Consider the following 137,798-nt stretch of genomic DNA (forward strand, 5'->3'; position numbering starts at 1 on the left):
CACCACTGGACTGGACTGATACAGCAGAGCAGGTTGATACAGCAGAGCCACTTTCCCACAGACACTACACTACATGTACTCTCACTACACTCTCCAGGACTGGAGTGAAGATGGCGGGAGGCGCGAAATGTGCAAAGTCCGGGTATTGCGAGAATCTGACACCAGGATGATGATGTTTTGCCTCATTCCGGGAACCGAGTCTGGCTGGAAAACCCGTGCCGGACTCGTCTCGGATCAGGGGGGGTTTGGATTTTTGAAAATCCGAACCCGCTCATGTGTGTACCTTTTTTTACGTGATCTGCTACAAAAAATGACCTGCAATCTATCTAGTGTAAAAGCCAGCAAACCATTGATTTTTATTTGTACCCCAGCTTGGATAATACTTGCATGTTACAATTTATGATTAAAAAAAATTATGCAAAGAGTTATTGCTCTTGTTTCTTGGTGCAACTGATACGTACAGAGAGATTGTAATTATCCTCAGGTAGTTTGCCTATATATTATATATATATATATATATATATATATATTTCTAGGAAAGAAATATAGGAGCGCACTCTGTAGTAAAATTGTAAGTTTTATGTAATAAAAACGTACATTGAGGTAAACATTAACCAGCTCACGAAAAAGCCTGATAGCCTTGTGGATTGCCCGTCACTCCAGATACTGCCGTGTAACCGCTTATTCAGCTCTAAGCCAGACTTTGGCTCCAATACCCGGCGGAGATTATTTTTAGCAGCCGCCGTCAGCGCAATAGATGTTTCGCTACGAGTTCTCACACACAGTGCTGGTACAAGTCACCGTCCTAGGCACGCCCAACGCATTTCGTCATAGGTAAGACTGTCACCCACTGACAGAGTCTTACCTATGACGAAACACATTTACCTCAATGTACATTTTTATGATTTTTTTATTACATAAAACGTACAATTTTACTACAGTGTGCGCTCCTATATTTCTTTCCTAGAATTATCTATCAATGGAGATTTTGGTGGTGATATAAATCTCAATGGGAAGCTGCACTCTAAGAAAAACGCCAATAACACGTGGCCTGTCTTACTATAAGGATATTAATTGGAATTGGTAGCGCAATACTCTTTTTCATATATATATATACTGTATATATATATATATATATATATATATTAGGGGTGTGCACCAGCCACTTTTCATGTTTTGGTTTTGGATCTGGATCTTTCTTCGTGTTTTGGATCTGGATTGGTTTTGCCAAAACCACCCTTCTGTGTTTTGGGTTCTGGGTTTTGTGTTTTGGATCTGTATTTTTTTGAAAAAAAGCATAAAAACAGCTAAAATCACAGAATTTGTGTGTTTTTCTGCTCCTATGCTATTATTAACCTCAATAACCTTAATTTCCACTCATTTCCAGTCTATTCTGAACACTGAACACCTCACAATATTGTTTTCAGTCCAAAAGGTTGCAGAGTGGTAGCTGGATAACTATGCTAAGCGACACGAGTGGGCGGCACAAACACGTGGCCCATCTAGGAGTGACACTGCAGTGGCAGACAGGATGGCAGTTTGAAAAACTAGGCCCCAAACAGTACATAATGCAAAGAAAAAAAAGAGGTGCAAAATGGAATTGTCTTTGGTTATGTTGTATAAACAGAACATACACACTTTAACAAACCAATCATTTCAGTGCCAGGGTCTGCCACACGACTGTGGCTGAAATGATTGGTTCGTTTGAGCCCCCACAAAACAAGCTGGCAATTAATCTGTCCCTGTACAAACTGGCTCTACGTAGGCAAGATCTCGTCCTCATCCTCCTCATCCACTGACTCCTCACCCTCTTCAGTGTTGTGTACATCCTCATCCTAACAGAGTATTAATTCGTCCCCGCTGGAATCCACCACCACAGGTCCCTCTGTACGTTCTGGAGGCCGGTCTCCCTGGAAGAGTTGATAATTCATTTTTATGAACATCATCTTCTCCACATTTTGTGGAAGCAACCTCCTATGCCTTTCGCTGACAAGGTTCCCGGCTGCACTAAAAACTCTTTCGGAGTACACACTGTAGGGGGGGGGCAACTCAGGTAAAATAGAGCCAGTTTGTACAGGGGCCTCCAAATTGCCTCTTTTTCCTGCCAGTACAGGTACGGACTGTCTGACATGCCTACTTGGATGCTGTCACCGATGTAATCCTCCACGATTCTGTCAATGGTGACAATATCATATGCAGTGACAGTAGACTTGTCAGAAATTGTTGGCACGTCCTTCAGTCTGGACCAGATGTCCAAACCCGCCCTTGACTTATGACACAGGCGCATGCTTGGTGCTACTGTTGTGTTGATGCACGTGCGGCTACTGTGCATACATTTCGCACACAAACACAGAAAAAAAAGCATTGTTTATTTTTTGTGGAGTGCACTTTGGGGGTTACACCACCCTTTAACAGACTTATGGGGACACAGGCGCACGCTTGGCGCTGCTCCTTTGTTGATGCACGTACAGTGCACACAATTCACAAACAGAAGAAAATGTTTTATTTTTGTTGGAGTGCACTTTGGGGGTTACACCACCCTTTAACAGACAGACGCACGCTTGTCGCTGCTGCTTTGAGGATGCAGGTGCGGCTACAGCCCACACAATTCACAAAGACAGAAAAAAAAAAGATTTTTTTATTTTTTGTGGAGCGCACTTTGAGGGTTACACCACCCTTTAACAGACAGACGCACGCTTGTCGCTGCTGCTTTGAGGATGCAGGTGCAGCTACTGCGCATACATTTCACGCACAAACACAGAAAAAAGATTCTTTTTATTTTGGTTGGAGCGCACTTTGGGGGTTACACCACCCTTTAACAGACAGACGCACGCTTGTCGCTGCTGCTTTGAGGATGCAGGTGCGGCTACAGCCCAAACAAATCACAAAGACAGAAAAAAAAAGAATTTTTTATTTTTTGTGGAGCGCACTTTGAGGGTTACACCACCCTTTAACAGACAGACGCACGCTTGTCGCTACTTTGTTGATGCACGTGCGGCCACAGTGCACACAATTCACAAACACAGAAAATATTTTTTTATTTTGTTTGGAGTGCACTTTGGGGGTTACACCACCCTTTAAGAGATGAGCCAGCCGGCCCTTTACTTATGGGACACAGGCGCATGCTTGGCACTGCTCCTTTGTTGATGCACATGCAGCTACAGTGCACACAATTCACAAACACAGAATATAATTTTTTATTTTGTTTGGAGTGCACTTTGGGGGTTACAGCACCCTTTAACGGTCAAGGCAGCCGTTATGACACAGGCGCACGCTTGGCGTTACTTTGTTGATGCACGTGCGGCTACTGCGAGCCCAGCCAGCCCTAGCTCCCACCCTCACTCTTCACTGTCAACAGCCGGAGTGAGAAATGGCGCCGACGTGGGGGCCTTTTATAGTATCCAAAACCGGCGAGATCCGGAAGGCAGGATGATGACGTTTTGCCTCGATTTCAGTTCCGAGTCAGGCGGGAAAAGTCGAGCCTGACTCGGATATGACTCGGATCGGGGGGGTTCGGATTTCAGAAATCCGAACCAGCTCATCCCTAATATATATATATATATATATATATATAAGCGAGAAGAATCTGCGGCAATTGGACACTGTGAAAAGATGTTTAATGTGTACCCAGCACACCCACGTTTTGGGGCCACACACCCCATTGTCGAGGTAGGTAACAGGTGAAAAAAGAAAGAAAGAAAAAGCTTACCTTATACCCGAAGAAGCCTGCCAGAAGTGAGAAGCCGGACGCCGCCTGGGATTGAATTCTTGACCAAATGTTATGATATTAGAAATATTGATCAATGGACCATCTTAGTTGAACACATTCCAATTGATCCTCTCGTTGAGATCGGCCAGACTGATGGTTTGTAGTTTGTACATCCATTTGGCTTCCACTTGAAGTAGGCGAAGTCCCGATTGCTCCCTAATGGTTTTCGGCACATGGTCAATGGCCATGTGTCGGAGATCACCAAGGGCATGTTTTTTCTCTGAGAAATGCCTGGCCACCGGTTGGTCTGAAGTCCTGCCAGCAAGAGCTGCCTTGATGGCAGAACGATGAAGGGCCATGCGCTCCCGCATCGTCCTGGTGGTTTTTCCGATGTAATAGAGACCACAGGGACACTGGATCAAATAGATGATGTAAGAAGATGTACACGTCAACACATGTTTGATGTAATAAGACCATTCTAAATGAGGATGAGTTAAGGTACGGCCAGTGATCATGTATTGACACATGGTACATCTCAAACACTTATAGCAGCCTGGCTTTTTGGAAAGGAACCCACCCTCAGATGTATTCCTACTCATGCCGAAATTGGTGATGTCATTGTGAACAACCATGTCCTTGATGTTACGGCCCCTGGTAAAACAGGCCAGAGGCCTCTTTGCCTTTAAGGGACGGAAGATCTTTATCTGTGGTGAAGATGGGCCATAGTGCCCGAGTAGCGCGGTGAATAACCGCACTGGACATGCTGTACTGGCTTTTTCATGGGATGATTGCCTCAGTGCCTTTGGGAACAAATAGAGAACTTCTTGAAGTGTTCAATACCTCCTGCTTCTGTTTGTGCAACAAAGCTGGATTGTATCCTCTACATAAAAATGTTTTGACAATCAGATCTAAACTTGCCTCAACCTCAGTTGGTTCACTAGTGATCCTAGCCACCCTCACCATCTGTGATTTTGGAAAACCCTTTTTGAGGGCTGGAGGCTTAGAATACACATTGGTGCAAATCAGACCCTTAACTATTGAAACTTGAACATCCAAATAATTCAGGGATTAGTTTCAATAGTTAAGGGTCTGATGTGCACCAATGTGTATTCTAAGCCTACAGATAAAAATACTCTATTACAAGCAAACAGCCATCACCCTCCAGCCCTCAAAAAGGCCCTTGCTGATCTCCGACACATGGCCATTGACCATGTGCCGAAAACCATTAGGGGGGGCAATCGGGCACTTTGCCTACTTCAAGTGGAAGCCAAATGGATGTACAAGCTACAAACCATCAGTCCAGCCGGTCTCAACAAGAGGATCAATTGGAATGTGTTCAACTAAGATGGTCCATCTTGCATAGTGTGTATTCAATTTTTTTTACATTGACCAATATTTCCAATATCATAACATTTGGTCAAGCATTCAATTTCTATTATAACTATAAGTGGCATTCCAGATTACCTGTGTAACTGTCCATTTGGATATAATGTTTTATTTCGATATTCATTTCTTTATTATAGGGGTCGATAATCACCTTTTTGTTTTCGATTTTTGATTTAGGCATGTTATTATACTGCATTTCTGTATGATTGTAATTTTTCTTTCATTGTATTTTTTTCACTTTTGCCATTCCTAATCTATCTTTCTGCAGGACGACCAGCCGCGTCTTAGCGCTAGCGTCCTGGTTGCCTAGGTTACCAGTGATGCTGGTTGCGATGACGTCTTCAGTGCGGGACTCCGGCAGCGTCACGTGGGGTCCCGAGCGGCGTCCGGCTTCTCCCTTCTGGCAGGCTTCTCCGGGTATAAGGTAAGCTTTTTCTTTCTTTCTTTTTTCACCTGTTACCTACCTTGACAAAGGGGCGTGTGGCCCCGAAACGTTGGTGTGCTGGGTACACATTAAACATCTTTTCACAGTCTGCAAGTGCCGCAGATTCTTCTTGCTTATTAATTTGTTCACGGAAGGCACTGGGGCACATTGTTGCTAGTACAGCAGAGTGCCGGTCCTATATATATATACACACTGTATATATATACAGTGTATATATACTTCTACCAATACATCACTGGTGGGGTTTGGTGTGGGTGCCATCCAATGATCCCCCCACTGGTAGGTGCTAGATCACAGAGCCGTAACTACTTTTTGGTGCCCTGTGCCAGAGAGAGAATTGGCGCCCCCCTACCCTAGTTACGGTCCTGCTAGATCGTTACCTTTAAGGCCGTCTCTCTCGTCCTCAATCGACAAACTGACCCATCAGCGCTTATTACATATCATTGAACTGCAAAGCTTTATGCGTACTTGTAGCCAACTAGTTAATAGATCTTATACCTACACCACAGCCACCTCCGTTCCCCCTCTACTCCGCCTTTTTCAACCTCTCCCTCCTCCCTATGCTGTCACTCTTCCTCCCCCTCCCTTCCCTCTGTCCTTTCTCTCCCTCCTACACCCCCTCCTGTCTTCCTCCTATGTCCCTCTCCTCCTCCCAGTACATTCCTTTCAGAACTCTCTGAACCACTGAGGTTTTACTGGCGTCACTGGGGAAAGAGGGAGGCGGTGATGATGGTTGTGAAATCTGAGGGTGTCCAGATCTGGGGGAAAGGGTGCTAATTATGGAGGATCTCTGGATCAGTGGTCCTAAACAATAGCCGCACACAGGCCAGTCAGATTTGACATCTATCAGTTCTACAGTCATAATCCGTCAGCTGGTAATTAACCCATGTGTGCTTTTCAATAAGAACTATGGCCATTAGTGTATTTTATTGTTACATGAGAATGTACTTTTTGGTTATCATTTTGTAGATGAAATATATTTTCTGTCAAGAATGTAACAACACAATTTATAAAATACATTATAAAGGACATACTTTGCTACAGTATTGTTCTAATCATAACATAATGCAGTTTGGTGCTGTGTTAGTGTTGCATTTATGAAACCATAATAACTTTTTCCTAGATTACACAACGTGTACATTTCATTACGTGTCCTTTTTCCTTGTGAAATATTTAAGACCATTTATTACCAAATCGATATTTATTGAAGTAGGGTCAGTTATTAGAGTGTTGTAACCATTCCATGTTTTAAAAAAAATACCCAAACAGCTTCTATATATCATTTGTAACTACAAAGAGACTGCCACACATAAGAAATGTTCTGCATTAATAAAATCAAAATATAGGTTGATATAAGAAAAAGAGCAGAGGAATCACCGCAAAGAAGGGGTTAAAAATACATTAACATATGGAGTGAGAGAGTGCCAGCGACAAGCAGATGTACAGAGAGACTGCCAGAGACAGGCAGATGGACAGAGAGACTGCCAGAGACAGGCAGATGGATAGAGAGACTGCCAGAGTGAGGCAGATGGATAGAGAGAGTGAGAGGAGGCAGGATTAATGAATCAAAGCTTTCTTGAAGAAACACAAAAGGCCTTCTGTCTGTACAGGAGGGCATTACACTGTGTGTCACCTCTGTGTACAGTTGCTGCTGGTTATATTACTGTGTGTCCTTTTTCCTTTCTGCTGCTGGGCAAGGATGTGTAGCTAGCTGATCCCATAATATGAGTGTTTTACAGTATCTTTGTTTAAATGCTATGTGATTAGTTGTATATTTATTGTATCAATGACATTGTGGACTGGATACAGAAAAAAAACATTATTTTGTGGCCTATGCATGTAATAGTATGCATGCAAGGTTGGCACTAACGTGTATTCTTAGTTGCTTTTATCCAGACGCGGCCAGACTATGGCCTGTGGGCCTAACACGGCCCGATCCTCCTACAAAGCTGACCCTCGACTACCGTAGTATTAATTGGAAGCACTGGAGGCCTCTGTCTGGAGATCGGAGGTGTTAAATGCTTGGCGCTGCACAATGTTGTCACTGCCGGCTGGCCCTCTTATCAGGTTTGCTTCCAGTCCTCTCTGCCCTTCCAGTTGACTGAAGTCAGTGGCAGTGCACTGGGTGGTATTGGGTGGACAGCAGACAAGATTTTATGTTTACAAAAATTCAATAAAAACTATTGATGTTTTAAAAAGTAATCAGCACTTAAATCATCGCAGTGGTAATAACTTATGGTGGACATGCACTGTGTAAAAGGGCCTATCCATTAGCAGATAAATTTGAACAATGAAGGATTTATCGTTCAGTCGTTCAATTTATCTGCTATTGGATAGGCTCTGAACGATAAAAATGCGCACTCCTGCGGTTGACAAATTTGGTCTTTTGTCTCTCCAACATGTTGGTCAATTATCGTTTATAGCTGACAGATATTAGAAATATCTGTCGTGATGAACGAGGAACGATTTTTTTAAATGAAAATTAATAGAATCATAAAAAAAAATCCTGTCCCAGAATGATGTCATGCAAACGTTCGTCGTTTGCAAAAATCTGTCATGTACATCACAGATATCTGTCACAGCAGCCCCAGGAATTTTCAAAAGATAAATCTTTTGTCTTTCAGAAAGATCTGCTAATGGATAGGCCCCTGTATGTGACGGCTTGAAACCCAGCAGATATCATCTGCATACACTGTGAGATATTTCAGTGTATGGCCATACAATATCTGCTTTCCTCCCCTGGGGAGGAGGCATTTCCCCGTTCCTCCCCTGTGAAGGAACAGGGAAAATGTCAGTCGATCATACATACATACACTGCCCATTAGGCTGACTTGGACATGCTGGACAATTCGGCATGACCGATCAATATTTTGAGATCTGTCATGCAAATACACAGTGCAATTAACTGGGCGATCCACCGATATAAGCTGCATTCCCACAGAGGGATCCAATAGCATCCCTGCCAGGGTCCCCCGCTGCTCGTGCATCTCCTGGTTGATGGTCAGCATGCGCAGCAGGATTCCCGGGTCATATACCTGGAAGTCCTTACACTGCAATGGCCATCTCTTATCAGAAGAGCTGTTCCTTGCTGTTTTAATCGCAATTGTACATAATAACGGTGTTAATAGTTACTGCTATGCATGCGTTAAGTGGCGGAATGCAGAATGTTTCCCATTCAAAATGTGATGCTTGATGCATCCCATCCTGATACTGATGTAAAAAAAAGACCAAAATAAATGGTGGTTTTAATAAATTGCCCTATAGTAAAAATTTCCCTCGAAGACTCACCCAAGCTTGCTTTTTATCTTTATTGTACTCTTCCTATAGGTATATTTTTTTCTACCTTCCTGATGTAATTGAAGAATAATTAAATAGGGAATGAAGACAACCTGATGGTAGTTTAACTGCACCGCAAATTAATGAAAGGATGCTTGTCTGTGACTGGCCTAACAGAGCAGCTTTCCTTTCACTAGCTCTGATTGGTTAGGCAGGTGTAGACCGGGCTATTAGCTCTGGTGCTGGTAGTTGCATATTTTCGATTTATTTATTTAAACTTTGTTTTACTATGGTAGATACACATTAATGATGACCATGTTTTTTTGTGCTGTGCTGAATTGAGGAGTCAGTTTTATATCTCCTAAGAGCAATATCTGGATTTGCACTTGCATGTGTTCGCCCTCAATGCATATAACCTGCGTCTCTCCAGGCATAGGGTGGCTGCAGTAGGAAGTGCAAATAGACCATTGCACATACTTTCTGTGTTTTTCCTATTAATACTGTTACAAAACTACTACTAATAAATGTATATAGTGCTTTTCTCCAATAAGACTGTGTGTAAGAACCATACTTGCCGACATTCTGGCCACCCCTTCCAGGAGAGGGCAGCCTTGTCGGCACAGTGGTGGGGAGTAAGGAGGCTGCATAGCTGGGTGGCACGGGGGCGTGCTGGCATGATCATGTAATCGTGGCCCCAACGATGATGGAATTGTAAAGCGGGGGGTGACTACAAAGATACGATCCAGCACAAATCGGGTCATCGGCCATCCAGCCCGCCTATTTTACTTGGGGAAGTGGGCGGGGTTGGGTGGACAAGAGGCACTGCGGGATACTTGTATGCCTTTACGGGTGACCAGGAGCACCCTATTTTTGGGAGCCATCCACTGTTCCTGGAGGGTAGGCAAGTGTGGTAAGAACTAACATCTCTTTACGGCTATAGCTTAGTGTGTTATGTATGGATAATACATACTGCTCTGTGCAAGTGTTACTATGTATATTTATTATAAACCACTATTTATATTTTTAAAGTCTCAAAATTTGCATATTTCTACAAATATCACGTAGGTTTAAATAGCATTAGGGTTAAATGAAATAAGAATAATAAGAATTAGTAAGTTTGTGAGAAGTGTCTTTTTACTGGTGTATCTTATTTATACTGTCCTACTCTCCCTAATTGTCAAGGAGACTCCCTGAAATAGTAGTAATCTCCCTGACTCCCTGAAGAGTCTAGCAATCTCCCTGATTGCACCTTACCCCTATTATGAAACAGTTATATATAAAAATGAAAAGGTCCCAAGAGATATATACTGTACATTCAAATGGGATCATTAGTATCATTTCCCTGCATTGATTATAATTTAAGGCACAATGATCCCTACATGCATTTTCTGAAAGTTATCAGGGTGTTCTCATCAACTAGTAGCTCTTACTAACTGCTTTGGGACTCGTTTACATTTGGATGTAAGTCAGGTGTATGACACGCCTCTCAGATGTAGCTGTACACGCCCACTTTACAGCCGCGCTCATAGGTGGTGCTATCACAATCTCCCTGAAATGCTTTTTGAAAAGTAGGTAAGTATGTTCTTATTTATTTATCTTTTGAAATACTGTTTATTGGAGTACAGGTCACAATGATGAACCATGCATGTCTGGGGACATATCACATTACAGGTTACGATAACCAAAACAATATTTTCAAAACAATAATATAATTTATAAATAGAAACAGCTGTAGCTAAGGGATATAGAAGGACATGATGGTAAGGCAATCAATGCCACCAAGCTTTCGCTAATGAACTAAGGGCCTGATTCATTATGCGATTAAGCACCCAGGTCTGCGAAAATATGACGCACAGCCAGCATAGACGCCCACTACCGCTCACATCCGTAATACCTTGCAGTCCTGCGTATATATCAGTAACATCGACTAACATCGGCCCCTCACACACAATTACAACAGGTCTGAGTTTACTCAGAAATTGCTACCCTCGTCCTCGTACACAAGCTGCGTATGCCGTCACAGTGGCTGATTTATGCACGCCCAAACAATGCCGTCCAAATGGACAGACACGCCTGCGTTTCTCCTATCTCTCCCCCAACACCACCCCTAATCAATGAATCAGGCTCTAAGGCAGTGGTTCACAAACTTTTTCTAATCATAGCAGGGCACCCAGTTTGGGAACCACTGAACTAAAAGGAAAGGAAGTAGAGGGATATGAAATAGTAGGCCAAAAAGGGAGAATCCATTTGTTACTTTACCACTAAGAGAAACAGGGCCGGCTCTAGGGGTGTTCGACCAGTGCGGTCGCACAGGGGCGCCACCCATAGAGGGCGGCACCCCTCCCCAGCATCCCAATTTCAGCGGGACAGTACTGTCCCACTGTTCCACCCGCGGGCCGAGGTGGCCCGTGGGTGGTCAAATTTGGAGGTTGGGGACCCCCACCGCCACAGCTGTGCGGAGATGCCGGACCCCCACAGAGTGAATGGATCAACCATTCACTAACAGAGAGGGCTGGGGGAAGCCCAGCCAGTGATGGAGTGCTGGGCTTTGCCCCCAGCCTGACGTTATTTAGAGGCGTGCCATGCGGACACGCCTCCAAATAACGTCACACAGAGGGCGTGGCCTATGGTAATTAGGCCACCCCCCAAATTTGGTAGCAAGCGGCTTTGCCGCGCGCGAGGTTAGGGCACTCTCTCAAGAGCCAGCACAGGGTGCTCAGAATCCTGGAGCCGGCCCTGAAGAGAAAGCATCAGTAAAAAGGAATTCTATCTGGGATGCCTCTCATAATTGAGACATGTTTTTGTCTTGAACCTCTTGACATTTGACTTTTCCTCTATATTCAGTGTACCACATTCTAGTACCTAATGGTTATTGGGTTTGCTTTGTTAACTGTTTGCTTGGTCATAAAAAAATGTCCTATTTAGATTGCTTGGGAGAATCTATTCTAGATTTTTAATCCTCATAGACTGCTACTTTAAAGGCAATTTGAACTGTGGAAGCTTGTTAAGAACCCATACATGGTGCGATATGCACCTTGTGATGCGACGGCTGATCCGATGGCTGGCATATCGGGCGGTCCCTACACCCCCCTCCCCAACCCACATAGCACTGCATGGGATCGTACATCGTTTCCCCAGATCAAGTGAACATGCAGTAAGATCTGGAGGAGTGATGTACTATCCCACAGGAGCGCGCACTGGCCAATATCATACCCACACACGGAATGATATAGCAGCGCTATCATTCCACTCCATCGGATCGGCTGCTATATCGCACCGTGTATGGGGGCCTTTAGTCTACAATGGAATGAAAAGATCTAGAATTTATTCCTTGGAATTGGAAAGAGGGAAAGCTCTATATCTCATCAATTATGTCTGCAGGGCTAATAATGGATTGATTATAGAACACAGAATATTATCCATGTTTTGGGATAGCTTGTGTCCGCCAGGACCAACAGTGATCAGTGATCTCTGGATTCGATCTAATACTGGTAGTCAAGGGTTTCTAGCACCAGGAAATTATGAGGAGAGTATAATACCCCTTTCCACTGCCAGCAATAACCCGGGTTTTTGCACGTGTGAAAGGGCAAGGTTGACATAAGCCGGGTCAAGTGAAGTTATCTCCCTAACGCGTTAGGCTGGGGATTTCTTCAGAGGGATCACCTTCTTTCCACACACCCCTCTGAAGAAATCACCAGCCGGGAAAGAAACTCGTTGGAGAGATAACTTCATTGGCTTTCTGCTACCAGCTGGGCTCTGACCGCGTGTGACCAAATTCAGATCTCCAGAACGATGCCTGTGATTAATCACCTGCTGCTCACCGACCCAGAGATTATCGCTGCCAGTGCTGAAAGTAAAGAGATCAAACACTTACAATCGCCGGATGCGCCACTTTCTTAAAAAAGTTTTGATTCCAAGTGGATTTCTATATTACTATGGTCTCATAAATATATAGTTTTTGCTGCCACACGACAAGGTCACTGGATGAGGGTTATTTTGTAACACTTTAAAGATTTGTAGCAATATTGTGATATTTATAACCATTTGTCAGTTATTTGTATTTTATGCTTTTTCATCCTATTTTTTATAAGCGTTGAGATTGAATATATATATTTTATTTATAAAAAAAATTCTAATTGTCATATCGTGCATTTTACTTGTATGGTACAAATTATTTGATTATATACTTGTAGTGCGGTTATATTCTTTTCTTTTTCTTCACGTATGGTATATGCCCTCCAATACATACATTTATTGTATGTGTTTATTGGTGTCTTCTTCCTATATTCTGTATGTCACATTAGCTTAATTCATAAAACAAAAGAATAGATAAATGACAAAAAATTATCATCATAAAGTTAAAAATAAATTCAATACAAACAGATAAAGTGACATGTGATCAATCAAACTTTCACAACCACAATTTCCCTTTACAAATACGTTAAACTAAGTGACATGCACGCCACTAGCGGGAGCTTAGAACAAGACACATTCGGTTATCCCCCATTAAAAGAACAGGCAAAAACACATTACCTAATTTGCAAAATAACGGTACACAGCAACAGATGCATACAAGAGGAATACTCAGAAAGCCATGCACGTTTTATATTTATTTACATTTACTTATATAGTACCAGCATATCCCACTGCACTTTGCAATTAAACACTCATGAGTGAATACACAGAGAGTGTGTGCGTGTGCACTGGCGCTTTCTCTTATAGTTTCAAGTCTTACATACACTTTTCATATGTATAACGAAGTACTAGGTGGGACTGTAGTAAATAGGTTGTCGGTACATTATCTTATGCTCTACAAAAGTGAGATAGAAGATCTTCTAAGATATACGACTCTTCTTGGGTGTGCGGTTACACTCTGATATACGTATGAGACTGAGGGCCTGATTCAGAGCCGCTTGTAAGCGGCCGCTTGTTCGCTCTGAGCGATGTTCGCACAACTGCGCATGCATATGGGTCATAATGCGCAAACCAGTCATTGCGGTTGGAAATCGTGCGCTCGTAAAACAGTGAGGGGCTGCTAATTTGATTGACAGAATGTACCGTTTGTGGGTGGTAACAGGGGAAGGTGCTTGAAAACGGGGGAGTGGAGAGCCAAACGCAGGCGTGCCTAACGGTCAAATGGGCGTTTAATGGGAGTGCATAATTAGTAAAGGAGCGTCATCGACCATGTCACTTGGTTGTCTTTTAGCCTGAACTGCTCGCAGTGATAGCGGGAAGAAAATCCTACCACAACCACTGCGAGCAGTTCAGATGCCTTTCGATGTTCCCGATTAATCTCATAAATACCGGAGATGACGTGTGATTCGAACGGCAAAGGGGTGTCTTTACAAAATAGCGAGCGCATTTTTCGGACGCTCGCTCAGACATAGAGGCGTCAACACACCGCAAAGAGCGAGCGCTCAATTTAAATATCCGGCCTCTTTTTTAGAATGAGCGTCCGCAAATAGCGTCCGGCTTTGAATCAGGCGCTGAGTGTGTTCAACCACCCAATGTGTATGTATATCAGAGCGCGACCCCACACCCAAGAGTGGTATATCTATATTATAAAGTGGCCCTTGTTGTGACAAAATAAATGTACATGGAGAATGATGTAGGGTGAAACAGATACAGAATAGGAGATAAAAATAGATCAGAATATGCTGTTTAATTTGAATTATTTTTAATGCATGAACATTTAACTAGAAAAACAGTATAAGTGAATAAAACAATTGAACATTCTGAATAAGTTGTTTAAAAAGTTGAACATTAAGGCTTAAATTTACTAAAGGTGCCCACACACTATCAGATATTTTGCATGATTTGCCGATTTCAATGCATCGGAACAACAAATCTTGCAAAATATGTGCAAATCGTGAGTGTCCACTCATGATCACGATGCCAGTGCGTGTACCCGGGGGTCGTACATCGCATCTTCAGATCTTCCGTAGAAGATCGTTTGAACACTTTATGCATGATATTGTCAGTCCAGGACTGCCAGGGAGCTACCAGGTAGTTTAAGGGAAATTGTTAACGACATCACATGGTTTGCGAGTCATTCAGTGTGTGGGCACCTTAAAATTCGCGTTCGGTCGAGATTGCAATCTCGGGTGAGTTTAGGCATTCTTTTCAACTTGCAAATTTACTAAAGGCAAACTCGGGTGAGATTTCTCTCTTTACACTGAAAAACTCTGGAGAGATTGCAAACTCGAATAAACTCACCATCGGCCAAACTTGGAAATACTTTTCATGAAAAAGTTACAACTCGGGATTTTACTAAGAATCGAGAGTACAATCTCAGGTGTAATTGGAGCAAACTCGCAGCTAAATTGAAGTTTCAAATAGACCACCTCCTGAGCTGCGAGTTTGGCAGAAACTTACACAGAAAAAGCATTACCAGCCCCGGACTGCTCAGCCAGTCCTGGTTCCCAAAAATATGGGGGAAAAAACCACTAGGGTTACCCCGTATTTTAGGAACCAGCACTTGGCTGCTGAGCCTGTCCTGGTTTTAAAAATAGGGGGGGTAAATTGCATAGGGGTCCCTCTATTTTTAAAACCAGCACCGGACTCAAATCTGGCCGGGGTCTAATGCCTCAGCCAGGGGACCCTTGTACCCAGTCTCCCCAGCCAAAGCATTATGACCCCAAGCCGGGGATCTCAGGGGAGGTGGGGACACCCCAATAAAGGGGTCCTCCCTCTCCCAAGCACCCCAGGCTTAGGCTGAAGCTGGGGGCTATTCTCCGCACACCTGGGCTGTGGGTATGGGGGTAATAGTAGTGAAAATAGTGATAAACTATTGTTTTTTTACCATGGAACTACAAGTACCCACAGGCGGATGGCACCCGTACCCCAACTATAAAAAAAAAAAAGTGGACAAACCACAAGACACACACACACCATAGTAAGTACAATTTTATTACATACACTTACCTACCACACTTACACATACTTGCTGTCAGATGTTCTGTCCACTTCTTCAAGTAGAATTCCAAAGGGTGTACCTGTAAGAAAAATCCTATACTCACCTCCTTCCTTGCGCTGGTCTCCGTAGCATCCTCGGGCTTCAGCTTAAGCCTGGGGTGCTCGGCATAGGGGGGACACCTTTATTGGGAGGTCTCCACCATGCCTGAGAACCCTGGCTTGGGGTAATAATGCTTTAGCTGGGGAGACCCAGTGAAAGGGTCCCCTGGCTGTGGATTACACTCAGGCCGGATTGGAGTCCGGTGCTGGTTTTAAAAATAGGGGGCCCCTCAGTGCTGATTCCTAAAATACTTTGGAACCCTATTAATTTTTTTCCCGTATTTTTAGGAACCAGGAGTGGCAGAGCAGCCCGGGGCTGGTTGTGCTTTTTTTGGGGGGACCCTACATCATTTTTTTTATAATGTTAACCCTTTTTTTTACAGGTATAACACAAGCAGCCTTCGCAGGCTGCTTGTTCGGGTGAGTTTGGCAGAGAGAAGACACTGCAATCTCAGGTGTGAAATCTCTATCTAAACTTGCAACTCGGGTGAGAAATCTAGATCTGCTTCACCATTGGAAATCACATTCTCAGCAAAACACGATTCTTGGTAAATTTGAGTGTTTCAGAAGCCTAAAATCATCTGGGTTTCAGTGAATCAAATCGAATTTAAAAACGGCAAAACTCGACCAAACTTGAATCTTAGTAAATTTACATCTAAGAGTGGTTCATTTTGGAAAGAAAACATGTTGAACAGTGAATTGTACTGGCAGGAAGTGCTTAATGTATCTTTAGGGTCAGGGCTGGCATGTCTGCTCACTGTCTGCTGTGGTGGATTCTTAAGTGGCTGCTCAGGTAAGTCATGTTCAAGTTATTTGAATAGATCACGATTGTATGAGTCAATCTTTGGTGATGATTGGTGTCAGGTCCTTTATGAAATTTCACTGTCAGAAATGTGTATTTCTGTCAGTGAGGCATTAATGTGCTGCTTTTCTGTGAGCAGTGCCTCTGTGAGAGATGTTATACAGCTACAGTTGTGGCTTTGTGATGAGGTTTACTGCATCTAATCCTAAGTGCCATTTTCATTCCTTACTAAAGCTGACCATACACGCTACAATTATCGGGCGATCCTCCCGATATCCGCGGATCGCCCCAATAATTGTAGCGAGTGTGCGGGCGACCGAGGGTTTAATATTGCTCGGCCAGGCATGCCGGATTGTCCAGCATGCCCGTCCGATGCGATATTTAAGGGTAAACTGTTGGCCGCATCGTGCAGTGTATGCCCAGCCGCGGCCGACAGACAGACATTTCCTGTGTTCCTTCCCATGGAAAGAACAGGGAAATGTCTCCTTCACCGGGGGTGGAGTGCAGATGTCGGGCTAATACACTGTGAGTAATCTCATATGGTCTTGCCATACCATCTATTTAAACCTGATTAAAACCAGGATAAATGGATACTTGACAGTGCAAAAGTTTTAGGCAGCAGGGCCGGCTCTAGGGGTGTTCGACCAGTGTGCTCGAATAGGGGCGCCACCCATAGAGGACGCACCACTCCCAAACATCCCGATTTCAGTGGGACAGTACTGTCCCGCTGTTCCACCCATGGGCCGAAGTGGCCCGCGGGTGGTCAAATCAGGAGGTTGGGGACCCCCACAGCCGCAGCTGTGCAGCGGTGCCGAACCCCAGAGTCTGAATGGATGCTGCGCACATGCTACACAGAGCCGGCACAGGGTGCTCCAAACCCTGCAGCCGGCCCTGTTAGGCAGGTATGGAAAAAAATGCTGCAAAGTAAGAATGCTTTCATAAATAGAAGTGTTAATAGTTTATTTTTTTATCAATTAACAAAATGCAAAGTGAATGAACAGAAGAGAAATCGAAATCAAATCAATATTTGGTGTGACCACCCTTTTGCCTTCAAAACAACATCAATTCTTCTAGGTACACTTGCACACAGTTTTTGAAGGAACTCGGCAGGGAGGTTGTTTCAAACATCTTGGAGAACTAACCACAGATCTTCTGTGGTTGTAGGCTTGCTCAAATCCTTCTGTCTCTTCATGTAATTCCAGACAGATTCAATGATATTGAGTTTAGGGCTCTGTGGGGGCCATATAATCACTTCCAGGACTCCTTGTTCTTCTTTACACTGAAGATAGTTCTTAATGACATTGGCTGTATGTTTGGGGTCGTTGTCCTGCTGTAGAATAAATTTGGAGCCAATCAGACACCTCCCATGATGGATAAGTACCTGCCTGTATTTCTTAGCATTGAGGACACAATTAATCCTGACCAAATCCCCAATTCCATTTGCTGAAATGCAGCCCCTAACTTGCAAGGAGCCTCCACCATGCATCACTGTTGCCTGCAGACACTCATTATTTTACCACTCTCCAGCACTTCGGCGAACAAACTGCCTTCTGTTACAGGCAAATATTAAAAATTTTGACTCATCAGTTCAGAGCACCTGCTGCCATTTTCGGCACCCCAGTTCCTATGTTATTGTGAATAGTTGAGTCGCTTGGCCTTGTTTCAACATCGAAAGTATGGCTTTTTGGGCAACATTCTTCCATGAAGACCACTTCTGGTTAGACTTCTCCAAACAGTAGATGAGTGTACCTGGGTCCCATGGGTCCCACTGGTTTCTGGCAGTTCTGAGCGGATGGCACTGCTGAACATCTTCCAATTTCGAAAGGAAGTAAGCATGATATGTCTTTTATATGATGCACTAAGTTTCCTTGGCCGACCACTGTGGCTACAGTCCTCAACGTTGCCCGTTTCTTTGTGCTTCTTCAAAAGAGCTTGAACAGCACATCTTGAAACCCCAGTCTGCTTTGAAATCTTTGCCTGGGAGATACCTTGCTGATGCATTATAACTACCTTGTGTCTTGTTGCTGTGCTCAGTCTTGCCATGCAACATGAAATGTATGACCTGTGAGATGAAACTGTCCACAACCTCACCTTTGTAGCAGAGTTTGACTGTTCCTCACCCAGTTTTAAGCCTCTTACACAGCTGTTTCTGTGTCAGTTAATGACTGTGTTTCAACCTACGTATGAAAATGATGATTATTATCACCTGTTTGGTATGATTGGTTAATCATACACATGACTATAATCCATGACTTGTACCTAGAAGAATTGATGCAGTTTTGAAGGCAAAGGGTGGTCACGCCAAATATTGATTTGATTTAGATTTCTCTTCTGTTCATTCACTTTGCATTTTGTTAACTGATAAAAATAAAATATTAACACTTCTATTGTTGAAAGCATTCTTACTTTGCAGCATTTTTTCCTCACCTACCTAAACCTTTTGCACAGTACTACATACATACAGAATAATTGCACACACATACATTACATAGGGTGCATGGTAAATGAAGATCCATAAATAATCTAGCCAAAAACAAATTCAACGACCCGCACACCTACTATTCAGTATATGCAAAAACTATCACAAATATTTATTGCCACACAGGAAAAACAAGTCAAGCAATACAGCACATATAGCACACACATAAGCAGCTGTAGCACTATCATACTCATCTGTTTCACTGTGCCCGCATATATAGATACGTATGTGCTTGAAGAAAGGTCAGACCATCAGACGCATCCCTGAAACATTACTGGAAATAAAAAAAACAAACAGACTTGTTTAGCATCTATTACTGGAGTGACAAGGCTTCTTGTTCATGGCATATGTGTGTCTGTGGGTTTATGTTAAAATAAAATGTGGAAGGATAATGCCAGGAGATCAGGAATACCTGTGATATTGTTCAAGATCACTGTTACTGAAGTCTACCAAGCCTCCTCACACCCACAGAAATATTCATTGTATTAATGTTCATCAACTTTTCACCACTCTGCAAAAACTGCTCTCACCAATTTTTACATTCACTGCCCCTGAGAATGTTATATCACAATTTAACCAAACTCTAGAAAGAGCCATTGATGAGGAGGCTCCAGATACCCTTTATACTCCACATATACTAAAGCTGGCCACACACTAGACCAACTTACATCCAACCAGCCAACTAGTTGATTGGTTGGAATGAAAATCTGGTTAGGTATGAAAGCAAATGACAATCAGCAATTTGCTCCCAAACGCCGGAAAATGCCTAAAAACTGTTGTTTAAACAAATTGTTTAGATTAAACATTTAACAAACGACCATTTTTCATCTGTTTTCTGACATTTAGGAGCAAATTGCTGATCATCAGTTACTCCCATACGTTACCAGATTTTCATTCCAACCAATCAACTAGTTGGATGGTTGGATGAAAGTTGGTCTAGTGTGTGGCCAGCTTTATATGTCAACCATGGCATTCTGTCAGTGGCGTAAATGTCGTAGTCCAAGTGACTTTCTCACATATAAGACTACCACTCCTATCAAATGGTTCTGGACACTGCCAAACAAACATATTTACTCATCACTGCTCAAGCTTCTAACCCCAAGCAACTTTTTAATACATATAAATTACTTTTTTCCACACCCAACCCACTGACTACTATCAGTGCCCAAGATCTTGCTTGAAATTTCAGAGATAAGATTGATAAGATCCTAAATTAAATGGTATGGTCTTCCTCAGCCTGCAACCTGCTCAATGAAGATGAAGTATCTATTCTCATCCTCCTGGCTGCTCTACTGTCTTTCATCCTGTTCCTATACCCTCACAAATCAGGCTCTGTCTCTTGTGCTCATCTTAACTTTAACTAAAATCTGTAATCGGTCTACTGGTATCTTTCCATTATTATTCAAGCATGCATTTATTACTCCTATTCTGGAAAAGCAAAATTCTGACCCTAACTCTATCTTAAATTACCGTCCCATCTCTCAACTCCCTGACCCTCCAAGCTACTTGAGAAACTTGCCTAAACCCACCTCAAACGCTTCCTTGACATGCACAACTTACTGGACCCACTTCAGTCCAGCTATCGTTCCCAACACACTATAGATACAGCACTGGCTAAGGTAGTGAATGATTTGATCACTGCTAAGACTAAAGATCATTATTCATTTCTTATTCTTCTGTATCTCACTGCTGCATTTCACACTGTTGACCACTCTCTTCTAATACAAATACTACCATCCCTAGGTCTTCATGACCTGGTTCTCATCCCACTTATCAAATCGCTGTTTTAGTACTTCCTCTATCAGTTGGAGTACCGTAAGGCTTAGTTATAGGTCCTCTGTCTTTCTCAATCTATACCACATTTCACCGGAGCACTACATAAGGACGCCCACTTTACCTTACACATATCAGTAATGTTTAGCAAGACTGCAGAAACATCGGTACAATCGAGTACAATCACAGCCTCACACACACTTGCACAAGCTCTGACCTTACTCAGAAATTGCTAACCTCAGCACACACTATGTCCTCAGGCTGCGTAGGGTATCGCAGTGGATAATTTATGCACGCCCCTGCAATGGCGTTCAAACACACTGGCACGCCTGCGTTTCGCCGACAACACCACCATCACCGCCCACAAACGGCATTTCTTGTCAATCACTCTGCAATAGGTCTGTGTAGTCACTGCGATTGCAGTTTCGATCACTGTGGCTGGCTCACGCATGCGCACTGTGATGCATACACATGCTCAGTACGCGACAATCGGCCAATTACGTGCGTATTAGCAACTGCGATCCATGCTGAATTAGGCCCTGAGTCTGTTGCAGGTGCAGATTTATCTTTAGGTTTAGAGAAATGGCTATCTCTGGTGTCATGCTGCTGCATGGCCACAAACATTTCCACACAGGCAGAAGTAATCGGAAGGATGTAAGAATGGGGTTCAGACAATAAATGTGGGGAGAAGCAGATCAAAGCACCCCAGGGAGGTTTAACACGGAAAAACATAAAAAAATTAAATAAGAAAAATAAAGTTCCTCTAGACCACAGGTTCTCAAATTCCGGGCCTGATTCAGCAAGGATCGCTATTGTGCCAGAAAGCACGCATGCTATTATTAGCGATGATATGCAAATGTTTGCAATCGCATTGTGATCACAGCTTACCATAAGGACGCCCACTTACCCTTACACAAATCCCATATACTTGGGCAACATAGCGAAATAATCTGTAACATCTGACCCATACGCACAGTTAAGGCAGGTCAGACCTACCTCACTCAGGAATTGCAAACATCAGGTCATGCTATGAGGCCTCAGGCTGCGTGTGGTATTGCAGTGGACAATTTGTGCATGCCCCTGCAACGCCGTCTCAACCCAATGGCACGCCTATGTTCGCACGACCACACCCCGTCACCACCCGCAAACGGCTCTTCCTGTCAATCACTGTGCTCAGGGTCTGCGTGGTCACTGCAAATGCATTTCCCATCACAATTGCTAGTTCGTGCACTGCAATGCATATACATGCGCAATGTGAATTAATCGATCGATTTTGTGCGTCTTTGCAACTGCGATCCTTGCTGACTCAGGCCCTCGGTCCTCAGGAACCCAAACAGTGTATATTTTCCAGGTCTCCTCACACATAATTACTCCACTACCTGTGGATCTTTTAAAATGTATTAGTGAGTAATGAATACACCTGTGCCCCTGCTGGGTGACCTGGCAAATGTGACCTGTGTGAGGCCCTGAGGACCGAGTTTGAGAACCACTGCTCAAGACAGTACCCCAACAGTGTGCTACTTGCCTCCCAGATGTTTAATGCATACCTCCCTACTTTTGAAAAAGCATTGCAGGCAGATTGTGAAAGCAACACCTATGAACGTGGCGGTAAAGTGGGCGTGTACAGCTACATCTGAGAGGCGTGTCATAAACTTGACTTACATACAAATGTAAACGAGCCCCAAAGTAGATAGTAAGATCTACATGTTGATGAAAACACATTGATACTTTGCAGGACTTACTCATGTATTGTGTTTTACAAGGGGTTCAATATAAGTGGCCACTAGAAACCTTATCAGAAAATGCATGTAGCCATAAGGATCATTATGCCTTATAACCAATGCAGGGAAATGGCACTGATTATACCACATGATTTTTTTTAGTATAAAGTATATATAGCTACATAATGGATTGAGGTACAATCAGGGAGATTGCTAGGCTCTTCAGGGAGTCAGGGAGATTACTACTATCTCAGGGAGTCTCCCTGACAATCAGGGAGAGTTGGCAAGTATGGTTTAAAGATAGTCTCGTCAGGGCTCGCCACACAGGCCGAGAGAGCTAGAGGCACTTAGAGGAGGCTGCTATTGTTGCAAAGCCAGCAGGGGTTAATGCAGGGGCAAACGCAGCATTTTTAGGGGGGGGTTTCCACATACATATATATCAGCCCCAAACAACCAGTCCCAGCCAGCCCCTGCCAGACAGCCCCTGCACCAGATAGTCACCCCAGCCAACCAGCCCCTGCCCCACACTGCCAGCCTCTATCCAGACAGCCAACCCCACACTTACCTGATGCTTGTGTAGCTCCTCAGTCAAAAGCCGCGGGTCCGAGTCCTCTGCTCTATGGCGTGGCGTGACATCATGCGCGCCGGCTGCCAGGTCTCTCTCTCCTTCCAAACAAAAAAAAAGCGGATGCGGGGGTCGGCAATGCCGGGCGAGCGGGGCCCCCTCTCTATCCGGGCCGCCAGTCTAGTCTCTGATGACGGCCCTGGTGATTGCTGCACGCTGCCTGGCCACTGTCAGTGCAGCTATCAGCGCTTCCGCATCTGGTGGTATGAAAGCTGAACAGGCAGCGGCTGGGCAGTTCCGAGTGTGGCCCACTGATTGTGCAGAGACAGAGACAAGGCTGTCTCTGTCTCTGAAAAAAAAAATTAGTTGGTCAGGGGGGGTTTCTGGGTACCCAGAAACCCCCCCTGCGTGTGCTAGTGTAATGTGTTCTCCAGTAGAGCCCTTTTATTAATACAATATTCTTTATGGAGAGAGTGGGGACTCCCGGGAGTCCTGCGGCTTGGAGGTAGTTGGGGTATTGGAGGATGCCTGGCTGCACTACCAAAATGGCGACTGTGGGCAGCGCAATGCATCTGCATGGCTGGATTCTGGAGGAGTCAGAAACCCTGGGCGCTGCAAAGCCAGTGTTGGATGCCTCACCCGAACAGCTCTGGTGATGTGGGGGGCCTGGGCTGAGGGTCCCAATAGCCTGGTGTAATTGGTCCAAGATGCAGGGGCCCGTAGGGAGCTATTTAAAATGTGATTAACAGGCGAGCCCACCCACTGTAAGTCTATAATATTTTTATATTTTTCATTTAATTTTAAAAGGTTTTTTTTATCTTTACAGGAACTGTAAGCCCAATGATGAGCTTTCAGTTCCACTCACATTCACGGTCCAGCTAACCAGCATGCGTATCCGCTCATGTATAGAGGCTGGCAAAGTAAAACGGTAAATTAACTCTTGCCACTGAGTATTGCACAGTTGCACTAGTAACATTTTATTGTTAAATCGTGGAAAGGATTTTTTAATTGTAGCGATAAGTGGTAATAGGAAAATTGTCCTTATCCCCACAGAAGGTCCATGTACTCTATGGGTGGGATGTACTAAGCATTGCATCCGCAATGCAGTACATTCCCCCTGTCTTTGGGTACATACCGTGGTTCATTACTGCGGTATGTACCAAGAATATCGCAAAGGACCACTCTCCTGATAAGAGCTGTCCTTTGCGATCCCCCAGCTAGAATGACTTCCGGGCTTAACACCCAAAAGTCCCTCTGTCGTCCTTCCATGCATACGGGTGATGGGAGGAATCCGATCTGATCCCTCTTAAGGAAGAGCATCCCGAAAAGAAGCCCATAGGCTTCTATAGGATAACGCCACCTGAATGTGGCGTTGCCCACCGGGACGAAGCACCTGAATGCATTGGTACATTTGAGGAATGCTGAAAAGCCATTAGGGGGTTTTACAGCATTCCTCAAATGTACCAATGCATTCAGGTGCTTCGTCCCGGTGGGTAACGCCACCTTCAGGTGGCGTTTACCGCATTTTAGCCTTTAGTACATCCCGCCCTATATCTTTTTTTTTCAAATATCTTTTTATTTTAGTTTTTCAAACAGCAAAATACAAAAAATAGTGATCAAATACTCGTATAAGTGTAGCAAGAAGGAGTCATTAAATATGACAAGTAAATGCAAACATATTGATTAAAGACAAAAAAGTCGACCAGAATTTAGACAATTATTATCAAGTATCTCAGACTGACTACAAATGAATTAAATCAATGTATTAATAGGGAATTCTAAGAGAAATTCCAATCTTACAAATTACATAGAAACTGTAAAGACTGAGAACATCACCTTTCCAAAGTCTGGTATTTTGTTGAATAAAGACAATATATATCTTTAACTAAATAATACAAAATAGTACAATAATATAAAAACTAAAATAAATATAAATAGACAATATTCATAATGAAGGGGTAGAGGGAAAGGGAATAGAATAGAGGGGGGGGGAGGATAAGAATCCATATTTCTAGGTGCCTCTAGGGCTGAGTCTTCTATAGTAGAGACATTTTAATATATCAATACAAAAAACTTGAACAAAATTCTTCCAAATCCCTCAAGGGAAACAGACACAGTATATGAATTAAGCCAGTCTTTGGTGCAAGTACCATGTAGTGGTTTCAAAAATGTTGTTAATATGGGACTGAGTGGTGTTATCCAAATGTGATATATAAAATCCCCATTTGCTTTGGAAACGTTCTACACCCTTCTCTATATCTGGGAGAGTGTCACGCCGGTCAAAGTAGAGAACATGAAGTAACATATGTTTGACATCACCAAGAAAAGGAGGGGTTTTTACCATCCAATTTATGAGAATAGCTTTCTTAGCGATCGTTACTATTGTCGTAAGGAGCGGTGTTACTGTTTTTTTATTGTGTGGGGACACATCCCAATTCACTAAAATTAAAGCTAAAGGGTCTTTTAGCAGACGTAGTGATAGCAAATCATTTATAAAGCACATAAGTTTATCCCAGAATTTGCGGATGCGTCCATATTCCCATATATTGTGCCAAAAGGTGGCTTTAGAGGCTTTGCACTTCACACACTGACCTGTCTCCTCTAATACCATATGAGCTCTACTACTCTGTGAAATATAAGCCCTGTGTAGAATCTTCACATGGACTTCCTGTAGGCGAGCCGAGTGTAGGATTCTCAAGGTGGTCTCATAATATCTCAAAAGAATTTCAGGAGAGTTTACTGCAGGGATATCTACTGCCCATCTCACTGCGCATTTATGCCATAGGGAGTTTACTTTAGATGAAATGAATTCAGTTGTCAAAAATTTGGTTTTATAATTATTTTGTATTGTGAACGTAAATATAGAATCTAATGCATCGTTTGTACCTGGGCCTTTCAAAGCAGGAGGTATATGTTGAATAAAATGTCTGACTTGGAGATACATAAAGAATTGCGAATTAGAGAGATTGATTTTTTCTTTAAGAGTTTGAAACGTAAGAAAGGTGCCCCCTGGGTCAAAAACATCTTTGACTTTCGCAAGACCCTTAGTTTTCCAGACGAGGAAGAGGGAGTTCTCTAAGCTCGGGCTAAACATTGGGTTACCCCAAAGAGTGTTGTATTTAGTAGAGCAGGCGTTTCAGTTGAGTCTCTGATTGATGGTCCACCACGCCTTGTAGGTGTCACGAAAAATTATATTATTTAAAATTAAATTTGAGAGTTTGGGTTTAGGTGTGTGTAAAAGGGCACTTGGAGCAAAGGGAGAGAATAGTTCTGTTTCTAGAGACAGATCCGTATAAACATTACGTTCAAGGCACCAATCTAGCACATATCGAAAAAATACGGCTTCTGAGAAATCTTTTAGATCCGGGATACCCAAACCACCCTTCCCCCTATTACCTTGAAGCTTAGCTAGAGCTATTCTGGTTTTCCCACCGCGCCACAAGAATTTGGAGGCTGCTTTTGAGTAAACATTAATAGCAAATTGGGTAAGGGCAATAGGAAGCATTTGAATCAGATAAGCAATCTTTGGGAAGTTTATACTCTTCAGGACCACTACTCGTCCCAGCAGAGACAAAGGAAGGTCACGCCAATCCTTCAATTGCTTATTGATTTTCGAGAGCATTGGGGAAAAATTATAGCTATATATTTTAGTAGTTATTTCGGGGATGTAAATTCCTAAGTATTTTAAAGTGTTCTGCGATCTTATGAATTGGGAGCAAACAGTGGGGAGGATAGAAGGGGAATCTGCTCCTAAATATAATAACTCTGATTTGTGGAAATTTACTCTATATCCCGAGAAGGATCCAAAGCGTTCAATGTTTTCTAAAATTGAGGGTCGAGAAGTCTCTGGATGGGAGACAAACAACATGTCGTCCGCAAATAGAGCCAACTTGGATTCTACTGAGCCTATCTTGATACCAGAAAACTGCTCGTCTTTCCTCAGGGTGACCGCCAGAGGCTCCAGTGCTAATGCGAACAGCAAGGGGGACAACGGACATCCTTGCCTCGTCCCCCTGCCTATCGCAATAGGCTGAGACAGATAACCGTTGCAGGCTATCTGGGTTGTTGGACTAGCATAAATAGCAGAAATTAGATTTAGAAAATTTTCAGGGAACCCAAAACGTCATAGAGATTCAAAAAGATGATCCCATGTTAGTAAATTGAACGCCTTTTCGGGAACTCTAGAGAGAGAAGCAAAGGTGTCCCTTGGCTCTCTTTGAGTTCTAATCCCTGCATAATCGAAATAACTCTCCGACTATTGGTTACTGAGTGTCTGCCCATGATAAAACCTGTTTGGTCTGTATGTATTATCGTTGGAAGGCATAGCTTAAGACGATCTGCCAAAATCTTTGTAAAAAGTTTATAATCTGAATTTAGTAGAGAGATAGGTCTGTAAGACCCTGGTTGTTCAAGATCTCTTCCTGGCTTTGGGAGTAATTTAAGAATAGTGCTGTTAAAATAAAGTGGTAAAGATTTATTTTGAAGTATATCATTATACATTTCTAATAAAGTATCTCCACATTGGGGGAAGATAATCTTCAAATATTCTCCAGTAAAGCCATCAGGTCCCGGAGCTTTATTGGGTTTGAGTGAGCATAATGGGGGTACACAGACTTTCCGCGAATTCTTGACTGATCTGGGGTAAGTGTAATCCCTCCCAGAACCTATCTCTTTGTGTGTAGTCTATTGGACTGTTTGCATAAAGATCTGAGTAAAACGTCCTAAGAGTTTCGGATATATGTGCACCTGTGTGTATTCGATTACTTTTTTGATCTATTAGGGATTGAATGATATTTGTTGTGCGAGGGCCACATAATAGATTGGAAAGTAGACGTCTTGTTTTGTTGCCAAATTTGTGGAATTTAAAACATATTGTGATCTATCATGGTAGTTTGACACAATGGAATCAAAAATCAATTTTTTATCTAGGTATATCCTTTTTTGTATGGGAGAGAGTGTTAATTTATATGTTTGAAAAGCGTCAGTTAGCTCTCGTTGGGAATTATGGTAATTTTTATAGTAATTCCTCGTATGTTGTTTAACATAGGATATTATTTTGCCTCTTATTACCGTTTTGGACACTTGCCAGAACAGGGTAGGGTTCGTGAGCCTGTGCTCCTCATTATCATTTTTATATTTTTGCCAGGCAGACTCTTGCATAGATCTAAATTCTATTGAGTTGACCAAGTGTGTGGGGAATCTCCACTGTCTATAAGGACCTTTGTCAATTTCTTCAGTAATAGTGACCCGAATCAATGCGTGATCAGAGATACAGATCGTCTCAATATGTGCCTCTTGTACCTTAGGGAAAAGGTTAGTCGAGATCAACAAATAGTCGATTCTAGAAAGAGAGCTGTGAGCAGCCGATAGGCAAGTGTATTCTTTCTCTAATGGATGTAGCGTTCTCCATATATCTATAAGATCTATTTGTTGTTCAAAGGATGAAATACCAAGTTTAGGTAGTTTAATTGGACGAGTCCCAATTGTTTGTCTGTCTAGAATTTATGACGATATGATGTTAAAATCTCCTCCCACTATAAGCCTAGTCCCAGTAGGTAAGTTTAGTTTATTAAGAATTTTTTGGAAGAAAGATCTGTTATATACATTTGGGGCATAGTGTGTACTTAAAAGTCACGTGGCGCATGTTAAATACATTATCCTCATTAAGTCGGGGGGAGAGGGGTGGATTAGTAAGTGGAAAGAGGGGAAAAAAGAGAAAGAAGAACAGTCAAAAAATTAATGACAAAAAAATAAAAACACATATAATTATCCTCCAAAGGGAGGTAATCTATAACTGATGCCCTCAGGCAATGCATTGAAGCCTCTGATATAATTAGCATCAATACCCAAAAACCTCAGGCAAAGAAACAGGAAAAGAAAAGAAAAACAATATAACACATTATACTCTTAGCCTGCCACGGCCCTATGATAGGAGTGTTGACATTTATCATATATAACTAGAAGAACGGTAAGATACACCAGCAGAAGAGAAACAAGTATGAAAATCGTAGTAATTACCACATTCATTATGCATCTTTCATTAACACAATGAAGGAAGTCTCTAGGTCAACCCACTGAAGAGACAGAGTGGACGGGTGGAGATGTTTGAGCAGCGTCACCTTCTTCCAATAGGAATGCCATCGCATCTGCTGCCATGGAGAAATCTTCATATAAGGAGCCATCAAACAACCGAAGGTGTGCAGGAAACAAAAGTGCAAATTTGCGTCCATCCTTAATCAGCCGAGAGCACACTGGGTTGAACTCTTTACGGGCTCTGGTGACCTCGGTAGAATAGTCTTGGAACAAAAATAGCTTGGTGTTTTCCCACATTAAATTGCATTTGCGTCGAGAAGCTGACCAGATGGCCTCCTTATGTGTGAAGTTTAAGCATTTGAAGATGACCACTCTAGGTCTATTTGAACCTGTATCTCTGACAGGCCCCAGGCGGTGCGCTCGTTCAATTACTAAATCGGATCTAATATCAGTCAACTCTAACAATTCAGGAAGGGTCTGACGTAAGAAATGGTATAAGGCACCTCCCTTGAAAGATTCAGGAAGACCCACTAGCCTTAGGTTGTTCCTTCTGGAACGATTTTCTAAGTCGTCGATTTTGCTACATAGTTGATAGTTAGATTTTTCCAGCGTTTCACATTTACTTTTAAGAATTTGTATGTCATGGAAGTTGACCCGCACTCTATTTTCAATTGTGTCCACAAGAGTTTCCACACGTGTGACATTTGACTTAATTTTGGCTATAGCCTGTGTAAAGATGGTTGCTTGATCTTGCAACATCGGACCCATTGTGTCTTTTATAGCCTGCACCATTGATGCATAACTTATAGGCTGTTCGGGGTTGGATTGTGTAGGCTTAGTAGAGATCAAGTCTGAAGATTGTAAGTTAGAGTCTTTCACTTGCGGCTCAATAACAGCGGCCATGGTGGAATCTCTGCGTCTGTCTCCCCGTTGTTTCTGACTTGATTTTCCTGGCATCAGCGGAGGGAAAAATTTCTCCATACAGTGGAGACACTCAGCAAGAGATGTGTTAAATAAAGAGGGGGGTCATAGACGCCTAAAGGGCGGTTAGTAAATGGTCGGGGTGGCAGTGGAGTTTCAATATAGATCTATTCCATATAATGCCAGAGGCCCAGGGTTAGTAGGATTCTTTTACAACATGACAGAGAGCATTGAGCAGGCCTGTATAGTATGTAACAGGCTGGGGGCGAAAGTAAACAGCACTCACCATATGAGGAGAAAAGGACTCCGACCAGCAAAGATGATCAGAGTAGGGAGAGCAGAGAGACTAAAGAATCTCCCGTCTCCAGGTGTTGTGCTCCTGAGCTGTGAGCCGCGACCAGCGCACTGTTCTCAGCGCTCCTCAAAATGGCGCTGGCGTCTCCTCTCAGCTCCACTGTAAGACGCGCTCCAGCGGGCAGCTCCGGATCCTGAGGACCGCCGCGAGCGGATGGAAGTAAGTCGCGGTGGTATCACTGCAGGGCTGAGGGCGAGGGGGTGCCTTTGCGTGCAGCGTATGTAGTAGCCATGAGTCCCGTCTGGACACGGCTGAAAATCGAGGCCGCAACCTGCGGCAACGTGAATACACACTGTCCGATTCTGCGGACCTCGCGCGCCGGGCAGGATGTTCTAGTAGTGGGTAAGGTGGGTGGAAAGCAGTCACCAATACGTGTGAGGAGTAGAATATTCCCCTTAGTCAGCGGGAGCTCAGGCTGCACGCATCCATCTTCTTCAAAGGTAAGGCCACGCCCCTCCCGCCCTATATCTTAAAACAGTGTTGAAGGATGGGCCACTGCTCATGGGCTAATGCTATGTGCATGCAACACAGGCTAAAATTTGCTGCATGACCTACAGAACCTGTGTTGTGCAGAGATGATCACATGAGGTCATGTGATGCGGAAGTTGGCTGCTTTGGGCAAAGAATAAGTTTATATTTTTATTTTCTTTGTGACCTGTTGAGCTTTACCCTTTATAAGAGCTTGGGTTGTAGATAGGGAATCGGTATGAAATACTGCCGGCCGAATGTAAGGCGGTTCGATTCCCGGCATCGGCAGGCCGACAGAAGCAGAGTTCCCAGCAGCGGAAGCCCGACAGCGCTGGAAATCCCGATCGTCCTTAAGGTAAGTATAAACTAACCAAACACCCTAACCCTCCTTAGGGGTGCCTAACCCCCCCAGTGCCTAACCCTAATCCCCCCTCTAAGTACCTAACCCTAACCCCCCCTTCCCCGCTACTTAAACCTAAGTCCCCCGGGGGGGTGCCCAACTCTAACCCTCCCTCCCCCTAGCCTAATCCGAACCCTCCCGAGGGGGTGCCTAACACTAAGTCCCCTCCCGGGTGCCCTAAACCTAACCCTCCCCCCCACGGCTGTCCGCTCGCGGCGCCCGGCATCCCTTCAATCAGGATGCCGGGCGCCTGTCTCCCGGCGTCGGGAAAATGTCAGGCGTCTACATCTAGACGCCTGGCATTTCACCCTTGCCGGGATATGACAGTCGTGAAGCCGGCTGTCGGTATTAAGGCAGCCGGTTTCCCGATTGCATACCATAGATAGAGCTCAATGAGGCATTAAAGAAATGAGAGAATAATAGGTAGCTTGGGCCAATGGGGCATAAAGTTAAAAAAGAAGGATGGACATGGCATAAAACAAACTACAATGAAGGACGCCGGTGAAGGCTTGGCAGGCCACCGATTTGCCCATCACTGCGCTAGGAAAAGTGGCAGCATTGTGTAGGAAATAATAGGACAATTGCGGGTTCTTGAGCTTATAAGATGGAAAACTTCACTATATCAAACAAGGTTCATAAATGAAGTCTGTATTGTACAGTAGTCATCTGGAAATGGGGTCTGTATTGTAATCTAGCCTCAAGGAAAGGGCTATGTATTATACTTTAGCCAGTAGGAAGGAGTATGTCGTGTACTGTGTACTAGCCAAATTCAAGGGTCTATGTATTATAAAGAAGACAACAGAAAGAGGTAATTATTGCAGTAGGCTAAAGGAATTAGGTCTGCATTATATACTACCCAACAGAAAGGTATCTCCATTGTATACAGGCCACCCTGCATGGTATCTTTAGCTCATGGGTTTGAAAGCTTCACTATATAAAACAAAAATCTTTTAAAATGTATCCTGGAGTCCCAAACACTTGCTGGAGATGTAATGTAGCGGTAGTAACTCCTTTACACATTTGGTGGGAATGCTCCCTCATCCGGCCCTTTTGGAGTAAAGTGATAGAAACAGCTAGTCTCACTCTCCAGGAAGATTTGCCCTCGTGTCCTAGTTTTTTGTTACTAATAGGCCCATTTATCAAATTGTATTTGAGGTAAAATCCCCGAAAACACCCGTTTACCTCAAATACTAAGTATCCCCCGTATGTATGAGAGAGGGACCACAGCAGGTATCTCCAATACCTGCTGTGATCCCTCCATTACCGCTGGCAGCCGCATCCCCCATAGGTTTCTATGGGGGATGCGAGGCTGTCAGATTTACCAATATCCGGAATGCGATGCTTTCTGGATATTGGCCCCCACTGCTAACGCCATCTGAGGGTGGTGTTAGCCGCTGTAGCCTAAGGGCTACAGTGCGCACTAGTAGCTGGTGAAGGGATCCCTTCCAATTGCCATTTTTTTCTGACACTCTCAGTTAGGACAACTTTTCTGCTGTCCTCTATGGGTTTTTTTTAGGAAGGCATTACTCAGGGTAGGGGGCGAATTTAGACTTGGGGTTTGTTTTAGTAGGTAGCTATTGTTCAAGGGTAGGGCCTTTTGGGGTTTAGGTACTTGAGAAAGTTACAGCTATTAAACTATTACCTCACAATTGCGCCATTATAGAGATAGGAAGATTCAATTCCTTGTGCAGCCTCAGTAGGAGCCCCCAGCAGGTGTACTCACCGTGGCTTCTCTTGGGTGCACCAAGATGGCTGGCCGGTGCGGGCGGTAATAGCGGTGGGCTCTTGGGAAGAAAGCGGTCATTAGCTGCAGCCGGGACCCGGGGGAGGGGGGGTTAGCAGGCGTTAGCTGCGGCCAGGACCCGGGGACGGTAGCGGTGCAGTGGCAGTGTGGGTGGTGGTGGTGCAGGCAGCAGGACCCGGGGGAGGTACTAGCAGACAGATGCAGGCTCGGATCTGAAAGATCCATGATACCTGCATCTGGGTATAAATAAACAAACACAGAAGCAGGGATGGGATCAGTGAGACCCGTCTGTGCTTCTGTGCTTAAAGAAAAAATAAATCTTTTGTTTTTGTTTTGGCCTCCCCCCAAAAAAAACAACCAGCACCAGGCTTTGGAAAGCCAGTACTGGTTGTGCTAAATACAGGGGACAAACAATGTGGGGGTCCCCCGTAGGAAGCACAACTAGCACCAGGCTTTTCAGAACCAGTCCTGGTTGCCAAAATATGGGGGTCAAATGACATAGGGGTCCCCCGTATTCAGCGCAACCAGCACTGGGCTCTGATCCGGTCCTGGAAATATAGGGGGAAAAAAAATACATAGGGTCCCCATGTATTTACCAGAACCAGCACCGGACCCTTTCTAGAGGGGGGGGATGATGCCACAGCCAGGGGAGCCCTTTCACCAGGCCCCCCCAGCCAAAGCATCACCCCTGACCACTAGTCAGCCCAGGCCGGGGATCACTGGGGAGCTGGGGACCCCCCCAAATAAGTGGTCCCCCTCTCCAGGACACACCCAGGCCCAGGCTGATAGCCCGTGGCTATCCCCGACTCCCCTGGCTGGTGGGTGCCGGGTTGATTATGTAAAGTGCGATGCAAGTGAAGAGTTAAAATATTGTCTTTTGCTGTGGAACTACAGTTCCCAGCAAGCCTTGGAGAACCACACATACCAGCATGCGGGGCATTACGAGCCCGCTGGTACCTGTAGTTCCACAGCAAAAGCAATATTAAAAAACCACAGAACACACACCGTAGAAAGTAAAATTTTATTCAAACATACATGCACACACACTATATCACATACTAACCTATGTATCCCTGTAGCCTGTCGGTCCTCTTCTCCATTAGATTATCCAATGGTGTATCTGCAATAAAAAAAATCCATACTGACCTCCTATACGTGGATCAGGTCGGATCAGGTCCTCTGCGTTACAAAGTAGGCATCCAGGGTTTTAGCGAATAAATAAATAAATAAATACGCGGACCAACGAACTTTAGTATTGTCCTCTAAGAACAGTAATACCTGAATGACAGCTCCACGGCGGGATCTCAGTACAGAAATCCCAGTGCAGAGTGCTCATTGGCTGAGAGAGGCGAGCCTTCCGCCTTTCAGCCAATGAGCCGTTCCCACCATTGACTTCAATGGTGAGAACCGTGCGTGCCCATTTCAAAAATGGCACCTCAGCGCCATTTTTGAAATTCCAAGATGGCCACCAAGAGCCAATCATGGCTTGCAACGTCATCACCCTGCCCCCTCAGCTGGCTTATGTAAGCCAGTGCGAGGAGACAGCATGGCAGTCCGTCGGCTGGGTGGCAGCCGAAAAGATCTGCAGAAGCAAGAAGACGCCGTGGAAGTCCTGGATGGGCGGCGGCCATGAAAAAGAGCTTAAAGGCCGCCACCCTAAAGGTGAAGATGCTGTGGAAGTCCTGGGGAAAGCAGCAGTCATGAAAAAAAGCTTAAAGTCTGCCACCCCCCAGGTGAAGGTGCAGAAAAATAAAATTGTAAAACAATCGGTGTCCTTGATTTATTTTAATATTTCTTGCACGATAGTTCCCAAGTCAAAATGTGCTGTTTAAGCACCATATCGTGTCCTGGAGTGCCGGGGAGTGTTCAAGGGAAATCGTTCATGATATCGCATTGTGATCACATTGTTCCATGTTTAGAGGTCTTAAGAAGCAGTTCAGAGCTGGGACTATCAGCACTAGTGAGCCTTTCTGTCCCCCGCTGCTGCCCCTGTGCACTGCCCCACTGCTGTCACTGCCCCGCATGCCTGCAGCCTGCCCCCTCAGCCGTCTCTCCCTCTGCACCCCCATAACACCTCCTTTGTGCTGTCTGCAGGAGAAATGCCTACTCTATCGGGGGTGCAAGGGTTTACCTGAAAAATCGGGAGCCTCCCGTGACACCTTGGAGAGTAGGCATGTACAGTATGAGCAACATTAACATTCCAGTTGCAATCTATTTGTATTCTCAGAATGCGGCTGCATTCTGGTCTGCTTGCGCAGCACCGAAGCAGGGCTCCCCAATGTCCTGTGCCGTCCCCGCCCATGCCCTGAACATATGATGTCTTGCATGGGGGCGGAGGCGGGCCGCCAGCAGGAGAAAGTGTAGAGCCGCACAGACACTCCAGGTGGCTCTAGTCTACACATTACAGTATAGGGAGCTTGCCTGCCAGGAGTGTCCTTCTGATGCTCTGGGCTGCACTGGAGCAGCACTACTGGCCACAGGTTGCAGTTCCAGGCATCCTGCTAGCCAGATGCAGGGGCTGTGGGGCAGCGATGGTGCCACCCCAAGGGCTCTGCAGCCTGTGCGATGGCACTACTCGCACACCCCTTCCTACAGCACTGTGCAAGCGATTCAGAATCAGGACCATTATGAATGTCCATAAGACTCCAATTGTACCCTGAATTTAATTAACTCTTCTGTTGCTCGAAAACAACAGGATTTGTTATATGTAACTGTCACCAAAACTACTTGTCCTGCAACGCAGCTGTTGAAATCATTATATCAGACTCTAATTTTAATTTCTCTAAATTTATGATGAGCTGTAAAAGCGTCATTTGTAATAAAAGAGTGCTTTGTGTAGGTTTCTTTTAATCTATGCATGTGTTTTAGTAGTATTACACCTATCTGTATATTACTGTGCTCTCATACATTTATATCCTTGGCACGTGCTGTATTCAGTATCTTTATCAGACTGTGCTTTCCTGCATCCCCCTCAATGTCTGTGCTTTGAATTTACTGGTATATTATTACAGTTCCTGTTCCTGTGTACAGCATCTGACTGCCATCTGCTGTGCCTAGCCAGTATTGAAGGATCAAAAACAGGATCATTGTTGTCATCTGCTAATTTAAGATTAGTTTGGGATTGGTCAATTACTAGTAAAAGTAAGGGATGTACTAAGCTCTGGAAAGTGATAAATTGGAGAGTGATAAACCACCAACCAATCAGCTCATGTCATTTTTCAAATACAGTCTGTGACATGACAGTTAGGAGCTGAGTGGTTGGCAGTTTATCACTCTCTAATTTATCACTTTCCAGAGCTTAGTACATCTCCCCCACAATTTGTTCTTTTTTTCATGTAGAAACCACTAGGGGCTCTATATCAGATGTGGGAGGTGGCTGGGTGAGTAAGAAGCCTACTGCTGTGCAGGTGTAGTCGGAGACTTACTCTATGCCTCCAGGCTCCTACCTCTGCAGTTCGGCCATTCATTTCATGATATTTTTTGTACTTGCAAACATAGATAGCGAATAAAGGTGTGGACTTTATATCAAATCAGCCAGTTCTATGGGTACTGTGGGTGCCTTTGCAACCATACCCCACAATATGTTTTGCTGTCTCAGCCACTAACCATATCTATCCATGACATTTGTCTGTTATATAAGAGGGTGCTTAATGTGAGAACCCCTTATCCGACGACTCTATTTTTTTTCTACTCTAATTATTATGTACATATAGAGAGCCTGATTGAGAGTTGGGAGAACAGTAGGGATGTGCGCCGGACCATTTTTGCTGGATTTGGATTTGGCTGTGGCTGTGATTCGTCATCCGGCTTTGGATTTGGATTTGCCAAACCTGCCGTGACTGGCTTTGGATATTTTACAAAAATGTACAAAAAAAGCTAAAATCACATAATTTGGGATTTTTTTTGTTCCTAGAGTATTATTAACCTCAATAACATTAATTTCCAGTCAATTTAGAATATGGATTGCTTTTTGCTGCTCAAAGAAATACTGCGGGTATGCACGCTCCCGATATCCGCGGTATTCAATTCCAAATATACTGGTCGCAGGGTTTTCAGTTCTGAAAACCCTGTGCCGTGTAATAAAAAAAAACAACTCCACTTACCTGGCCAGGGTTCTCCGTGGTCTCCACGGCTTCCGGTGGCCTCCCCTCTCTCTTCTTACTGGAGGGGGCTGCTGGGAGTCCCAGGGGTTCCTGGGAGGCTCTATACGCTGGTGGGATGGGCAAGTGCTGCTGGGAGATGTAGTTCTCCCAGTGCCCATTCTGGGGGGCCACACAAACACTGCGGGGGTACACTGACAGTGGTACACACACACTCGCAAACACTCATACACACATACACCACACACACTGACATACTCACCACTGCTGCAGTAGAGCTTGCTCCCGACACAGGATGAAGAAGACAGAGCTGCAAGAGGTAAGCAACTAAGGACTAATTAAGTTAATTGGATACATCCAATTGCTTAATTAGTCCACGGGGGGGGGGTGCCGCTGTCCCGGTGATTTTACCTAAAATCATAGATTTTAGGAAAAATCACGCATGCTCAGGAGGTGCATGGAAAAAAACCTCCCGGCGCGTGTTTTAAAAAAAAACACGCACCTAATAGAATAGCAAAAAACCCGCGCCTGCAGGAAAAACCTCACAGGTGCAGGATTTTTGCTATTCTCGCAGCCTATTGAATATGCCCCTTAGACTCTCCTCAGGGATTTCTGACATTTGTGTTTCTGAATGCAGTTTGATCTACTGCCTTAGTGGTTTTCAGTTTTTTTACACTTCTGTGAAAAGGTCTTTCATTGTCATGAGAGGCAGAAGATGCCTCACTGACAGGTGCAGAACCACCACTAAGAAATAAAGGCCAAGGCCGGAGCCTTTCCTTGCCACTGCATGTGGTGAATGGTATGTTGCCAATTTTCTGTTTTTCTACACTAATCTTTAGAGGTTTTTTTGTGTTGATCCGTGTGAAATCTCGATTTTTGGATTTCAGATACCCTAATTTTTTAAAACCTCTACGCCCTTGAGCATCAGCTTTAGATGATAGTGAATGACTAGTATCGTCATCATGACTGGCTCCAGGAGCTGCACTGCTAGCATTTTCTTGCTGCTTCTGCTCTACACTCGGTTGGTTGTCACTCGGTTGGTTGTCATGATCCATATTGATGAAAACACACAGAGGGCTACTGCCCAATTAGTCACGGTGCTTGTATACACAGAGGGCTTATGCCTAAGAAGTCACAGTGCTTGTATACAGTGGGCTAAGGCCCAATTAGTCACGGTGCTTGTATACACAGAGGGCTTATGCCCAAGAAGTCACAGTGCTTGTATACAGTGGGCTAAGGCCCAATTAGTCATGGTGCTTTTATACACAGAGGGCTTATGCCCAAGAAGTCACAGTGCTTTTACTTTATTTTAAATTTATACACAGTGGGCTTGTGCCCAAGAAGTCACAGTGCTTGTATACAGAGGGCTAAGGCCCAAACAGTCACGGAGCTTGTATACAAAGAGGGCTTATACCCATGAAGTCACAGTGCTTGTATACAGAGGGCTAAGGCCCAAGCAGTCACGGAGCTTGTATACAAAGAGGGCTTATGCCCAAGAAGTCACGGTGCTTTTACTTTATTTAAAATTTATACACAGTGGGCTTATGCCCAAGAAGTCACAGTGCTTGTATACAGAAGGCTAAGGCCCAATTAGTCATGGTGCTTTTATACACAGAGGGCTAATGCCCAAAAGGTCACAAAGAAGTCACTGTGCTTGTAAGCACATTAGAGTACAGCACAAAAAAAAATGTCCACTGAGTCCTCTGGATAGTACAGGGCCAGGCTAATACAGCTGAGTAAGCACAGCATAGATCAGCGTGCTGTGTGTGCCTCCAATCAGCCCCCGCCAGTCCCGACTCTCTCTCTCCGAAGTCCTCCTAACTAAGTAACATACAGAACTCAGCTCTGCGCAGCGTGAAGCTTGAAATGGTGCAGAGTCCAGGCACCGCACCTTTTATCGAGGGCGAACATCACCCAAGTCTCGCGAGAATCCGACGTCGCCCGGGTGACGTTCGGCCTTGAGGTGAAATCCGAGTGAGGCGGGAACACCAGAGCTTGAGCTTGGGTGTACTCGGATTCCACCTGTTAGGAGCGGTTCGGATTCCTCCGAATCCGAACCGCTCATTTCTAGAATAGAAAAAAGATAACTACACACTGGGCCTGATACAGACTCGGTCACAAGCGCTGAGCGCTCGTCGTGCGCATGCTCAAGACCTGGATAGCGATGGGCAATCCGTCGCTCCAGGTCTCAAACTAAAGGGGGTGTGCTGTCAATGTTGAGTGACAGCACGCCCCCTTTGGTGGGTGGGCCGGGAGGGTGGCTGCCCAAACGGAGGCGTTCCCATGTGAACGCCTACCGTTTGGGGTCGGCCCCACTGACATCACAATGATGTCAGTGGAGAGATTCCGGCTCTGTTTGAGCCGAAATCTCTCTGGGGCTTGCAGCAACGAGACCCTACCACAAGGGTCTCGTCGCAAGCCCGATGGTCGCGATGGTCTTGACCATCGCGACCATCTTCCTGGCCGCTCGCTATAGCTGTGGGTGGTCACCCACAGCTATGAGAGCGGCCAGGAGGCCGTTCTAAAAAAAAAAGACAGGCCCTGATTCAGAGCGAGCGCTCTGTCAGGGCATCCGGGTCTGAATCAGGGCCACTTTCAGATTATTTTGATCAGAACGAGAAATGGGGCAATTTTTCAGCAAATTGCCAGCCCCAATATCTGTGCTGCACATTATGCAATTTGTTTATTAGAAGCTACCGATGTTCCACCACACCACACTCATTTTGCATATGTACACCCACAAGGAGGATGACAGTGACAGGAGAACATAGGAAATATCAGCAGATTATAGAAAATGCACACATACTGCTCGATTTCGGGAAATTGAGGCCGAGATTTTCGTTCTTGGCCGATCGATTGGATAATCGATAGAATGCGTTTGTGGATGTTTTTTAACCGTTTTATCGGTGAAACGCTAAAATGATCGTTCATACCCACTAAACAATAAATCATGCCAATCACCTATTATTGGCAAATCAGCCCAATAATTGTATAGTGTGTAGATAGCTTTAGATAGAGCAAGTAACTGTGCATCTTGGCAAAACCATGCTGCACTACAGGTTGGGCAGATGTAAAATGTGCAGAGAGAGTTATAGTGCATATACACGGTCAGACTTTGTAGGACGATATGAAAGATAATGATATAATTTATCGTTATATCGTTCATATCGACCATTTTTTTGCCCCTTCCAACCCCCAAACGATGGACGATGCGCGGGCACATATGGTCGATAACAATAACGTCCATCGCCTGTGCATGCAGTCGAACCTGGTAAATATCGACCAGGTTACTATAGGAACCCGCGATCATTGATCGTTATAGTCGTTTGGGGGTTGGTGGTGTGCTGGATGTTCGATATCGAACATCCAGCACATGCAGGACGATAAGACAATGATATCGTTATCATTGTCTGATCTGACCGTGTGTATGCACCATTAGATTTGGGATGGATGTGTCCAAACTGAAATCTAAATTGTAGTGTAAAAATAAAGCTGTGCAGCATTCTATTACCAAATCAGAATCATGCCCAGAGTTATAAGTAGCACTCCTACACAACTCATTTTCAATATGTTTATAAACATGTATTAGAATGAGGTGTTTATGGCGATACTATAAATATTGTACTGAAATGTCTAATCATTTACTCAGTGCAGGAATTACAGCCCTTCTATCTCCAATTTAAGAAAGTTGTATGCTTTCCATTACCTTTGTTATTTTTATTTGCAAAGTATTCAACTCCTTCAAGCCGCATTTATGTCTGTGTTACTTACTGACACCCAGTGGACATATCTATTATTAACTGTAAGAACTGGTAAGTAAAACACCCACTCGCGAGCGGCTGTCCGCTCGCAAGTGGGTCGATGGTGTGCACTGCGCATGCGCACGACTTTCCTTCGCTCGTTGTGTCTGATCAAAGGGGGCGTGCTGTTGATGTTGATTGACAGCACGCCCCCTTTGGTGGGCGTGCCGGGGGCGTGCCTGCCAGACGGAGGCGTTCCCAAGGGAACGCCTACCGTCAGAAGCCGGCCCCACTGACATCACTAGTGATGTCAGTGGGAGTGATTTTGCCTCTGATAGAGCCAAAATCACTCCTGGCCTTGCGGTTGAGAAACTCAACCGCAGGCTTCTGCTCGCACTGGCGATGGTTGCGATGGTCAAGACCATCGCGACCATCATCCTGCACGCTCGTATAGGCTGTGGGTGGTGACCCACAGCTATACGAGCGTCCAGGAGGACGCTCCATATTTATGGAGGTGGGCCCTGATTCAGAGCGAGCGCTCTGGTCAGAGCTTCCGGCTCTGAATCAGGGCCATGGTTTGCACTGCATTTCTAGTACTGCCCAATATCCTTCTGTACAAGTCACCAGTGGCGTAACTAGGGGGAGTCGGGCAGGGTGCGTGCCCTGGGCGCCGTGGGACCGGCGGCGCGGGGGGGGCGCCGCTAGCCACGGTCCAGCCCGCCCTAGTTAGCCACAAGTGATTGCGGTCGGCGCTACACATTTACACAGGACCGGCGCTAGGCTTCCCTGCGCCGGTCCTGTGCTGCACACCTGAGCCCGTTCCCTCCCCCTGAGCGCTTGCCCAATAGCGCCAGGAGGCGGGCTCAGACTGTGCATAACACATGCATCGCTGCCAGCGCTGGCGGCGATGCATGTGTTAGACAGCAGCCAATGAGAGTCAGATAGACTCTCACTGACTGCAGCAGCACCCACTGCAAGAGCTGCAGTGGGTAATGGGACTGACGTCATGACGTCTGTCCCATAATGCTGAGCGCGCCAGCCCGGTAGGACTGGCGGGCGGCGGCGGGAGTGGCGCCGCGGACCGGAGCAGCAGCAGCAGCAGCGTGGATTCAGGTAAGTATGTTTTTATATATATACATTTTTTTTTTTAACCTATCTGCAGAACGGGGGAGGGGGGTAGCTACTACTGGGAGGACCTCTACTGGGGGTGGGGGCACCATTATTGGGAGGACCTCTACTGGGGGGACTACTACTGGGGGCACTTAATCGGGAGGGGGAACCTCTACTTGGGACTACTACTTGGGGGGGAACTACCACTGGGGGCATTATAAAAGAGGCCTACTAGTAGAGGCACTGCACTCGGGGGACCACTACTGGGGGCAATAATAGGAAGGGCCACTACAGGGGGCACTGGATAGGGGGGATCACTACTGGGTGCCTGCATAAGGGGACCACTACTGGGAAAACTGCATGGGGGGGACTACTGCTGGGGGCACTATATAAAGGGCACTGCATAGGGGGATTGACTACTACTGGGGGCACCATATAAAGGGCACTGCATAAGGGGATACCGCTACTGGGCACACTGCATTGTGGGGACTGCTACTGGGGGCACTGCATAAGGGGGAACACTACATGGGGCACTGCATTTGGGGGGACCACTACTGGGGATACTGTATAAGGGGCACTACTATGGGCCTGCATAAGAGGGACCACAACTCCATACTGGGGGTACTGTATAAGGGGTACTACTGGGGTTAAGGTGCATATGGATAGGAATGTTCAGTGTGAAAATAAAGGGGTGTGTCATGTTGACACGCCCCATTTTTAAGTGACCACGCCCATTTTTTTTCACCCTGTACCCTGTAGCAGTACCAGTTATGCAATGCCCCCTGTAATAGTGCCCCTTATGCAATGCCCCCCTGTAGCAGTGACCTTATGCAATGCCCCCTGTAGCAGTGCTCCTTATGCAATGCCCCCTGTAGTAGTGCCCCTTATGCAATGCCCCCTGTAGCAGTACCCCTTATGCAATATCCCCTGTAGTAGTGCCCCTTATGCAATGCCTCCTGTAGTAGTGCCCATTATGCAATGCCCCCTGTAGCAGCACCCCTTATGCAATGCCCCCTGTAGCAGCGCCCCTTATACAATGTCCCCTGTAGTAGTGCCCCTTATACAATGCCCCCTGTAGCAGTGCCCCTTATGCAATGCCCCCTGTAGCAGTTCCCATTATGCAGGCCCCCCTGGAAAGTACTTACCTGATCCCAGTACTTACCTGACTCCACGTGGCCGTGCTGACTGGATCTAACTGATCCAGCAGGTGCGGCTGTGCAGGCTCCTCCCATCGCGGGTGATGCCCGAGCACTGCATCACTGGGAATGCTGGCCTCTGAAGCCAATTTAATTTTTGATATCGGTTGGAGTATGGTATTAAGTTTTATTCTTGGCCTTCATATTAAGTATTTTTTATTAGTGTAAACAAATAAAATTCTGACTATTTATTCATTAATCCATTTTCTATTAATGGTATTATTGAAGTTGTGCATTTCTCCTTATTTATTTATTTATTATTTGAGGATATTAATTCTCCCTTTTTTTCTGTGTTTATATTATATATAATTTTTTATTATTTTTTAGTTTTTTAATTTTATTCATGAGTTTATATGTAAAACCATTTCTGGTACATTTAGTATATATATATATATATATATATATATATATATGTATATATATTTTATATATATATATATATATATAAAAATATCTTCTGTCTAATAATATTCCATATTGTTCAATCACATCCGGACATATGGAATGGTGAAGTGCATTTAACATTTATACTATAATATTCATTCATCTGTATTAAGATTCTTAAGACCTAAGTGTCACTCGGGAATGCTCCATTTAGACACATAGAGCAAATTACCTATGTGCGCTAGAATACCATAAGGATGCCCAAGTGGAGGATATTTATAAAGTTGTGTGAAAACGGTCACATGACTCCTTTTCAAAACGAGGCTTGGACTGACATCCACGGCGCATGTGCGCAGCGCCGACTCCCATGTTAAAAATCGTGTGAGTCAGACTGTGCAGTGATACTTCTGAGGAACTGCTGAGTGTTAAGGAGGTGGAGAAACGCATTAAGGGACTGCATTAACCTTTAAACCAGCTGGTTGGTTTTTACCTTATATCTCCCGGGAGAACTGTGAGTACGGGCTTTCTTCTAAATGAGCAGAGGACTGGATTTTGTCAGCTCCTGATTGCCCACAGATGTGGACTGAAGTCTTTGCTGCATGTTGTTTAAAACTTTTCATTAACCATGCGGGCTCATACTCACAAATGACTACATACTAAACAGGATATAAGGGTCTCATTCAGACCCGCTCGCGAGCGCAGGACGCTCGCAAGCGGGTCGATGGTACCCAAATGTGCATGCGCACGACGGAGGGAGCCCCGTCATGCCCATGCGCGAGACCCAGATAGCGACAGCCAAGCTGTCGTTCCGGGTCTCGCACCAAAGGGGGCGTGCTGTCGATGGTGAGTGACAGCACGCCCCCTTTGGTGGGCATGCCGGGGGCGTGGCTGCCAGACGGAGGCGTTCCCATGGGAACGCCTACCGTCTGGGTCCGGCCCCACTGACATCACTAGTGATGTCAGTTGGAGTGATTTTGGCTCTGATAGAGCCAAAATCACTCCAGGGCTTGTGGCAGCGAGACCCTACCGCAGGGTCTCATCGCAAGCCCGATGGTCGCGATGGTCTTGACCATCGCGACCATCATCATGGACGCTCGCATAACTGGGGGTGGTAATATATATGTGCTTAAGGCAACACAGTACCTTTGCACTAATAGATGTATGTTATTATACAGATCTGTAAAAAAAAATTGAAATAACGTTTTTTTTCTCTTGGGGTTGTCATAATACATTGATCATACCAGTCAGTTTTACAATATATTATTCCATATTTATATTTTGATTTTTATTATTTTTCTTACATTATGAAATAAGTGTAATATTTAATTATTAAATTTTATATGTAATATATTACATTATGTCTCACGCTGCTCTGGAGACCCCAGAACCAGACCCCGCTGCTTACCTTTGCGGGCGCTGACCCGCGCTGTCTTCCGGCTCCCGCGCCGTACTCCTCTCTCGGGGCGGTCTTCTCTGTTCTCCTCTGGAAGGTCCCGCTGCTGTGCTGCTTCCACGCTGGCTCCTGCTGATCGCTGGTCCCCGCTGGTTACTTCCAAGAAGTGCTGTCCTCCGGTCCATGGGCGTGGCCATCTTGGATTGCCCATGTGACTCCACTACCACCAATGAGGAATCTTCTCCTTCTCTCTCAGCCTGTCAGCTTTCAGCGTCTACTATAAAAGGATCCCCAATGCTGACACAAGTTGCCAGTGCAACTAGTTTCTTAGTTTTGCTAAGTGAGCCTTTCCCCTGTGCACCAAAGGTGCTTCCTGCTATCCAGATTAGTATTCACCTTTACCGCTACCCAAGCCGCTCCACGTAGTCACCCAGCTACCAGCGTCTCCACACGGCTACCTAGCCGCTCCGCGTAGCGTCCCAGCTACCAACGTCTTTACACGGCCACCCAGCCGCTCCGCGTAGCGTCCCAGCTACCAACGTCTCCACACGGCCACCCAGCCGCTCCACGTAGCATCCTAGCTACCAACGTCTCCACACGGCCACCCAGCTGCTCCACGTAGCATCCCAGCTACCAACGTCTCCACACGGCCACCCAGCCGCTCCACGTAGCGTCCCAGCTATCAACGTCTCCACACGGCTATCCAGCCGCTCCACGTAGCCACTCAGCTACCAACGTCTACCCACGGCTATCCAGCCGCTCCACGTAGCCACTCAGCTACCAACGTCTACCCATGGCTATCCAGCCACTCCACATAGCCACTCAGCTACCAACATCTACCCACGGCTATCCAGCCGCTCCACGTTGCCACTCAGCTACCAACGTCTACCCACGGCTATCCAGCCGCTCCACGTAGCCACTCAGCTACCAACATCTACCCACGGCTATCCAGCCGCTCCACGTAGCCACCCAGCTACCAACTATCCAGCCGATCCACATAGCTTCCCAGCTCCCAACGTCCACTCAAGGCTATCCAGTCTTTCCAAGTGGCTTCCAAGCTACCACGCTACTTCTACATTACTCAAACTCCCCATCAGTTCACTGCTCCCTCTCATGCGGAGGAACTTTATTAAGCCAAGTCTCCAGCGAGCGTCTGCGCCAAGTAGTACAGGTCCAGGGAACAGTCCGGGAACACAGCCTCTAAATCCCACGATTGTGACACATTATTTCTGATCTAGTAGCGCTGTCTACCATTTTCTTTACTTCTTGTTTTTGCATAGGTTTCAGAGCTCACACCTATATTTAATAGCAGCTATAGATTAAGGAATTTACTTTTTATATATTTTCCTTGCATTGGGAATTGAGCACCTGGTCCTTTTTTGCTTTTGTCCCCCCAGTACTTACCTGATCCCAGTACTTACCTGACTCCACGATGCCGTGCTGACTGGATCTAACTTGATCCAACAGGTGCGGCTGTGCAGGCTCCTCCCGTCGCGGGTGATGACATGACGTCACCCGTGAACTGCATCACTGGGCCTGATTCAGAGCCGGCTCGCTCTGACAGAGCGCTCGCTCTGAATCAGGGCCGGGCTTTTTTTTTTTTGGAGCGGCCTCTTGGCCGCTCGCATAGCTGTGGGTAACCACCCACAGCTATAGCGAGCGGCCATGATGATGGCCGCGATTGTCAAGACCATCGGGCTTGCGATGAGACCCTCGTGGTAGGGTCTCGTTCATCGCAAGCCTCAGAGAGCTTTCGGCGACAGTTCGCCCCCTTTGGTGCGAGACCCGGAGCGACGGATTGCCCGTCACTAGCTGGGTCTCACGCATGCACTTGTGGTTTTATACAATAGATACTTTGTTGTATCTTTCTCAATCTGAAACAAGAATTTGGGGCCCCCATCTATACTTGGATTCTGATTATTTTTATTTTTTATTGTATGGTCATTTATTTATGCTGGTACTTATTGTTATTAATTCATTTGTCTATGTGTATGTTTTATTAAGTTTACACCATTAGGTTAAATCATTTATGTGGATTGCCTTTCTTATACCTTTAGCAGCACTCCACACCAGACTAGTTCAGGTATCTAAAGGAGTCATAATCAGCATAAGCTGAAGTCAGTATATCATCCATTTCCATATATAAGTCTATCCTAGTAAACCATTCCATGACCGTTGGAGGAGAGAAGCGCCATTTTACCGAAATAACTGCTTTAGCAGCATTGTTCAAATGACATAACAAAGTTTTCTTGTATTTCGAGAGGAGTCTGGACGAAAAATGAAACAGCCAGAATGTTGGATCTGCAGGGAGCGGTTTGCCTACAATTTGTGCAGAAAGGTTGAAGACTTCATTCCAAAAGGGCTAAAGTATAGGGCACTGCCACCAAATATGAAATGGGTTATCTGGAGCCCCAGAGCAGCGCCAGCATATATTCGGAACACCAATCCCCATTTTAGGGAGGGTATCTGGGCATCTATACCAACGAGAGAGCAATTTATATTGGATCTCCATGACACCAACACTAGAAGAGCAGGCATGGGCTAATTTGAATATTTTCCTCCACTCATCTACAGTTAGGCCAACCCCAATCTCACAGTCCCAAACTGCAGTAAACGTAGGGAGAGAGAGGCTAGCATCTGCCGACAAAAGGTTATAGATCAGCGAGATAGCAGGGCTGCCATCAGGGGGGGACATCCAGTACTCCTGTACCGGGCCCGGACAGTTAATTGCTAATTTATTACCCTCATACAGGACAGCTGAGGCTGCTAAGTGCTGGCCGTAGAGTTCTATGAATGAGTCATCACACACTGCTCAGCAGTGTATGCTGACTCATTCATTAATGAACTCTCCGGGTAGCGCTGCATGATCATCATACACACACGCGGCACCAGTGTCCTGCTTCTGTTACTGTGAATCAGGAGCAGCTGCAGGAGGACCAGCTTATATAATAAAGGTAGGAGCACTGGGCCCCCTCACAGACAGGTTCCCCTCTCAGAGTCAGGACCCTATCAAATTAGTTACTTCAATCACCTCTGCCTCCATAGTTGCTCCACCCTCAGCTCTCCTCCCCCCTGCTCTCATTGGCCAGATAATGTGTGCACTACACTGAGGAAGGAAATGTGAGAGAGCAACTGCGGTGCACACACAGAGGTACTTCTGCCCCATCCCTCCCTCCTATACAATCTATCCCCTGTACTATTTCTGAATCCTGCTCTGTCCCCCTCCCCCTCCTATACAATCTGCCCCACTGTCCCCTGTGATATTCATGAATCCTGCTTCTGTCTCCCCCCTCCCCAAATTTCTATCTCTGTACTCTCCCCATATGTGCCCATATCTGTGCCCCAGTTCCCTCATAGCTGTGCCTTTGCCCCCTCTCCATCTCTGCCTCTGCCCGCTTCCCATTTTTGACTCTGCTCCTATCCCATCTGTGTCCTTTACTTAAGTGTGCCTCTCTCTATTTGCACCTCTGCCCCCTTGCCATGTCCGTGCTGGGCCTGATTCAGACCCGGTCGCTAAGGAGCGATCACTCGCTGCCGGGCGATTGTTGCTCAATGTGCATGCGTCTAACTCGCAGTGCGCATGCGCAAGCCAGTCACTGCGATGGGAAATTGTGCGCTCATAGCACACAGACTGGCCGCTACTTTGAGTGACAGATAGTGCCGTTTGTGGGTGGGTAATAGGGGAAGGTGCTTGTAACGAGGGAGTGTTGTTGCGAACGCAGGCATGTCAGGACAACAAAACGCCGTTTAAAGGGCGTGCATAATTAGCAAAGTAGCGTCATTGTACACGTCAACTCCATGTATTTCAGCCAGCACTGATCGCAGTGCTTGCGGTGGGGTAAGGCTACCTCAAGGGCTGCGATCAGCTCCGATGGCTCTCGATGTTACCGATTCATCCAACAATCCCAGGAGATGACTTGTGTTGCGAGGGGAAAGGGGGCGTTTTAACACACTTGCGAGCGCTCAGTGCCGTAGCTCGCTAATACATAGAGGGCGTCCTTACGCGACGCAGTGCGATCACATAATTTAAATATCCGGCCCTTTTTTTTGCAGCGAGCGAGTGCCTCTTGAGAGCGGGTCTGAATGAGGTCCAGTGTTCCATACCACATACAGTAATTGAACCTCCGGATGGCAGGTTAGTACAGTTCTGTTGTAAATCATTAGGCTTTTCTCAATTTAAGAAACAAAAAATCTGTTTATTCTTTTTAATATTTAAAGGAAAAAAATAAATAAATAAATATATATATATATATATATATATACTGTATATACTCCAGATACCAGAGCTCAACCCCAGCTCTTTGCGTCCACCAGACCTTTGGGGAGAAGAACAAAGGGGGTAGGGGGGCCCTGCCTTTTTCATTTGTACCGGGCCCCACGATTTCTGATGGCAGCCCTGCGAGATAGTATGGGTCAGGGGAGTAGAGCGGACACATAATTGTTCGAAGGGAGTATAAGGCAAACCAATAGTCTTAGGGGGGCCGAGAGATAGCAGAAAATTATGCAATTGAAGGTAATACAATATTCCCGTGGGATTAGGTTCCATTTCTCACACACCTCAACAAAGGGCATAAAGGTTAGCGCCACTCATCAGCTGGCTGACCCTAAAAAGTCCCACTGCGAGCCAGGGGTGGAAAGTCTTAACATCCATACCTGGAAGAAATTTGTCATTTAAAAGGAATGACATAAGAGGGGAATTAGATGAAGATATCGAGGGGGACCTCAACAAAGTTTTCCAATAACTTAAGGTGGGTCCAATGGTAGGGTGAGCAAAATTAGGGAGGACTGGAAGCCATGGGGCTATTGATAAAGGGATTTTCAATGCCCAATTCTCAATTTGCACCCACTGTTTAGGAGTGTCTTGTCTGGACCAAGCCAAAATTCTGTGGAGGATACAGGCCTGGTAGTAACCTTTAATATTCGGGAGGCGTAAACCACCCCTATCTTTGTGGCAAAACATAAGGTCTAAAAGCCTGGACTTCCAGAAACCATCTAGGAAGTAACTTATGGAGGATACACACGGTCAGATTTTTCTTCAGATCTGAACGATAACGATTTAAAAAATCATTCATATCTGAAGGAAAATCTTACATATCTGACATATCTGTCAGATGAACGATTTGAACGATGCGCGTTCCCGATGGTCAGATAACGATATCTGACATCTGATGTGTTTGCAGTCAGACTTGGACGATTCCATTAATTTTAATGCAATCAAAAATCGTTCAAATCTTTGGTAAAATCGTTCAAATTGTTCAATCGTTCATCTGACAGATCTAACAAATCTGACCGTGTGTATGCTCCATTAATTGGTAGGATCTGCAGCAAACAGAGTATTTTGGAGAGAGAATTAATTTAAAAAAAAACCCAGCCTCCCAAACCATGAGAAGGATCCTGATTTCCACAACCTCAAATCTAGGCGTAATTTGTCTAAGAGGGGAGTGAAATTGGTCTCGAACAAGCGAGAAAGGTCTCTTGTAATAGTAACCCCCAGATATTTTAGCTGAGAAGAGTGCCAAATAAAAGAAAAAGCTGATATAAGGCCCGCGACCATCTGGGGGGGGGGGGCGCCGTAATGTTCAAAGCCACCAACTTAGAGTAGTTGACTTAAAAATTGGAGAGGTCCCCAAAAATCCTGAATTCCTCTAATAGGTTCAGTAATTAAATAATGGGATTTGTAACTGTGGCCAATAAATCATCGGCAAGAGAGCAAGTTTGTATTCCTCATCATGTAACCTAAAGCCCAATATATATTCCGACTCTGCCTCATTGACCTCTCCAGAGCCTCCATACAGATAATAAAGATCAGGGGGGATAAAGGACAACCCTGTCTAGTCCCATTGTTAATGGAGGAGTCAGAGACGGAACCATTGACTCTAATGCGGGCAGAGGGGGAACGGTAAAGAGCGAGGACACGTTAAAGGCAAACAGGACCCATTCCCAGGTGTCTCGATACCCCAGACATAAAACTCCAATCTACCATATCGAATGCCTCCTCGGCATCAGTAGATAAAATAGCAGGGGTGTCCGTAGATGAGATATAGTGGATGAGAGATATAAGCTTGGAGGTATTGTACCTAACCTCACGAACCGGAACAAACCCTACCTAGTCGCTATGAATTACAGAAGGTAGGAAATGCTTTAATCTATTTGTGAGAAGTTTCGCGTACAGTTTAACATCTACATTGAGAAGGGAGATTGGATGGTAGCTGGGACAGAGGGAGGGGTCTTTGCCTTCTTTGGGAATGACTGCTATATGGGCTTCAGGGGATTGGGAGGAGAAGGGGGTCATATCAGAAACCGAATTAAAAGCCTCCAAGAGTAGAGGAGCCAATTTGTCCCTGAAGGTCTTATAATAATTAATAGTGAAGCTGTCAGGGCCGGGACTTTTCCCGGAAGGGGTGGATTCAATTGCTTCCTCTAATTCAGGGAGAGTAAAGGGTCTTTCTAAACTTCACTGGCAAGGTTGTCAAGCTTGGGGAACCCGATTCTAGAGAGGTAGGCTTCAATAGCCTGTTGTTTCCCGAAAGTATCAGGGAAGTAGTAAGAACAGAAAGCTTACGCAATCTTACGAGTGTCATAGAAGACCTGCCCCCTCCCATCTTTAATAGAAGAGATAGAGGAACGAGCTCTTTGAGATCGCAGAGCTCTAGCCAGCATCTTCCCGGGTTTATTACCACAGCGATAATATCAACGACATTTCCTAATAGAATGTTTAACCTTTTCCACAGGCTGCATAGCCGGTGGCTGCCATAGTCTGTGTTAAGATTCAAAGTGTTCTGATTATAAGTGTAAATACAATTTGATAACTAAGTCGGAGTTACGCTGGAGTTAAACTGGAGGAAAACTGAGGGAAAAGAAACTCAAAACCTGAACACTTTCTGAACAACAAGAAGCAACATACTTATGTGAATGAACAAAATCAACATCTTCTGCTGTATGCATATCCAGGCAACTACTTACTGCACTCACTGCTTGGACACTGCAAGTGCTCCCCTGTCTGTGTACTGCTCTTGTTGATTGATCTTTGTTGATCAGAACACTTTGGACTGGATCAGCTCGGGTACATTGTAATTTTGTCCTCATTCATTTTGTATTGCCTTTTCCAATTGTGTCACATCTATCCACTTTAATCATTTGTTTATAAACTAATTCCTGCACCCACTACTCACATACCTCTCCTTTATATATCACTTTTGGAGCTGCGCTCATACATTAGCAGCACTGTTCTTTACATGTATTTTTGAACATTTAACAACTTAATCCACACTGACTCTATATCTCACAGCCTCCACTCCAGTTTACATCTCAATTATTACCTTGTCCACAGCATGAACACCCTTACTTCACACAACCCCCATATTCTATGTCCACATAATCCTCTACTTTATCCATCCCTCTCTTCCCCCTCCTGTTTCCTCCACTTGCTGTTCTTCCTTTTTTTTCTCTCATCAGTCTGCTCCCAACCCTCTGCTTCTTTCCCCCACCTCTCCTATACCTCCACTCTCAACCACCTCCCTCCATGGTCTTGTTACCCCACTACTAAGCCCCATTCCCTCCTCGTTCTGTCTGTCACCTCCAGGGCTGCCAAGAGAAATTCTGGGCCCGGGTACTGCAACATCCTGTGGGACCACATCATGTATGGCTGCACCCATTTGTGAGTGGGTCTAGCATGTGAGATGCACCCACTCACAGGAGCATGGCATAGCACCCAGCAGCTGGAACTAAAGTAGTCACTACTGTATTAGGATGGCGGGACAGTCCCATAATAGCTGCATTTCTTGTCAGGCTGTATATAGATGCTAAAATGTAACACACAAATTAAAGTGCTTCTACTTTACTTTGTACATCTCTCATGTAAATAACACAAACAATCTATTTTCTATCATAGAGATAGATGTATGAAGGACTTAATTTTTACATAACATCAGGTCGTCTTATACACACACATTCCGCAGCACATATCCTAACCCACTGCTCCATGCTCCTTCTTCACTATCTACCCCTCTGTGTCGCCCCTGTCTGTCTGCCCTTCCCCTTTAGAATGTAAGCTCTCACGAGCAGGGCCCTCATCCTCACGTGCTTCTCCTCCCCCTACTTATAGTATAATTTACTCCTAACTCCCTACTATGGCACCTACCACCTGGTTGCTCATGTCCTGCTGCTTGTGTTTTGCAGCTGAGTTTATAACCTTGTCCTTGTCCTGCATTGTTTTGTATTACTATTAACTGTTTTTCTTGTGTGCTCATTTATGTACTGTGTAAGGCGCTGCGGAACCTTTGTGGCGCCATATAAATAAAGGATAATAATAATAATAATTTAAGGCAGATCGGGTTTGAACTAAGGGCCTAATTCAGAGCCGCTCGCTATTTGCAGTCGTTCGTTCCAAAATAAGGGGTGGCTATTCAAATGAACCGTTCGCTCTGTGCGGTCTGTTCACGCCTCTAAGTCTGAACGAGCGAGCAAAACTTGCGGATGTATTTTTGAAAAATACGCCCCCCTGGCCGCTCGCACCATACGTCATGTCCGCTATTTATTAGATTAATCGAGTACATCGCACAGCGTATGAACTGCTCGCTATTCTTGTGGTTGGTTTTTCCTACCGCTATATTGCGAGCAGTTCTGACTATAAAACAACCAGGTGACGTGGTCAATGACGCTGCTTTTTTAATTATGCACTCCCTTTACACGCCCGTTTTGACCATTAAGCACGCCTGCGTTCTGATCTCCCCCCCCTGTTTTCAAGCACCTTCCCCTGTTACCACCCACATACGCCTCCTCCTGTCACTCAAAGTAGCAGGCATTCGCTATATAGCGAACAAACGATTTTCGGCCGCACTGACTGGTTCGCGCATGCGTATTAAAATCCGTACGCATGCGCAGATGAGCGAACATCGGTCAGAACGAACAAGCGGCCGCTTACGAGCGGCTCTGAATGAGGGCCTAAGGGCCTGATTCAGAGCCGCTCGCTATTTGCGGTCGTTTGTTCCAAAACAAGGGGTGGCTATTCAAATGAACCGTTCGCTCTTTGCGGTCTGTTCACGCCTCTAAGTCTGAACGAGCGAGCAAAACTTGCGGTTGTATTTTTGAAAAATACGCCCCCTGGCCGCTCGCACCATATGTCATGTCCGCTATTTATTAGATTAATCGAGTACATCGAACAGCGTATGAACTGCTCGCTATTCTTGTGGTTGGTTTTTCCTACCGCTATATTGCGAGCAGTTCTGAGTATAAAACAACCAGGTGACGTGGTCAATGACGCTGCTTTTTTAATAATGCACTCCCTTTACACGCCCGTTTTGACCTTTAAGCACACCTGCGTTCTGATCTCCACTCCTTGTTTTCAAGCACCTTCCCCTGTTACCACCCACATACGCCTCCTCCTGTCACTCAAAGTAGCAGGCATTCGTTATATAGCGAACAAACGATTTTCGGCCGCACTGACTGGTTCGCGCATGCGTATTAAAATCTGTGTGCATGCGCAGATGAGCGAACATCGGTCAGAACGAACGAGCGGCCGCTTACGAGCGGCTCTGAATGAGGGCCTAAGGGCCTGATTCAGAGCCGCTCGCTATTTGCGGTCATTTGTTCCAAATCAAGGGGTGGCTATTCAAATGAACCATTCGCTCTTTGCGGTCTGTTCACGCCTCTAAGTCTGAATGAGCGAGCAAAACTTGCGGTTGTATTTTTTAAAAATACGCCCCCTGGCCGCTCGCACCATACGTCATGTCCGCTATTAGATTAATCGAGTACATCGAACAGCGTATGAACTAGGGGTGTGCACCGGACACTTTTCGTGTTTTGTGTTTTGGTTTTGGATCTGGATCTTTCTTCGTGTTTTGGATCTGGATTGGTTTTGCCAAAACCACCCTTCCGTGTTTTGGGTTCTGGGTTTTGTGTTTTGGATCTGGATTTTTTCTTAAAAAATAAAAAAAACCCGCTAAAATCACATAAATGGGCCTTTTTTTGTTCCTACGCTATTAATAACCCCAATAACATTAATTTCCACTCATTTCCACTCTATTCTGAACACCTCACACCTCACAATATTGTTTTTAGGCCAAAAGGTTGTACCGAGGAAGCTGGATGACTATGCTAAGCGACACAAGGGGGCGGCACAAACACGTGGCCCATCTAGGAGTGGCACTGCAGTGGCAGACAGGAAGCCAATCAGCGTTATGGTGCCCATTTGCATGTAGCACGAACCCGGGAGATCCGTGCTACATGCATCTGTGTGATTGGCACAGAGCAATGACAGGTCCGTGAGACCCGTCTGTGCTGCTGTGGTAAAAAAAAAAAAAAAAAACCTGTGTAAAAAAAGAAAAAAATGGCGTGCACCCCCCCAAAAAAGAGCAACCAGCCCCGGGCATTAGTAACCCAGTGCTGGGTGTGCTTAAATACAGGGGACAAACGACGTAGGGGTCCCCTGTACTTAAGCACAACCAGCACCGGGCTAGTCAGAACCAGCGCTGGTTGCCAAAATACGGGGGACAAACGACGTAGGGGTCCCCTGTATTCTGCGCAACCAGCTCTGGGCTCTGATCCGGTCCTGGTTCTGGAAATATAGGGGACAAAAAATGAGTAGGGTTCCCCTGTATGTTCCAGAACCAGCACTGGACTTTTTCTAGCGGGGGGCTGATGCCACAGCCAGGGGAGCCCTTTCACCGGGCCCCCCAGCCGCAGCATCAACCCTGACCGCTAGTCAGCCCAGGCCGGGGATCCCTGGAGAGCTGGGGACCCCCCCAATAAAGGGGTCACCCTCTCCAGGGCACCCCAGGCCCAGGCTGATAGCCCGGGGCTATCCCCGCCACCCCTGGTGGCGGTGGGTGGCGGGTTGATTGTGTGGTGTGGTGTAAATAAAGAATATCAAACATTGTCTTTACAAGTAGAACTGCAAGTCCCAGCTAGCCTGCCCCGCATGCTGGTACTTGGAGAACCACAAGTACCAGCATGCAGGGCATTAAGGGCCCACTAGTACCTGTAGTTCACCTGTAAAAAAAATGTTTAAAAAAACACAGGACACACACACCGTGACAGTATAAGTTTATTAAACATACATACACACACACACATGTACACATACTCACCTATGTAACCTGTAGCATCGGTCCACTTGTCCGGTAAAGTATCCCTAGGGGACCTGTGAAAAAAAACATACTCACCATCTCCTATGCGAGGTTCTGTCCTCTTCGTTCCAAAGTAGGCATCCCCGGACTTGGCAAAAAAAAAAAACGAAAACGCGATCCACGAACTTAGTACCGTTCTATAGAACGGTACTTCCCGAATGAGAGCTTAGCGGCGGGGTATCACCATGGAAACCCCGCTGCTAAGCGTTCATTGGCTGAGAGAGGTCATCTCCCGTCTCTCAGCCAATGAACGGCTCCCTCCATTGTAGTCAATGGTGGGAACCGCAGGGTAAACTTTAATAACCTTGCGGCTCCCAGCATTGACTACAATGGAGGGAGCCGTTCATTGGCTGAGAGAGACGGGAGATGGCCTCTCTCAGCCAATGAACGCTTAGCAGCGGGGTTTCCATGGTGATACCCCGCCGCTAAGCTCTCATTCGGGAAGTACCGTTCTATAGAACGGTACTAAGTTCGTGGATCGCGTTTTCGTTTTTTTTTTTTTGCCAAGTCCGGGGATGCCTACTTTGGAACGAAGAGGACAGAACCTCGCATAGGAGATGGTGAGTATGTTTTTTTTCACAGGTCCCCTATGGATACTTTACCGGACAAGTGGACCGATGCTACAGGGTTACATAGGTGAGTATGTGTACATGTGTGTGTGTGTGTGTGTGTGTATGTATGTTTAATAAACTTATACTGTCACGGTGTGTGTGTCCTGTGTTTTTTTTAAACATTTTTTTACAGGTGAACTACAGGTACTAGTGGGCCCTTAATGCCCTGCATGCTGGTACTTGTGGTTCTCCAAGTACCAGCATGCGGGGCAGGCTTGCTGGGACTTGCAGTTCTACTTGTAAAGACAATGTTTGATATTCTTTATTTACACCACACCACACAATCAACCCGCCACCCACCGCCACCAGGGGTGGCGGGGATAGCCCCGGGCTATCAGCCTGGGCCTGGGGTGCCCTGGAGAGGGTGACCCCTTTATTGGGGGGGTCCCCAGCTCTCCAGGGATCCCCGGCCTGGGCTGACTAGCGGTCAGGGCTGATGCTGCGGCTGGGGGGCCCGGTGAAAGGGCTCCCCTGGCTGTGGCATCAGCCCCCCGCTAGAAAAAGTCCAGTGCTGGTTCTGGAACATACAGGGGAACCCTACTCATTTTTTTCCCCTGTATTTCCAGAACCAGGACCGGATCAGAGCCCAGAGCTGGTTGCGCAGAATACGGGGGACCCCTACGTCGTTTGTCCCCCGTATTTTGGCAACCAGCTCTGGTTCTGACTAGCCCGGTGCTGGTTGTGTTTAAGTACAGGGGACCCCTATGTCGTTTGTCCCCTGTATTTAAGCACACCCAGCACTGGGTCACTAATGCCCGGGGCTGGTTGCTCTTTTTTTGGGGGGGAGGACGCCATTTTTTTCTCTTTTTACACAGGTTTTTTTTTTTTTATTTACCACAGCAGCACAGACGGGTCTCACGGACCCGTTAGTGCTCTGTGTCAATGACACAGATGCAAGTAGCACGGATCTCCTGGTCCGTGCGTGCATCTGTGTCATTGAAATACACAGCAGCACAGACGGGTCTCACTGACCCATCTGTGCTCTGTGTCACTGTCAATCACACAGATGCATGTAGCACGGATCTCACGAGTCCGTGCTACATGCAAATGAGCACCATAATGCTGATTGGCTGAGAGCCGTGACAGACGGCTCTGTCAGCCAATCAGCACTTTGCCCATTAAAGGCAAAGGCATTTTTTTTTAAATGGCCGCTCGAGGCAAAACCTCGAGATCCGACAGCAGATCTCGAGGTTTTGCCTCGGGAGAGGGATCCGGGGCAGACAGGGAGATCCGAGCTTGGGCTCGGATCGCCCCGGATCCCCGAAGTTCGGGTGGGTTCGGTTCTCAGGGAACCGAACCCGCTCATCCCTAGTATGAACTGCTCGCTATTCTTGTGGTTGGTTTTTCCTACCGCTATATTGCGCAGATGAGCGAACATCGGTCTGAACGAACGAGCGGCCGCTTACGAGCGGCTCTGAATGAGGGCCTAAGTCCACATAAACATCCGAGGAAAGGAAAGCTTTATGAGTAATCTCTAAAACCTGTATGTTCCACAATAAGTCTTCTATCTGTACCACAATTTGTTTCTTTAAATAGGAACCCAATTGGATGCATTTTCCTCATAGAACACATTTATGGGCTTCTCAGATAGTGATGCTAGATACATCCGGAGTGACATTACATTCAAGATAGACATCAATAGCGTCTTCCAACTGAGATCTATCATAAGGGTTCGACAAAAGGGATTCATTAAAATGCCAGGATCTGCAGATTGCGTCAGCGAACCCGAGGGAGAGGTCTACACTTACTGGGCATGATCATACCAGGTTGTCATTCCTATAGAAGTTGTCTGAACTAGGTGAAGAGATCTATGACCAATTAGTATGTAATCTATCCTGGAATAAGACTGGTGGGAACTAGAATAATATGAGTAATCTCTGACTGAAGGATGAGAAATACGCCAAATGTCGGACAGCTGATGAGTATAAAGCAACCGTCTTACCCTTCTTGATGAACGGCAAGGGATCGTTGAAGAGCCTGATGAGGTGTCCAGGAGGTGGTCTAGAGCCCAGTTGAAGTCCCCACCTACTATCAAGATCCCATGTTGGAGCATGTCAATTTTATCCAGAACCCTCTCAAAAAAAAGTCGGTTGACCTTGATTTGGGGCATAAATATTAACAAATGTGAAAAGTTGATTAAAAATAGAACATTTGATAAGCAAACATCTCCCCTCCTCCAAAGTATGCACTTCAGGGCTCGCAACCGGCAGATGTTTAGCAAATAAAATAGCAACTCCCTTAGATTTTGATTGTGAATAGCTATTATAATATGCTATGGGGTAAAATTGATTACTAAGCTGTGGGGCAGAAGGGGAATGGCAAAAATGAGTTTCCTGCACGAGGACGATGTCCGCTCTATATGCATGGAAAGAGCGGAGGGCCTGGGCTCTTTTCTCTGGAACATTTAGCCCTCTAGCATTAATAGAGACTATACAGAGTGGAGCATCCATGGATAAAAAGGAGAGACAAAGCTACATAGTAGTTTGAAATGGAGCTGGAAGGGCAATAAAAATAGTAGGAGCACTGAGTGGAAGGAAGAAGAGAGAAAGAGGGGGAAAAGGGAAAAACAAGAGGAAAGGGGGGAGAGACACACACAAAAAATATATATTAATACAACAAAATGTAAACGAGAAGAAAAAATATCCGCTGCCGGACAATAAGGTAACCACTAGGGTACCCATGTCACTGGAAAAATTAGCGGTAGGGGGCACACAGGGGTGAAATGACCGTGCCATCGTGCAAAAATTTTTTATATCACAATAGAAAACACATAATATTATCAATATACATTGTAATAAACAGAATCATATGCATATGACTCCTCAGAAAGAAGTGGACATAATTTAAATATCTACGTAGGCAGACAATGAGAAAAATAGCATATAATAGCAATTAGACTACAAGCAACTGTAATAAGGCAACTCGTTTCTTCCAATATACCTGTCCATAAGTTAACCTTAAAGAAAGAGACATAACATCAAGTCTCTGGGAACAATAATTAAAACGAAAAGGGCCAAAAAGACCCAACTTCAGTCAGATCTGTAAACAAACAGAGGTAACAGCGGTGAATACAGTATCAATCAGGTATAATTTCCGAGCACACCGGTCATTAGTCAAGTGGGATCAGCTGTTAGAGGAGAGTCAGCTCCCCTAGACTTCTTTTTATGGTGCTGTACTTGTTGCCATTGGTCTCTCCTCGGGCAGCCAGGAGGTAAAGAGAGAGGGAGTGAAAAGGCCTGCCAATCGGGAAGTGTAATTAGCTCCAAGCCAAAAGTAGAACAGAAAGCTGGTAAGCCCGCAGGAGACTGGAGCACCAGATGTTTACCGGTATGGGTGACCTGAAGAGAGAACGGGAAACCCCATCTTCTATATTTGAGTTCTTGTTTATGCAAATAATCTGTTAAGGGCTTCAATAACCTTCGCTGTTGAAGAGTTCACCAAGAAAGGTCCTGGAAGATCTGCAGATGAGTACCGTTGAACTCCACGCCTTCCAAGTTGCGAACTTTACGGAGAAGCTCCTCTTTCTGCGAGAAGTAATGGGCCTGGCAAATTACGTCATTTGGACGATCAGTTGCAAGACCCCTCGGACGGAGAGCTCTATGAGCGCGGTCAAATTTGATAGGATCATTGGGGTTTAATCCCAGGATTTCGTCAAAGATTTTATTGAGGGCATCAATCAGGCCAGATGGAGGGACATCTTCTGGAAGCCCCCAAACACGAATATTATTCCTGCAGCCTCTGTTGTCCAGATCATCCAGTCGATTTTGCATGGTCCTCATATCCGAGGATTGTTGAGAGATTAGCTCACGAAGTTGGGATAACTGGTCATCGACAGACTCTTTCTCCTCCTCAAGGGTAACAATGCGGTAACCCAGGTGTTTAACATCAGCTTGCACCAGAGAAATCTGCATCTGCTTAGAGTCCTGAATTTGCGACTCCAGAGCCTGCATATCTTGTTTGGAGGGGAGAGATCAAACATGAGTCAGGACTTCGGTAATTTCCTCTTGCAATTGAGACAATTGAGCATGAAGGTCTTCGAACGAGGGAGAGATAGCCATATTGGAAGATGTGATTGGAACAGGCTCAGATATAGGCACAGGGGAGTTTGCAATGTGTGAGTTGAATAAATATGAATGAAGGTTCGGTTGGGAAGAATCGACCTCTGCCATCCAAGGGTCCTTTTTCTGCGTATCTCTCTTGGGCTTGCCCATTAGAAATAGATGTGAGGAGGAGAAATATGGTCAGGTAGTGTAGCGGATAAATGAATGGCGGAGGTCACATTCCCCCATTGGTGAAACTACATAGCAAGCATGAAACAGTCAGAGAAAACCCAACTTCACATTATCACCCCACATATAAAGGGGAAGGGGGATACCGTTTGTCTTTCGTGGGTGTATAGAATCAGGGAGAAGCAGTGTAGAAAGGAGAAACACAATATATATGAGATGCAATTTCCCTCAACCACACAGATATGGTACAGTATGTAGTTACAGAAAACTGCCACAGGAGGGAGCCAAACCCACACAAAAATGGACTGTATATCTTTTAATGTAAGGTCTGTGATGCAGTTGTATAAAATTGTAAGTGAAAGATACTGCGACCCTTAAACACCACACAAAAGGGGCAATTTATATCAACCCTCACTCAAAGTTTGGGGACAAGTAGTGCAACATCCCTCAAAAGATGCAGGCTGAGGTTACAGGGGGAAGGAAATGGAGCAAGGGGAATCTGTGGGGTCAGGGCAGCTCATCATCTTCAGGCTATATGACAGGTAGCACGAATGGCACCACTGGATCCTAGTAGAGCCACAGCCACAAAAGCCAGGTCAGGGGGCAATGGGTATGGAGCAGCCGACAGAAGTTTCACCGGGTGCAGGGCTGGCGTCTTTGGCAGTACAGCCGAGGGAGTGGAATGTGGAGTCTCTGCCGGGCATCTAGAGCACAACCACGGGTAAAGTCAGGAGCGGGTGAGTCCCCTGGGTAGTTGGAGGCAGGGGGAGACACTGCAAGCGGTGGATGTAGCAAGAGGGCCAGACACTGCAACACGGAGGTGCCACGGAGAGCGTGTCTGGTAATCCAGGCCCTGGCTTCAGAGGTGTGGGCAGGCTGCAATCTGCAAAGGCGCACAGGGAACCTCCCGATTCCATGGACAGTGCCCCCCAGCTTGTACTGGCAGAGAGCCAAATCAGGTGAGACAGGTGGGCTGCAGGGAGTGCGGGGAAAGCAGGTTATAAAGTCAGCCAGGCAGGAGCTCCTTGAAAGCACTTACGGTTCCAATGCTTGCTAGTATTTTTCATGTATTCCGGTCTTTCCCTCTTCTGCAATCAGTGTGGTCTAAAGTGTTTGTCCTGATTGGTAAAGTCACGGGTGTGAAAATACCAACAGATCCATTAATTTCTCCGTTTCATTTCTTCCCTGGTTATATGATATTGGGAGACAGATATATTATGGGTCATATCCTAATAGCTACTAAGGCTGCTATTGCGCAGCTTTGGAGATCTACCTCAGTGCCCAGTTTAACTGTTACTGTGCATAAGGTCCAGAAACACTGCGATTTCGAGACTGCAGATAGTGAATACTCCACTTCTGCTTCGTCTCCCCATATGAAGTGGTTTAGGTGGATGGAGTATAGGGAAGAGCAGAGTCCCTCTTCCATGCAGATTAGGAATATTGATTTTGACCTTTCTCTTCTTCAATCTCCTTCTTCTGATGTTTAATTTACTGTATGTTTAGTGTAAACTAAATTATTTGCTGTGTTAGTTTGCATTACTGTATCTGATGTGTATTAAATTGTAGGACTTTGGGGGTCATTCAGAGTCGGTCGCAAAGCGCTGAGCGCTCGCAACCGACTCAAGGTTGCTCCACTGGGCAAGCGCACGATGGAGCCAGCTCCGTTGTGCGCATGCGCGAGACCCGGCTAGCGACGGATGCTCCATCACTAGGGGCTCGCAGCAGACGGGGCGAGCTGTCGATGGTGAGTGACAGCTCGCCCCTTTTGGGAGGCGGGCAGGGGACGTGCCTGCCCAAACGGAGGCGTTCCCGCCGGAACGCTTGCCGTTTGGGGGCGACCCCACTGACATAATTGCTGATGTCATTGGGCAGCTTCCTGCTCGATCAGAGCAGGAAGCTCCCTGGGGCTTACGAGTGCCCAGACCCAACCTTAGGGTCTGGTCGTAAGCCCCGATGGTCGCGATGGTCTTGACCATCGCGACCATCACCCATGTCGGTCGCTAGAGCTGTGGGTGTTAACAAACAGTTTAGCGATCGACAAGGAAGCGGTCGTTCAGGATGCAAGCGGCCGCACTGATTCAGAGCGACCGCTTGCAACTAACGACCGCCTCTGAATTAGGTCCTTTGTCTTACTAATTTGTGCACCCGTTTTCCCCTTTTTATGTTTTTCTCTTTTATTTCTGTACCCATCGATATTCCTTTGAAAATTCAATAAAAATTTATTGAGAAAAAAAAACAAGAAAAAGGACACTGGACCTCATTCAGAGGCGGTCGCACGGAGCGATTGGACGTAGCGAGCGATGTTTTTTTCAACTGCGCATGCGTGTACCTGGCAGTGCGCGTGCACAAGCCTGTCTTCCCGACCGCAATCCTCTTGCTCGCTAGTCACTACGAGGTCGTAGCTGTGATTGACATTTCGTGTCGTTTGTGGGTAGTACCAGGGGAAGGTGCTTGTGAACGGGGGTGTGGTGGTGCGCATGCAGGCGTGGTTGACCTTAAAATGGGCGTTTTAAGGGCGTGCATATATTACTGAGCGAGTCATCACACACGTCATCTCGTTGCAATAACGACGCTACTGCTCACAGAGCTAAGGGTAGCCCAGGGTCTACCTTAAGCATTGCGAGTGCTGGCGATGGTTACTGCCTCAACCGATGTTTGTAGGCAATTAACAATGTAACAGGTGTTAATTGTGCTGACGTAGGTTGCCGCCTGCGACCGACTCTGAATTAGGCCGTAGAGATAGGAGGTGTGCTTTCATTGTCGTGGGTGTTTCCACGCTTACGATGTGCTTTGCGACTGAGCGCTCGTTTTGCATATTCTCGGTCACTTTGGGTGCGACCGATCGCTCCCAAGCGTCCGCCTCTGAATGAGGTCCACTACTATCCTTTAAAACATAATCAAGGTCATATAAAAAGCAAACACAAATGAAGTTTTACATTTTGCCTTGGGTTTTGCAAACTATTACAGATGGATTTTCAAAGGATTTGTTAAAAAGGCATTTCAAAATGCTCCTGTTTGAAACTTACCAGGTCCATAGACAGCTTTTGTATTGGAAGTTGATCCTTCAGAGTCAGGAGTAGGGGCAGCATTAGTCCCAATGGTGTGGTCCCAAACAAATTCTTAATATTTTTACTTATTTCTCCAAGAAATTACTTACTGTTGAAAGAAATTACTCCATTCGGACTGGGGAGTTGTTAGCAATTATCATGGCACTGAAGGAATGGATTAAATTTGCCAAATGGGTGAACTCCAGGTAAGCCAGATGGGCCATGTTCTTCAATTGTTTTAACTTACAGACTTGTGTTGCTGATTGGCTAAGAGTGGGCTGACTCTTAGCCAATCAGTGCTAAGGTGCAGGAACCCACATGTGGGACCTGTCAGTCTCAGGGAAACACAGTATGTACTTACAGTGCTTCTGAGTCCCCTGGGCCGAGTATTCATTTTTTTTGTGTTGCCAAGCCCCTGGATGCCTACTGGAGAAGAAGACCGACCAGTGGCATGGTGAAGGGGTAGGTATGTAGTGTGAGTGTGCATGAGTGAGTGAGCAAGTGAATGTGTAAAAAAGGTTAAAATATTCAGTGTCCGTGTACTGTCTTTTTTTTTATATATTTTCTTCACAGTGGGGGTACAGGTGCCCCCCCCAGGGTCAACCAGCCCTGGGCTGATCAGTTTGGGGCTGGTGAATGTTTTGGCAGAGGGACCCAACGCTGTGTCTCCTTGCTATGGCATTACCATCCCGGCTGGTTCTACCTGGTGTTGGTTATAGAAAAATAGGGGGAATCCAAGTTTTTCCCCTAATTTTCCTGTGCCAGAACAAGCTCAAGAGTCCAGGGCTGGTTATTCTTTTGGGGAGGGACCCCACGTCATTTTGTCTCTTAGTTTTTAACACTTTCTTTTAACTATAACACAGAAGCACTGCACAGATCACACTGATATGCACAGTGCTTCTGCAGAACACGCTGCTGTTGAGGTAGTCTATTTGAAATCTCTATGTTGACCCGAGTTTACTCAGCGTTCGATCGTGTTTGCAAACATAGTTATTCCGTGGTGTATTCCTGTCTATGGAAATTACTTGCGAGTTGGTTCAATGGTCTATTGACTTCTATTTGTGTGGTTGGCCATGATAGAATCGTGTTTTTCACCAGTGTTTGCCTTTAGCAAATCTCTGTGTTTGAAAATCAGGGGGAACTCGCATGTGTATACCAAGTAGTGTGTCTTAAAGTGTTTGATATCGAGAGAGGATGAAAATATAGCTCTCCCATACATCAAAACAGTATCCCACCATATCCTCCTTGTGGTATAGAGTTTCAATCTAATCCATTGGGAAAATGTGAAACTGTTTGCGATGATATAGCTGGATAACAGCAGGTGTCGGCTATAACCAGATTCTGAGGATTGTTTTTTTTGCCAGTAGCACTAATAGCTGTCAGAAGCTTATTACCTCCCCTTCAGATCCACTGACCCCTAGAAAACTCTCCCAGAATGGCCCACTCTAAGGTGAAAGTAACATACTTAACCAAATTGGCTTTGGTGTGAGGTTTAACTGCAGGCCAGAAACCATTTATTACTGGGCATTACCAGAGACAAACAAATAAATCAACAGTGTGCGCTTGACATTTAGGGCAAGCAGGGGGTAAATAATAAGCCCATAGTAAATCTCTTATGAAGAGACAAATAATAGTGATGAAAAATATAAAAAATAATTCCATGTATGAACTGGATTTTTAAGTCTGCAATTATCATTAAAAGTTTTAAAAATTTAAGGGGCAGACTGGGGCATATACACTTGCAGGCAAAATGTAAAAACTTTGGGTGCTGAGTTTGTCCTGCAGCTGCAAGGTTTTTCCAATTCAATTGTCTGCGAGAAAATCAGGCGCAGCAATTTCTATAGAAATTAATGCAACTTTTTTTTTTTTGCAATATATGTTTATTAGTTTTATCAAAATACATTACAGAATAGTCAAAAACAGTATATAAAAATGCAGTAAAAAAACGCGTACAACAAAGAATAATCATACAAATCATAACAACAATATCTGAAAAATGATCCAGTATAACACTGATAAAATATTTTGAACAGACAATTAGGTAAAAACAGAAACAACACACAAAAGTAAGGGGATGGGACTAAAAATAAAAGGGGGAGGGGGAGAAGAGAGTTGGGAGTCCCATAGTGCAACTATAAAGGATAATTGGAGGAGGCTTGCTGTCAGCAGAGGCGACTAAAAAGCTTTATCAGGGGAGAGATATCTTGGCTCATGCCACAGTCGTTAAGTATGATCCTGAGGATTTGAATTCTAGACATGGGTGCCAAGTAAAGGTGAATCCTTGGTTCCTCTCTGGGGTCACATGGAGGACCTCCACAGACATGTACATGTCTATTCGAGCAAATGATTCTTTAGGAGTGGGGGGAGGAAGTAGATTGCAATTGAACCGGGATCACCACTTTCGCGGCGCTATTGAGGAACTTTAATAAGGATTTTTTGTATGTTGCTAAAGGGCCAGGGTATGAATTAAGGATCCAGAAAGAGAGATCGGAGGGTCTCTTCGCCCACTATCAACTTAGTGATAGATATCACTTGGTCCCAGAAAGGGCGCAGGAGCCTGCAATCCCACTGTCAGGGTTCAGCCTAGGATTGGCTATTCCTAGCCTCCATGCTGGCTTCCCCTGACTTCCTTGTGGTCAGACGTCTGGTGCAGTGATGGGTGAGATGCTGAGTATTCTGCCTTAGGTGCTTTCTGTAGACTTCCATGGTTGGCTGTGTGTGTTGGGGATCGGAGTTCCCGTCAAGGGCGCCGCCATGACAGTTCTTCTCATGTGACAGTACTCCTAACCAATGGTAGCATGATCTCAGTCAGCTGACGCTGTGCTCCAATTATCTGCTACCCCTAGGTATATATGAATCTCCAGAAATCCAGGAAGCTGCCTGATCAACAATTGTCTGCTAGTAGAGTCTTGTTCCATGTTCCCTTGGTTCTCTCATTTGTTCCAGAGTTTCCAGTGTTCCCTTTGAGAAACATTGCTATTACATCCCTGCCTGTGCATGCTGTTCCTGTGATTACAAGCTACAAGGTTATCCTGTGTGTCTCACAGCTGCACCACTGTGCAATCATCTCCTTGTTTACAAGCTACAAGTGTTCCCTGTGAGCAGCAGTGCTAATTACATCTTTGCCTGAGTGCTTTACTTCCAGTGACAGTGCTATAACATCTCTGCCTGTGTACCTAGGCCCTGATTCAGAGCACTCGCTCTGAATCAGGGCATTTTCTTTGTTGTTGCGGCCTCCTGGCCGCTCGCTAAGCTGTGGGTGACCACCCACAGCTTTTGCGAGCGGCCAGGTGATGGTCGCGACCATCGGGGCTTGCGATGAGATCCTTGTGGTAGGGTCTCGTCCGTCGCAAGCCCCATAGAGCTTCCTGCTCTAACAGAGCAGGAAGCTCTCCACTGACATCACTGGTGATGTCAGTGGTGCCTCCCACAAACGGCAGGCGTTCCTTCGGAAACGCCTCCGTTTGTGTAGCCACCCCCCCTCCCTGCCTACAAAACGGGGCGAGCTGTCGATCAACATCGACAGCCGCCCCTTTTGTAGTGAGTCCCGGAGCGAGAGAATTTCTCGCTCCGGGGCTTGCCCATGCAAGCGGCGCGCACCGCGCGTGCGCAGTAACCCACCATAGACCTGCTTGCGAGCGCTATGCGCTTGCCAGCGGGTCTGAATCAGGCCCCTAGTCTCCAGTGTTTCCTGTGAGCAGCAGTGCGACCAACAGCTCTGCCTGTGTATTCAGCCTCCAGTGTCTCCTGTGAGCAACAGTGCAATTTCAACTCAGCCTATGTACTGATTACCAGTGCCATTCCGTGTGGCAAAAGTACGTCCACACACCTTTCCCTTTGTATCCCTTGTGTGTTAACCCCTTGTGCAAAAGTGCGTCTGCACGCCACTCCTTGTGTATTCCTTGTGTGCCATCCCACAGTGCAAAGTGCGTCCACACGCCATTCCCTGTGTATCCCTTGTGTGTTATCCCATGGTGCTAAAGTGCGTCTGCACACCACTTCTTGTGAACTCCTCGTGTGCCACTCCACAGTGCTAAAGTGCGTCCACAAGCCATTCCTTGTGTGTCCCTTGTGTGTTTACCCATGGTGCTAAGTGTGTCAGCATGCCACTCCCTGTGTATCCTCAAGTGCCAGTTCCAGTGTCTCTCTAAAAGTGCCAATTCTAGTGTACCTCTCGAGTGCTAATTCGAGTACCTCTCAAGTGCCATCCAGTTGTGCAGAAGTGCGTCAGTACGCTATTCCTGGAGTACTCTTCAAGTACCATCTTTTAGTATAACTCCTTGTGTAACAGTGCCTTTGTTAGGCACTTCCTCTGGGCCATTGATATCTTGAGTCTCTATTCCCGCGGATCTTGGATACCTGGTCAAAGGACCGCGACCTGCCTGCAGGGTGCAGCTAAAACCATATCCCGCTTGGAGGGGTCACTGGCGAACACCTCCCTGCAGGTTAGATTCTGCACCATTGACCAGGTCTCGCCAACGTCATAGGAACAATACACACATCACATGAATTCTGTATAAATCAATTAACCGAGGTTAAAAGGAATCACTATTAAAGAAACTGCTACATGAGGATCTACTGCATTTAATGTGTAAGCATACATGTAAGCACATAAGAGTACGAATCTCACGTGGTGTGTAAGGATAAAGACAACTATCCCATTTGATCACCAAGAAATAAGAAGTTTAAAGATACCATTACATGTGTGGTGAATACTGATGGATGTAAGCTATATTGTGAGAATCCTACTATAAGCCTCTACACGTGGGTGTCCTGATACGAATAGATTGTCACACATCCCATTATTTTTGGATTGGATTATTCAGACTCCATATAATAATATACGAGCAATATATTGTTATAATATACTATACTATAAGCTATTTTTGTTTCTTCTGTTTTTATATGGACGTAGGGAATGGTTGGAATGACTTATAAAGAAGAATTTTACAATTGAAGAGAGAAAAATGGACATTAAGGACTATAAGTATATCATATCTCATCATTGGAGCACACTATTCTATTTTTTGTATTTTATTGTGATTTATTTAGGTAGTGATAACACCTATTTTGAATAGTAGCTGCTCCTTTTCTGCGCAACGGGGTATCATTTGTAAGTGCATATTTGAACCTAAGAAAGTTTCCATAGCCTGTTCCAGCGAGCCAAAGTTGGGCCAATGGTAGGATGAGAGATAACAGAAACTTTGGACCTCCAAGGGTATAATGAGATATGTATAGGCAGAGATTAATTTTCTAAGTGAACCCACTGTTTAATATCGGTCATCTGGAACCACTCCATTATCCTGCCCAACACAACAGCATCATAGTATCCGGAGAAGTGCGGCAATTGAAGCCCCCCCATGTGTCTGGGTTTAAAGAGGATGGCGTGCTGAAACCGTGGTCTCTTTTTCCCCCATTCAAAGTTTCTGACAACATTGTGTAAATCCTGAAACCAAACCTTGGGGATATGTATAGGTAGGGTTTGAAGGAGATATAGAACCCTGGGTAATACATGCATTTTAATAACACTAATTCTACCAAGCCACGAGAGCCGTTTGGCACCCCAGTCTCTGAGTTCAGATCGGAGTGTAAGGAGTAACCTTTTAAAATTATCATCAAAGAGACGGGAAGGTTCAGTACGCAGGGTAACTCCAAGGTATTTAAGACTAGTGGGATGCCAGGAAAAGGAGAAGGATTGTTTGAGTCCATCAATTGAATGGGATGGAGCCGACACATTCACTGCTATAGACTTGGAATAATTCACCTTAAAGTTAGATAGGGAACCAAACTTCCAGAACTCAACCATCGGGTTAGAGATCGATACAACCGGGTTTGACAAAACAGCCAACAGGTCGTCCACGAACAGATCTAGTTTATAATCAGCATTGCCTAGGGCGCAAGGGGATGCGGGGCACCGTTGCTTAGTACCATTGTTTATTAAGACCGAGTTTGAGAGGGCTCCGTAATTCTTATCCGTGCCGTGGGGGAACGATAAAGTGCTTTTATCTGGTGAAAATATATATGCCCAAGACCCACGTGCTTCAAATCCCCTTCCATAAATACCCAGCTGATCCTATCAAATGGCTCGGCATCAGTTGAAAGCAGCACCACTGGGACAGAGCCACCAGAAGCTAAATGTATCAAATCTATAGCTTTAGTAGTATTACCTCGTAACTCCCTCCCAAGCACAAACCCCACCTGATCCAGGTGTATTAAGGCAGGAAGCAACAACTGAAGCCTATTGGCAATCAGTTTTGAGAACAGTGTAACATCAGTATTAAGTAGAGATATCGGGCGATAACTAGCACACTGGGCTGGGTCTTTTCCCGCCTTGGGAATAACTGTAATGTGAGCTTCCAAAGATTGGGGGGAGAATCCACACTCATTTGTAATTGCATTAAAGGCTTCAAGCATTTTAGGCAAAAGATAATCTTTAAAGATTTTATAAGATGTTATGTTACCCATCCGGATCCAGACTTTTTCCAGAAGGCGTATCCTTAAGTGCTGCCTCAAGCTCTGAAAGGGAGAAATGTGAATCTAGCCAAGCGCTGTCCTCATCTGACAACTTGGGGAGACCTGCATCATGGAGGTATTGAGCCACAAGTTCCCGAGATGAGGCCAGGGACTCAGGAGACAAAGGGTCTCAAAGATTATATAGTTTGGTGTAATAGGAGTGGAATGTGTTGGCTATGTCACAGGTAAGGGTGCGCTGGCCCCCTCCAGAATCCTTGACCATTTGAATATATAAAGTGGCCCTCTGGGAGCAGAGAGCTCTCGCTAATAGCCTACCTGGCTTATTGCCCCACTTAAAAAAGCGGTTCCTACAAAGTCTGTAATCCTTTTTAATATCATCAAAGAACAAAGCATTAAGGGAGGACCTAGTCTCGATCAGATCTTGTAGGGTCTGGGGGGAAGGAGAAGACTTATGAGTTGTCTCCAGAACTCTCAGCCACTGCTGCAGCATAGAACCTAGTTGGATGAGCTTTCCACGAAGCACACATTTGTTTGCCTTCCACATCATGACCCTCAAGACCTTGGGCTTCTCATAAGCAGAAAAATCATCATTAGTCATCTCAATCAATTGAGGTTTACATCACTGGTCAGCAAGAATTTGCTAGTTAAGGTGCCATATTATTTAAAGTAGGGGCAAGAGGTCTGAAGGGTCAGGGAAATAGGAGTGTGGTCTGACCAAGTGGTTAATCCTATAGTGATGGTCTGAATTAAATGCAAGAATCTGTGTTGAAGTCGCCAGGTGTCAAACAGCTGGTGGTCATGGAGAGTGTACCTTACCTTGCCATGAGAAGCTAAAGAGGGCCTGGTGGGGACCCCAAGACATCCACCTCTGTCTGAAGATCTGAAGAGACCCATTCCCATGACTGGAATACTCACAACCAGCAGGGCAATCCAGTCCTGGGCCGCGGAGTACAGAAGATGTACGAGTACAGACTCCTGTTTCAGACCTCCAGAGAGATATTAATAGAAATGCACATAAACCCCAAAGGCAGAGTCATAACTAGACTTTTTGGTGCCCTGTGCCAGAAAGAGCATTGGCGCTTCCCTCCCCCTCATTTTTCAATAGGGACATAAGACACGCAAATGAAAAAAGGCCTTGGCCTCATGGGGAAGGGTCAGGGAAGAGATAGGAGAGGCCAGAAGGTGCTGGGGATAAAAGAATAGGAAGCTACAAGTGAGAATGATAATAAACAGAGAATTGACAGGCCCAAACAGCGCCCCTGCCCTGCGGTGCCCTGTGCCATGGCACAGGTCGCACTACCCTAGTTACGGCCCTGGACAGAGGGGTATGGCTCACAGCCCCCAGGAGAAGTGGAAGTTGTAAGATCTGGTGTAGGCATAGAAGCAGTGTTGAGGTGGTAGGGTTAGCTCAGTTCGGGGAAGGAGTAGCAATATGGATGCCTTTCTTTCTAGCTCTCACCAGCAACAGCAGGTCACCATCATGTCCAGGCCGGGTTCCCAACTATGGACAGGCAGCAGGAGATCATCCAGTGAAGAAAAGGATCTTTCCCAGTGACACAGTAAGCAATGAGCCGTATCTACCTTTGTGTCCTGCGGGTGAGACTCCACAGGCAAGATGGCGAGCAGGTGCATCCGCGGGTCAGTAACTCCGTATTCCAGCCGCAGGGAGCCTGACCAGGTCAGGTAGCTGGGGGTCAGCGGCGGTACTGGAGAAGGGAGGAGGAAGGAATCGTGAGACAGCAGCCGCAGTGTACAACAGGAGGTAGAAGCGGGGAGTGACAAATCAAGGCTGTGGCTTTGTCCAGAGCCAGACCCCGACTGGGAGGGTCGTGGCGTGAGTGTCCGGGAACCATCAGGGCTGAGCCAGAGAAAAGTACAGTACTCGGGAAGTCCCTAAAAAACGCCCGGAATAGTGGCCCAACTGCAGGAGCTTATAGGAGACACGTCTGCTATAAATATTTTCCTCCACCATGAGTGTCACACTTCAGCCACTAGAGGGTACTAGTTCCCTTTTTTCCAATTCATTCTTATAGTGACAAATGTGATAAATTCCTAATGAAATAATTACCCTGTTACGGGTATAAATGCGACTCTCATCCCCTTCAGGGATACTCTCGCTATGGGCCCATCTAGTTCTACTTGCGCCCCTGATTTCTCCATAGAAAAAAATACATATATAGATAAAGAGGGTTCATGTAAAAAAAAAAAAAAAACATTTCAACTTTCAACTGAAAATCAGCATTTAAGTTCCTTGGTACTAATGTTTTCAAATTATAAATCCATTTAATTTCTTAAATTATAAACCAATTAAATTTGACATACGATTTTCCAAGTCTCTGGATCTCCAAGTGTTATTAACCTGCTGTATTCCCTAAAAAATTATAATTTCTGTTTCTTTACACCAATGTTGAGACTTGAAATGCAATGACAATGAATGGGTGAGTAAACCCCTTCTAATGTTATATATATGCACTGAAATGTGGGTTTTAAGTGGTCTTGTGGTCTTATTAATATAAAGTAAACTTTATCTGTATTCCAGGGCATATATCTCACATCGATTGAACCCCTTCATGTGCCTAGAATGACATCCTGCAGCCAGAATCTATGCAGCAGTGCCGCCAGGAGCGTCCTTAGGATGCTTCAGACGTCACACCACTGCCCTTACAGCTCACCGGAGCAGATGCTCCGGGCATTGCTGTAATCACAGCGATTGTGGCCCCGTCCCGTGTGACGTCACATTGAGGTAGCGTGGCCTGCATCGGGCCCGCAAATAATGTTATATATATCAAAATGGCCCTCGGCAGAAAAAAGGTTCCCCACTCCTGATATATACAGACAGGGTCAGGTTGCTGTGGATCTCTGCCCACTACATTCAGGGGGCGGGGCCCAAGCACGGGCAGGTTAGTCCCTATAGGATTGCCTTGGGAAGGATCAGCTGAACCACCAGTGTTAACTTAAAGAATAAAATAGTCTAATAGAATGCTGGAGCTTTCCTGTCTCCATTTACTACAGCTGCTGTTTGTAATGCTGAGAAGTTTCTTGATCAGATTCAGGCACTTCTCAGCAGTGTCTGCTGTGCTGTGATTGGCTGAGTGACACATCACACACAGTCACTCAGCCAATCAGAGCACAGACACATCTTATACTACTAGAAATGGAGGAAGCTGAGGGTGTCAGGAGGATGCTGGAGAGGAGATAGCTGACAGCTGAGCACACAGGGAAAAGATTAGTGTTGTGTGTGAGGCAGAGAGTGTATGTGAGAGTCTCGGTGTGTCATTGTGAGAGACACAGAGGGTCCTATTTACTACAATCCGCATTGGGAATGCAGATTGTAGTGTGATATTACCGACAATATCACAGGGATTTACTAAAAATCCCTTGCAGGGACAGAGCTTGCGATAAAGCTCTGTCCCTGCGAATCCCTTCCGCAGCCTCATCACGGTATTTTCGCAAAAAATACCATGTCAAGTGCCCGCGCATGTGCTGACCGGCCGCCGCTGCTAACCCCCCGGCACTAAGCCCCGCCCCCCGTGGTCGCGGACCCTCCCCCACGACCCCCCTTCCTTAATTGCACTTACCTGCATGATCTGGGCTCCGGTGATGTTATCCATTGCTCCGGTCAGCTGACATCCCATATAGCACTGGCACCTGGTCACCTGTTGACTGGGCCGCAATGCAGTATGGGAGACCAGCTGACCAGAGGGAGGGCATGACTGGAGCCCCGAACTCCAGTCCCTGGACTCACTGGTTAGTTAATTTTTTTTTTTTTACTTTTTTTTTCCAGTGTGTCAGCTGATCAATGGGGCCGGCTCCGGGCTCTGCTCGCTATAGCGGAACAAGAGTTCGGTAACCGGGGGAGACCCTGGATAACGCCACCTCCAGGTGGTGTTATTATCACAGGGCCTCCCCCGGTATTTTTTTCACAATTTATTTTTAGTAACTTGCACACAGATCGCATTTCCCATTACAATTATGGGAAATGCGATCTGATTACTAAAAATAAGTGATACTTAGGGGTTGGAGTAAAATTTTACGAATTCTACTCCAATTGCCCTGTAGTAACTTTAGGTGAAACTAAAATAATATGAAAAGGGTGTGAAAACACCCTTTTTCACTTTATTTTAGTAAAAATAATGATAATAAATAGAGCCCAGAGTGTGTACCAGTGTGAGAAGCACATAGAGCTCTATTTATTAACATTATTTTTACTAAAATAAAGTGAAAAAGGGTGTTTTCACACCCTTTTCACATTATTTTAGTTTCACCTACAGTTACTATAGGGCAATTGGAGTAGAATTCATAAAATTCTACTCCAACCCCTAAGTATCACTTATTTTTAGTAATCAGATCGCATTTCCCATAATTGTAATGGGAAATGTGATCCGACCAAAGTTACTAAAAAAATAAATTGCAAAAAAATACCGGGGAAAGCCCTGTGATAATAACGCCACTTTGAGGTGGCGTTATCCAGGGTCTCCCCCAGTTACCAGACTCCTACTCTGCTCTAAAAGGCAGAGCCCGGAGCTGGTCCCAGTGATCAGCTGTGTAGTCTAAGCAGACCGCAAGCTGATCGCTGAATAAAAAAAAAAAAATAGTAAAAAAAAAATTCACTTACCTGACTCCATGGACTGGTGGTCGGGGCTCCGGTAATGACTCCCCTCCGGTCAGATGGTCTCCCATTCTGCACTGCGGCACGATCATCAGCTGACCGGGTCATGGTGCAGGATGGGAGATCAGCTGACCGAAGGACATGGAAGACATCACCGGAGGCTGGATCATGCAGATAAGTGTAATTAAGGGGGTCGCGAGAGGAGGGTGCACGATAGTGGGGGGGCAGGCCTTAACAACGGGGTGGGGCTTAGCGCAGGGGGGGTAGCAGCGACGGTCAGTCGGTGCATGCGCGGGGCACTGGTCACAGTATTTTTTAGCAAAAATACAGTGACTAGAGTGCGGAGGGGATTCACAGGGACAGAGCTTTCTCGCAAACTCTGTCCCTGCAAGGGATTTGTAGTAAATCCCTGTGATATTGCCTGAATTTGCAATGCGAATTCAGTCGGTAATATCACACTACAATCTGCATTACTAATGCGGATTGTAGTAAATAGAGCCCATAGTATGTGTCAGTGTGAAAGGCACAGAGTGTGTGTCAGTGGGCTCTATTTACTAACATTATTTTTATTAATATAAAGTGAAAAAGGGTGTTTTCACACCCTTTTCACATTATTTTAGTTCCACCTAAATTTGCTAAAGGGCAATTGGAGTAGAATTCGTAAAATTCTACTCCAAGTCCTAATTATCACTTATTTTTAGTAAGCAGATCGCATTTGCCATAATTGGAATGGGAAATGCGATCTGCCTGAGATTTACTAAAAATAAATTGTGAAAAAATACCGGGGGAAGCCCTGTGATTGCGATAATGAGGCCACCTGGAGGTGGAGTTATCCAGGCTTTCCCCCGGTTACCGGACTCCTGCTCTGCTCTAACAGGCAGAGCAGAGCCGGGAGCCGGACTCCAGTGATCAGCTTTGTGGTCTAAACAGACCACATGCTGATCATTGCAAAAAAAAAAAAAACTTACCTGAGTCCAGGGCTGGTGATCTGTGCTCCGGAGATGTACTCCGTGGCTCCGGTCAGGTGGTCTCCCATCCTGCACTGTGACCCGGGCAGCTGACCGGGTCACAGTGCAGGATGGAGGACCAGCTGACCGCCGCCACGGAAGATATCACCAGAGCACCGATCACCGGAGGTAAGTGAAATTAAGGGGGAGTCGCAAGGGGTAGAGGTCTCGATCGCAGGGGGGGGGGGTAGCGGGGGCCGGTCGCGCATGCGCGGGCACCTTGTCACTGTATATAAGGCTGCGGAAGGGATTTGCAGGAACAGAGCTTTATCACATGCTCTGGCCTTGCAAGGGATTTTAATAGATCCCTGTGATATTGCCTGAATTCGCAATACGAATTAATTTGGTAATATCACACTACAATCTGCATTTTAATGCGGATTGTAGTAAATAGAGCCCAGTGTGTGATATTTAGAGCGTCAGTGTGTGAGAGGCAGAGTGTATGGTCAGTCTGTGTGAGAGACAGAGTGTGTATGAGACACAGAGAGAGACACACAGAATGTGTGTCAGTGTGTGTGTGTGTGAGGCACAAAATATGCATCAGCATGTGTGTGAGAGAGGCACAAAATGTGTATCAACGTGTATGTCAGCGTGTGTGAGAGGCACAGAGGTGCTGATTCTGAGTAGAACTCAAATTGGCTGTGTTTGCGTGATACCACACAAGTCTGATTTACGAATGCAAGTTTCCGTAGGGTTAATGCGAGCTTCAGTAGAGAAGCCGCTTCGCCCACTGTTTTTTCTTCCACATTCGCAACTGTCATCATTAGTATCGGCACATGCACCAGCCTCATGCTAGATGCAAGAGACCTGTTAGATACAGGTTTCCATTCCCCCGTATGCAGGAATAGCATGGAACTCTAGCTACACCACCACAACACTCTCACAAGACAGCTCTGTGTGATCGCACTGTTGCCACCCAGTTCCCATTCCAAAACGCCCACTTTAGGCATAGTGAGATCTGGAAAAGATCTGTGCAACTCAGAATCGGTCAGTGATACATAACAATGCATAAATCCGCTTCTGTGCAAGCTCTGTATGCTAAAGCTCGCTGTTTATGTGTTAGAAAACAGACAATAGTTCCTGAGTGTGCATCAGTGTGTATATGGGCGGAATTCAAAGGTAACACAGAACTCAGAGAAATGCATAGTGCAGTGGTTCCCAAACTTTTTCGAATCACAGCACCCTAAAGTAATGGCATTTATTTCTCTCATTGAGAAATTCAGCAAAAATGTAATTAAGTAAATTGTGCCTATATGTCACCCTTAGGGTCAGTTATGTGGTGGGTGACAGGGCTGCTCTTCTTTTTGTCCACATATTTTTTATTGCCAGTCATTAGCACTGGTTTTGCCTATCACAGTGGCTAATAACAATTTATTTTGGTATTGGACCATTAACCCGAGGCACCCTGCACGTGCCCTGAGGCACCCCAGGGTGCCACGGCACACAGTTTGGGAATCACTGCCATAGTGTATTAAGCAAGCACTATCTATGGATATTTAAATATCAAAATGTAATATTTATTGTAATTAACTGTAATTGATAAAGGTTTTACACAAGATGATAAAAAATTACACTCTCCTATACATACTATTTACTTTATGTAGGAAATCATGCATTCCGGGGAATCTACAGAGGAGAAGCTGTGAGGCCAGAATACAAGCTACAAGCTAGGAGACTCTCAGACCACACTCAGACCACACTCTAATTTTATCAGTCCCTCTGATAAAGTATTGTAGGACTACTGTATTGTGCTACAGGTGAGCTAGCTGGAATTAATAGTTCCAAAATAGCTATAGCCATAGGTGCACTTGTATACAGCCACCCACAGAATACACCGAAAGTTGAATTGTCCTCATATACATGATACTTAAAGGCACTTTACAAGATTGGCCACTATGGTGTGCTTGTCCCCCAACTAACCCTTGGGCCCATGTGTGATACCCCGCTAATGCAGGGTATCATTTACCTGGTTGCTGGCAGCTCTGGTAGCCATATTGTAGATTATTAGATAGATAGACAGATAGATATGAGATAGATAGATAGATAGATATGAGATAGCTAGATAGAAATATAGATAGATAGATAGATAGATAGATAGATAGATAGATAGATAGATAGATAGATAGATATGAGATAGATAGAAAGATAGATAGACAGATAGATAGATAGATATGAGATAGCTAGATAGAAATATAGATAGACAGATAGATATGAGATAGATAGATAGATAGATAGATAGATAGATAGATAGATAGATAGATAGATAGATAGATGGCATAAACGTTTGTAGAAAAACAGCTCTGCCCTTTATCTGGCCTAAATAAATAATTAAAGGTAGAAATGTTGTTGCTAACTTCGGCAATAGACAAAACTTTTCTCTAAACGTTGGAGTGCCAAACATCTTTATACCATATACTATTGATTTCTCTGCCACTCCTAATTGATGCATCTCTCTCTGGGGGCCATTTATCAAAAGGGAATTTGAGGTAAATTCCCTGAAAACACCTGTTTGATGTATGAGGGAGGGACCGCAGCAGGTATCTCCGATAGCTGCTGCTATCCCTCCATTGCTGCTGGCAGCCGCCTCCCCCATAGGTTTCTATGGGGGATGCGATGCTGCCAAATGTATCCCGATATTGGCTCCAGCAGCTAACGCCATCTGAAGATAGTGTTAGCCGCTGTAGCCTATGGGGACTTACCGCATGTCAGCCGGCGGAGGGATCTCCCAGATCCCTCCGCTGGCAATGGGTGCCGCTCATGTGCAGTCCGCGGGACTCCGCATGCGCAGCAGCCTCCGGCTACATCGCATGAACTGGCTCCTTTCGGAGCCCGTCACCCTGCATGTGCCGGATAATACATTCGGCCGCTATGATCGCATTTTGCAATGCGATCATGGGCGGTACTGCATGCCCTGATCGCATTGCAAAATGCAATCATTAATAAATGGGCCCCTCTCTCTCTCTCCTTAGAAGGTGGAAGGTTTGTATTATAATTCAGATCTGACACATATGACTACTTACATTGTATTGTATTACAGAGGGCATCCATTATTCTGTATGACCATGTATGACTGCTTTGCACACAGATAATATAAACAAAAGAAAATGAAACAAAATGGCGCTGTAAATAATTGCAAAAAAATTCAAGTTGAGAAGAGTCTGTAACATAGATGTTAGAACTACCGCCGTTACTTTGTTAGACCAAATTTGTGTCCTATTTATTCTTTAGAATTACACTAACCTTTGAAAAGTGATTACTACCCATGCTGAAGTCCTGGCAGCATCTAAGTACTGGTAAGAAAGAATACCTGGTTATGGGAAAGGTGACTGTTATAAGTGAAACATATTATTCTGGTTCTAAAGGCTCATCACATGGTTATATGTGATTCATAACATTATCATCGCCTACATTCAGAGGCGTAGCTAGGGCGGTGCTGATGGAGCTTGTGCTACAGACGCCTGCTCCGGCCAGGGTGCCACAGCAGCAGTCATCCAACAGCCGCCGGGCACTAGGTCCGTGGGACGTCTGCGCTGCCGCTCCGTCACCCCTCCGGTGCAGCGATGCCAGCACAGAGCAGGGGATCTTGGCCAGCATTCCTGGGATCATCACTAGCCAAGGCCCCCGGGGAGGACTCAGGCTGCAGCCGGACACTAAGGGGCCAGATAAGGTGGGTCACCCATGCACTAAGGCAGTCAATACCTCTGATCTCAGATGACAGACCGGAGGTGGCTGAGTGTGAACGCAGGCTCTAGCCACTGCGATCCACTAGACCACCAGGGACAATCGGTGTGGGAACCAGTGTCCCGGGGGGTTAACGATCAGCCAGGGGAGACAGCTTCCCCATTTCAAGCGGCTCCTCTCCTCAGCTCAGGGTGCCTTTTCTCTGAGGTCTGGCTTCTCTGAGCTGTTCTCCTTTTCCGGCCACCCCCCCTCTGAGGTCTCCGGCAGCCATTCTCTTCAAGTGGTGCAGTCGCAGCTCTCTCAGGACAGTGCGAGGTCTGGTCCCCCTACATACCTCTCCCTTGGTTAGTGTATGTAGCGCTATAGCCTACCAGACACTGAGTCTGTGTAGTTGATTGTAGTGTCAATTTGCAGTGTGAATTCTGCATTGTATGTGACTTATTCTAGTGCTGTCTGTGTCTTTTTTTCCTAACTGTCAGCATATATCTGTACCTATCCTCTAATTCTGCCCTAATACAGGTGTAGTTAGGGTGGTTCTTATACCTCACATATATAAAATTATATTTGTGAGGTCTGTCACATACTGTTGTGTGCTGCACTGTGCCATATTTAGGCAAAGGCTCCTGCAGCTTACCCAAGCATCAGTCAGGACCAGTGTTTCGAATATTTAGGCAGTGGGCTCCTGCAGCTTATCCAAGCATCAGTCAGGACCAGTGTTTTGCTCTCCGACTAGTATCCTATATACTCCAGATTGTATCATACCCAGTGCCATATTGTGTGTCATGAGCCCGTTCCTGCGATGTGGCCGGAGGCTGCTGCGCATGCGGAGTCCCGCGGACTGCACATGAGCGGCGCACATTGCCGGCGGAGGGATCTTGGAGATCCCTCCGATGGCTGAAATGCGGTAGGTTGCCTATAGACTACAGCGGCTAACGCTATCTTCAGATGGCATTAGCTGCTGGGGCCAATATCGGGAATGCTTCGCATTCCCGATATTGATACATTTGGCAGCATCGCATCCCCCATAGAAACCTATGGGGGAGGCGGCTGCCGGCGGCAATGGAGGGATCGCAGCAGGTATCGGAGATACCTGCTGCAGTCCCTCCTTCATACATCCGGGGGATACTTAGTATTGGAGGTAAACCTCCAAAAACAGGTGTTTTCGGGGAATTTACCTCAAATTAACTTTGATAAATGGGCCCCTTAGCTCTTATTCCTACTGTATGACACTCCCTTAGCAGGGGATTTAGGAAATTATAAAACCCATATGTGGCTGCTGCACAATTTCTTCTTATGTCAGCACTTTCAACAACAATTCATAGTGCAAATTAATGCATTAGGTTGTGCATTAAGGTCCGTGCTCAGCCAGGTTGGGAATCATGGTCATGAGCACTGCTATTTTTCTCAGAGGCTGTTGGCCCTTCAGCCAGAAGTTTTTCCATGGGTAATGGGTTTTGCCAATAATTGGGGTTTGCAAATTATTTCAGCCAGTTTATCAACTCATTTTCTGCCTGTCACTATTTTATTCCAAAGATAAGAACTAGCAACCTAGGGCCTGATTCAGAGCCGGACGCTCTGACCAGAGCACTCGCTCTGAATCAGGGCCCTCCTACCTAAAAATGGAGCTGCCTCCAGGCCGCTCGCATAGCTGTGGGTGACCCACAGCTTATGCGAGCGGCCAAAAAGATGGTCCCGATGGTCATGACCATCGCGACCATCGGTCTTGCGACGAGACCCTGCGGTAGGGTATTGCTGCAGCAAGCCCAGGAGTGCTTTTGGCTCTATCAGAGCCAAAAGCACTCCCACTGACATCACTAGTGACGTCAGTGGGGCCGGACCCAGACGGTAGACGTTCCCATGGGAACGCCACCGTCTGGGCAGCAACGCCCCCGGCACGCCCACCAAAGGGGGTGTGCTGTCACTCACCATCGACAGCACGCCCCCTTTGGTGCGAGACCCATAGCGACAGCTTGGATGTCCCAGTGATTTCTTAAACTTAATAGGTCTAAGACAGAGCTAATCGTCTTCCCACCCTCCCACATAACCTCACTTCCCACTATTTCTTTATCAATTGATGGCATAACTATCTCATCTAGTCCCAAGGTGCGCTGTCTTGGAGTTATCCTGGACTCATCCCTCTCCTTCAAACCACATATCCAGAACCTTTCGCAGTCCTGTCGTTTCCATCTCAAAAATATTTCCAAGATCAGACCCTATGTCACCCAGGATGCTACTAAAACCCTCATACACTTACTGGTCATCTCCAGATTGGACTACTGTAACCTCCTCCTATCTGGCCTCCCCAAATCCCATCTCTCTCCTCTCCAGTCTGTCCTTAATGCTGCTGCATGGCTTATCTTCCTCTCCAAATGCTCTACATCTGCCTCCCCTTTCCTACAAGCCCTCAACTGGCTCCCATTCCCTTTTAGAACCCAATTTAAGGTTCTCACGCTTGCTTACAAAGCCCTCACCCAATCTTCTCCCATTTACATCTCTGATCTCATCTCCCTTCACTCTCCTCTCCGCTCTCTTCATTCAACTAATACATGCTGCCTTTCATGCCAAATGATTACTTCTTTCCACTCCCAGCTCCAAGATTTTGCCCGCACTGCTCCCCACCTCTGGAACTCTCTCCCACTCCCCATCAGACTCTCCACCTCTTTGCAAACCTTCAAAGGGGCTCTCAAGACGCACTACATCAAAGCCTTCCAGCTATCATTCTAACTCCCTGCTACATACTCCTTCCTCCCCATCTACCCCATCTGTGTCAAACCTGTTTGTCTTCCCCTCCCTTTTAGAATGTAAGCTCTTACGAGCAGGGCCCTCTACCCTCTTGTGCTTCTCCCTACTTTAGTTTCATCTACTTCTTACTCACCACTAGGGCACCTAACACTTGGTTGCTTATGGTCTGTTGCTTATCTAGGTGTTATGGTCGCTAATGTAGCAATATATATTATCCATGTCCTGGTCCTGTATTGTATTATTCTGTAAGTCGCTTGTCAACAATTTGTTTATGTACTTTGTAAGGCACTGCGGAACACTTGTGGCGGCATATAAATAAATGATAATAATAATAATGATAATAATCATGTATCCTTCCCAGTTATCCTCCAACTGTTCTACTCTTTCCCTTAGTATGTAAGCTCTAACAGGCTAGATTCTCCTCCCTTGTGTTCTAGGCTAGAACACTCCATGTCACTAGCACTTTGCTCTCTTTTCTCCTTCCCTTCTGTGACTCTGTTTGTTTGCCCATACTTAGGGTACAGGTTCACAGGTTCACTAAATACTAAACCGGTTCCCACCCATGACTCCTGCTAGTTGACCTACCCATACCCTTGTTATCTGTACTACCCAGCTGGTGTTAATGTTTAGTACTTATACTGTACTATGTACTTTGCTATGGTTTACCACTGTGTATTATACCTGTGCTCTGATACTCTGTTAAAATGAAATGTTTCTATGATTGCTCTAACTCTTTGTGGTGCCTTAAAAATAAAAGTTAATAATTATAGTAATAATAACTTATTGTATAGTGAAACTGCTAAAAGTCAGGTTATAAAACCTTAAAAGCAGACGCTTTGTCTAGGGGGTCAATCCTATTAGCCGCGATGATCTCGCCAGTGCGAGTCAAATGGCCGCACTTTCCGGCAGCCCGGATTCGCTGAATTTTACTCGCAGCCCCATAGAGATCCTAGCATAATTCAATGAATTCAAGCTCGGAGCGGGCTGCAAAGTGTGCGAGGTGCCGGTCCGTTGCCGGCGTTTTAACGCTGTTGCAATGGCAACTCGCACCCTTTGCAGTGATTGACAGTATGCTGCCATTTGTGGGAAGGGAGGTGGCGGCGATGCCCTCCATTTCCCGAAACGGAGGCGTGTTGCCGCCGTTGCGGTGGAGGGAAGAAGGCAGGATCTCCGATGGCTGACGGAGATTTCCTGGCCTCTTCCTCTAAACTGCAGTAGCCAGCTGCGGGACCCCATGGGTCACCGCAGCCGGCCGATGTTACGTAGATTATCCGAATGCTGCGATGGGCAACGCAGCTCAGATAAGCAATGCACAGGAGGCGTGATGCCTCCTGCTGCATTACCATATCTGCAAGGGTCGCAATTGCAAAGCTGCCTGCGTGCATACATCATATATCTATAGACTGCGTGCAGCTTTGCAATTACGATCCTTGCAGAATCAGGCCCTGTGTTTGAAAATAACAGTTAGAAGCTGATTGGTTGGTACTTTATCTCTCTCCACTTTATCTCTCTCCAATGTTTGATCCATCTCCCCCTGGGTACCTTCTTGAGAAATTGGTCACTGCTCCCTGCTCAGGTTTACCTGCCAATATAGAGGTAGGAGCTGTTCTGTAAATAAGTGCTAAAACCAATCTACCAAAAATCTGCCCATTCTCCTTGTTGTGGCTTCTTAATGATCTTTTACCCCCACTTTCACAGTCCTGCAAGAATCTTTAGCTTGTTTATCCTCTCAACACACACCCTTGTATGGTAGTAAGCATCCTCATTTTTCCTTGAGTGTCTAACAATTAAATCCTCTCTATTGTATACTTACTCAGTATGTTAATGAACAATTAAATCACCTATTAACATACAAATAGTTTAGAGGCAGAGGTGTAACGTGGAGCCATGCTGCCATGCATATGGTGGAAATTCCACTTTAAGGGTCTGATTCAGTGCCACACACAATACCGATGTTCTCTGAGTTGAGCATTTTTTTTGGTACTGCAAGTGTGCGAAAATTACTAAAAATTCCTAAGGCACATGTGTTACAGAGTGTACACACAAAGGCTCTGCTGCAACTAAGACTCACTGTATCAGAAATGTTTTGGAAAAGTGCTGGGCGGTGACTGGGAGGTGGCTAAACAGATGCAAAGAGATGGTCCGTATTATGGGCTGTTATGGGAGTATCACTGAATAGTTTGCGTACACATATCAGCGTTCCCGCCAGGCTGTTTTAGCGGGGCCCGCACCCTTCCCTATTTCTAAAGGGCAGAAAGCTCCCTGCGCTCCGGCGTGGCGCCCCGCTAAAACAGCCTGTGGGTACTGTTCCCTCCTGTGGGCCGCAATGTCCCGTGGGTGGGGAAAACGGCGGTGCACCAGTCACCACCGGTGAATGGATGCTGGGCGCATGCATTCACAGTGACCGCAGCGCTTGTGGGCTGCTCGGCATGTCCGTAAGTGCCGGGCACGCCCCCAAGAGCGACGAAAAGGAATGTGTCACAAAGACACGCCCCCTTTTCATTGGCCACGCTTCCTTTTCAGAGGCGCGGCGCAGAAATGCCCTTTCTCTAGGTCCGGCGCCCTGTCTGGTGCCGGACCTAGAGTGAACACTACAGATCAGTGGCGTAACTAGGGCAGGGTGAGCGGGGTGCGTGCCCTGGGCGCCGTTGGACCGGCGTCGCGGGGGGGCGCCGCCGGCCACGGTACCGGCCCGCCCACCCTAGTTAGCCAGTGTAGCGCCGACCGCAATGAGTGCGGTCAGCGCTACACATTTACACAGGACCGGCGCTAGGCTTCCAGCGCCGGTCCTGTGCTGCACGCCTGAGCCCGTTCCCTCCCCCTGAGCGCTTGCCCAATAGCGCCAGGAGGCGGGCTCAGGCTGTGCATAACACACGCATCGCCGCCAGCACTGGCGGCGATGCGTGTGTTAAACAGCAGCCAATGAGAGTCAGATAGACTCTCATTGACTGCTGCAGCACCCACTGCAAGAGCCGGACTTCTGTCCGGCTCCTGCAGTGGGTAATGGGACTGACGTCATGACGTCTGTCCCATAATGCTGAGCGCGCCAGCCCGGGCGGGAGCGGGGTTGCGAGCAGGACCAGGACCAGAGATTCAGGTAAGTATACTGGGGGGACCTCTACTGGGGGAGGGGTGGCTACTACTGGGGGGACCTCTACTGGGGAAGGGGTGGCTACTACTGGGGGGCGCCATTGGGAGGACCTACTCTACTGGGGACTACTACTTGGGGGGGAACTACCACTGGGGGCATTATAAAAGCGGCCTACTACAAGAGGCACTGCACTCGGGGGACCACTACTGGGGGCAATAATAGGAAGGGCCACTACAGGGGGCACTGGATAGGGGGGATCACTACAGGGTGCCTGCATAAGGGGACCACTACTAGGAAAACTGCATGGGGGGGGACTACTGCTGGGGGCACTATATAAAGGGCACTGCATAGGGGGGGACTACTAACTGGGGGCACCATATAAAGGGCACTGCATAAGGGGATACCGCTACTGGGCGCACTGCATTGTGGGGACTGCTACTGGGGGCACTGCATAAGGGGGAACACTACGTGGGGCACTGCATTTGGGGGGCCACTACTGGGGGTACTGAGTAAGGGGAACTAATTGGGGGCTGTATAAGGGGGACCACTACTGGGGATACTGTATAAGGGGCACTACTATGGGCCTGCATAAGAGGGACCACAACTGCATACTGGGGGTACTGTATAAGGGGTACTACTGGGGTTAAGGTGCATATGGATAGGAATGTTCATTGTGAAAATAAAGGGGTGTGTCATGTTGACACGCCCCATTTTTAAGTGACCATGCCCATTTTTTTTTTCCGCTCGCGCCTTCGGCGCGCGCACATCTCGGGATGTTGGGGGTGGGGCTCCCTTTTCAAATTTGCCCTGGGCTTCAAATACCCTAGTTACGCCACTGCTGCAGATGCTCAATCTGTAGTGTAATTTCAGTACACTACACTACTGAAATGGAAAATCTGCACTTGCAATAAGGCTGGTGCAAGGTCCGGTGGTGCAACCGATGGTGGCATCTAAAGATGTACTAGGCGATATTACAGAATCTACAGATGCTGATTGTGGGCCACTCAGTGCTTGCACATTCATACGCATGGATGTACACCAGAGAATGGCTTTGTAGCAGCATTTGCAGAAAATTGCAGATAGGTGACCAACAAAAAAGAATAGCCACAGCCCAGGGGCGTTTCTAGAGAGGAGGGGTCCCATGTGCAGTCTCCGATACGGGCCCTCTTCTCTCCGCCCAGCAGCGCACTAAGCTGTGCGCGGCCAGCGCCGGAGTTATAGACACTGGTCACTAGAGTGTGGCCCAGAGTCTATAATTTATGCACAGGTCACCGGGAAAATGGCCGCGGCGGCAATTTTCCCTGTACTGTGCATGCGCAAATGAGGGGAAAATGGCCACCGCGGGCATTTTCCAGTGTTTTACAGCGCCGGACACCCGCGCCGACGTGGGACTCCGGAGAGGTAAGTAATATTATGGGTGCAGGGTGTGCGGTGCGGGGCCCCCTGGACCCAGGGGCCCGTGTTCCCGGCACACCCTGCACCCATTATAGATACGCCCCTGCCACAGCCCCATCTACATCTGAATCAGGCTCTTAGTGTATTATGGCTCTCCATTTATTTTGGAACTACACGTTTAAGCTCATCCTCTGGCAGGACATGCTGCGCTTTGTGGTTCCACAACACTGAAAGCCAGTCAATGATAAAATTAAAGTGTCATTGAATTAAAGCTCTCCTACCCTGCAGCTTGTACAGGTTCTCTGCTGCACCTCTGTAGCTCATCCAGAGCAGTGCAGGAAGCGGAGTCCATCTACGTGGTGAGCTTACATTACTGTACAAAGTAAGTATGCTATGCAACTGCTAGTCTGACATTTTAAGATATTATAAAAGACCCCTGTCACAAGAACTACATTTAAAAACAATTATTAATAACTATGGGGGAATAAAGAAAAAAAGACTACTGATCCTCCCTAGCCGCCACCCCTCGACAACTTTGGCACCCAGAACACGAGCTCCACCAGCTAGGCCCCTGTATACAGCAAAATCTGTTCTACAACACAGTTTATTGCATATTAGTCTAGATAACTTGTAAACAATAGGATATTATATTACATAAACATTATTATATAAAGATCTTGGATGTATGTTACTTACAACCAAATAACAATACTTCAAAACTTGTTAATGGGATACCTGGATCCACAGACTGGGAGTGAGGAGTTTGCATGTGATATTATAGCCAAGCCAAGTTTACAGTGTAACACTGACATGGAGGAGCAGAAGCCAGCAACTTCCCATGTAAGGGACTGCTTGATGCTTCTTCTTCATGTCAGTGAATGGCACTGCTTGTGGGGGCGTGGCAGAGGAATTTAAAAATCAAATAAGTGATTTGAAGAGACTCTCTTTCAGGGTTACATTTATCATTAAATATTTGCGGCTTATTCCCCCAAAACATCCATTTCTAGGGGATACTCGCAAATGTATGGTATCCTCTATGAAAGAGGGACAGAAATAGATATATCCGATGTCTGCTGCGGTCCCTCCATGTCCGCTAGCAGTGTCAACCTCCAGCGATGCTGGCAGATTTACCAAGTTCAGTAATGGGAAGCGAACTTGGTCCCCGCAGCTTACGCCATGTGAAAATAGCGTAAGCCACTGTAGTGTATGGGCTATACATCGCAATATTAACTGGGAGGGTCGCCGCGCATGTGTGGTCTGTAGACCGCGTATGTGCAGGATCCTTGGCACAGGAGTGAAGAGACCGCTGACACGGTCACTTCACCCCCAGCACATCATAGGGACGGGCTCCTTTCAAAACCCTGTTACATTCAGGCGTTATGACCGCATTGAAAATGCAATCATTAATAAATGAGCCTCATTCACTGGCCTAGGTCCACTTTATAGTAGTGCTCCCCCTAGTAACCATGGCAAAATTATTATACTATTGACCAATAGTCATGATGGTTGTTGGGGAGTGGGGACACAGAAGGGGGCCTGCTGGAAAGTGGGGACACAGAAGGGGGCCTGTTGGGGAGTGGGGACACCGAAGGGGGCCTGTCGGGGAGTGGGGACACAGAAGGGGGCCTGCTGGAAAGTGGGGACATAGAAGGGGGCCTGCTGGAAAGTGGGGACACAGAAGGGGGCCTGCTGGGGAGTGGGGACACAGAAGGGGGCCTGTTGGTGAGTGCGGACACAGAAGGGGGCCTGTTGGTGAGTGGGGACACAGAAGGGGGCCTGTTGGGGATTGGGGACACAGAAGGGGGCCTGTTGGGGAGTGGGGACACAGAAGGGGGCCTGCTGGGGAGTGGGGACACAGAAGGGGGCCTGCTGGGGACACAGAAGGGGGCATGTTGGGGAGTGGAGACACAGAAGGGGGCTTGTTGGGTAGTGGGGACACAGAAGGGGAACTGTTGGGGAGTGGGGGCACAGAAGGGGGCCTGTTGGGGAGTGGAGACACAGAAGGGGGCCTGCTGGGGACACAGAAGGGGGCCTGTTGGGGAGTGGGGACACAGAAGGGGGCCTGTTGGGGAGTGCGGACACAGAAGGGGGCCTGTTGGGGAGTGGGGACACAGAAGGGGGCTTGTTGGGGAGTGGGGACACAGAAGGGGGCCTGTTGGGGAGTGGGGGCACAGAAGGGGGCCTGTTGGGGAGTGGGGACACAGAAGGGGGCCTGCTGGGGACACAGAAGGGGGCCTGCTGGGGACACAGAAGGGGGCCTGCTGGGGAGTGGGGACACAGAAAAGGGCCTGCTGGGGATTGGGAACACAGAAGGGGGCCTGCCGGTGGAGTGGGGACATAAACAGAGTAGGCTGGGGAGTAGGGCCATAGAAAGAGGGCTGCTTAGGAGTGAGGACATAAAAGGCTGGGGAGTAGGGCCATAGAAAGAGGGCTGCTTAGGAGTGAGGACATAAAAGGCTGGGGCTGACTGGGGAGTCGGGACATAGAAGGAGGCTGCTGGGGAATGGGGCCATAAAAGGCTGGGCTTGGTGGGGAGTGAGGACATAGAAGGGGCTGGCTGAGGAGTGGGGATATGGAAAGGGGGCTACTGAGGAGTGGGGACATAAAAGGCTGGGGAGTGGGGACATAGAAGGGGGCTGCTGAGGAGTGGGGACAAACGGTTGGGGAGTGGGTATATAGAAGGGGGCTGGTTGAGGACATAGAAGGAGGGCTGCTGGCGATTAGGGACATAAAAGGCTGGAGCTGGCTGGGGAGTGGGGATATAGAAGGGGGGCTGCTGGGGAGTCGGGGCATAGAAGGGGAGCTGCTGGGGACACAGAAGGGGGGGCTGCTGGGACTTTAGAAGCTGGTCTGGCTGGGGACATAGAAGGGGTTCTGGGGAAACTGAAGCGGGGCAGGCTGGACATATAGAAGGAAGGGAGGCTGCTGGGGCTGGCTCTGGACACAGAAGTGAGGCTGCTGGATCTGGGGACACAGAAAGGGGGCTGCTGGACCTGGCTACGGACTTAAAAGGGGTGCTGCTGGGGACACAGAAGTGGGGCGGCTGGGACACAGAAGGGGGGTGGCTGGGGACACAGAAAGGGGGCAGGGGGCTGTCTGGGAACACAGAACGGGGCTGCTTGTGCTGGCTCTGGACACAAAAGGGGGGTTGCTGGGTGTGGAAACAGAAGGGGGGCTGCCTGGGGACACAGAAGGGGAACTGCTAGCAATAGGGATACAGTAGGGGAACTGCTGGGGATGGAGACACAGAAGTAGGGCTGCTGGAGCTGAGTACAGAGAAGGGGGCTGGCTGCAGGGCTGGACTTGCAGAAACACTAGGGGGGTCTGCCCTGCATTTATTACACTTATAACACCTCCGCCTCCCTTAGCTCTCCTCTTCCTCAGCAGTGTCACGTCAGGGCAGGCTGCTGTGGGTGATACTGCAGGGGCGTTAGTTTGAAGGTAAGCAGCTTGCTGGTGCTGCCCGTGGCGATGTGAGGTGAATATTGAGGGAAGTGTTAGGGCGCTGTGATGTGGTGAATAATGAAGGAAGGTGGGGTTGTGCTGTGATGTGATGAAGGGAGAGAGTGCATTGAAGTGGGGAAGTGCTGTGAGAGGAGAACATTGAAGGGGAAGGGAAAGGGTGCTGTATCCAGACCTGCCTACTGACTTTTGCCCTGTCACCCTCATCATCTGCCTCACATACTCACCCTGTCACCTACCAGACCTGTTCCCGCACACTCACTCTGTTGCTTACCATACCCGTGTCTGCATACTCACCCTATCCACCAGACCTGTATCCAGAGACTCTCTGACCCTGCCAAACACCAGACCTGTGCCGTCCACGGCTTCTGCTACTGACATGTTAGGTCAGTCGTCTTTGAGGGGGCTGGGGTGTATTATTTTTTTCCCTCTGTGTTTTATTCCTCTGGGGACAATTTTTTTTTTCCTATGGGGGCAAATGTGTTTTATTTTTTCCCGTGAGGAGTAATGTTTTTTTTTTTCCTGTAGAAGCCAATATTGTGTGTTTTTTAATATTAAAAATAGTAAAAGTATTAATTATGGATATAGGGCCTGATTCAGACCCGGACGCTATTTGCGTCCGATCGCTGGCTAAAAGCGGCCGGCTATTTAACTCATGTGCTCGCACTGCATCGCGTAAAGCCGCCAACTAAGTAATAGTGAGCGGCCGCACTATGCGCTCGCACCTGCATAAAGACGCCCCTTTGCAACTCGCAACACACGTCATCTCCGGCAGTTGTAGGATTAATCAGGAACATCGAGAGCCATCGGAGCTGCTCGCAGTGCTTGTGGTAGCCTTTTCCCACCACAACATTGCGAGCAGTTCATGCTAAAATACAACCCAGTCACGTGTGTAATGACGCTACTTTGCTAATTATGCACACCCATTAAACACCGTTCTGACGGTCAGGCATGCCTGCGTTCGCAGATCCACACCTCCGTTTTCAAGCACCTTCCCCTGTTACCACCCACAAACGGCAATATCTGTCACTCAAAATAGCGGCCCAACTGCGGGCTACGGCCGAGCACTTTCCCATCGTAATGACTGGTTCGCGCACGCGCATTGCGACTCATACGCATGCACAGATTGCGAAAAATCGCTCAATGCGAGCTCAGCATAGCGTCCGGGTCTGAATCAGGCCCATAGTTGGATGGAGGCGCTCAAAGATGTCTCACACAGGGTGCTAGTGCTGTTAGGGGGGCAGTAAGGGAATCAATGAGTGAGCTGTGAGGGGTCAGTGTTATATGGAAGGACCTGCCAGTGAGACAGCTATGAAAGGGGCAATCAGGGAGATACGCAAGGGTAATGAGACAACAATGGAGAGGGCAATCAGGGCTATATGGAGGGAGGGGCGATGACACAGCGAAGGAGGGGGCAGTAATATAGATATGGGCAGGGAGAGGGCAATGAGATAGATCCATGCACTCTAAATTATTTTGGCTGACAGTTGCAGATTCAGGGGTAGGGATCTAAATAATTTGACACTTTTAAATGCAGGTATTTATTCCCTCTCTTTTCCAGACAGGTCTGAAACTTTCCAAGATTTAGACTACTGTACCAATGGAGCTTAGACCACCAGCTTGCAGGTAGGACAAAAATTGTCTTGGCCTTGGCTATTGTATGTATTCCATGCCCTCATCGTGCTGAAAATGAGGATGTGGCTCGTGGGTATGGCATTCTCTGTGAGGCCACGCCTCTTGTTTTGAGGGCACACCCACTTCTCCAGGAAAAAACACTAATGGGTATACAATCTTGAAACCGGCTGCCTTAATACCGACAGCAGGCTTCCCGACTGTCATATTCCGGCGAGGGTGAAATGCCGGGCGTCTGGATGTAGACACCTGACATTTCCCCGACGTCGGGAGACCGGCGCCCGGCATCCCGATCGAAGGGATGCTGGGTGCCGCGAGCGGACAGCCGCGGGGGGGAGGGTTAGGTTTAGGGCACCCGGGGGGGACTTAGGGTTAGGCATCCCCCAGGCGGGTTAGTGTTAGGCTAGGGGGAGGGAGGGTTAGGCACCCCCGGGGGGACTTAGGGTTAGGCACCCCTATACAGGTGCTGGTGAATTCTGGATGTAACAGAGAAGACTTTCAGCGTAGTCGACAGGCCGGGTCAAAACCAAACGGGCAAGATGGTACCAGGGAGCAGACGTATGCAGGTCACGAAGGGTAGCCAAGGTTAGAATCAGATTACCAATGCCGTACCAGGGATCAGACTAAATCGGAGTCACGAACAAAGCCAAGATCAGGAACAGGTAGAGATATGTACAGGAACGCTGGAGTAAGGCAATGGAGCCTATATTCTGGCACCTATCTGTTGCCAGAGACTCCCTCTTATAGGGAGGAGTTCAATTCACGCCCAAACATGACTTTATATTTGGCGTACCTAGTCTTTTAAAGTTTCCTGCAGGTCGGCGCGCACACTCCTAGGAGAGCCGCGGCTGCCTGCACTTAGCAGCCGCACAGTGAGGGGTCCAGACACATAAGCAGCGGGCACCAGGGACTCCCCGCCCGCTGCCACCGGGATTCCAGTGTTCCCGGACCCGGTAGATAATAGCCGATGTCTGGCACACTGTGACAGTTACTACATATGATGTAGTTAATGTTGGTGACTGGTTCTATGTAGAATATGATGGAAAGAGTTACCCAGGTGAGATCAAGGACATCAGAGATGGTGAATACTTAGTGAGCACAATGGAGCAACCTGGCAGCAACTGGAAATGGCCATAATCACCAGATGAAATATTTTATACATCTTCACAGTTAATAAGGAAGATAAACAGACCTACATTGATTAATTTACATGAATTCTACAGGTTTGAGTAATTTGTATCAGAGCCCTTTGACTGGGGACAGAAATGTAATGTGAGTCACATTTGTATGTAACACGAGTCACATGTCAAAATTGATTATAGTTTATAGTTTGGTTAACATTCAGTTTTTTGTTTGTATGTCTATCATAAGTTTAGGGTCTTATAAGTGTATAGCATAACAATTAAATAATAATATAATATATCAGTCCCCTCAGTTCCTATGTACATTCTGTTGTAACATGAGTCACGCATATAAACAATAACATTTAACTACTAAGAGTGTACATGTTTTTCTGCTAGTAAGCATTAATTATGACTACCTACTCTATATATTATTGCCATATTTTTAAAATGTTGAATTTTTGCTTTATTTTTGTGTGTGGTGCATTTAAACATGGAATGACCTACTGTAAGGTAGACCGGACTTCCCTCTGGATGCCCTACTTGGCAATCCTTATAGCATGTGTCATTTCCCCTTTCCATTTAGAGTTCTGAGTTAGTAGGTGGCCTTGAGATTGCCATCAGGTGCACACATTCACTTGCCTGTATCTGCCTTAGTTTTTGGATCCCTTATGTTAGGGGTATAAATTGGGAAACCGGCTGCCTTAATACCGACAGCCGGCTTCCCGACTGTCATATCCCAGCGAGGGTGAAATGCCGGGTGCCTATATCTAGACGCCTGTCATTTCCCCGACGCTAGGAGACAGGCGCCCGGCATCCCGATCGAAGGGATGCCGGGCGCAGCGAGCGGACAGCGCGGGGGGGGGGGGGTTAGGTTTAGGGCACCCGGGGGGGGACTTAGGGTTAGGCACCCCCCCGGGAGTGTTAGGCTAGGGGGAGGGAGGGTTAGGCACCCCCGGGGGGACTTAGGGTTAGGCACCCCCCCGGGAGACTTATGTTTAGGCAGCGGGGAAGGGGGGGGGTTAGGGTTAGGCACTAAGAGGGGGGATTAGGGTTAGGCACTTGGGGGGGAGGTTAGGGTTAAGCACGCCTAAGGAGGGTTAGGGTTAGGGGGTTAGGTTAGTTTATACTTACTTTAGGATTTCCAGCGCTGTCGGGCTTCCGCTGCCGGGAACTCTGCTTTTGTCGGCCAGGCGCTGCCGGGAATCGAACCGCCGGCCATGCGGACGGCGGTATTTCATACCGATTCCCCCTAATGTGGTGCCCCCCTGTCAGTTTGTTCTGGATCCACCCCTGCAACCAACCAATGGAACTGTGGCACAGACAGCAAGGACACCAAAGCTATGACAATGTACAGAAGCTTTAAAGTGGTATGGCGACTGGGATGTCAATGGACAGTAATGGAACACCAGCATGTGAAAGCTGTGCGAAGGGCAAGCAAACAAATTGCACCTTTCTTAAGTTTGCATCCAGAGCACAAGTGCCATTGGAGTTAGTGCATACTGATGTGTGTGGTGAAATGGAGGTAGAATCTATTAGTGGGAAATGTTAATTCATGACACTCATTGATGATGCTACAAGGATGAAACATGTTTATTTTCTAAGAAACAAAAGCAAAGTAACAATTAAGTTCAACGTGTACAAGAGCCCTGTAGAAAACCAAACAGGTCTAAAATTGAAAGTATTAAGGGCCCGATTCAGACCCGGACGCTAAGAAGCATTTGCTCGTAGCTGCCGATGGTTCGCATTGTGCGCATGCGTATGCATCACAGTGCGCGTGCACAAACCACTGCGAAAGATCGGGAAGCGTTCGCTCGCCCAGCATAGACAGCCCACCAGAGTGAGTGACAGCAGAAGCCATTTGTGGGTAGTAACGGGCAGGCCACTAGAAACGGGGGAGCGTAGATGTGAACGCAGGCGCGCCTGACCAAAATAACGCAGTTTCAGAGGCGTGCATAATTAACAGGCAGCGTCATAGTACACATCACCTGGTTGTATTTCACACTGAAGTGATCGCAGTGCTTGAGGTAGAGTATGGTCAACCTCAAGTGCTGCGTTTGCTTTCGATGGTACCCGATGTACCGATGGTTGCATACACGTGCGCAAGTGGGAGTCTTAAGACAGGCTGATGGGTGTCTGCATACACAAAGCGATCGCACGCCAAGACATAGAGGGCGTGCTTATCCCTTGCTGTGCGTTTCGCCTGCCTTGACGTCACTTAGCCAAATTTACATTAGCTGAGAACGAGCGCACCCATCAGAATGGCCAGTAGTTCTCAAACTCGGTCCTCAGGACCCCAAACAGCTCACGTTTTCAAGTCACCCACCAGGTGCGCAGGTGTATTCATTATTCACTGACACATTTCAAAAGATCCTCAGATGGAGCTAATTATTTCACTTGTGATTCTGTACAGAGATCTGGAAAACATGGACTGTTCGGGGTCCTGAGGACCGAGTTTGAGGACCTGTGGCGTAAGCAAAAGGGCAAATCCGACAATAGCTGAAAGAACTGGAGCTATGCTGAATGATTCAAGTTTGACAAGAGATTTTGGCCCAAAGCAGTAGGAACATTTGTTTACCTCAAAGATCAATCACCTACAGTGGCAGTCAAAGACAAGACACCATTGGAGACATAGGGCTAAATGTAATAGAGTGCGAGCAGTTCGCACTCTATTACATTTAGCCCATGGACTGGTAAAAAGCCAAATATTAGTCACCTACATAGACCAATAAATCCTTATCTGTTGGGTCCATCCTTTACCACAGAGAGCACAAGGTTTTTTCTCATGTTGCATGCAATATACTCAAGGCGGATTGGGAAATGAAAGTGGCCCTGGAAAAAACCATGAAAGAGGCCCTATGTGTGCGCGCCTTCGGTGTGGCTTTGTGGCAAGGGATGTGGCTTTGTGCCAAGGGGTGTGGCCTTGTGTGAAATGCTGTGCCCGCAAGCTGGTCTCCTTGTTTTCACCATACTGTGGACATGCCCACCGCTCCGGGAGCTGATGGATATGCCCCCAGTCCCTCTCACCAGAGAATAAACACAGCATGTGAATAAGTATTTTCTTACCTATATGATTTCTTTGCAACTCTGAAAAAATTGATCCTCCCTGGACAGGCAGCGTCTTGAATCAGTATTCACTATTCATGCAGGACATCACATGGGCCGGAAGCTGTCTGTTAACGTAGGAATAAAGCCAATGTCATCAACATGCAACAGAGGTTTTCGCCAGTACCATCCCCCTGTATCTCACCAGCAACATCCCCCTGTCACTCTCCAATACCATCCACCTGGGTCTCTCCAATACATCCCACTATCCCGATGCAGCTACTCTTTGCCCCCAGGGCCATCTACTTTTTCCCCCAGCACCATCTCCTCTGTGTCAGTGTCAACCCTCTCCCCACATCACAGCATCCTCCCGCAGCACAGCAAAACTCTCTCCCCTCACAGCACTGCTCATAGCCCCCTTCATAGCCCCTCACAGCACAGCCCTCCTCATCACAGCCCATCTCATAGCACAGTCCTCCACACCACAGCCCTCCTCAGCACAATCTCCCTCATATGACAGCCCCTCACAACATAGCCTTCCTCACCACAGCCCCTCACATCACAGCCCTCCTCACCACTGCCCCCTTAACACAGCCCCCCACAACACAGCTCCCCACACCACAATCGCCCACATAGCACAGACCCTCTAACAGCACAGCCCGCTCACAGCACAGTCTCCCTCATATGACATCCCCCCTCAGAGCATAACCCCTCATTACAGCCTGTCACAGCACAGCCCCCCTAATCACAGTCCCTCATAGCACCGGCCCCCTTATCACAGCTCCTCACAGCACAGTCCCCCACATAGCAATGCCCCTCATAGCACAGCACCTTACATCACAGGCCCCCGCAGCACAGCCTCTCACAGTACAGCCCCCCAAATCACAGCCCCTCACACCAGTCCCTTTGTAGCACAGCCCCTACCACAGTCCCTTTGTAGAACAGCCCCTCACAGCACAGTCTTCCTCATATGACATCCCCCCTCAGAGCATAACCCCTCATTACAGCCCATCACAGCACAACCCCCCTCATCACAGACCCTCATAGCACAGGCCCCCTAATCACAGCTTCTCACAGCACAGTCCCCCACATAGCAATGCCCCTCATAGCACAGCACCTTACATCACAGGCCCCCGCAGCACAGCCTCTCACAGTACAGCCCCCCAAACCAAAGCCCCCCACACCAGTCCCTTTGTAGCACAGTCCCTTTGTAGCACAGCCCCTCACAGCATAGAACAGCACAGCCCCTCACACCAGTCCCTTTGTAGCACAGTCCCTCACACCACAGTCCCTTTGTAGCACAGCCCCTCACAGCATAGAACAGCACAGCCCTTCACATCACCTCGGCCCTTCACATCACAGCCTCAAGGCACAGCCTGTCTCCTGTCTGCCAGCACCTGCTGCCGGTATCTGCACAGCGGGGGACTAGCGGCAGCAGCGGGGGTTTGGCAGTGCTATACTTACCTTTACTGCCAGACACGGACCCGCTCTGCCGCCTCCAAGGTACACGGAGTCACATGCACCTTAGCTTCCTTCCTGGACTTCCTCTTCCTGCGATATAGGTGGGCCGCTCCATGAGGTGTGACAGGCAGCCGGCGGGCTGCTTGTCGTACAAGAAAGCAGTGACGGGTTCCCGCTGAAGGTAATGGCCAATCCACCCCTGAATATACTCATTTAGGACTACAACATCTAAACTTTCAGAAGACAATGTTGCAAACCGTGTCCACTAGCGGGTATAAGTACAATTTTACCCAAGCCACAATTCTCTACACTAAATATTGAGCGTACCACTTGTAGGCTGATTGTTTCACTTTTATTACACAGTGTACACTATATACATTTCTTTTCTTTCTTGGTACCCACAAAAACACTCTATGAATAAACGTTTGGAAAAGTGCTGGAACTAACAATATGAGTATGTGTGGGTGTGGGTGTCTGTTATAATAAAATTTTACTTTCATGGTGTATGTTGTGTTTTATTTCATATTGCTTTGGTTGTGGAACTACAAGTACCATCGGCCCCTTAATTCCCCACATGCTGGTATTTGTGGTTCTCCAAATACCAGCATGCGGGGAAGGCTTGCTGGTATGTATAGTTCCACAACTAAAGACAATATTTAACCACTGATTTTACACTACACACTAACACTATCAACCCGGCACCCACCGCCCTAGGGTGCCGGGGATAGCCCCGGGCTATCAGCCTAGGACTGGGGTGCCATGTAGAGGGGGACCCCTTTATTGGAGGGGTCCCTATCTCCCCAGGGATCCCTGGCCTGGGCTGACTAGCGGTCAGGGCTGAGGCATCAGTCCCCCGATAGAAAGGGTCTGTAGCTGGTTTTAAATATACGGGGAACCTCACACCATTTTTTTCTCCGTATATTAAAACCAGGTCTGGCCCTGCTGCCTGGTGCTGGTTCTTAAATTACGGTGGAACCCTACTCATTTTGTTCCCCGTAATTTTAGGAACAAGGACTGGCTGGCAAGTCTGGGGCTGGTTATGCTTTTGGGGGGGAGACCCATTGTAATTTTTTATCTAACATTTAACACTTTTTTTTACAGGTTCAATACACAAGCAGCCTTCACATATTTCACTGATATGTGCAGGCTGCTTGTTCGGGTGAGTTTTGCAGAGAGAAAACACTGCAATCTCGAGTAAGTAATCTCATCTAAACTCTCATTAAAACTCTCCTCTAAACTCGCAATTTGGTGGAAAAAAACTCGATCTGCTTCACCATCGAAAAACTCACTTTCAGCTAAACTCACTTCTTAGTAAATGTGCAAGTTTTGGTGAAATAAAGTAGAGTTTAAAAACTAAAAAACTCGTCCAAACTCGATTCTTAGTAAATTTACCCCCACTAATCTATAATTATAAAATAAAATAGAATAATCAAGGGGGTCTGATGTTCACTAAAATATATATATAATTATATATATATATTTATTGATATATTCTGTATGCAATGTATATTTATTCAGACTACAATTTGACTAGCCATATTGCAAACATTTATATTTGAACATGTAACACATACATATGTACCAACAAATACTGCATATAAAAATACACAGAACCAATTAAACAACAATAATGATCACAATATCCGCTTTTAAAAGGACTCAAGGCCTGATTCAGAGCTGGACGCTCTGTGAGAGCACTCGCTCTGAATCAGGGCATCCCTGTTTTTTTTTAAAGACGGCCTCCTGGCCGTTCGCTAAGCTGTGGGTGATCATCGCGACCATCGGGGCTTGCGATGAGACCCTTGTGGTAGGGTCTAGTTCCCGCAAGCCCCAGTGAGCTTTGGGCTCTAATAGAGCCGGAAGCTCACCCACTGACATCACTCGTGATGTCAGTGGGGCCGCCCCCAAATGGCAGGCGTTCCTTTGGGAACGCCTCCGTTTTGCCAGCCATCCCCCCTGTCCGCCTCTAAAACGGGGCAAGCTGTGAATCACAATCGACAGCTGCGCCGCTTTGGTGCGAGACCCATAGCGACGGAGCGTCCGTCGCTGGCCGGGTCTCGCGCGCAGGGGGGGACCATCGAACCGCTTGCGAGCGCTGTGCGCTCACGAGCGGGTCTGAATCAGGCCCTCACTCCATATATTCATAAGATATCGCTCCTGGTTTTAAGCCACAAATAAAATACAGATGGAAACATGAAAGCTTGTATAGTCACCACTCTCCACTAATGTTAGTAGTCAGCACTCAGTATGCTGTGCGGGATTAGGCACTCCTGAATATCTCCCGTGCTGTAAAGAGTGGTGCTGCGGTTGCACGCCGCCCCTATATCCACCTGCGGGAGTCCATCTGGGCCACAGATGCTGACACTGGAAGTGGACCCCAGTAGCCTCTATGATCTACATGGTATGGTGGATTCCCCAAGTGGATGGCAACAACAATGAAAAGTAAATGGCAGCCAGTCCCAGCGATGGCAAAGGGGCGAATGCACTATTATAACGATTGTCCAGTCGCTCCTGTATAGAGGGAGCTTTTTAAGACTCTTTTTCAGACCCCCTGATTATTCTATTTTTTTTTATAATTATAGTTTAATGGTGTCTTATCAGCGCAAGTAGACTTTTTCTCTTTGTATGTCTTTGTTACACCACATTATGTGATGGTGTAGGTGTGTATTCACAAGCACATATGTCATTTTGCTGCTACTAATTAAAAATATTTTGGTTATTTGACTGCAAGAATATATATATATATATATATATATATACATATATACATATATCTTTCTTTTATTCATTAGCGCCTAGTCTCTTGTATTTGTAATTTATATACAAAGCAAAATACTTTAGTAGAGTGGACCAGTGTGAATCTCCTACCATTAACGTTTTGTCGGTATATACTTCTGAACTTGTACCTGGGATCCATCTCTGGGCCTGCTTCAGGGATGTACGAGTGCACATCTCCTCTGGTTTGATATCTGCACATTCACATATAACGCACTGTGTATATGCAGATCTCATTCTGCAACATTGCTCGCAGAGCCCTGGATGCCTCAGCCCGATTGACAGGCTGTGGCCATTTGAGAGTGGGGTTTGGGCAGTGACAAGGAGCATTTGACAAAACGGGGATGTGTCAGCCCCGTTTTGTAGGCATGCCATGGCCAGGGTCTGCGTCTTCTAATGCAGATTTACTGTCCTCTGCAGCATGATTACACTGGGAATCTTGAGTAACCTGAGGGTTACTCAGATGTCCGATGGTCACGCAGTTGATCTGCTGCTGTATCTGTGGATGCAGCAGCGGATCACAGAAGCTTGCTTTTGGCGTCTATTTACACCAGATGCCTCCTGCGGATTTTGCATATTTTAGCTACTGTCTACAAAGGCGCAGCGGCTGTGCTAACTGCATCCATCTCTCAAGGGTCTATTTACTAAGCAGTGTTAGGAGACAGAGTGAAAAGGGTTAAGAAAGTTATAAGGTGCCAGCCAATCAGCTCCTATCATCTAACAGGCTGTGTATGAAAAATGACAGTTGGGAGCTGATTGGCTGGCATCTTATCACTTTCTTATCACTTTTCACTCTGTCTCTTAACACTGCTTAGCAAATAGACCCCTAAATCAGGACGTCTGTCCTAATCATAATGTACCTGACATGCATTCTTTAAACTTCTGTCCAATAGCAAGTGAATCCCACTATTGTAAATATGTATTTGATGTACAAGTTTGGCCTATTTGACATTTAAATATTTTTATCTACTACACTATATATAGGTATTTTGTTTCCATGTGTATAATATATGAATATTAATATATTTAATTGCAAAATGGTTTTGCAAATGTGCAAGTTTGTTTTTGTTTTATTTTCTTTGTAAATGTTTGTATACATGCTCTAAAGTTGCGTACACACTGGGCGATTAAAGTGGACGACTGAACGATAACGATATTGTTCAGTCGTTCAATTTATCGTCCACTTTTTCACCTGAACGATAACGACGAACGACCAACGATGCATGTTCCCGCAGGTCGTTCGTCTTTATCGTTCATCGGGCAAACATGCAGGCCAACCTGACGAAATTGTCAGGTTGCTGCATGTTGGGGAATGGGGGAGAGAGCCGGGCGCTGAACGATATCGTTAATGATATCGTTCAGCGGGTGTGCTCAATGTCATGAACGACATTGAGCACTCCCTGCCAGGGTCACACTAGACGATATCGCTCAGGGAGCATATCATCTAGTGTGTATGCCTCTTTACACTAGAGAGTGCTGTCATAGAGATAATATTCACAGATTTGGATCTCCACACAATAAATATCACGTGATCATCATGTTAAAAGTACATCTGTAAAGGTTTCCTGGACTTAAGTAGTGGTCAGGTGACTGTTGACATAACAAGGAGTGAGAGACTTAAACTTGCATCTGGAATTTAAGCATCATTTACTAGACCCAGATTATCTCTCACTTACAGGAAACTCCAGTAATCACACCACAGGGATTTCCTGCCAGAGGAAGTGATCAAGGTTAAAAAAGACCAGAAAGGGAATCATTGGCGAGGGCCAGTGCGGGCACCATTCAGAGGAACATCACTAACCTGCCCAAGAAGAAATAAAAGTGGTGTGGTTTGTCACTATAATATTACAAGTGATTGCTGCTAAGAGAAGACAATTAAGAAAGGACTTTATTAGCCATGCTTAAAAAATAAAAAGCATCAAGCATCGTTGGATATCAATTATTTTAGTAAGTTTCTTCACTCCCGGCACAGGAGTGAAAAGACTGCTAATGTGGTCTCTTCACTCTGAACACATCACAAGGACGTGCTCCTATCGAAGCCCATGCCCCTGCATGTGGTATTTAATACATCTGGGCGGTATAAATATTCCAGTGTATGGACTGGCATTTTGTCTCAGGATCATACTGGAAGATCAATGTTTCATCACAGGTAATAACTTTATCTAAAAAAAAATGCGAATCCTTTTGAATTTGTTCCAAAATTGTACAAACTCACTTTTGATTTTCTCTGTGCTCGGCAGGGGGGAGCCTTGGAACCACCTTAGCACAAACTTTTATGTTAAGATCTTCATGCAAAACTTTCTTTTAAAACATATTTTATTGTAAGACTGCAATGAACATTACAACATAACGGTCAATAAGTAACAAGACATCAGTAGGTGTACAGCAGTAAAACCATATCAAGATCCATGAAGAATGTAGAGTTACAAAACGTAAAAGGGGGTCTACCTGTAGACAAGGTTTCCTCATTATACCAGGCTGTAAGTTGGACTGCAGCGCGGAGTGTATCTTTGACCTGAGGCGTTAATGTGTGATTATACGGGAGCCAGGTGTCAAAAAATTTCTCTGCTACTTTATCTTTATTAAGAGATAATTCTAACCAATCCATATTAAATAGATACGATATTCTAGGCTGTAGGAGATTGAGTGTTAAAGTGTCATCAGAGATCCATTGGGATGAGATGGTTTTCTTTGCAGCAGCTGCAATCTTTGCTAATAATAGGCGGGCACCTCCACGGGGACAAGATGACCCGGACGATGGTATAATATCCCACATGGCCCACTCAGGTGTTCATTCGAAACTAATTCCCAACCTGTTGGATATATATGTGTGTACTAGGGACCAGAACCATTGCAACCTCCACAAAGGACCACATACAATGCATGAGATCCGCATCAGATTGTTTACACTTGAAACAGTTAGAATCTGTAGAAGCGCATGTAAGGAATCTTAGTTTGGGGGTGAAATAGGCACGATGCAGTAATTTATATTGCATTTCAGCGTAGGATGCCGAGATTAGTTTTTTGTTAAGTCTAACAAAAGATTTAAAAATAGTGGATAAAGATATGGAAGGAAATGTAGTGCGCCATTTAGCGACTCCAGCTGTCTCTACCTCCAGATTTATTTCCCGGCGTATATAGGTATATAGGGCCTGATTCAGACCCGCTCGCAAGCGCTATGCGCTCGCAAGTGGGTCAATGGCCAGGCAATGCGCATGTGCGAGCCCCGGAGCGAGCAAGAAATCACTCGCTCCGGCGCTCGCATCCAAAAATGGCGGCTGTCGATGTTGATCGACAGCTCGCCCCGTTTGGTAGGCGTGTCGGGGGCGGGGGTGGCTGGCCAAATGGAGGCATTCTACAAGGGTCTCGTCGCAAACCCGATCGATGCACCATCATCTGGCCGCTCGCTAAAAGCTGTGGGTGGGCACCCACAGCTTAACGAGCGGCCAGGAGGCCGAACAAAAAAAAAACATGTGGCTGCCCTGATTCAGAACGAGCGCTCGCTTTTTGCGAGCGGCTCTGAATCAGGTCCATAGTGTGGAGGTGGAAAACAACATAGAAGGGCAGCTAGATAGCACATCATCCAAACCGTTTTTCCCAGATGAGATGAGGAGTTGAGGGATTAAAGTGGTGACATAGCTACGTACTTGGAAGTAGATGAATATTGGGATTGGAAGGCGAGGGAATCTTTCCTGTAATTGGTTGTGGGAATAAATAGTCATGGTGGATGGATCTAATAATTGATATATGTAACGTAGTCCCTGTGAGCTCCAGGTACTAAAAACCTGTGTTAACAACCCAGAAGCAAACACCGGGTTATGACCAATGGGAAGGAATAAGGAGACAATAGGAGAGACTTTCATTTGAGCTCTGGCGCATCACCATGCCATGCACGTAGTATGAAGTAGTAAGTTTTGTGTTACATGAGGTGGGAAAGACGAGGGATGTGTATGTAATAGGCTAACTAATGGGACATCAGTGTTAAAAGACTGCTCCACCAGAGTGTCAGCAAATCCATTTGTTCCCTTGATCCAGTCAATTGCATAGCGATAAATTGATGCTACGGCATAGGATCTTAAGCAAAGGAGATTGATTCCTACTAAGGTGGGTGGTTGAGTAAGTTTGAATAATGAGATCCTGGGTTTTTTATCCGCCCAAAGGAACTTGCTGACCGCTTTGTTAATCAATTTTAAATCAGATTCCAAGAGAAGCAGAGGAAGAATCTGGAAGAAATATAAAATCCTGGGAAAGGATATCATTTTGATTAACTGACACCTACAGATATATGAGAGTGGGAGGTGTTTCCATTTTTTAAAATCTAGAACTGTGCGTTGTATTAGGGCAGGGAAATTGGCTGAATACAGGGTTGAGCGATGTGTCGGAATGTTAAGACCCAGATATTTCAAAGTTGTCCTAGCCCATTTAAAGGGAAAAGAATCCTTCCAATCTTTAGAGGCATCATGAGTGTAACTCACGATACGTTTTTATGGCCAATTTCCTCATGAACTTTCACGGGAGCTCCCTTGCCGTCGTGATCACGATTTGGAGTTAAAAATGTCCAATCTGGCTAAAGATCTATCTTGCAGGCAATGCATTGTATCCCAGATTGGCTAATCTGCCCTACAGCATGGCAGATCAGAAGACGCGATGTACGACAAGCGGGGACGCGCATCGGCATTGTACTTTTTTTACCCGATTCGTCGAAATCGGCCAAATCGTGTAAAATAACTCTATGTGTGTGGGCACCTTAAGGCAGGGTACACACCTAAACGACCGGCAATCGTGCCGATGTTCAGGGCGATTTGCCTTCACCCTAGACATCGCATGATTGCCGGTACACACTTGAAAGATTTAATGAATGACGGAACAATCACTGTTCCGTTCCTCATTAACTTGTACAGGCTCACATGCAATATCGTATGATTGACTGTGCAGCACAGTCAATCGCACAATATCGCATGCGACCGCGGGTACGCACAAATTGGGTATACACACTGCACGATATGTCCGATTTGTCATTCAAATTTGGCTAAATTGGACAAATCGGGCCAATATTGTACAGGTGTGTATGCACCCTAAAGCCAAGGCTTACGTTTTGTTGTTATTTATCAGAAAGCCGGAGATTACATGGAAATCCTTCAAGATGTGAAGAGGTTTAGGTATGGCAGAATGTGGGTTTTCAAAGTACCATAGTAAGTCATTTGCATATGCAGAGACTTTCAATGTGTCATTTCCGAAGCTTACTCCCTGCCATTGTTGACATAACAAAAAAGTGTGAATAAGAGAGTCTATAGCCAAATTAAATAATAAAGGGGACAGGGGGCAGCCCTGACGGGTGCTCCTATGTAGACTAAGGGATGGAGTATTTAGGCCATTTATTGTTAGGAATGTCATAGGTGTGAGATATAATGTCTTGAATAGCGCAATTAATTCAGGGACAAAATGTTGTAATTGAAAAATACGCAAAAGGTGAGACCACAACACCCTATCAAAAGCCTTGTCAGCATCACAGCTGACAAGGAGCGTCTGACTATTTCTCATCTGGTGGGTTTTAGTTAACACTGCAATTAAATGACGTACATTATTCACTGAGTGTCTTCCTTTCATAAATCCGGTTTGTGCGGGGTGTATAAGATGGGGTAGCACTAATTGTAGGCGTTGGGCAATAATACCAGTAAAGAGTTTGAAGTCCTGGTTAAGTAGGGATATTGGTCGGTAGGAATGAGTCAATGTAGGGTCTTTCTCAGGTTTCAATAGAAGGATGATTCGGGCCTGATTAAAGTCTGGCAGTGTCATGTCTCCCTTCAATATTGAGTTAAATAAGAGACCAAATGAAGAGTCACATGGGGGGTCAACAATTTGTAATATTCGGCACTAAGGCCATCCGGGCCAGGTGACTTTCCGTTGGCTAGAGATTTAATAGCCATGGAAACTTCCAGTTCCGAGACAGGGGCTGTTAGGGAATTACGGGCTTCCGCAGAGAGGAATGGTAAATTAGCCTCTTCTAGAAAACTCATCCCCAAAGCGGGGTTGTCATTTTGTGCTGAGTATAAATCTGTGTAATATTGTAAAAAAGAGGCTGCAATGTCTTCAGTTTTATGATGTGGTCCTGAGGGACTTTTAAGTGATATAATGTGAGGGGATGATTTTTGACTCGGCACTATATTAGCCAGAAGTTTGCCTGCTTTATTTCCCCAACGAAAGTAGCGATGTTTCTGAAAGTCAAGGTGATATTGGGCTCTCTCTGTACACAATGTGTCATACAGTCTCTTGTTATTTAGATAGCACTGTCGTGTCTCCACAGTATTAGTCTGTAGCATAGTGGCATATGAATGTGATAGAGCTTTACTCAGCTCTGAGAAGCGTGAATTAAGTTGACGGTGTTTATGAGAAACATAGGCCAAAATATGGAGCTTATTCAGACCCGGTCGTTAGCTCTACGAGCTCGCACCCGGGTCTATGTTGCTCCAGTGCGCATGCGCGAGACCCGGCTAACGACGGGTGATCCGCCGTTAGAGGTCTCGTAGCAGATGGGACGAGCTGTTGATGTTGAGTGACAGCTCGCTCCGTTTGCAGGGCGGGCCGGGGGCGTGCCCGGCCAAACGGAGGCGTTCCTTTTGGAACGCTTGCCATTTGGGGGCGGCCCCACTGACATCATCAGTGATGTCAGTGGGGAGCTTCCTGCTCAAACAGAGCAGGAAGCTCCCTAGGGCTTAAGGTTGACCAGACCCTACCTTAGGGTCTCGTCGTAAGCCCCGATGGTCGCGATGGTCTTGACCATTGCGACCATCACCCTTAGCAGTCGTTAGAGCTGTGACACAGCCTAACGACCATGTTTCAGAACGGCCGCTTGCATCCTACGACCGCCTCTGAATGAGTCCCTATGTTCTCTCACCACTGGTTTAGATGCGGCCCAGAACAAGGAAATATTATCAATGTGAGAGACATTGTCATTACTATAATTGAGGAATTGTTGTTCTAGGTATTTTTTTTAAATCTGGAGAAGTGAATAAGTATGAAGGGAATCTCCAATTAAAGGAAGAGATCTTGGGGCAGATAGTTGTAATGAAAACCATGTAGACGCATGGTCGGAAATAGCTATGTTTTCAATATGTGAAGTTTGAATCCTAGAGATTAAAGAGTTAGAGACCAGCCAAAAATGTAATCAAGCTGAGGAATGATTAAGGTGTGAGTACAACGTGTAATCACGTGCTAGGGGATGGAGGTGTCTCCACGGATCAACTAGGGATAGGGAGTCAATTAGGAGCTGTAATGTTGGAGAGGTGCTGCCTCGCCACTCACCGGGTTCTGCGCAGACTAGGAGAAAAAGTGGTGTTAAAGTCTCCTCCTAGGATAATGGCGCCCTCCGTCCAGCCCTGAAGTCGTGTCTAGAAGTTGGAAAAGAATGCATTGTTATGACCTGTAGGAGCATACAGAGTAACAAGAGTAATTAGTTCACCTTCTAGAGTCAATTTAAGAAATAAGAATCTTCCCTCAGTGTCCAGAATGGAGTCTATAATTGTATATCTTAAGGACTTATGAAATATTACCAATACCCCTCTTTTCTTGGATGTAAAGAATGCTGCTGTGTAATCCTTTATCCAAGAATCTCGAAGAATATTGGGGTCACCTTGTTTCCAATGAGTTTCCTGTAGTACCGCTATGTCAGATTAATAATTTTTAAGTTGCTGTAAGATTTTGCGACGTTTAATAAGGATATTTAAGCCTTCTACGTTCCAAGTTAAGAAATTACGATTTTTCTGTACATTAGTGGAGTCAATAGATGCAAAACTTTCTTAACAGTTTCTTTATCGATGTTTACCATTTTTGCTATAATTCAGATGCTGAGTTGACGGTCAATTCAAATAATTTTCTACATTTTTTTCACATTTCCATTTGTTTTTGATGTGCAAGGCCTTCTGGGACATTCATCATCATCTTTGACATCCTCACTACAATCACTAAATCATTTGTGCCGCTCAAACACATGTAACACGTGACATACAATCTGCCCTGTAAGCCTCTGTTAGCATACAGAAAGATTTGGTGGACGTTTTGTCCAAGTTCACTAAAAATTTTAAGTTTACACATTGCTTTACTTTTCAACTAAGCATTTTTAGGACGCACGGGAAAAACAACTTTGAACGCTGTGTGACAGCAAACTATCTGTGCAAGAGGGGTGAAACTTGCAAAACAGTTTTGCGATAGTCCAAAGTCAATGTTTCCCCAGTATGGTATATTTTCACAAATACAGTCTTATTTAATAGCCACGCCTTGTATATCATATATATTATATATATATATATATATATATATATATATATATACAGTGTATATATATATATATATATATATATATATATGAAAAAACACAAAAAGTCCACACTCACGTTTATCAAATCCGATGCTCTTGGACAAAGGTCCTTGGACTGGACCTAAACATTGATGGCTGTACTTTTATTATGATTGTTTAAATAAAGCTATATACTGTATTCTTATGGAAAAACTTATGAAGACTGGTGAGTGCACCCCTATTTTTGGAAATTATATATATATATATATATATATATATATATATATATACATACAAATAAAAAAGTGACCAGTATGATAACCCATATGAAGCCAGGTGCATCAGGGCGGGTGCCTTGTGGACCCTTTGGACTTAGAAAAAAGAGAGTTAACAATGGTAAATTCTTACCATAACTCTCATTTTCTTCTTCAGGGTCCATAGGCTCCACAGAGAGACCTTGGATGTCCCAAAGCAGACGCTCCTGCGCTGAGAGGAGAATCTGGCGCCCAAAGAAAGCATCCTGAGAGGCATAGAACCTTAGAAAGGTCTGGACAGAAGACCACGTGGCCGCATTATAAAGCTCAACAGCCGAGGTGCCATGGCGAGCTGCCCACGAGGGCCCCACAGACAGAGTAGAATGAGCCTTAACAGAAGTCGGAACAGGCAGGCCTGCCTGCATGTAAGCTTCTGAGATAGTCATATGAAGCCATTTAGCCAAAGTTTGTTTATTGGCTGGCCATCCCTTCTTGTGAAATCCATAGAGCACAAACAAGGAGTCTGATTTCCAAAGAGAACTGGTACGGTCCACATAAAACCTGAGGGCGCAGACCACATCCAATGAGGCCTCACATGCTGAGTGGTCAGGTGACAAAAAGGCCGGTACTATAATTTCCTGATTAATATGGAAACTAGAAACCTTAGGAAGGAACTCAGGGTGAGTACGAAGCACCGCCTTGTCCTGGTGAAATATCAGAAAAGGAGGACAACAGGAGAGCACTCCCAATTCTGACACCCTCCTGGCAGATGCAATAGCCAGAAGAAAAAGAGTCTTAGCTGTTAACCACTTAAGTTACACTGAATCTAGTGGTTCAAATGGACTACCCTGGAGGGCCCAAAGAACTACTTATGCGGTTTAAGCATTGTGTTATGACCAAGCTAGAGAATCCTTTGGACCTTAGGAGAGATGTCTCAAGAGCCACACCATCAAAGACAGACAATCCAGTTCCGGGTAAAGGCAAGGACCCTGAGACAACAGGTCCACACATTGAGGCAGCAGGAACGGAGTGTCGATGGAGTGACTCTGAAGATCTGAGTACCGATGACATCTGGGCCAAGCTGGAGATACCAGCAGGACAGTGCTTCCATCTTGTTTGAACTTCTGAAGAACCCGAGGAAGCAGGGAGACTGGAGGAAATAGGTACCCAAACCAGAAGGTCCATTTCACTGACATCGTCCACCAAGCTTGCTTCGGCATCTCTTGTTCTGGGCCTGTACACTGGTAACTTGTGATTGTGTCGGGAGGCCATGAGGTCCACCTCTGGGAGACCCCATTTCTCCACTAGAAGTTGAAACACCTCTTGGTGAAGAGACCATTCCCCTGGATGCACGTTGTGACGGCTAAGGAAGTCCACTTCCAAATTGATAACTCCCGGAATGAACACTGCCGAAATGGCCTTCTGTCATTGCTGCCCGACTTCGAGTGCCTCCTTGATGGTTGAAGTAAGCCACTGTGGTGGCGTTGTCGGACTGAACCTGCACGGGCTTTCCGTGAAGAATGTGCTCTGCCATTATGAGGGCCCTGTACACAGCTCGAAGTTTCAATATGTTGATGGGCAGGGATGCCTTTACCGCTGTCCAACGGCCCTGAAAAGAGTGTGGACCGGTCACTGTGCCCCATCCCTGGAAACTGGCGTCCGTTGTTAGGAGTATCCAGTCTGGGATCCAAAAAGGGCGACCCCTGGTTAGATGAGATGTCATTAGCCACCAAGACATAGACAGGCGCACCTCCGGAGACAGTACCATCGTCTGAGCCCTGATCCGGTGGGGTAATCTATTCCACCTGGAGAGGATCAGCCACTGCAGGGGCCTGGAATGGAACTGAGCATGTCGAATGTGGACACCATGAATCCCAGAACCTGCATCGCCGAGCAGGTGTGTATCTAGGAATCCAGGCGCCCCTAGTAATGTAATGAACTGGCGCCCCCCTCCAATGTAATGAACTGGCGCCCCCAGTAGTAGTCCCCCCTATATAGTGCCCCCAGCAGTAGTCCCCCCTATACAGTGCCCAAAGTAGTAGTCCCCCCAATGCTGCATTGCGCCCAGTAGCAGTTCCCCCTATACAGTGCCCCCAATAGTAGTCCCCCCTATGCTGCATTGCCCCCAGTGGTAGTCCCCACTATACAGTGCCCCAGTAGTAGTCCCCCCTATACAGTGCCCCCAGTAGTAGTCCCCTTATACAGTTCCCCCAGTAGTAGTACCTCCCCTAAAGTGCCCCCCAGCAGCAGGCACCACCCCATAAAGTGCCCCCAGTAGTGGCAACCCCCTATACAGTACCCCCACCCCCTGCTGTGCCAGGCTTACACACACAGAAGAAAAATAAAAACAGCTAACCTGATCCCCGCTCCTGATGCGACTGCCGCTGTCCGCTCCAAGTCCCGGCTCTTCTCTTGCACTATTGGAGAGACGTCATGATGTTTCTCCCATCACATGCTGCGGGGGGAGCTGGAAGACGGAGCTCATGAGTGAGCTCCAGCCGACTCCCTCCGTGGACGAAGCAGCAGCAAATGAGAGTCTGTCTCTCATTGGCTGGCTGCTATAACCCCGCTGGCGGCTGTGTGTTTGTAAACTGTGTAGAGCAGACCGCTCTCACTGCGGTCTGTCCTACACTTGTGGGGCCGGGAGACTAGCGGGGTAGTCCACCCCCTTTGGTCGGCACCCCTGGTGAATGCCATCCTGGCCAATGGGTAGATATGCCCCTGTCGCCGAGTGGACTGACACTCGGCGACTGCTGAGACATCTGCGTACTTGCAGCTGCAGCGTGGTGAGAATCCAGAAGGGCTCCCAAATGAACCTTCCTCTGTGAGGGAATTAGGGAGGACTTTTTCCAATTGATTAACCACCCTTGCGCCTGAAGACAAGCAACTGTCAGTTGCAGGTGGGGGTGAAGCACTTCTGGAGATCTTGACAACAAGAGGAGGTCGTCCATATATGGAAGGAGCCGGATACCCTGACTCCGCAGATGGACTGCCATGACAGCCATCATTTTGGTAAATACCCTTGGAGCCGTGGATAGTCCAAAGGGCAGCGACCGAAACTGGAAGTGTCGCTGCATTATAGCAAACCGCAGATAACGCTGGTGAGAAGGCATTATAAGAACATGTAGGTAAGCATCCTGAATGTTAAGTGATACCATGTAATCCCCAGTTCCAAAGCCAGTATGATGGATCGTAAGGTTTCCATCCTGAACCTGGGCACCCTGAGGAACTTGTTCAGAGATTTGAAGTTGAGGATAGGCCGATGAGACCCATTCGGTTTCTAAACCAGAAAGAGAGTAGAATAATAACCAGTCCCTCGTTGAGATAGTGGAACTGGTACAATTACCCCTGCTTGCAGCAAGGACTGTATGGCTTTTTGGATCTGCAAGTCTTTAGTCTTGTCTGAAGGAGGGCCTGTGCAGAAAAACTGGTGGGGAGGCCTTCAAAGGAATGAGAGGGCGTACCCCTGAGAGACCACTTCTCTTACCCAAGCATCCTTGGTGGTTTGACACCAGCACTGGCCTCTCACTCTGGGGTCCCTCAGAGGGAGGTCCGCCCCGTCTTGTGCTCAGGCCTGTTTCTTAGGTTTGCCAGTCTTCTTGGCAGCGGACTGCCTAGGAAAGTACTGCCCTTTGGATTTTCCTTGGGAATGAAAGGACCTAAAGGAGGAGCTTCAAGACTTTGCAGGAGCAGATGCTGAGGGCAGAGATGAAGATTTGGATTTGCCAACGTGTCAACAATCTTGTCCAGGTGTGGACCAAACAAAATCTCCCCATTATAGGGTAAGGCCTCCAGGCCTTTCTTAGAAGCAGCATCTGCGCCCCAAGAGCATAGCCACAGGGAACAGCGAGCAGATACGGCCGCAGCCGAGACTCTGTAGGTCAGTAGACTGGCATCCAGAGCAGCCTCACCAATATATGCAGCCACATCCCTAATGCGGCCAACCAGTGACACCTGATTCTCTGGAGCTTCCAAGGAGAAGGAGTCCTCAAGCATATCGACCCAACTCTCTATAGCCGTAGTTACCCAGGAGATAGCCATGGACGGGTGGGCAACAGCTCCTGAAAAGAGTATATAGACTTTTAGGCAAGTTTCCACCTTCCTATCCGTAGAATCCCTCAAGGAAGAAATGGAAGGCATAGGTAACGTTGCACTTTTAATTAAACGTGTAACGTGTGAATCCACTGCAGGTGGTAATTCCCACTTCTTACAATGAGCCTCAGGAAATGGGTAACAGGAGGTCAGATGTTTTTGAGGTTGATACCTCTTACCAGGCGATTGCCAGGCATCAGCCATGTGATCCACCAACTGATCTGACAGAGGGAATACTGCCGAAGTCACCTTTATCTGTTTAAACAGAGGGTGTTTGGATTTAGGAGCTGACTCGTCATCCTCTATAACTAATACGAATCTGACCGCACGCACCAAGGCAGGAATATTAATCCATGACTTAGGCTCGGCCTCTTGCAAAGGGGAGTCGGGGTTAGAGGCATCAGCCACCTCTCCGTCATCAGAAGACATCTCAGACTCTGATAGCTGTGTGGATTGAGATTACAACACAAGACGTTTAGCTGGCCTACCGGTCTTCTCACTCTGCAACATGGTCTGAAATGCAGTAGAGGAAGCTGCCAGACTCTGCACTGAGGTAAAGAAAACATCCACCAATGGTGGAGGTCCAACCTGTGGTAATCCCATTGTGGGAATTATAGCCTGCTGTGGTACAGGAGGGGTCTGCATAATCAGTGGTAGTCCCAGTGAGGGAGGGATGGGCTGCTGTGGTACCCCCATAGGAGGAAAAACAGCCAGGACCACCAGGCGGTCCACAATGGAGGCCAGCATCTGAGAAAAGGCCGCCCAAGGGAGCTCCTGTACTGATGTCGGAGAGTTCGAGGTTCATGGCAGGTTATAACACCTCACACATAACCCATCCCAGACCACATCCTCCCACTGAAAACTGCAGTACATAATCTGCAAGATTGCGGCATGTGTACAGGAATGTGTTCATTACCCTTGTCAGACATGTCTGCAGGGTAAAATGACGCACAATATGGCACTGGGTACAAAGCAACCACGAGTATGTATAAATACTAACAGGGAGCAATATACTGGTCCTGTCTTATGCTCAGGTAAGCTTGCAGGAACCTGTTGCCTAAATATGGCACACTGCAGCACACAACAGTATGTGACATACCTCACAAATATTGTGTGTATATATATATATATATGAGGTCAGGTATGAACCACCCTAACAACACCTGTATTAGGGCAGAAAGAGAGAAAGGGTATAGCCATAAGCCGACATAACAAAGAGAGCAGACAGGCAGCGTTAGCATAAGTCACATACAATGCAGGAAAGACGCTGCACAGGGGCACTATACTCAACTACACAGACTCAGTGTCTGGTAGGCAATAGTGCTACATACGCTGACCCTGAAGAGAGGTATGCAGGGGGACCATACCACGCATTTTCCTGGGAGAGCTGCGACTGCACCATGAAGAAAATGGCCGCCTGAGACCTCAGAGGGGCCGTGGCCCGAGGAGAGCAGCTCAGGGAAGCCAGACTGCAATGGAAAGGCACGCTGAGCTGAGGGGAGGAGCCACTTAAACATGGAAGCTGTCTCCCCTGGCCGATTATTAACCCCTGGGATGCTGGTTTCCCGCACTACATTTTTCCTTGTAGTCCAGTGGAGCGCGATGGCCGGAGCCTGCGTCCACACTCAGCCACCTCCGGTCTGTTCCCTGAGAATGGAGCTATCAACTGCCATAACGCGCTGGTCACTGCGAGTGTCGCCCCGCCTTACCTGTTCCCTGATGTCCGGGTGCAGTCCGGGTCCTCTCCGGGGGCCCTGGCTAGCGCTGACCCCCGGAATGCCAGCCGAGATCCCCAGAACAGTACTGGCGTTGCAGTACTGGAGGGGTGACGGAGCAGCAGCGCAGATGTCCCATGGACAGTCTGCTGCTGCGCACTCTAGTTTGTAAATATAAAATAAAGAAAATAAGCTTTAGGGGCTGCCTAAACAGCCCCCCTGCAAAATTTTGACCCGACTCCAGCCGAGCACCAATGAAAAAGAGGTGCCTCTGGCTCGGGATATAGGGAGAGTGAACCATCGCATCCTGGGAGCTGAAAGCTTTAACTGCGTGGTGACCGGATTGGTTCCCATCACCTACACCCCCAAGGTCTCCCTGTAGAGCCTATGGACCCTGAAGAAAAATATACTGTATATGTATATATATATTTTTTTGCTTGATATAGTATAATACTTTATTAGCTTACTAATATAATTGATCCAGTGCTGCGTTATACTTTTTTTATTTTTTACTCTAGCTTGTGTGGAGTTTAACCTACTCCTCTGGCAGCAGCAGGAATCAGAACTCATTAAGTACTCATCTGCATTCTAAACAGAATATGTGTTGATGTTGTCTTTATTAGTCATGCACCAAGATATATTAACCATCACACGGTGACTGTGGCAATTGCGTACAAGCAGCAAAACTCTGACATGGACATCCCACTCAGATTTTCAAAGGCTCAGAGTGCTGGCCTTGTTCACCCAGGAAACATGAACCTACCTGCAAGAACATTCCAGCCAGCACTGGCCCTAGTGGTAAGGATGGGGACTGAGAAGGAGCCCAAATGTAATTTTTGCACAGGGGAACTCTGGTGTCTATGAATAAGTGCACTTACGCTCACAAGTGTGTGTGGGCCTGGTTCAGAGTTGGACTGTAGTGTAAAACAGTCAGACACGCCTGCGTTTTTCTAACCACTTCCCTGTTACCACCCCCAAATGCTGACTACCTGTCACTCACTTTGCGAGTGGCTACTCCGTAGGAACGTAGTCGCAAAGCAATTGGTGTGTGTGCGCAACGTGGTGTTCACGCATTCGCAAACAATTGCTCATTCTGCGTAAATATCGGCATTGTGTCCATCTCTGTGTGTGGTCTGCAAGAACTGAAGTGTCAGTAATCAGTGCCTCCCTGTGTATAAAATTGTCATAAGACCATGTGATATCAACTTTCATCAGTCGTCAAGAATGTAAAGCCAATAATCAAGGCTCTCTTCGAATAGTGGAATGTTTACCTAATTTTGGTTCAGATGTACTAAGATCTGAAAATTTTATTTTACGTTATTCTTTGTGAGGTCAACCACCGGCTTTTTCCATCAAATTACAATGGTTCTAAAAAAAGAGATAGTGATGCAGATTGGCATGTTTCAAGCTTCTTTGCTCATTCAGAATAATTCAGTAGATTATGCAAATAAAATAAATATATATTTATTCTTTTTATTTATTATCAGTTATGCTGGGCATACCCTACACATTTATCGGGGCGATCCACAGATATCGGGCGAATCGTCAGAATAATTGTAGTGTGTGTGCAGGCGGCCGAGGGTTAAATATCGATTAGTCGGGCATGCCAGATCATCCAGCATGCCCATCTGATGCAATATTTTGTACATTAAATGTTGGCCGCATTGGGCAGTGTATTCCCAGCTGCGGCCAACAGACAAGACATTTCCCCTGTTCCTTCCCAGGGAAGGAACGGGGAAATGTCTCCTTCCCGTGGGCGGAGCACAGATATCGGGGCCAATACACTATGAGACATCTCACAGTGCATGCCCGCGATATCTGCAGGGTGTCAGGCTAGCAGATAAAATGTCTGTTGGTCTGACACAGGGGCGTATCTACCCATTAGAAAGGATGACACTCTCCAGGGGTGCCGGCCAAGGGGCAGTGCCACCCGTGGCCAAGGGGTAGAATCAGGCCGGGACTACCAGGACTGCAGTCCCGGGTACGCCCCTGGCTCTTACCCGGACCAGATGTTCAGGGCCAGGTAGCCGCTGTTGCTTGCTTCACTGAGGAGTCGGCCACAGACTGAAGGGGATGGCTCTATAACCCAGAAGATATGCCTGGTAAGTATGTGTGTGGGCTGCGGGGGCTATACACGAGTGGCCAGGGGCTGGAGACAAAAAGGTGGCTGGCTTGGGAGACAGAAGGGGGGTAGCTGGGTAGACAGAAGGAGGGTAGCTGGGGAGACAGAAGGGAGTAGCTGGGGAAACAGGAGGATGGCTGGGGAGACAGAAGGGGAGCTGACTGGGGAGGCAGAAGGGGAGCTGGCTTGGGAGACAGAAGGGGGGTAGCTGGGTAGACAGAAGGAGGGTAGCTGGGGAGACAGAAGGGAGTAGCTGGGGAAACAGGAGGATGGCTGGGGAGACAGAAGGGGAGCTGACTGGGGAGGCAGAAGGGGAGCTGGCTTGGGAGACAGAAGGGGGGTGGCTGGGGAGACAGAAGGGGGTGGCTGGGGAGACAGAAGGGATATGGCTGAGGAGACAGAAGGGCGTGGCTGGGGAGACAGAAGGGGGATGGCTGGGGAGACAGAAGGGCGTGGCTGGGGAGACAGAAGGGGGATGGCTGGGGAGACAGACGGAGGTGCTGGCTGATGAAACATGTGGGCTGGCTGTGGAGACAGAAGGGGGACTCGCTGGGGAGACATTATAAGTACTGATTCATTGTATAGTGTAATTATTCAGAAATTATGGGGGGAGTGGGGCACCAGTTCATTACGTTGCCTGGGGCACTCGAACCCCTAGATAAACCTCAAGCATTTTATCTGACAGAGTATGCCCAGCATTACTTTTGTAGTGCCAGCTCATTCCGTTGCACTTTACAATTGGGAACAAAACAGTAATAAAACAACACTGGGTAATAACACACAGACATAGAGGTAAGGAGCCCTGCTTACAATCTACAGGAAAATAGGCATTTATATACAAGGATAGGTGCTACCTATTCCATAATGGTCTGGCCAGATTGCAGAGATTCTTGGTGGGCTGTATGATCCAGTCACACAGGAATGTTGGTCTATGGTCAGCAGGATGTGAATGTGAATATAGAGAAAATGTGTAAAGTTGTGTGTGGACTGTATAGAGGGGATGTAATTGGGTAGGATATCTTGTGGAGGTTTTGTGGGTGGTTCTGGAATTGGATAAGCTTACCTGAAGAGGTGAGTTTTCAGGGAATGCTTGAAAGTTTGGAGACTAGAGGGAAGTCTTAAGGCCCCCATACACAGTGCGATATGCACCTTGCGACGCGACGGACGATTCGATGGCCGACATATTGGGCGGTCCCCCCACACAGAGCGATCCGCTGCCCAACCGACTGATATGCCCCCCCTCCTCCCATAGCGCTGCATGGGATCGTACATCGCATCACCAGATCTTATGTGCAGCATGTAAGATCTGGAGGAGCTATGTACGATCAACCGGGAGCGCGCACTGGCCGATATCATGCCCACACACGGTACGGTATAGCAGAGATATCGTACCAATCTGTTGGATCAGCTGCTAAATCGCACCATGTATGGGGGCCTTTACTGTGCGTGGGACTGCATTCCACAGAGTGGCAGCCCGAAAAAAGTTCTGTTACCGTGTATGGGAGCAGGTAATGAGTGTGGATGAGAGACACAGATCTTATGCTGATCTGAGAGGTCAAGCTCAGGGCCGACTTTACAGCCTTGTACGCCCTGTGCCCCAACCCAGCCATTCACGGGAACAAAAATGTAAATGGATAATAAAATTAAACCTTTAGATTTATTGGTAATTTCAACAAAATCAATGTTTAAACATAAAAAAAAATAATATAAAGCGAGGGTTACAGACTCCACCTCTCTCTTCTCCAGCTCACATTACAGTTCCTGCTCTGCACTGCAGCTGTGATTAAAGCATTAAGAGAGGGGGGCCCTGGGGGACATGTTTCCTGTGCCCTCCCGATAATCCGTCTCTATGGCTGCAGGCTGGGAGGCAGGTAGAGAATGTTGCCTGGCTGCTCTGATTGTATGTAATTCACAATCAGCGTCCAGGGAGCATCTTTCTCTGCTTTCCTCAGCCAGCTGCCCAATGCATGGAGTGAGCAACTGTATGCTCCATGTAGATGCCCCTCCCACTCTAAGACCCCTAGAATTGTACGGCCCTGGGAGGCTGCCCAGTGTGCTCATAAGTTAAGATGGATCTGGTCAAGTTGGGAGATATTTTGAGATAAGCAAAGAGATGTTTGTTGGCGTAGTTTGGTTAATAGCCTTATGTATAAGTAAAAGTATTTTATATTGTATTCAGTAGAATACAGGTAACCAGTGGAGAGACTGACAGAGTGGAGCAGCAGACGATTAACATTTAGCCAGTAGTATCAGTCTTTTAAATCTTTACATTTTTATTGAATGATAAAATATACAAACATTTTTAATGACAGAAACATTGGGAGTCGACCCATAAGTGCAACAAAAAAATTTTGCAATGCAGATAAATAAGACAATCTTAAATATCATATTGCATTGACAAAATATCAAATATAAAAATAAACTAAGTGCTTCATATTTCTATTGATACTATAGAAATGAAAGAATAGAAAGAGAGAGAGGAAAAAAAAAATTACTGGGGGAAATTGAAGAGTCAGTGAAGACCGGGGGTAGGTAAAGATTGATATTGGAACCATGTAGACCATATCTTCTGAAACTTAATAACCCCATTATTTTACAGACTTGTAATGTACTCCATGGAAGCTATATAATTAATCTTTGTCTCTAAAGCAGATAGTGGCGGAGGACTGTGATTTTTCCAAAATTTGGCTATTAAATACTTGGCTGCATTACAAATGTGAATGATTCATTTATCTTGAGATCTGGAGATCCCAGGTGTAGGAACATTTAACAGAGCTACTACAGGCTCCAATGGGACATCAAAACCAAGAACATAACAAATCAATGAACGAATCTGGTCCCAAAAAGAGGTGATCAAAGGACAAGTCCACCATGTGTGGAAAAAAGTACCCTCCCTCCCACATGACCTCCAGCACAAATTTGATGTGGCCGGGAAAATAGCATGGAGCTTAGTTGAAACCAAGTACCAACGGGAGTAAACTTTGTAACAAGTCTCTCTAACCAATACATTAATAGAGGCTTTGGCAGTACGCATTCTAACCTCTTCCCACTGCTCATCTTCCATAGATAAATCATTTTCCCAAGCTAATTCATGGGGTTCGCGGGGGAGAGGGGTCGGGAAGTAAAACTGAGTGATAAATTAAAGAGATGTTACCCTTCCAGTTAACCGAATGAAGACATAGCCTTTCAAACGGGGTAGGATCACGAAGCGAAGATTTAATTTGAGATCGGATAAAACGAAGGACTTGTAGGTACTGAAAACGACACGAGGAGGGTAGGCTGTACTGATCCTGAAAATCTGAAAATAAGGAAGGGGCAAACGGACCTTTAATAAGTGTGAAACGTTCAATACCACGATTACGCCACACAGCCACATTTGTGACATCACAACCCGTTGTAAACAGAGGATGGTTCCAAATCGGGGTCAGAAGAAAAGGGTAAAAGGCTAAATCCCTGGTAATACAAAGCCTATCCCATAGCCGAACAGTAAAGTTAATAGTTGGTACCGAAAGCGCCGAGGCTGGTCTGCATTGCTTGGGAAGCCATATTATGGAGCCAAGATTTCTTACTGTGAGAAAAGAATTTTCTATGTCCACCCATTTTTTGAGTCCTGGTGCAGAATGCCATGAAACAATATGATTCAGTTGACATGCCACATAGTAATCTTGAAACACAGGAAGGCCAAGCCCACCCGAGACTACACTTTTAGCTAGTATTGACCTATGAAGGTGGGGTTTGTGGCCAGCCCATATAAACCTGTTGCAGAGTTTCTGTAGGAGGATGAGGGCTGAGTTGGGAACTGCCACTGGGAGAGTCTGAAACAAATACAATAGATGAGGAAGGAAATTCATTTTAATTGTACTTATCCTACCTATCCATGAAATAAACAAACTGTGCCCTCTGTCCAAGTCTTGTGTGAGTTTCTTAATCAAGGGAACATAATTAATTTTATAGAGGGATTAGATTTTAGTGATATATATTCCTAAATATTTAATAGCTAAAGGTCTCCAGAGAAATCGAAATTTAGAAGTCAGTATTGTCCAAATTTGAAGAGAGGTATTTAAAGTCAGAGCTACCGATTTGGAATGATTTATTTTGTAACCCGAAAGAGACCCATGTAGTGATAATTCAGATTGTAGGTTGGGAAGAGAAATCAATGGGTTGGATAAAGTCAATAAGACGTCGTCTGCAAACAAAGATATTTTATACTGGTTTTGCCCCATTTTAATCCCCCTTATATTCACGGTAGCCCTGATACGTGCTGCCAGTGGTTCAATACATAGGGTAAAGATTAAAGGTGAAAGTGGACAGCCCTGGCGGGTACCATTAGACAAAGTAAATCGAGGAGAACAAAGACACATAATGCTTTGACAGCGGACATAAAACGGCCCTGAAAACCAAAGGAAGACATCGTTGAAAATAAAAAAGGCCAGAATATGCAGTCAAAAGCTTTTTCCGCGTCAAGGGCCAGGACAACCTAGGCAAGTTTGGTAGAGTTGATATGATGAATTATATTAATAGTTCGTCTCGTGTTGTCCAACGCCTGTCAACACGGAACAAAGCCCACCTGATCAGGGTCAATCAGAGATGCCAAAATGGTATTTAATCTATTGGCCAAGATTTTGGCAAATAGCTTAATGTCATTATTCAATAGGGAGATGGGTCTATAATTAGCACATAGGGAGGGATCTTTACCTGGTTTCGGAATGACCACTATCCGGGAAGTAGTTGAAGTAGTATCAGCCTTGTAGCTACATTCAAAATTAATTGTAATGGTGAAAGTCTGTTTTGAGGAAGAGCAGTAAGGAGACTATTGCAATAATCAATTTGGGAGATAATGAGTTTAATGAGTGTAGGAAATGGTCGTATTCTGGATATGTTTTTTAGATGTATGTAACATGATTTAAAAAAAGATTGAATGTGGGGAACAAAAGATAGTTCTGAGTCAAAGATGACACCTAGGCAACGAGCTTGTGGGTAGAGTTGATTGTCAAATTATCAATAGTGATAGAAATATCAGGATGTAGTTATGAGACCGGCGGTCTCAATCCCGACATCGGAATTCCGGCAAGGAATTCAAGATAGGCGTTGAAATACCGACACCTATCTTAATCCCGACACCGGAACGCTGAGGATGCCAGCCCGAACAAAAGTAAATCCAGGGCGCCCTTAGCATTAGCCGCTGGGGGGGGGGGGAGGGTTAGGATTAGGGAGTATAGCGGGGTTAGAGTTCGGTTTGGGGGAGATTAGGGTTAGGCACCCCTAGGGGGGAGGGTTAGGCACCCCCAGGGAGAGATTAGGGACAGGCACCCCCCCCCAGGAGGGTTAGGTTTAGGGAGTGGTAAGGATTGATTAGGGAGTCTAGCGGGGTTAGGGTTGTTTGGGGGAGAGATGAGGGTTAGGCACCCCTAGGTGGGAGGGTTAGGCACCCCCGGGGGGAGGTTAGGGTTAGGCACTAGGGGGGAGGTTAGGGTTAGACACCACTAAGGGAGGGTTAGGACAGGGGAGGGTTAGGGTACTTACCTGCTCCAGTCGGGATCTTCATCATGTCGGGCATCCGCTGTCGGGATTTAAACCGCTGGTATTTCAATCTCATTCCAGAAATATCAGGTTGGTACTAATATTAGCCTGCAGAAGTATTATTAATTCTGTTTTGGAAAGATTAAATTTGAGGTAGCGAGATGACATCCAAGATGAAATGGCAAAAAGACGTTCAGTAATGTGGACCAACATAGATGGTGACAAGTGGTTCCAAATGCGTTTCGCCCGTGGATGGCCTTCCTCTGGGGATAGAAGTCAAAAAGTTGGAACGATAGTTGGGCAGTGTGTGGGAGCAAACGATAACCATTTGTTTGCTCCCACACGCAGAAAACAGTCAATAAAAGGGTTGTTCCAACTAGTTGGGAAAATCAAACCTGTTTGATTTTCTCCAACTAATTATTCTAGTGTAGGGGGAAGGTTTACTGAACGATAAGTAGGCGGACACTGGCCGCTAGTGTACGCCAATGTTTGATACACTGCAGCAACAGGTGTCAGGGAGCAGTGTGTCCCAAAGTCCTCCACTCCCTCTGCCCCCTCAATTTTTCTTCTGATTACCCGAGCAGCACTGCAGATGCTGCCGGGTGTTCTGTTCTATCAGGGCTGCTGCTGCGGTGGGTATGCTGAATTGACGGGTCCTTGCGGCTGCAGCTGCGCTGGCTGTCTGTCACTGACAACGCAGCTTCGGCAACTGAGCCAGCAGAGGTGGTTGATGTTTTGACACCACCATCGCTCACTGTAGCATATTGTTTCTGGGGTGTGTCATTGCCTTGTACCAGGTATATGGTGAATGTATATATAACAGCCCAGGGTACATCCATGGATGCGTGGGTCTGCCTATGTTCATGATGCCCGATGGATAATGACTATATGAGGAAGTTGCTGCACCAGTGTGTGCTGGCGGCTGGGCTAGATGCATATCATTGCAGTGACCTAGTGGACAGTGGGGCTCAGACTGAGTGGATGAGCTTACGCTGCCACCCTGTCAGGGGGTGGATGTGTCTTGTTCTCCTCTTACTGCCAGTGGCCCATTGCTACTGACCATTTCATGTAGTGGTACCCAGCCTCCAGCCCACTCTTAAGTGCCGGCTGTGCACCTCAGTGTTGTACCCATTTGTAGGAGAATAGTTTCTGCCACAAGCGGGCTCACTCACTGGCACCGAGAACTGCTTTCATTTTGTTTGTTAGTGTAGATGCTGCAGAACAATTTTACAGGCGACTGTGTCTAGCTCCTGTTGACAATTGGTTACTAGGTGGCAGATAGAATGGTGACTGGCCGCTGGGCTCAACACAGAACAACTGGGGGAGGGATTACAGTGTTAGCTCTTATTTCTAGGGCGCCCATTTATCATTAAATATTTGCGGCTTATTCCCACAAAACACCAATTTTCGGGGGGGGGGGGTTACCCATACTTGCCGACATTCAGCTCCCTCCTTCCGGGAGAGAGGTGAATGTCTGCATACAGCGGGGGGCATGGCTGGGCGATAATAAAGTATTGGGGACGGGACCGCGCGATCATGACCCTGCCCCCTCTTCATAATGCCGAATTTAATGGCATTGTGAAGCAGGGGGCGGGGCAACAATGACGTGATTCTGCGCGAATCGCGTCACCGCCTCCCACGCTGCTCTGGCATTCAGGCAGCCCTACAGGGCTTCTCGGGGCTGCAACCAATGCAGTCCCGAGAAGCTGGTGTCATACACATGCACGGCGCCACTTATGCGCATGCACCGGACCACGGCGCCTGCCAGATTCATTGAGCAGGCGCCGGGACCCAGGCAAGCAGCAGTGGCAGCCCCCCTCAGGTAAGAGGGCAGGAGCCACTGCTGTTAGTCAGTGCTGTCTTTGGGGAGTGTAGGGAATGAAAAGCCTGACAGAAGTGGGTCCAATAAGTTATGCAAGTGAAGAAAGTGGGTGAGGAGGTGTAGGTAAGTCAGTCTGACTGATATCCCATATTAATGGCTAATATGCCATATCATTCAGTAATATGAGAAATCAGTCAGACTGCAAACAGATCTTTCACTCTTTTTGTGTGTAAATTGTTTTTATAAATGTGTGTTTACCTTATTAAAAGAAGTTTTACAATTAAACTGTATCACGCTATATGGATGTTCTCTCTATACGTGTTTCAATCCCATTAATTAAGTGAATGATATGAGAAGAATATACTGTGAGAGACACCCATGAACTAGCCTGGGAAGCAGATTTAGGAATTAATTTGGACACTGAGGAATAGTCGGAGATCTGGGACAATGTTACTTCTAGTTCCATCTGTGTAAAAATTAAACAGAATGTATATAAACTGCTGTACCAATGGTATTATGACCGTCTCAGCTGAGAGCTATGTTCCCTGACACTACAGATAGATGCTGGAGGGGGTGCTCTGAAGAGGGCACCTTTATTCACATATGGTGGTCCTGCCCAAAGATAACAGCTCTTTGGCGGGAAGTCATAGACCTGATCTTGCATCTATTTAACGTGTCTGTTCCTTATGACCCTAAACACTTTCTTCTTCCCCTGGGTCTCCCAGCATTATCTAGACACTAAAATAAGTTGCTGCGCCATATTGTCTCTGCTGTGACCTGCCAAATAGCAGCTGACTGGGAAACACCCATGCCATCACTTTTGCAGTCAATACTTTCACGCATTTGGTATAATTATAAGGAGTATATGACTAGCATAATTAATAATTTGATCAAACTGTTTAATAAAGTTTGGAGTCCTTTTTTGGCCTTTGAAAACGCCCCACTCCCCTTTTAGCGGGTAATTGTCCGTTTTAATCTCTACTTTACATAGATTCCAACTAGCGGCTTCACCCCATTGGTACTTTCTCATTTCTGCTTTCTTTCTTCTTTTCATTTTCTCTGTCTTTCTCTTTGCCGCTTGCCATGCCGTTACTCGCAAGGATGCCTCGTTCTTTATTATATTTAAAATCAGATCACTTCTGAATTCATATTAGATATGACTTGTTAAATGCTGTCTGCACTCAGTTTGTATTTTTGACTTCTGTATGATTTGGTCGATGTATTATGATGTTATCTGTTTAATAAACAGTACTTAAAAAAACAAGAAAAATAAAATGCAAAACCTATCCTTTAAACATTTTAAAATAAGACCACAATATAGCTACAACGGAATGTGATTGAAATGCCGGCGGCAGCTGCCCGACAGGATGAAAATTCTGACAGTCAGGTAAGTATACTAACCTCCCCTATCCCCACCCCTAACCCTCCCTTAGTGGTGCTTAACCTTAACCTCCCCCCCTAGTGCCTAACCCTAATCTCCCCCAGGGGTGCCTAACCCTAACCCCCCCTTACCACTCCCTAAAAACAACCCTCCCGGGGGGTGCCCAACCCTAACCTCTCCCTAGGGGTGCCTAATCCTAACCCTCCCACCAAGGGGTGCCTAACCCTAACCACCCCCCCAAAACCTAACTGCCCTAAACCTAACCCTCCCCCCCCCCCGCGGCTAACAGGATGGGCGCCCCGGACTTACCTCGTTCGGGTACGCGTCGTCCTGGATTCCGACATCGGGATTATGATAGGCGTCAGTATTTTGACGACTATCATAAATCCCTAGTCGGCATTTTGCACATAACTACATCCCAGCTACAACATTTAGTTAAAAAGCTGGAGCTGAGAATCGTGTTCAATAAAATGTTTTATTTGTTATCCAATTTTTTTAAAAAAAAGAAAATCTTCTGGATTTGAGATACAAAATAGCTGCACTTTGCTACATTTCTTCTGACCTGATCAACTATCAGCAAAGCTTATACAGGTTGAGTCTCACATATCCAAAATGCTTGGGACCAGGGGTATTTTGGATATCGGAATATTCCGTATTTTGGAATAATTGCATATTATAATGAAATGTCTTGGAAATGGGACCCAAATATACACACAGAATGCATTTATGTGTTATATACACCTTATACACACAGCCTGCAGGTCATTTTAGACAATATTTTTTAGAATTTTGTCCATCAAAAAAAGTTTGTGTACATACATGAAATTCATTTGTTTCATATACACCTTATACACACAGCCTGAAGGTTATTTTATACAATCTTTTTAATAATTTGTGCCTTAGACAAAGTTTATGTACATTAAACCATCAAAAATCAAAGGTTTCATTATCTCAGTCATGCTGAAAATATTCCGTATTTCGGAATATTTGGATATGGGAGACTCAACCTGTATATCACTTCTTTTTGTGGCAAATTAACTGCAATCTTCAAGGCACAAAGGGTACTAATTGTTATTGTGTTATATGCACTTGGGCCTGATTCAGAGTTGTATGCTTTAGTACAGCAGCTGTGTCTTTGGACACAGCTGCTGTGCAAGAAGAATCTAATGTCTGCAGGAGCCATATGAATGGTTTGCGCACATTTCGGAATCAGACCCAATGTGTTATATTTTTCTTTTATTTCAAATCTACTGAATTATCCTGATTTAGCAAAGAAACTTGAATTTGGAGAATCTGCAGCACTGTATATAATATCTCTTTTTTTTTAGTATTTCTGTCTTGTTTAAGTTGGGTGATACACCTAATAAAAGTATCTGCTGTAAAATAGTGTGCTGGTTTTGGTCAAATATCTATATTTGATTACTATGGTTGATAGCTATCAGATGCTTCTTTTCAATGCTGATCAGATAGCTGCTGGCTTGTATTCAGCTTTGGACACCTGGGTGTTTATTTACTAAGCATTGGGTTCTAAATCCCGGCGCATCTGATCGTTTATATGGCCTATAAAGGGCCATGCTTTTACAAACTGTGCTTTGCTAGTAAAGTTAATGCCCTTTTAAATGTTGGACATTACCAGTGCCAGGTTTTAGGACCTGAAGTTTAGTAATAAAACCCCTGGAATGGTGTCCACAACACAACACATTTGCACATGTGAACAGTTTAATCAACAATAGTTATACTTTTGAATGGTGTGATTGTGATGGCAACTTGTCATTGCATCACATGAATTGATGTAGGAAGCCTGCTTCTGATGTCCATCGTAGTGCTGCCTTTACCAGGCACTAAGGGGCCCATTTATCAAAGTGCATTTGAGGTAAATTCCCTGAAAACACCTGTTTTCGGGGGTTTACCTCAAATACTAAGTATCCCCCGAATGTATGAAGGAGGGACCGCAGCAGGTATCTCCGATACCTGCTGCGATCCCTCCATTGCCGCCGGCAGCCGCCTCCCCCATAGGTTTCTATGGGGGATGCGATGCTGCCAAATGTATCAATATCGGGAATTGACCCCAGCAGCTAACGCTATCTGAAGATCGCGTTAGCCGCTGTGTCCTATGGGCACTTACCCGCATTTCAGCCGGCGGAGGGATCTCCCAGATCCCTCCGCCGGCAATGGGCGCCGCTCATGTGCAGTCAGCGGGACTGCGCATGCGCAGCAGCCCGGAATGCGCTCCGGCCACATCGCAGGGACGGGCTCTTTTCGGAGCCCGTGTCCCTGCATGTGCGGGGTCATACATTCGGCCGGTATGATCGCATTTTGCAATGCGATCATGGGCGGTACTGCATGCCCTGAACGCATTGCAAAATTCAATCCTTAATAAATGGGCCCCAATGTACTGGAGAAAACAACGCAGCAATGCGAGAACCTTATGATTGGATTACAATCTGGCACCACATGTCTCCAATTCCAGCTGCACAATACTTCCAGAGGTGCACTAATTACCCCTGGATAACCTGGATTTACAAAAAAAAAAAAAAAAAAGCTAGAAAAGCATTTACCATTTAAACCTTATGGGCCTAAATCCTCCACTTCAGTAAGCCATTGCAGTCCGTGACTGCACTAGCTGCACTGTGACTGGAGGTGTATCCTCCTCTGGGGCTGCCAGTCCAGGCTGCGATTGGCAGAGAGCGGCTTCCATTGGAAGTCGCTGCTCTTCCTTTCGGGCTGCCTACAGGGTTTCTCGGGGCTGCAAACAATGCCGAAATGTAGAAACCGGTGTTATGCGCATGCGCTGGTCCCGGCGCCTGGCAGATTCATTGCACAGACAATATGCATTTCTTTAACTCAAGTTGCAGGACATTAAACTTTAATATTTACCACCACATGTGTAGGTGGAAGCTGGCCACACCTACCTACTGTCTAGTTAAAGATGTACTCCACACTATTAGTTCCCCTGGTTTAGCAATAAGTGTTCTAGGGAGAGAGTTAAGGTGAACATTTTTTATTTCATCCTTTTCATGGGGTTGAGGGTTTGTGGGTAATAGAACATATATGCCTGTATATATATATACAGTCAGGTCCATTAATATTGGGACATTGACAGAATTTTCATATTTTGGCCTCTATTCACCACCACAATGGCTTTGAAATGAAACAAACAAGATGTGCTTTAACTGCAGACTTTCAGATTTAATTTGAGGGTAATTACATCCAAATCAAGTGAACGGTGTAGGAATTACAATGGTTTCTATATGTGCCTCCCATGTTTTAAGGGGCCAAAAGTAATGGGACTATCAACTCAAAAGCTATTTCATGGACAGGTGTGGGCTATTCCCTCATTATTTCATTATTAATTAAGCAGGTAAAAGGTCTGGGGTCGATTCTAGGTGTGACATTTGCATTTGGAATCAGTTGCTGTCGACTCCCAATATGAGATCCAAAGAGCTGTCACTATCAGTGAAGCAAGCCATCATTAGGCTGAAAAATCAAAACAAACCCATCAGAGAGATAGCAAAAACATTAGGTGTGGCCAAATCAACTGTTAGGAACATTCTTAAAAAGAAAGAATGCATCGGAGAGCTCAGCAATACCAAAAGGCTCGGAAGACCACGGAAAACAACTGCTGTAGTTGACAGAAGAATTATTTCCCTGGTGAAGAAAAACCCCTTCACAACAGTTGGCCAAATCAAGAACACTCTCCAGGAGGTAATTGTATATGTGTCAAAGTCAACAATCAAGAGAAGACTTCACAAGAGTGAATATAGAGGGTTCACCACAAGATGTAAACCATTGGTGAGCCACAAAAACAGGAAGACCAGATTAGAGTTTGCCAAACAACATCTAAAAAAGCCATTACAATTCTGGAACAACATCCCATGGACAGATGAGACAAAGATCAACTTGTACCAGTGATGGGAAGAGAATAGTATGGAGAAGGAAAAGAACTGCTCATGATCCAAAACATACCACCTCATCAGTGAAGCATGGTGGTGGTAGTGTCATGGTGTGGGCATGTATGGCTGCCAATGGAACTGGTTCCCTTGTATTTATTGATGATGTGACTGCTGACAAAAGCAGCAGAATGAATTCTGAAGTGTTTTGGGCAATATTATATGCTCATAATCAGTCAAATGCTTCAGAACTCATTGGACGGCGCTTCACAGTGCAGACGGACAATGACCCGAAGCATACTGCAAAAGCAACTAAAGAGTTTTTAAGGCTAAAAAGTGGAATGTTATGCAATGGCCAAGTCAATCCCCTGACCTGAATCTGACTGAGCATGCATTTCACTTGATGAAAACAAAACTGAAGGGAAAATGCCCCAAGAACAAGCAGGAACTGAAGACATTTGCAGTAGAGGCCTGGCAGAGCATCACCAGGGATGAAACCCAGTGTCTGGTGATGTCTATGCATTCCAGACTTCAGGCTGTAATTGCCTGCAAAGGATTTGCAACAAAGTATTAAAAAGTGAAAGTTAGATTTAGTATTGTTTAGTTTTTCCCATTACTTTTGGCCCCTTAAAAAGTGGGAGGCACATATAGAAACCATTGTAATTCCTACACGGTTCACCTGATTTGGATGTAATTACCCTCAAATTAAATCTGAAAGTCTGCAGTTAAAGCACATCTTGTTTGTTTCATTTTCAAAGCCATTGTGGTGGTGAATAGATGCCAAAATATGAAAATTCTGTCAATGTCCCAATATTTATGGACCTGACTGTATATATTTGTCACATGAAACAAATGATCATCATCAGCTCATCTTTACACAGAGACTCTGGAGCATCCACATGTCTAGGAGGCATGCCACACTTACATGTTCACATCCTTACTGTAAATAGGTTTTCGCACAACCCTGATACACCTCACCAGGTGTAGGTGGACTGAAGTACAGCATATGTCATACTGTTCATTCTTTACTGTCTCTAAATCAGGCCTTTCTTGGTATTTAATTCTTTATATCATTTACTACCAGTCAGTTGTCGAAGTGGGAATTTTGAAGTGGGGGTATGGAAAATGTTGGGTTGTACTTATGCATGCACTGGAAAATGGGACATGACCACTCAAAAGAGGGTGTGCCAAAAAGACACACACTTTTTTTTATCTGTGTAGTGTATCACACCGTAGTACCCCATATACAAATTATGCCACACAATAGTAGTGCCCACAATGCAATGTCCACAGTAGTAGTGCCCCTTATACAGTGCCCACAGTAGTATTACCCTTTATACAATGCCCACAGACTGTGGAGCAGAAGGGCAAAAGCTCGCTTGATCTTGATTTTCAGTATGAATACAGACCGTGAAAGCGAGGCTTCACGATCCTTCTGACTTTTTGGGTTTTAAGCAGGAGGTGTCAGAAAAGTTTATACAATGCCCACAGACTGCATTGTATAAGGGACACTACTATTGTGGGCACTGTCCATAAAATAAAATAGTGGCAGGATAGGGATGTATTTTTATGCAATCCAGTTCCAGCAGCAGCTGCAGAGGTCACTTGTTCATAAGGAATTCCAGGAAAAGGCGGGGAGTTGGGAAAGGAGTGGAGAAAGACAGGGAGGCAGGGGTGTAGGTGGTCGAGGGCAGAAGGTGGACGAAGAGACAGGTGAGGAGGCATGCTATTAGCTGGCAAAGGACTAGAGGCAGGTGATGAGACAAGCAGGTAGGCAGGAGAGGGCTAGAGGCAGGTATTAGGCAGTGAGGAGGTAGGTGGGAGAGGACTGGATGGGAGCAGGGAGAAGGACAAGGAGGCTTGCTGGTAGGCAGTAGAGGACTGGAGGCGGGTATGTGGGGAGTTCAGCTTGAAAAGTGAAAAATAAACTAAAATTTCAGATGCTACCTGTTCAGAAATCAGGTCCCCTGAGTGTTAATAATTATAATAAAATCGACTTCCCTTTTAATTTTCTCTTCCTCAGCTCAACTCTTTTCATTAGTGTGATTGAGCTATAGGGAACTCCCTTGCAGCTCACTGCATCACTTCAATTAGTAGGTTAACGCCGGTGACACCAACCCCTCCCCCAGTCGCGGCCGCAACCCCTCCATCCAGGGGCAAACGCAGGATTTGTAAGGGGGGGTTTCTGCACACAGACACTCAGAGCAGATTACAGACACTTACACTGCACATTACACACAGACACTTATACTGCACATTACACACATACACTTATACTGCACATTACACACTGACACCTAGCACTGCACATTACACACACTTACACATTACATTACACAGACACTTATACTGCACATTACACACACTTACACATTACATTACACAGACACTTATACTGCACATTACACACAGACACTTACACTGCACATTACACACAGACACTCAGAGCACATTACACACACACAGACACTTACACTGCACATTAGACATGGACACTTACACTGCACATTACACACAGACACTTATACTGCACATTACACACAGACACTCAGAGCACATTACACACAGACACTTACACTGCACATTACACACACACTTATACTGCACATTACACAGACACTTATACAGCACATTACACACTGACACCTAGCACTGCACATTACACACAGGCACTTACACTGCACATTACACATAGACACTTACACTGCACATCACAGACACTTATACTGCACATTACACACAGACACTTACACTGCACATTACACACAGACACTCAAGCACATTACACACTGACACTTACACTGCACATTATACAAACACACAGACACTCAGAGCACATTACACACAGACACTTAAACTGCGCATTACACACAGACACTTATACTGCACATGACACACACACACTCAGAGCACATTACACACTGACACCTAGCACTGCACATTACACACAGACACTTATACTGCACATTACACACAGAGGGCCTGATTCAGAGCCGGACACTCTGACCAGAGCACTCGCTCTGAATCAGGGCCGGGCTACCTAAAATTGGAGCGGCCTCTTGGGACGCTCGCATAGCTGTGGGTTACCACCCACAGCTTATGCGAGCGTCCATGATGATGGTCGCGATGGTCAAGACCATCGCGACCATCGGGCTTGCGACGAGACCCTGCGGTAGGGTCTCGGGGACCGCAAGCCCTGGAGTGATTTTGGCTCTATAAGTGGGAACGCCTCCATCTGGTAGCCACGCCCCCGGCAAGCCCACCAAAGGGGGCGTGCTGTCACTCACCATCGACAGCACGCCCATTTTGGTGCTAGACGCCGGGTCTCGCGCATGCGCACGATGGAGCTCCCTCCGTCGTGCGCATGCGCACTTGGACACCATCGACCCGCTTGCGAGCGGGTCAGAATCAGGCCCTGACACTCCGAGCACATTACACACTGACACCTATCACTGCACATTACACAGACACCTAGCACTGCACATTACACACAGACACCTAGCACTGCACATTACACAGACAATTACACTGCACATTACACACAGACACTTATACTGCACATTACACACACAGACACTCAGAGCACATTACACACTGACACACTGCATCTTAACACACAGACACTTACACTGCACATTACACACAGACACTCAGAGCACATTACACACTGACACCTAGCACTGCACATTACACACAGACACTTACACTGCACATGACACACAGACACTTATACTGCACATGACACACAGACACTTATACAGCACATGACACACAGACACCTTACACTGCACATTACACACAGACACTTACACTGCACATTACACAGACACTTACACTGCACATTACACACAGACACTTATACTGCACATGACACACAGACACTCAGAGCACATTACACACTGACACCTAGCACTGCACATTACACACAGACACTTACACTGCACATGACACACAGACACTTATACTGCACATGACACACAGACACTTATACAGCACATGACACACAGACACCTTACACTGCACATTACACACAGACACTTACACTGCACATTACACAGACACTGCACATTACACACAGACACTTATACTGCACATGACACACTGACACTTATACAGCACATGACACACTGACACCTAGCACTGCACATGACACACAGACACTTACACTGCACATTACACACACTCATACTGCACATTACACACTGACACCTAGCATTGGAGATTACACACACTCTGACTACAGATGATCTCCCCCCACACCCATGGTATAAAAAGAACTTGCAGGTACCTGTGATGTTTGTGGCAGTGCTAAATTAAATGGCATGCTGTCCGGACTTGAGCAGATGAGGAGTAGTGCAGTGAGTGACATCACTGGCACATGGGAGCTGTCAGGGAGGAGCTGCAGCAGATCCCCTGTACTGCTCAGCCATCTCCATAGCTACGCAGGAGCTGCCCATTCGGAGCTCACAGACCTCACCGGCCTGATGAGACAAAGCCAAAGCTCTCTGTCTCACTTTAACAAAACAAGTAATATTTGTGTGCTGCGGGGATGGATTCCCCTGGCAGGGGGGGGTTTCTAGGTACTCAGAAACCCCCCCTGCATGCTCTACTGCCATCCCCTGCTCGTGGCCGGAACCCCCTCCCCCGCTTGCTGCGGCACATGCACACCAGCCCAGTCCGCTGCTAGGATCCAGGCAGGGCGCGCGCCTATTCCTAGCTGTGGCACTGTGGAAGAGCAGAGGAGTAGATCAGTGAGCCCTGGCTGCCAAAAGCAGTGCACCTGGAGCCAGCACCAGGCAGTCTGTCAGCGATTGACCAGCTGCCAGAGTCTGACTCCAACCGCCTGCAGCCAGTGCCCTCTGATCTGTTCGGGGCCCGGAACTCACGCTTCGTCCAAACCACCTTCCCTACGCGGCCCCCGCTGCTCTGAGACAGGAAACAGTAACCACATACACTGACGGCTTCATTCTTATCATTTCCGCTTACTACAGTGTATTATTATGTGAGTCTAACATAATAATAAACTGTAGTAAGCGGACATGATAAGAATGAAGGAAAAATGGGGCTCTACACACATTTTTATTTTATACAACACAGACTGGGCACTTACTCTCATTTGTTCCCTTCCCTCATATTGCGGCTGGCTTTAGGGGCTGTCCTACTCTGACACTGACCACCTGTGAGCAGTGTCAGTGTAGTGGGCCGCAGCATGTACCTTTCCAGCTTAGCGCTGAAGTCACGCCTCCACCCTCAGCTCTGCCGTCTTTTGAAGCTGAAAAAAAAAAGTTTAGTGAAGTGCTCAAAGTGCCGGTATGCCATACCGTTGTATACCTGCTCACTTCGAGCACTGCTACCAGTTATTTATATAGTGTATACATATTCTGCAGCACTTTACAGAGAATATTTAGCCAGTCGCACCAGTCCCTGCCCCAGTGGAGTTTACAATCTATGGGCCTGATTCAGAGCTGAACACTCTGACCAGAGCGCTCGCTCTGAATCAGTGCCCTCCTACCTGAAAATGGAGCGGCCTCCTGGCCGCTGGCATAGCTGTGGGTGACCACCCACAGCATATGCGAGCGGCCAAAAAGATGGTCGCGATGGTCTTTGACCATCGCGACCATCGGGCTTGCGACGAGACCCTGTGGTAGGGTCTCGCTGCCGCAAGCCCAGGAGTGATTTTGGCTCTATCAGAGCCAAAATCACTCCCACTGACATCACTAGTGATGTCAGTGGGGCCGGCTTCAGACGGTAGGCGTTCCCATGGGAACGCCTCCGTCTGGCAGCCACGCCCCCGGCACGCCCACCAAAGGGGGCGTGCTGTCAATCAACATCGACAGCACGTCCCTTTTGGTGCGAGACCCGGAGCGATGGAGAGCCCATCGCTATCCGGGTCTCGCGCATGCACACGACGGAGCTCCCTGCGCAGTGGGGCAACATCGACCCGCTTGCGAGCGTCCTTTGCTTGCGAGCGGGTCTGAATGACCCCCTATGTTCCCTACAACATGCACACACACATACTAGTTTTTTTGGGGGGAACCAATTAACCTGTCAGTATATTTTTGGTGTGGGAAGAAACCGGATTACCTGGAGAAAACCAACAGGTACAATGTACGAACTCCACAGTTAAGGTTCCTACACACTAGACGATATTTTGCATGATTTAGACAGATCGAGACGACAAATTGTGCAAAATATGTGTAAATCTTGAGTGCCCACTCACGATAATGATGCTGATGCGCGTACCCGCGGGTCGTCTGTCATATGACCAGATCTTGCCTACTGCAGGCAAGATCTGTCGATCTCGTATACGATCCGGCAGCATATCGTTCAGTTTTTATGTCTGAACGATATTTCGTTCGGACCCGCGTGATGTCTGACATCACTTGCATGCACAGATCCGTGATGCAAGCATCAAGACACAGATGCACGCACGATGCGATCCGTGCTGCAAGCAGCTGTGATAAAAAAAAATCAATAAGACTCAGATGTATGGATGGATCAGTGAGATCCATCTATGCATCTGTGTTAAAAAAATTAATACAAAGTGTAAAAATAAAAAATATTACATGGCCTCCGTACAACCAGCTCCGTGCTTTTTAAAGCCGTCCCTGGGTGTGAAAATACAGGGTACAAGAGATGTAGAGGTCCCCTGTATTTTGTACAACCAGCACTGGGCTCAGCTGAGCCAGTCCTGGTTATGGAAATACAGGTCCCCTGTATTATCCATAACCAGCACTGCTTTTTCTAGCGGGGGGATAATGCCACAGCCAAGGGAACCTGATTGCGGTCTGGGGTAATGCTTTGGCCAGGGACCATGGGGTAGCCTTAGCGGTTCTCACCATTGAAGTAAGATAGTGAATATGAGTGTCAGTGTGCATGTATGTGTTAATAACATTTTACTCTCGTGGTATGTGTGTACTGTCTTATTTTGAATATTTATTTTGCAGGTGAACTACAGGTACCAGCGGCCCATAATGTCCCGCATGCTGGTACTTGTGGTTCTCCAAGTACCTGCATGCGGGGGAGGCTAGCTGGGACCTGTAGTTCTACTGCAAAAGGCAATATTTTTTCATTTAACTTTGCACTTCACTTTTAACACAATCAACCCGGCACCCACCGCTCCAGGGGTGCCGGGGATGGCCCCGGGATATCAGCCCAGGCCTGGGGTGACCGAGAGAGAGGGATCCCACCTCCCCAGCCTGGGCTGACTAGCGGTCAGGGGTAATGCTTTGGCCAAGGGACCCGGTGAAAGGGTTCCCCTGGCTGTGGCATTACTCCCCCCACTAGAAAGAACTCTTGCTGGTTATGGATAATACAGGGGACCCCTTTTTTTGTCCCCTATTTCCAAAAAAAGGACTGGCTCGGCTGAGCCCAGTGCTGGTTGTGCAACCTATGTATTTTGTACCCTGTATTTTGACAACCAGGACTGGCTCTGAAAAGCCCGGTACTGGTTGTGCTAAATACAGGGGACCCCTACGTCGTTTGTCCCCTGTATTTTCACAACTAGGACCGGCTGTGAAAAGCCATGGGCTGATTGTGCTTGGGGGAAGGCGCACACTGTTTTTTTTCACTTGTATTCATTTTTTTTAACACAGATGCATGGATGGATCTCACTTATCTGTCCATACATCTGTCTCTTATTGGGTTTTTTTTTATCACAGCTGCTTGCAGCACGGATGGCGCAGATTCGTGCATGCATCTGTGACTCATTTTTTTTTTTTTACACAGATGCATGCATCACGGATCTCCCTGATCCGTGCTTGCATCTGTCTGCTACCGCACACAATCTGTTATGCAAATCGTTAGATCGTGTCACATTGAGCAGTTATTGCTGCATATCGTGTCCTGGAGTGCTGGGGAGCTGCAGGGGAGAGTCAACGATATCGCATCGTGAGCACATCGTCTAGTGTGTAATCACCTTTAGGGTCGTGATGGAAAGTGAACCCAAGTCCTCAGAGTATGACACAGTTACCAGTACACCATCCGTGTACTTTATGATTCGCCTTCAGGGCTGCATATGCAAACATGTATTTGTCAATTGCTTTCTATATTTATGAGTTTTTATTATCTACTGTCGTGCTTTATTTTTTCCCAGTATTTGCTGGCTATTTTTATGCTTATTCTATACCCCCTCCCCAGAATTCAAATTCAAATAGACTGCTGATTTAAAAAACACAGGTAAGACAG

General features: G+C 46.3%; 1 long non-coding RNA gene across 2 annotated transcripts; it reads left to right on the forward strand.

Moving 5' to 3' along the window:
• Window positions 1–6,346: 6,346 nt before the first annotated feature.
• LOC148537779 (uncharacterized) lies at window positions 6,347–102,411 on the forward strand. Of its 2 annotated transcripts, none has more exons than XR_015873309.1 (3): window positions 6,347–6,415; window positions 92,050–92,114; window positions 102,201–102,411. It is a non-coding gene; the product is annotated as an uncharacterized LOC148537779 (long non-coding RNA). The 2 variants fall into 2 exon arrangements; XR_015873307.1 differs by lacking the exon at window positions 6,347–6,415 and adding an exon at window positions 77,791–77,874.
• Window positions 102,412–137,798: the final 35,387 nt, after the last annotated feature.

Source organism: Taudactylus pleione, unplaced genomic scaffold, assembly GCF_031769625.1.
Source record: "Taudactylus pleione unplaced genomic scaffold, aTauple2 ptg000044l, whole genome shotgun sequence".
Lineage (NCBI taxonomy): Eukaryota > Metazoa > Chordata > Amphibia > Anura > Myobatrachidae > Taudactylus > Taudactylus pleione.